The following is a 144,179-nucleotide window of genomic DNA, read 5'->3' as shown; positions in this document are numbered from 1 at the left end:
CCTAATGGGAGGAGCTGAAAGAAGAAGAAGAAGAAGAAGAAGAAGGAGAAGTGAGAGTAACAACGCTAAAGCAGTTATGGTATTTGGAATACTATGGCTGTTCCTTGGTCCATTATATTGTTACAAGTTAATTACAATCAGATTCATTACACTAATAAACAATATGTGGTTAGTTTCAGTGTATTTATAAAGCAGGAAAATAAGGTGTAACCACACAGGGACAGTAGCACTGCTTTGACGCTGGGTGCCGCCAGTCTGTAAAACCAAGCGGAGAACTTGCGTACGACAAGGTATGAGGTACCGTGGAAAAGTGCGTGACTTTATGCCAAGTGTAGGTTTTAAACATCGCGGTTTGAACGTGGAAAAGTTCTTACGTAACATTTCTGTGCGTACGCATCGTTTATACATGAGGCCCCTGGTGCTTACAATCTTTTCCATGTGAAAATTATTGAGGCCATCGTTCTCCTGGGAACACTCAAAGCTTTAGAAAGGTTAATTCCCTTTCTCTGATCTCTGCCTCACACAATTTGATCACAGAGGTCTACAGAGAGCTAATTGGGCTTTATGACTTGGCTTTTGTCCTGACACGCAGTGTGGATTGTGGGACTTTCTGTACAGAGGTGTGTGCTTTCTAAATGATGTCCAATCAATTGAATTTACCAGAGGTGGACTCCAATTAAGTTTTAGATACAACTCAAGGAGAATTAAAGCTAAAATGATGGACCTGAGCACAGTCTGGAGTGCCACACTCCAAATATTTATTTAAATACGTACATGATTTGATTTCTAACAAATCTGCAAGCCTTTCAGAAAACATGTTTTTACTTTGTTATTACAGAGTATTGTGTGTAGATTACTGGGCAAAAATGTCCAATTTACAACACAGTAATGTGTGCAGAAAGTGAAAGGGTCTGAATACTTTCTGAGTCCACAGCAAATCTGTCAGTGCTCTTGTGTTCAGGTCTGTGTTGTTAATCTCTGGTCAGTTACACACATTTTTATATACATACATCATTGCATTTATTACTATTGAGAAAGTCTAAAAGTTAAACCAAGTATGTAGCGATGTCATGTGTGGGTGTGTATCATGAAGAGAACTGTCTCAAAGTGCTTTATAAAAGGGACAGAACAATAAAACACTTAAAAAGTAACTAAATGTCACATATTTATGAGGTGAAAGCAGTACCTAAAAGTAATGCAATGTGTTAAATCTTATTTAAAATATGAATTGAGATTTTATTTTTCCATTTGTAAAACTGGGAAGGTTGACTTTGACTCTATGAATCATTGCTTCATGTTATATTACCCATAAATTAAATGTAATGTTTCAATGCAGAAACTACACTACAGGAATTCTTACATTTGAAGATGCATGTTCTGCCTTAACTGTGAAATAAATGCGGTCTATTAATAATGTTAAATATATTGCTGGCCTGTCATCTATACAATGACACGGATATTTATGGTCTTTCAGAAATCAGCACTAAAGCACCTATAGTATGAATGTTATATGATATTTGGCTCCCAAATTAACTTATCTTGGGATTCCATAATTTAAATAAATATGACCCAGATGACAGCAAAAAAACTGTAAATCCACTTTATATTAAGTTGACAGTATCAGACAGCAGCTATAAATGTGTAAGTAATGAATATTAAATCCCAAGTACCAGACATTATCTGATGGTTATGGGGTAGTCCTGTTTTGCAGCTGTTGCAGAACTCTATTATTCTCAGCTGTGAAAGCCTGCGAGGTCTCACATTTTCAGAAAAGATTTTCCTGAAGCATAAATAAATAACACCACAGAGAAACACTGAAAAAGCCACATATGAAGGAGTGTTCGCCTCTCACTTAAAATATACATTTATTATAAATGTGTAATTTTGTGAAACAAAAGAAGGTATTCATTTAAGCACAAATTAAACCTCAGGAAAATGATTAGCAGGTTCTCATTTTCTCTATCGGCCAAAATATATTCTGCACAACACACTTCTTAGTCCACCACAGTGCTACTGGATCTCGAAGAATCACTCGTTTTCATTCACAGCTGACCCTTCAGGATACAGAGTTACAAGGGTTGAGAATTCTAATAACTTTGACAGGAGCTAAAATAAGTATGGATTCGGCATAACAAATAGAGCATACAGTACATAACCAAAAAATGGCTTTATTGAACTAGCCATGAGATATTGGCATGAAAAGGTCCTGTTTTATTCTTTCATGGATTTAAAGGGTCTTGGTAAGACTATCACAATAACACTGGCTTTCCCCCTTTAATGTTTCACCATCAAAATCGGCACAGGCTTCTGTAATGAGTGGTTATGGGCCAAGAAGGACTCTCCCAGTGGGCACAAAAATACAAATTATTTGCAATGCTCATATGTGTAGCTGGGTAGAATGGGTGCTTACTATAGACAGCAAGACCATGAGGCCATATCTTTTGGCTGAAAAATTGGATCCTAATTTGGAACCCTATGATAAGTTTACAAGAGCTTCCTTAAACCTCTTGCTCTGTGTGTTCAGTGTAGGTGCCTGCCTGTATTAAATAACACCTAGTGAGCAGAGCAAGGCTAAGTGAGAAAGCACCCTTACAGATGCAACACAAGTCAGAGGTCTGGCTGCTCAGCAGGGTCCAATGGAAATGGCCAAGAAAACGAATGGGTGGAGCTTTCCAAGAAGCTTTCTTGGAAAAGAATGAGTAGAACAATGAAATGGGTGCAGGTTAAGTTAAAGGAAGAAGACCGGGAGGACGAAGAACATAAACTTGATGACATCTTCATTTTTCATGACATCCTGGTGAATTCTAACCTGTGAAATATCTGGTAGGAAACAATGCAGTGAGGGGGCGTAAATAAAGCTGGAAGATGTCTACCAGTACTTCATTCATGCTACGTTTAACCACCTGCCACCCATCTTATCATACATTTTTCATAAATCAGACTGGTTTTCTGCAGTGTCATCTATATGGACTAAATCCATTTACCACAGTTTGTTGATGGTTAAACGTTCAGTCATTTTCTATCATTATCACCTTTTCTTGTATTATACATCAGGGGTAACATTCATAAGTTTATCTGGGAGTGTGCCTGGTGGTTCTGTAAACAGGTATTTGGACTTGTATTATTTCTTTCTGTTTTCCAGTATATAGAGATATCTTCATTTATTGTCATTTGGGGTGTTTTTTTGGATTCTGGTTTGAGATCAGTAGGGAGTAGTGTTGGTCACCCGTTATTGTTGCCATTGCTCTAATGGTGGCAGTGTATGATCATGGCACCTGCGGTATGGTTATTTAACGGAGTGTTACACTGCATTTTCTTTTTCATGTCCTGTCTTTTGGGTGATGAATCCTTTAATATTTGAATTTCCTGGATTTGACCCCGGCTTTGCTTAAAAAGTACTGTTTTTGTTTTGAGACCTATAGTTGCTTTTTTGTTCCACCTTGCCTTTCTTGTATTTTTTGAATCCTTTGAATAAATCCTTAAAAAATAAAGGAACTTTTGTTTGTCTGGGGACTAGATGTTTTCAGTTGAGGCATGAGGCTTTGAATTTTAAAGATGTCTTAGCCTCATGTTTGGGTCTAGATGGCCTAAAGCCTGCCTTTTTGAGTTTGGACCTTGGCTGCCTGGGGTTTAAAGCAATCCAGTGTGTTCCCAGAACTGCAATAAGGGATGTTCGCGCTTTTTGTTTTTTTGTGGCCTACGGCCCTTATGTTTTTCTGCCACAAGCAAAGCAAAAAAAAAAAAAAAGCAAACTCAAATGTAACATCTTTGGAATGTGACCAGAAAATCCCGTGAGGCCAAAGGGAGAACATGCAAAGGCTTCATAGACAGAGCCCAAGCCTGGAATAGAACCTAGGACCCTGGAGCTGTGAGATAGCACCACTCAGGCATATCTACCCCATCAAAGAGCTGAAAGGTAACAGAGACCAACTGTAATATGAGGTGAATAATTTTGGAATGTGGTATAAAAGTTGCACAACAATCACTAGGCACCATATTTTGTAGTTGTGCATAATAACTAGAAATATGGACCCTCCAGATATGTGATCTCTTGCTGGTTTTGGCTTCAAAATAGCATTTGGTTAATGGTATATTTTTCCAAGGTTAAATGCAAAGGCAGTAAATATTAAGGCATAAGCACTCCCTTGTGGTGAATTCTTTCCAGTGTGACAATTTAAAAAAGGCCTCTGGTGTAAACTAAAGGCAGAAGCACTGATGTCGGCTTTATAATTCCAGAGCTATATAATGTAACTACAAATAAACTGTACTGAGAAAAAGCAAAATACATCACCCACTATGGAAAGCCTTCTACAGTTCAGGATGCTTGAATCTCATGTCCTTGCTGTTTAATAAAAGTGGAGACCCAATAATTTATTTCAAGATGGGATACAGTGGTGTGAAAAACTATTTGCCCCCTTCCTGATTTCTTATTCTTTTGCATGTTTGTCACACAAAATGTTTCTGATCATCAAACACATTTGACCATTAGTCAAATATAACACAAGTAAACACAAAATGCAGTTTTTAAATGATGGTTTTATTATTTAGGGAGAAAAAAAATCCAAACCTACATGGCCCTGTGTGAAAAGTAATTGCCCCTGAACCTAATAACTGGTTGGGCCACCCTTAGCAGCAATAACTGCAATCAAGCGTTTGCGATAACTTGCAATGAGTCTTTTACAGCGCTCTGGAGGAATTTTGGCCCACTCATCTTTGCAGAATTGTTGTAATTCAGCTTTATTTGAGGGTTTTCTAGCATGAACCGCCTTTTTAAGGTCATGCCATAGCATCTCAATTGGATTCAGGTCAGGACTTTGACTAGGCCACTCCAAAGTCTTCATTTTGTTTTTCTTCAGCCATTCAGAGGTGGATTTGCTGGTGTGTTTTGGGTCATTGTCCTGTTGCAGCACCCAAGATCGCTTCAGCTTGAGTTGACGAACAGATGGACGGACATTCTCCTTCAGGATTTTTGGTAGACAGTAGAATTCATGGTTCCATCTATCACAGCAAGCCTTCCAGGTCCTGAAGCAGCAAAACAACCCCAGACCATCACACTACCACCACCATATTTTACTGTTGGTATGATGTTCTTTTTCTGAAATGCTGTGTTCCTTTTACGCCAGATGTAACGAGACATTTGCCTTCCAAAAGTTCAACTTTTGTCTCATCAGTCCACAAGGTATTTTCCCAAAAGTCTTGGCAATCATTGAAATGTTTCTTAGCAAAATTGAGACGAGCCCTAATGTTCTTTTTGCTTAACAGTGGTTTGCGTCTTGGAAATCTGCCATGCAGGCCGTTTTTGCCCAGTCTCTTTCTTATGGTGGAGTCGTGAACACTGACCTTAATTGAGGCAAGTGAGGCCTGCCGTTCTTTAGACGTTGTCCTGGGGTCTTTTGTGACCTCTCGGATAAGTCGTCTCTGTGCTCTTGGGGTAATTTTGGTCGACTGGCCACTCCTGGGAAGGTTCACCACTGTTCCATGTTTTTGCCATTTGTGGATAATGGCTCTCACTGTGGTTCGCTGGAGTCCCAAAGCTTTAGAAATGGCTTTATAACCTTTACCAGACTGATAGATCTCAATTACTTCTGTTCTCATTTGTTCCTGAATTTCTTTGGATCTTGGCATGATGTCTAGCTTTTGAGGTGCTTTTGGTCTACTTCTCTGTGTCAGGCAGCTCCTATTTAAGTGATTTCTTGATTAAAACAGGTGTGGCAGTAATCAGGCCTGGGGGTGGCTACGGAAATTGAACTCAGGTGTGATACACCACAGTTAGGTTATTTTGTAACAAGGGGGCAATTACTTTTTCACACAGGGCCATGTAGGTTTGGATTTTTTCTCCCTAAATAATAAAAACCATCATTTAAAAACTGCATTTTGTGTTTACTTGTGTTATATTTGACTAATGGTTAAATTTGTTTGATGATCAGAAACATTTTGTGTGACAAACATGCAAAAGAATAAGAAATCAGGAAGGGGGCAAATAGTTTTTCACACCACTGTATGTCTGTGTAACAGTTAATGTTATGATGCCCCAATGCAAAGTGGATATTGTTATTTTTCATTTAATTAATTTCAAATATAGCTGCCAACGATTTAACATTTTAGAATAAAATGCTATAAAAAGTAATCTGGGGTCTCAGTTTATTAAAAAAAACTTGAATTTCAATTGTATTTTTGTTAATGTAAGCAGCAGCAAGTTTTAATCAATATTCAATATTTCTTATGGCAGTGTACATATATGTAGTTCACTGAAACATGTAGCCTATAGGAATCATCTCACATCTCCAAACTTAGACACAATTACTATAAGCAGGGTCCCAGGTTAAAATAAAGTCTTTTATTAAACAAACACCTTCTTTACAAGCTTCTCTTTTACAAAGTTTTCCTTCTTTCTTTCAGAAATACCAACTATTATTTTCCTTTGTCTTTTAATTTCTCCACCACAAAAGAAAAAGCAAATGCTTAATAATGAGGCAGCAAACAGTCTGAAGGCCTGTCAGTCTTGGAAGTCTGTTTGACATCTGACACCACTTTCCAGGGGCTTCATGTATAACGCCGTGCGTAGAATTCGCACTATAACAAAAGCCGAAATGTGCTTACGCACAGAAAAATCCAGATGCAGGAATCTGTGCGTACACCAACTTCCACGTTCTTCCGCTACATAAATTTCGATCAGTGTGAAAACTAACGCTCGTGCATGCGCTTTATGTAACGCCCCAACTCCTCCCAGAGTTACTCCTCTTTGAATATGCAAATCAATATAAATCACCCTTAAGCTCAGCCTTCTGTGAAAGGCAATGGGAAAAGCACGGGGGAAAATATAAGAATTTCAGCGAATACCAAGTGGAGGCAAAGGAAAACATACTATTTGTTTAATTAAACCGTGGTATAATCAACAAAAGGAAGTTGATCGAGTGACATAGCGTGTTGGAGAAACTTGAAAGCTCATGTTCACAAAGTCGCCAATGCCGGAAATAAAAAAGAAGTCACATATCAAAGTCGCAGTGAAAAGAAGAGTTGTAAGCCTACTGTCTGAGTGTCATATGAAAGCTTATTAGGGTACAGAGAAAACAAAAGGCAAACAGTGGGGAAAAAGCACGACATGTCAACTTCAATCTTGACATTTCCACTTTAATCAAGTAGTTTATTTTGTCATTAAAGTAGAACATCATAAACTTCATCTTAAAATTGTTTAATTAACCAGTTTCTCAAATCACATTGTAATTAAAAAGTATAGCACGTTAAATGCTTTGTTTTGTATTTGATCTTCTATGTGCTCTATGTGTGTGAATCACTACGTGCTTCTTAAACTGGCTCTCTTCCTCCAACTGGACACAGAATCCATTACATTCGTGATATTACAGCTCTCAGAATAACTAAAATACTGAGATGTATACGTGATATCACTTTCTTAATGATAGTTAAAACACGTTATTAAACATGGGTTTCACGGCGCAGTGATTATGTGCTACCTTCGATGAAATTATTTATTGCAGCAGTGCTCATGGGCGGCTCTATGTCCAACAGAAAAAGTCCAATGTCAATATGTTATCTTATGCATGGTGGATCGCCACACAATCAGCTCTGTAATAGACGTTAAGCCATCTGTAAGCTTAGAGTGCCGATTCTTTCAAATGTTAAAGGAACATTGAAATATCTTTGTAGTACATGTTTAATTATTTTATCCTTCACGCCAGTACCAGTGAAGAATTTAGATTATTTAAATGAAGTTAAAGTTTTATCTGTAAAATACTGTATAAGGGTGTTGTGCCGTGTTAGCCATTATGAATGTAGAAAAAAAGCCAATCAAACTGACACCTTTTATTGGCTAACTAAAAAGATTACAATATGCAAGCTTTCGAAAAAGAAGGGGCCTGAGTTGCCTCGAAAGCTTGCATATTTTAATCTTTTAGTTAGCCAATAAAAGGTTTCATTTTGCTTGGCTTTTCTGTAAAATATAATAAACATATTTTGCTATACTTCATCTTAAAAATGATATCGTCATCATATGTAAATACGTGCTTTATAAAGTGGCGCAGGTTGTGTAATATTATAACTATAGTGCAACTTACAGTGAGGTAATTGTACTTATAAGTACAAACAGTTCTACAAGGAGCACTTGATTGAGTGCGTTTATAGTTCTTGGGATGAAACTGTTTCTGAACTGCGAGATCCGTACAGGAAAGGCTTTGAAACATTTTGCCGTGGCCGAGACAGCGTGGGTTTAATGCCGTATACCGATAATTCTCTTTCCGATCAGCTGCTGCTGTGATTCACACTCAGATACAATGATATAAATACTCCGAGTGGTGCAGTGAGAGTAATATGGAAAAAGATGATCTGCTGTGGCAACTCCTAACGGGAGCAGCTGAAAGAAGAAGAATGTGCAATTAGAGTAACAACGCTAAAGCAGTTATGGTATTTGGAATACTATGGCTGTTCCTTGGTCCATTATATTGTTACAAGTTAATTACAATCAGATTCATTACACTAATAAACAATATGCGGTTATCTAGATGTTTCACTGTATTTATAAAGCCGCATCAGGAAAATAAGGAGTAACCACACAGGAACAGTAGCACTGCTTTGACGCTGGGTGCCGCCAGTTTGCAAAACTGAGCGGAGAACTTGCGTACGACAAGGTATGAGGTACCGTGGAAAAGTGTGTGGCTTTACGCCAAGTGTAGGTTTTATACATCGCAATTTGAACGTGGAAAAGTTCTTACGCAACATTTCTGTGCATACGCACCGTTTATACATGAGGCCCCAGGAGTGGAGCGGCTTTATAGTGATGGAATTGGAAGGGGTGGAACCTTCTGTGGGCATCAGGGCGGAGTTAGGCATTATCTTTTGTTGTCTTTTCCTGGCTGCTGTCATGGATGGCCGGCTTCATATTCCAGCCCTCACCCCCAGGAGGAGCTCTCCTGAGAGCATGGATGGGTCTCGAATTCCAGCAGGGCCTCATGGACTATGTAGTTTTTATGCGCAGCCCTGCTGGAGACCAATGGGAGTCGCTGTCGGAAGGCCAGTAGACTCATTTGTGCACTACCCGGAAGTTTGTCGCATGAAGAGCGACGGGCTTCCGGGGTGAAGAATAAAGTACTATTTACCCTGACCCGAAAAGAATAAGGACTTGTGGACTGTTGACCAGGAGCACTTCCGGGTCAGGGAGTATAAAAGGACTGTGGGAGCTCCCAGACGGTGAGCTGAGCTGGGTGGTAGGTGGGCAACGCGTCTGGGAGTGGATTGGTTTATTGATTATTTAGTATTGTATTTGGTTAATGAATAGTGTGGAGTAGAGGGTGCTTAGTGCACATAATTTTTATAATAAAACAAAGAATTATTGCACTTTTAACTGGTGTCTGGCGTGGTACCTGAGGGTTCAAGGGAGTGATACTGCCCCCTACTGTCACACTGCAGAGGAGGAAGGAGAAGATATTGTTAGTGCCAGCGCCCCCTCTTGTTTGGGGTGGAACTGCTTACCTCATCAGAGCCAGTAAGGTGATCCCCAAATGTGCATGCATGACATGATATCCTGTGATAAAGGAAACTCCACTGTAATTATGTTGTTAGACTTAAGTGCAGCATTAGACATTACTGACCATTCTATTTTACCGCACATGCTAGAAAATGACGTTGGGCTTACAGGCACTGTGCTCACCTGGTTTAGTTCTTATTTATCAAATCAATTCCAATGTGTACAGAAATGTGCTGACAGTACTCCATCATTATACACAGAACTGAAATAAGGTGTCCTGCAAGGCTCAGTACAGTAACTTTACTGTTTTCACTTTACATGCTTCCACTGGGATCTATCATTAGGAAATATAAAGTTAATTTTCACTCGTATGCAGATGACACCCAGTTATACTTTTCTTTTAGATCAAATTCAGTTTCTCCGATGTTGTCTTTAATTAGTTGTGTTAGTGAATTAAAGGAGTGGATGGAAGAGAACTACCTATCTTTAAACACAGATAAAACAGATGTTAATTGTTGGAGGGAATGACGCTTACCACAACAATATTTTGTCATCATTTAACTCAGTTGGAATCACCATTAATTTTACTGAATCAGCTAACAATCTAGGAGTTATCTTTGATTCTAGCATGTCATTTAAAGTGCACATTCCAAAGTTGTCCAAATCATGTTTCTCTTAAAAATATTGGGAAATTGAGGCACTATAAATAAATAAACAGGATTCCATAGCAGCAGCTGATCAGAAAGAGAATTATCGGTATACAGTATCAAGCACACGCTGCCTCAGCCATGGCAAAACGTTTCAAAGCCTTTCCTGTACGGACCTCGCGGATCAGAAACAGTTTCATCCCAAGAAATAACGGACTCAATCAAGTGCACCTTGTAGAACTGTTTGTACTTATAAGTACAATCATCTCACTGTAAACTTGCACTACAGTTATTGTATAATATTGCACAACCTGCACCACTTTATAAAGCGCGTATTTACATATGATGATGATATCATTTTTAAGATGAAATGCAGCAAAATGTGTTGATTATATTATACAGATAAAACTTTAACTTCATTTAAATAATCTGAATTGTTAATAATTAAACATGTGAGGACACAGTGCCACAGCGCTAGCAAGTTCACGTATTGTCCCTGCTTTGCGCACTGTATATTTACTGAGGCTGGCGTTACACTGCAAGGATAGATGGATAGAATAATTAAACACGTACTACGAAGATATTTCAATGTTCCTTAAAAGTTTTGAAGAATTGTCATTGTAAGCTTACAGATGGCTTAATGTCTATTACAGAGCTGATTGTGTGGTGATTGGGTATTTGGGGAAAGAAAAGTAAGGACAGGAATTGAAGGTTAGTATGTTTGAAAGAGACAGTACTGCTACAATAAATTATTTTATCGAAGGTCACGCATGGTGCAGCAGCATCTTGTGTAAGACATGAACAATCACTGCGCCATCGTGTTCTCATGTTTAATAACATGCTTTCATTCCAATCATCATGAAAATTATATCATGTATACATCTCAGTATTTTAATTATTCAGAGAGCTGTAATGTCACGAATGTAATGGATTCTATGTCCTGTCAGAGCAAGAGAAAGGACGGAAGCACGTAGTGATTCACACACATAGAGCACATTGAAGATCAAATACAAAACAAAGCATTTAACTTGCTACTTTAGTTACGATGGGATTTGAGAAACTAGTAAACTAAATGATTTTAAGATGAAGTTTATGATGTTCTACTTTAATGACAAAATAAACTATGTGATTAAAGTGGAAATTTCAAGATTAAAGTTGACATTTAGTGCTTTTTTCCCACTGTGTGCCTATTTTTTTGTATGTACCCTAATAAGCTCAGACGGTGGGCTACGACTCCCTTTTCATGGCAACTTTGATATCTGACAACTTCTTTTTTATTTTGGCACTGTGCGACTTTGTGAACTTGAGCTTTTGAGTTTCTCCGACATGCTATGACTTCCTTTTGTTGATTATACCACGGTTTATTTGAGCAAATAGTATGTTTTTCCTTGCCACAACTTGGTATTCGCTGAAATTCTTATATTTTCTCCCGTGCTTTTCCCATTGTCTTTTCACAGAAGGCTGAGCTTAAGGGCTATTTATATTGGTTTGCATATTCAAAGAGGCGTAATTCTGGGAGGAGTTGGGGCGGGACAGCACGCGCATTACTTTTCACACTGACCGGGATTTATGTAGCAGAAGAACATGGAAGTTAGCGAACACACAGATTCCTGCATCTGAATTTTTTTGTGCGTAAGCACATTTCGACTTTTGTGCTTGCGTCATGTTATAGTGCGAATTCCATGCACGGTGTTATGCATGAGGCCTCTAAAGAAAGCCAAATCATATTATGTGATATCATCTACTGTTAAATTCTGCTCCACACGTTTTATTTTTATAGTGTATTAAGGATTTGTTCTGTTCTGTGTATTGTACTGTATTGTATTGACCCCCTTCTCTTTGACACCCACTGCACGCCCAACCTACCTGGAAAGGGGTCTGTCTTTGAACTGTCTTTCCCAAGGTTTCTTCCATTTTTTCCCTACAAGGGTTTTTCCTTGTCTGCTTAGAGAGTCAAGGCTGGGGGGCTGTCCAGAGGCAGGGCCTGTTAAAGCCCATTGTGGCACTTCTTGTGTGATTTTGGGCTATACAAAAATAAATTGTATTGTATTATATATACAGTATATATAGAGAGAGAGATGTATAGACATACACACATACTGTATATAAAATATAAAAAGTAGAAAAAAAAGTGTCACTGAGAAGACCTACCTGAGAGGGAGTAACCCTACAGACAAACATTTCCATAAATAAGCAGTATTCTCTCTGTACCTACTCTTTACATATTGAGATTTGCTGCCACTTCTAACATTTTGCCCACACCACGCGTTAATGGTGCCACCTTTCATATTAGGAACTCACCACCTTTTTTCCATGTTCTGCTGCTTGTATTTAGAGTCTGTGCATAGTTGGTTTAAGCAGAATATTTAACAAAACAGGACACTTTTGCCAGGTTCCAGCTTAAGAATTAGTCACAACTTCTTGAAAGCTTACAGATTATTGCTGAAGATTATCACTTAGGAAAAAAATGAGGTCTCTAGCCTTATGATCTTTAGAAGATCAATCCTAAGGAAGTGATCAAAAGATGATAAAGCCTGACCAAAGTTTTTGCAGTGCTCGGGTGTGGGAAACATACAAGTGTCAATAAACTAGAAGAGGGGATGGAACTGAGTAAACAAAGTCTGAGACACAAAACAAACTGGACATCACAGAAGTAGGGAAGGGGGGAACACAAATCAGGAAAGCAGGAAGTCCAAAGTGTCAAAGCAAGAGGTTCTAAAACTCAAATCTTCTCAGGAAAGCCTTTTAGATTCCACTAGCACTAACCTGAAAGAAATGGAGAGTTTTTATCAAGGGGTGCAATGAATAGAAAATGAACAGGGGTCAAAACCAGAAATACAAACAATGATGTGACAAAATAATAATATAATTATAAATTCTGACGAGCCTACCCAGAAAGACTTTTAAACTCAAATGTTCTTTTAAGGAACATTCACAAGACATTTAGTTATATTATGCACAAACTTGGAAAATTATCTACTAAGTGTCACCATCTTATCACCACTAATGTGATGAATTCTGGGAGTCATGTAACAGCAACCGACTTTGTTACCACAAACAAAAAGTACAAAATGTCAGCAGCATTTACCCAAACAATATATACAAAATGGCATTGTAGCCAATAAAAGTGAAAAATAAAATCCAAATTGAAACAAACACCAAAATAATGGAAACATGTTCATCACATTCTAAAATCATAATAACCACCATCTTTTATAGGCAGTGTTATACAGTGCTTCAAGCTGTCCAGGACTGACAACCACAGTGTCTCTACTAGGCAGTTGGGGCTTCATTCGCTACGGTACACCCTTACTCATACAGTGCTGTTTCACCCAAGAGTACACTATATACAGACTGTTTATTGAGAAAATCTCTACTCAACTCTGCTGTTCTTATAATTGCCAAACACTGTATCTCCTAGCACATACCACTTTAGTATTTTAATTTGATAATAGAAAAACACTCAATAACTTTAACTTCTAAAATGAAACTTACAACTTGTTGCTTAGACTAGTCAAAAGCACAATGGCTGTTTCGGCAGCACCCATTTGTATCATCATCAATAGTTCATTAGACAGATAGATAGATAGATAGATAGATAGATAGATAGATAGATAGATAGATAGATAGATAGATAGATAGATAGATAGATAGATACTTTATAAATCCCAAGGGGAAATTCACATCTAAAATGAAGCGATTCCTCTTCCTTTCCGCTTCCCACAGGTATTTGTGTCTTTGTCTGCTCTAACTATGCTAAACCCGGGTAGCTCCACGTTAGCATCTGGGATGGTAGTTGTTAGCCATGTTTCACTAAAACACAGCTAACTGCATTATCTGTAGGTTCTGACATTTCTCACCAGCACAGCCAGTTCGTCGATCTTATTTGGTAGTGAGTTCACATTTCCAAGGATCACAGAAGGCACCGACAGTTTATAACGCCATTTTCTCGCAAGCTGCTTGGCTTTTATTTTATCTTTTATCTTGGCACCAGCTCGGCTGCCCCAATATCGTCTTCTTATCTCGTCAGGTAAATAGGGAACCACTCCGGCGTGGGCATTTCTTCTCAGTGCCGTAAGTTAACTACTTGAATAGGTGAGTCTCGGAGTGTAAAAATTCATGTCAAGTAGTAAAAAGTCTCCAGGGAGCGATTCCACATAAAAGAAAGTGGTAGAAGTGATCAGTGAAATAGAGAAAAATAGAGAAAAAAAGGTAAAAAGAAAAAGTCATACACGGAGCTGCTGGAATGGCTGCCACTCACTGCGATGCCGGAAATAGACCCATTACTGAATGGTGCAGATTCTGATACAGTAATAGTGTCAGTTAACAGATTGTTACTGAAAAAAATCATAACTAGACATAAATACACTTAATAATTATAGACCGATTTCCAATCGAACCTTTCTTCATAAAACACTTGAAAAAGTACTTGAAACAAAGCCTTAGTCTCACCTTACACATCAAAATTTATTTGAGAAATTTTATTCTGGCTTCTGCAGTAATCATACTACAGAAATAGCTCTAATCTGTGTTGTAAATGACATTCTGATATCCTTTGATGAAGGAAATTCAACAGCAATTATACTGTTAAGTTTAAGCACAGAATTTGACACCTTTGTTCCATTCTGTTCCATTACACAGGTTGGAAAATTACATCAGTCTCCCAGGTACTGTGCTCACATAGTTTAGTTCATATTTATCAAAATAATTTCAATTTGTACAGAAATGTTCTGACAGAACTCCATCATTATGCATTGAAGTTAAATATGGTGTCCCGCAGGGTTTAGTATTCAGACCTTTACTGCCTTCACTTTGTAGCAACCTGCTCAAAATACCTTCGCTGGCTGTTCCATTCCCAGTCCAAAGGCCTAGAAAAAGCTCAGAATAGGCCATGTCCACTCCATGCTTTGCTCACAACAAGTTTCACACCAATCAATGGTGCAATCCAACTCAATTTTAAAGGCTTCTACATATAGAAATAACCAGGTAATATTTTTTATCAGAAACCTTTAAAGAGTCAGCAGCTGTCAATTATCTATCTTACCCTTTCTATTTCAGTGGGTGGTTGCTTATGAATAGAACAATGAACATTTCACAATTCAGTGAAAGGACAACAAACTGTCAGAAACAACTAAACAGACCAAAACAAATGTCAAAAATCATGGAGCACTGTTGATTTCCTCACCCCCAATCTTTGGTTTACATTGGCCAAATGTACGTGTATAATGTCTGATTCACTTCCTGAGTAGTCTGAAGAAAACATAACTCCCTCAAAACTGGCTGGTCAGCTTCTACAGGTGGATGATAGAGACCATCATTGCACACTGCATTACATTATGGTACTCTGGCTGCACCTCTGAGGACAGGAAGTCCTTCCATTCTGTTATTAAAATAGCCCAGAAGATCACTGGCTCACAGCTTCCATCACTGTAAGAAAGCTATAGAAACCACTGCTGTGTCTAGGCCATGAACATCTGCAGAGACCTTACCCATCCCACCCATAGCATCTTTACTTCACTGGCAACCTGACAAGCACTACACATCCCTGTATGCCCGCACAACCAGTTTGAAGAACAACTTCTACCCAGAGCAGTGTAATTTTGGAGCTCACTCTTCCCCTCATAACAGAACCACTACTGTAACTCAACTGGAGCTCAGTTACACCACACACGTTCACCCAATTATACATGCCAGCCTAAGAGCAATCTATCTGTAGTGGCACTGAATACCTAACCACTGTGATTGTTTCCACCACTATGACTGCTCCTTTATCGCCTTCACCCCCCCATTCCTCTAGTGCAATAATGTATTTATTCTACCCCATCAAGTGAAATATTCTGTTGTGTAATATTGCTCAAACAATTCTGTGCTAATGGCTCCTTTTGTTTCCAGTATCGATATTTTATTTTTATTTTGAGTGTATATATTTTGTATTTTATTTATATCTTACCTGATCGTCTGTCAGTGTTACTCTTTTTACAGTTTTATCATTAACTTGGCATCTACAGCCTGCTCCAAGCAGCATTTCACTGTAGTTGTAAAGTGACAATAAAGGGTATATATACTGTATATCAATGTAATTTCTTGGTTTTCAAACTTTTGGGAGTTTTGGAATATGTAAAATTCATTCCTTAAATTACTTTTTTGATTTAAGCTTGTTTGTGGTTACTTACTTCTTGGTGCGCTGCCAGTTTTGTTAATCTTTGTGTATAGTTTCCATTCTTGTTGCTACCACATGAAAGCCTGAAGTGACAACACTTGTAATGGTGTAAAGGTCAGTGTCACACACTTTCTGGATGTCTGAGTTTCTGGATACAAACAACAAAAGATATTTGTGGTGGTAGTTAGTGTGTGTAAAGTTAAGAATCTTTTGCATGTTCTTTCATCTTTGCTCTTTGATTTATTTTTTGAACTTATTTATGTATGACATATTTTAACTATGGTTATGACTCTTGGTAGAATTTAATTTTCTTCACATCCATCTTCATGTTCTGTATTACTATTTCTCCAACCACTTCTCCAGCAACACAGAAAACCAAAATCCTAAACCATCAGAAAAAAGCCTTAATTGTCTGTCAAAACTCCAGAAGAGAAAGGGGAACTGCCAAAACTATGACAAAAATAAACAAAATTGTATTGTTTAATTTGTTAAATAAAATAAAGAAGAAAACTTACAACATGTTAATAAAATCCAAATTCCAAAGAAAGCAAAGATTACAAAAATAATAAACATAAATACTAAATAAAACAAAAAAGAAAACCAAAACATGCCCACAATAACAAGAGAGAAAATCAAAAACTAAGGCAAAGAGTCAACAGACAAAGGAGCCAAACAATATGGTCAGAAAACCAAAGGAAATTACAATAAGAATAAGAAAGCACCTGTGAAGGCTCTAATTGAACGCTAGAGGGAAAAAGGACTGGAGGAAAATCGAAAACACTGCAATGAATGAAATCATTTAAAAAAATACAAAATACACACAACAAAAAAATAGGAAAGACGAAAGAAACAATCGTAACACTGGGCACTAGTCAGGAAATAACCTTGGATAGAATGCTAGTCTACTACAGGGGCATGTGTACTAATGTAGTTTTACTTAATAATATATTTTATCTATATACTGTGATCGGTAAGTGTAAGTATTATTTATTTACTTATATAAAACATTCAAAATTCACTATGGTAATTCAAAGGGTAAAACAATGTGCAACAACTGCCTGGAGCATGACATGAACAAATGCATGGCTGGCGCAACATCTGTAGAATTCTAGAAGACTGGAGATGAGAAACTAGACACTCTGACCACTTCCAAAGGGTTTCCCTTTACCTGATTGGCTGATTATGGGACAAAGTACTATTAAAACTATAAAACGGAGAATTCTGAGGAAAGTTGGAAACTTGTACACAGATAATTACAAAACATCATTTTTTCTGCTAGCAAGAACATTGTTTATCCATGGGTTTATTTCAACCATAATTTCTGACAATCAGGAATAATGCCAGCTGCATATTTTGAATGCAGTTTATTTTCCTCTATCCTTCAATGAACATAAGAAGTAATATATTCTATCACTATTAGTCAAAGAATGTAATCAACACTGCGGTGGGCTGGCACCCTGCCCGGGGTTTGTTTCCTGCCTTGCGCCCTGTGTTGGCTGGGATTGGCTCCAGCAGACCCCCGTGACCCTGTAGTTAGGATATAGCAGGTTGACTAATGGATGGATGGATGTAATCATCAAGAACATGCAGCCTCTGCTGGGTGCAATAGTGTAAAAGTGACCCTTCAAGACGTTTTCCATCAACGATCTTATTAGTGATAAGAAAATCTATTTTATTGCACTAAGTGAAATGTGGCTTATCTCTGATAGTGCGGCTGTTTTAATCGTATCTGCGCCTCTGAATTACAGATTTGCTCATGTGGATTGCCAAGGTAAGAAAGGCGGCGGTTTAACAAACATTTACTTGAGCCGGTTAAAGTGTAAAAATGTCGGCTTTGGTAAATTCAAGTCCTTTGAATATCTTGCCGTTGTTATTCATAGAGTTTCTAGTATTGTCCATGTTTAGATCTCCTAAATACAATGCATCTTTCTTTGTGGAATTCTCCGACTTGGTGTCAATTGTTATTATGAACTATGACACGTTCCTAATAGTTTGTGACTTTAACTTTCATATCGATAATCAGTGTGACCCGAAAGTAAAAGAATTCACAAACTCCCGGACTCTTTTGATTTGAGCCAGCACATTAGTCAGCCTACACACAAAGCAGGTCATACGTTAGACTTAGTAATTAATAAAGGACTAAACGTTGATGTGAAGCAGATCATTGATATTGGTCTATTATTACTATTTAATATAGAAATAATGATAGAAAAAATTCACGAGAAACATATTGTTAAAAAACGCTTCCTTGATTCATCAGCAGCCTTAAAACGTACAAACATTCTAAGCAACCAGTCCATTTGTAGTGCTTACTACAATAGAGAGAATAATGTAAATAGTAAGGTGGAAAATTTTAATACTAAAGTGAGAGCTGCTGCTGACATAGTCGCACCTGAAAAGACAGTTAAAAAATCTTCTGGCATTGTTATTCCATGGAAGACCCAAAGAGTGTCTTATCTAAAAAGAAAATGCCGGAGAGCAGAGTGTAAATGTAGAAAATATAAACTGATTATCCACTATGAGATATTGAAGGTTAAAATAAAAGAATACAACAACAACAACATTTATTTATATTGCACAAAATTTCATACAAAAAAGTAACTCAAAGTGCTTTACATAATGAAGAAAAATAAAAGACAAAATAAGAAATTAAAATAAGACAGCATTAGTTAACATAGAAAAAGAGTAAGGTCTGATGGCTAGGGAGGACAGAAAAAACAAAAAAAAAACTCCAAACGGCTGGAGAAAAAAATAAAATCTGCAGGGGTTTCAGGCCACGGGACCGCCCAGTCCGCTCTGGGCATTCTACCTAACATAAATGAAACTGTCCTCTTTGTATTTAGGGTTCTCACGGACGGACTTGATGATGATGGTCATGCAGACTCCTGGCTTTTAATCCATCCATCATTGTTGGAACATCACGGTGCTTTGAGTAGATGGTGATGGCGCAAGCCACCACCAAAAGGACACTGGAAAAAGAAACAGAAGAGAGAGAAGGGGTTAGTACAGATTTTAGAGCCACCATGAATAGTTATTGTAATGAATTGGATATACAGAGTATCAGGATTAAATTACAGCGAAGTTATGAGAAGGCCATGTTAAAATAATGTGTTTTCAGCAGTGTTTTAAAGTGCTCTACTGTATCAGCCTGGCGAATTCCTATTGGCAGGCTATTCCAGATTTTAGGTGCATAGCAGCAGAAGGCCGCCTCACCACTTCTTTTAAGTTTTGTTCTTGGAATTAATTCTAAGAAGATACTCATTTGAGGATCTGAGGTTATGATTTGGAATATAAGGTGTCAGACATTCCGATATATAAGATGGAGCGAGATTATTTATGGCTTTATAAACCATAAGCAGAATTTTAAAGTCAATCCTGAATGACACAGGCAACCAGTGTAGTGACATCAAAACTGGAGAAATGTGCTCGGATTTTCTTTTCCTAGTTAGGATTCTAGCAGCTGCATTCTGCACTCGTTGCAAATGATTTATGTCTTTTTTGGGTATTCCTGAGAGGAGTGCGTTACATTAATCTAGTCGACTGGAAACAAACACGTGAACTAATTTCTCAGCATCTTTCAGTCACATAAAAGGTCTAATTTTTGCTATGTTTCTTAAATGAAAAAATGCTGTCCTAGTGATCTAATTAATATGCGATTTAAAATTCAGATTAAGTCAACAATTACCCCTAAGCTTTTTACCTCCGTCTTGACTTTTAATCCTAATGTATCCAGTTTATTTCTAATAGCCTCATTGTATCCGTTATTGCCAATCACTAAGATTTCAGTTTAATCTTTATTTAGCTTGAGAAAGTTACTATTCATCCATTCAGAAATACAAGTAAGACAACAACATAGTCCGTCTTGAGAGGCGGTGTTATTTCTCTAGAATTACAAATAACAATGCTAGTAATCCCAGAGTCTTGTTCTCTACAATTGATCGTCTGCTAAATCCAGGTCGCTCAATGGAATGCCTCTAGTTCCACTAAAAATTGTTAGGCTTTTGCTCTATTTTGTAATCAAAAAATGAATGATATTAGAAATAATATACTACATCTTCCCAATACTGATCCTCTTAAACCCATTACTCTATTATAAACAAACTAAATTCTTTCACCAGGATATATTTACCTGATTTATATAAGATAATTTTTCAACTGACACCTACGTCCTTGACCCAATATCAACAAGTTTTTTCAAAGCAGTATCTGGCGTGCTAATTGATAGTATTCTTGACATAGTAAACTCGTCATTAGATACAGGGGTCCTCCCAGAATGTCTTAAGACTGCTTGTCGTTAAACCTCTGCTCAAGAAAAATAATCTCAACTCCTCTGCTTTTGAAAATTTTAGACCTATTTCTAACCTGCCTTTCTTAAGTAAAGTCCTAGAGAAGGCAGTCATTACGCAGTGTTGTAGCCAACCCGGACACAAACAGTTGGACACATCAATGTCACCCAACACACGTTTATTGAACATTATTTACAATTATAAGTGCCACACAACCCCAAAAGTCCCCAAAGTCCAGGTCAATAACACATTATGCCTTCTTCCTCTTCCGGCCGCCTCCTTGCCTCTTCCAGAGACCTCGTCCTCTTCCACCCGACTCTAGCCCATGAATGAAGGGAGGTGGCCCCTTTTATAACCACCCGGATGTGCTCCAGGTGCTTCCCGGCATTCTTCCACCGGCACTCCCCAGTGTGGCGGAAGTGCCGGCTGCATCCCCAGAAGCAGCATTTATCTGTTCTCATCCTCTTATATCTGAGTGCCGCATTTGACACCATTGATCACAACATTCTTAGAAATCACCTTAGTCAATGGCTAGGCCTCTCTGATCAGGGTCTTAAATTGGTTTGAATCCTACCTGGCAGGTAGAAAATTCTTTGTTAGTTGTGGTAATTATACTTCAAAGACACATGATATTCTATATGGTGTTCCACAAGGCTCTATCCTAGGTCCGCTGCTCTTTTCGATCTCCAATCTCTGTTAGGTCAGATTATCTCGGGGAATAACGTGAGCTACCACAGCTATGCTGATGACACACAACTGTATTTATCAATAGCACCTGGCAGCCCCGACACTCTTGATTCACTGGGGATTCAAGGGACATCAAAACTGGAACCCCTGGAAAGTGGCATCATTTTGAGAGGACTCTGGAGGAGAGGGGAGCTCGGACAAGTGATTACCTTCTACATTAGTAGGTTAATTTTCAGATTATTTCAGTTCTTTAATGCTTGTGTTCATTTTGGGGACTTTCTGTTACTGCTTTTTATTTTTGAGTTAAAAAGTAAACAGGGTTACCAGGGTGATACCCCAAATTTTTGAATTGTCTCACTTGCTTTCTGGTGGCTGGTCACAGTGTGCGTTAAATGGAGAATTTAAATGGACCTGTTCAGCCCAGATCTATAAATGAAGTTTACATATCCAGCCATTTTATGGATCTGCTTATTCTAATACAAGATTAAGGGGTTACCAGAGCCTCTTCTTGTATCATTAGAAACAAGGCAGGAATGTACTGGCTGCCAGCTGATTGCAGGGCACACTCTCGTACATAGCCACCCTTTATCAATCAAGTGTTGCCAATCACCTTAACACACACATTCTTTGGATGTGAGAGGAAAACTGGATAACCTAGAAAAAGGCAAATATGCAAAAGAAGAATGTTCATACTCCATAGAGTCAGTGGTCAGCGCAGAATTTGAACCTGAAGCTGTGAGAGAGCAGCACTCACCATTGTGTCCCTAAGACTCACCTCCTCTAAACTGAATGGCCTGTGACTAACTGCTTCATTTTTACAACAATCAAATGGTGTTAGCTTTTTATATATTTAATTGTAAAAAATATGATGTGATGCTTTTTGTTATCACAAATAAGGTTGTAGTAAAAAATATTTTTTAAGGACTCTTGCCCAGGATAAATCAAGATTTTAAAATAACAACATTCGCTGTTGGATGAAGCCAGACTAAAGTCACGGGAAAAAAAAGTGAGGTTAAACAAGCGGCCCTTGTTTTATATTCTAACTTCATCACTTGGTGACCTTCAGCAACTTAATTACTTCTTCTTGCTCCATTCTGTGAATAAGCCATGAAATTTGACAGCCTGCTTACACTGGCTCTGCAGTAGTTCTTTAAGCAAATTTCATATTCAGATCTCACTGATGTACTATGCAGTTTCTTTTTTTCCAAGATGATTTTTAAGATGAGGAACATTGCTGAACAAATGTTTCAGACTTAAACCTATGCATGTGAAATATACAAGTGCTAAATGTAAGTAAAATTCATAACTTGGCAACAATGGGCACTAGCCATAAAGGACTGACACACATCATAACTTGTAAAAAGAAAAATATGAAACTGTCATGCACGTGCGTAGGTGGGGCAGCTTAAAGGCTTAGGTTATGGTGATTCTCTGCCGAGAATGAGATGGTGCTGTTTAATAACAAAATCTCATTTCCTCCCTCTGCAGAAATGTATCTTGACAATCTTCCACCTCTGTTATCACTTCCAGCGTCCATCCACCTGGACCCGCCTCTTCTTCCCAAAATGCCTGATAACGAGAATGGCTGCCACATTGGACATTCATCCTGAACAGACAAAAGTTTTTTCTTTAATCAAACCTTTTCATCTATATGGAGTTGGTCACAAGGTGCCCCAAAACTCGTATGTTGTTTGTTCTCTTATTAAAGCAACTTTATGCTAAAAGCATTGAAATTAATTTGCTTTATTTGCCATCCTCATCAAGCAACACTCAATACCCCAGAATGACAAAGTGAAAACAAGATTATAGAATTTTTAGTAAATGTATTAAAAATTAAAAACTGAGATATCACACTGACACAAGTATTCAGACCCTTTACTTAGTGTTTTGTTGAAGTCCCTTTGGCAGTGATTCCACCTGGGAGTCTTCTTAAGTTTGAAGCTTCTCACATTTGGATTTTGAGATTTTCTGTCATTTGTCTCTGCAGAGCCTCTCAAGCTCTGTCAGGTTGGATGGAGATCATCGGTGGACAGCTATGTTCAGGTTTCTACAGAGATGCTGAATTGGGTTCTGGCTGGGACAGCCAAGGACATTCTCAGCATTGTCCCCAAAGAACTCCTTTGTTGTTTTATCGTTATACTTGGAGTCATCCTGTTGGAAGGTGAACCTTAAGCCCAGTCTGAGGTCCAGTGCGCTGTGAAACAGATTTTCATTAAGAATATCTCTGTACTTTGCTCTGACCTCAGCCCTGACTAGTCTCTATGTTTCTGCCACTGTAAAACAACCCCACAGCACGGTGCTGCCACCATCATGCTTTCCCGTTGGAATGGTATTGAGCAGGCAATGAGCAGTGCCTGAATGTGATGCTTAGAGTCAAGGCCAAATTTTTCAGACTGGGAAATCTGGTTCCTTATAGTCTGAGCGTCTTTTAGGGGCCTTTTTGTAAAACTCAAAGCAGGCTTTCATGTGTCATATGGGCACTCTGCCATCAAGGCCAGATTAGTGGGGTGTTGCAGTGGTGGTTGTCCTCCTGGAGTTTTTTCCCATCTCCACACAGGTTCTTCCAGAGAAATCCTTGGGTTCTTTGTTCTTGCTCTTAACAAGGCCCTTCTCCCAGTTTGTTCAATTTGGCCAGGCACCCAGCTCTAGGAAGGGTCCTGGTTGTTCCAAACTTCTTCCATTAATGAATTATGAAGGTGACTGTCCTCTTAGGAAGCTTCAGTGCTGCAGGATTTTTTTATAGATGATCTCAGATCTGTGTCTCGACACAGTTTTGTCTCTGCAGGCAGCTCCTTTGAGTTCATGGCTGGGTTTTTGCCCTGATACACATTGTCAGATGGTTGACCTTCTATAGACAGATGTTTGTCTTTCCTAAGCACGTCAATTGGACTGACTAGAAGTGGACTCCAAACAAGACGTAAAAATATCAGAATGACAATCAAAACAATAGGAAGCTCCTGAGCCAAATTTCAAGTGTTATAGCAAAGGGTCTGAATGCTTGTGTCAATGGGATAGTTCAGTTTTTTATTTTAAATTTGTAAAAAACCTGTTTTTGCTTTGTCATTCTGGGGGGTATTGTGTATTATTATTTCATGAGAGGCAAAAAAGTAATTTAAAAGATGTTAACACAATGGTACAACATAAGAAAATGTGTAAAAAGTAAAGGTGTTTGAAGGCACTGTACTAATAGCTAGATACTGTATCAAGAAACACTGACTAACAGTACATTGATCCCTGGACTATTATTACTATTATTATTATTATTATTATTATTATTAACTAGGCCTTCATTTATAAATTTTTATATCATTGCCATGAAATACATTGAAGTCCACATCCATGGGTTTCCCCCTGGATTGCAGCAACTCTCTCAGTTAGCAGTTTTTCAAAACTTAAGCTCATCAAGACATACTTGAGATCATCCGTGGCACAACAACATATGGGCAGCTTTGGCTATCATCTGCATCAACACTGACCGGGCACAGAAGCTGTCTTGTGATGACCTCATAGATGACTTCACCTTCAGTAAATGTCAATATGTGCTGTTGTGATATGCAACAAAGAGACTTAAGAAACCCCCTAAACATTCATTTTTAAGTTTTGATTAATTTAAAAAAAGGATTTGTATTTGACATTAAAAGTTAGAGTTAAGTTAGTGATTTGTGCTTCTATGTTTGTCTGTTATTCATTTGTATATTTGTTGTTCAAAGTAAAGCTGTCATATAAAATGCTAATGTAGTGAATTCAGGGAGGGGTGGGTTTGGAGGGGGGTCCCAAGAAGACTAAGCTTAAGGCCCCAGTGTGGCTAGGGGCATCACTGGATGTTGGGCTTGTTTGAATGACTGCTCAACAATGGTTTTTCATCCCTGGTTATTTGTTTTTGACTGTGATTTATCGCCATTTCCTCCAATATCTCTTCCATACTGTCTGCCTTTTTTCCATCCTGTGGCAGAGCAATCATAATCTTATTTTTAAACAAACATCTATTGAAAAAGTAGAATATGAACAGGGTGCCTGTGCCACTCTTAGTATTATGCTGTGTTCACTTAGCACTGTAGACGTTAATATGTGTTACAGAACATCGATTTTTTCTTGGTTGCCCAGACAGTTTTATATAATAGACACTGTATATTCTATTGTAAACCAAACAGTAAAGTGTTAAAAAAAGGAAAAGTGAAAGCAGCAAATGCAAGTTTAATTTGAGCTTCAGATTCAAAGAAAAGAAGTACTAACTTGAAGGTATGGACAAGGGAGGCACAACAAATGGACAATGGTGGTGAGATTGAAAGATGGCAGAAATTAGCGTTTGCTGAGGTTACCTGTAAAGATTGAGGAGGTCAGTTTCAAGTGGTCAGTTGTTGGCCTCAGTCGCACTAAACAGGATAAACAGCAGAGATGTTAAATGAGCAGCAGGCAGCTCTGACGTCAATGTGTTGGTGCCTGATAAATGGCTGCGTCATCTTCTGGATGAGCAGATGAGACCTACTACTACTTCATAAAGTTTTCAGAACAATTAATGCAGTGTCTGTTTAAAAATAAGAGCTATGCGTCAGTTCTGAAAGTTTGCTAGATGCCAAAAATTAATATTTAAAAACAATATACTGTATTTTTCATTTTTGAATTAGTAATACAGCCAAAATGCTCCAAGCAAGCTTCATTACATTTCCAATAAATTTTAATGTATTCTTAAGGTTACTTATATTCCTTAGGCATATTAGCATTTTTTTCAAACTTTTTTTCACAAAGCAAATACAAATTATATAATAAAAAAACAGTGAAAGAAATACAATTATTGTTCAGTAATGCAATTTGAGTTTGGGTTTCCATATCTTTATTAAATATGGAATCACTTCTGAAAAATCATTTAAAATGATTTTTAAAATCTCTTTTTTGCTTTGTTCACTTTGATATTGATCTGAAGGACATAATGTTCAAGTTGCATAAACCTTTCAATATGGGCCAAAATGGATGAAAATCTCCGTCCATCCACTTTCTGAACCAATTTAGTATAAACGCGCACACGTACCGGTCCCGGGACATAACAGCGTTTTAAAAACGTTACAGTAATGTGTGCATGCCCATCTGCCATGCATCTCGACATACTACCCATCAAATGAAACTTCAAAGTCTCGTCTTACCGATGATATAAACCATTTTGACACACAACAACCACAGCACTGACACTAAAGCCTTTTTTTACAGAGAAGTAAATACTTTTAAGAGTTGACTTTCCCTACCCTTGAAGACCCCCTGCAAGTCAAACATCAATATTTCCGAGCAGTATTGATCCCATTGTGTCCGTAAGGCTCCAGCGAATATAATCCAGTAAAACGATTAGGTCCAAAACACACGATATATCCTCAAAGGGACAAAAACTCCAGAAAACGTTTCATAACTTGAGACCACCTACGTAATTTTTTTTCATTTATATTGATCATATCAGACGTAATTTGTTTCTGTCGGCGATAACCATGCTACCGCATGTAACACGGAAGTGTTAGCTTCTGATCGACACCTAAGTTGGCCAATTACGACGGGTCTGGGGTTGACTGGCACCTCGATAGCCAACGAGTGTCACAGACAGCTGAAGGATGACGTACAACTCCAAACCCTGGTAGAATCTACCAGTTTGATTGGACATTGTGACTGACACTCAAAACTTACAGCCAATGAGCAGCCGAGCATTTTGATATGTAACTTGCCATACTAACTTGTAAACAAACGATCGGAGCTGCGAAGGTGGCATTTGTGCCAGTCTGCAGAGTTGGTGCGTGGTTGTTTATTGTGATTTGCCAAGTTTTTCGCATTTTAAATATGAATAAAGTAGATAAACGTAAATAAACGCTCGATTAAATAATAGATGCATGTACGCGCGAAAGTATTCAATCGCCCAGGGACGCCTAATGGCAGAGAGCGACATGTGCCACACCCTTGTGCTTTCTGCTTGCTAGTGATTGCTGCCATCAAGTGGCACATGGAAAACGCTGAGCTGTGTTGTAACAGTTTGTAAAAGAAATGTATATAGTTTGTGTGCATTTTATAAAAAAAGTAAAAATAAAAATATAAATATATTTTTGGCCCATAAGACTTGTATTGACTATTTTTACATAGAAATGTGTATTTTTTATTGTTTTTATTATTTTTATAACTAATAGAGTGACACTGTGTGTAGATATAGATTCCTTTAGGTGTAAGCTTTCAGTAGAGCCCTCATTGATATCTGTGGGTTGAAGCATTCAAAAGTTATTACACTTTTTCCATATGTTCCAAAATGTGGATAATGGTCCCTCTAAAAGCCCTGGGCATGCCCACATAAAAACTGGTGTAAAAAATGTCATTTTTACAGGTATTCTTTTCAAATTTGAAATGTGAGTAGTCAACAAGTTATTCTGTTGGTACATAGTGTGTTTCTGTCCCCACCTACCTACTGCAGCTTTATTTTTCTTTATTTTCATAAAAAAACTTGGGCGAGAACAAAACAATTCGTTTTTTTGTGAGTTCTAATGTGCATAACCTTTGATCAGTCACACCTACAGTGATTCTGACTACTAAGGGTGAAACTAGAGAATGTTACCTTTACAAAGAGACCGAACATGTGTTTATACTCCAGATACTTCAATAACAGCAATGATTCTAATTTGGAGAGGTCGAATTACAAGCGATTTAGCAAAAATGACCCCGCTTGATAAGGGGTTAAAGGCCACCAGGTCTATCTTGGGAACATCCTTGGATGGGACGCCCGACCATTACAGGGCACACTTGTGCACACACACTCACGCTCTCACTTAGTGAATTTAGAGTTCCAGGTGAAACTAACAGACACAAAGGAAAAGTGGCAAGCCCAGAGAATACCCGACATTGACATGAGGAGAAAATGAAAGTTCCACAGAGAGTGTGACCAGTCTACCAAAGCGATGAGTTTGCTGCAGCAGCCACTGTCAAAATGAATGTTGTTCCCAGACTGAACTTCATACAAATTTCGTACTGGTCAGAGGTGTTTGGTGTTTGGTCTTCAGATTCATTTGGGATCTCAAGAGACCTAGGCTGAAACACTGATGATGAAGGGGTCTCAGTTCCATTATATCACTGGTGCTATATGCTGTGCCCAGTTGTGATGATGTGGGTTCTACTCCATGCTCCCATCGCTGTTCGGGAGCCCTTGAACCCTACACCGTCGGTAATGCTACCAATGAGCTAGACAGTGAGGCAACAACAAAGCAAGGGGATGATGTACAAAGTGCAAAGTGCTTTTATTCAAAATAGTCAACAAACAAAAACAAAGTGTTCAATTAAATAGTGCAGTGATTCAAAAGTGTTCAATAAATAAATAATCCAATAAAAGCAGAAGTGAATTGTGGAGGTTAAAATCAATAAATAGAAAAGCAAAATCCTTTAAAACGAGGTTAAAACGTTTATCAGGAAGCAGTCTTTAAAACAAAGCCAAGCCCGGTGTCTCTTTCAAACTAGCGTCTCACCTGCTTCTCCCGGTTGAGCTTTACAGCAGGCGAGATGCTCACTCTGAAGCTGACCTTCTCAGTGCCTGCTTCTGCTGTCAGTTGCCTTACCGATCCTTGGCTCCAGTCGGCTCCTCCGGACAGCTACTTGGGATTCCCCTAACGGCCAAGGCTCTCACGTTGGGGACACCACGTCCCAAGTCCCAGCTTCTGCTACCTTCTGCAGAGAGTAATGCGCCTTCCGGTCACTCCCGCCCTCCAAAGCAAACTCTGCGGGAGCGACCACAACCACTACTTCTTCCAGGTGTTGGCTAAACACCCAGGCTGCCTACTCAGTTGCTGTGAGCTTGCTCTCGCTCGCTTCCTGCTGCACCGACTTGTTCTCTCTCCTCACTTCTTCCTGCAACCTCCGTTTCCTTCTCTTTTTCCATTTTGATCCTCTTTTTAACCGACTCGTGCTTCTATATATTGAGGGGCCATAGCAGCTGCAGCACATTAGCAGCCTCAGGAACAATCACGAATGTGGGCAGTCCCACCTGTGCACTAGGCAAGAAATGCCCACACCACAGATCGCCCCGAGATCCGCTACAACCACCATGCCCCCTCACTAAGCCGCAAGTGATTTATTTAAAAAACTGGCCCTTGCTAAAAGAGCTGTGGACCCACTATACCACACCAGTCTGAACCTGAATAAACCCTTTTACCCCTCCAGCCTACTTCCCCATTGAGTCTGCGATTTTTCGTTCACTATAAATTAATGCAAGTTCTCTACTCTTTGTTTCATAAGTCCTCCTATAAACTGTCTCTGCTCTTCTCTCAGTGGTCCTGGTATCTTTACCTTATTTTCATCTCTGTGTTGAAATATCATCTTGACATGTTCCTCAAGGAACCCTTAGTTGAGTGTGATGGTATTGGAGTTACCACTATTGCTGGAGGTTTGGAGCAGGACATCGGATGGGATATATTCAGGGAGGCATTTGGGTTTACATAGGGACATTTCTTACTGTTACATTATTTTTAACTGGATTCGTATAAATTTAATCACATAAAAACAATCCCAGTGATGTCAAGTAAGTACTTCTCTCAGCTCAAAGATGAATCATGCTGGTAAGATTATTGGAAACAATAATAAGGGAATAAAAATAAGGGAAAAGTGAACAGCATTCAACAACATGACTAGGCAGATTCACATTAAAATGGCTGGATTGAAAAATAATTACTTATTTTTTTTTTTTAATTATTTTTCCATGTTTTGTTTTCTTGAAAGTACTCTTTTAAAGTGTTTACTTTGATGGCATCACTTTATGTTCATGCCATATTCGCAATGGAAGCATACATTTATAATAAATGTCAAATTCTCTATTCTCTATGCACTTTCAATGCATTAATGATTTAGAACCATGTTAGACCTGTAGGGGGCGTAACGGCTCCCCAAACCCCAGACAAAACTGCAGAGACAAGTCCCGAGTTGAAAAATGAACATTTCTGTTTTAAAGTTATACCTTTATACACCATAGTCGCAACCACAATACAACTTCTTTTCTTTTTCTTTCTTTCTTTCTTTCTTTCTTTCCTTCTTTCTTTCTTTCTTTTCTCTTTCTTTCTTTCTTTCTTTCTTTCTTTCTTTCCTTCTCCTCCCAGGCGAGCTTTGTCCATCCTCCACACCCAACTCCAATTCACCTGGGAGAAGTGGAGTTGCTTCCTTTATACCAGACCCAGAAGAACTTTCCAGTGCCTCCATATTTCACCTGGGAAACACTTCCGGGTCAGATGGAACCTTCTTAAAATAGGGAATCCTTCTCCCCATAGCCCCCCCGGAGGCCCCCATTAAGGCCAGCATGGCCGCATATTGGGACTACACCTTCCGTGCAGCCCTGCAGTTGTGTACATGGAGGGATGCTGCTATCTGTCTTGATGGGGGGAAGTTGTGGCCCCGTGTGGCAGCTTTCCTCCAGCCTTCCATTTTAAAGGCCTCCCTACTGGGTAAAGTCCCATCTTTCTCAGCTGGGGTGTCAGCAAACCCATGTATTCTATAACGCATCTATAAAAGTAAAAACTATGAGAAATTAATTTAATGGTGTGGAAGGTTTAAAAAGGGAAAAAGAGATCAATGATGACTTCAGGCCACAGATCACTTTTCCTGGTGAAGTCAACAGTGACTAGTAAGCCTGGACAGCCTTACAAAGACATGTTAATGTATAGTAACATCTCACCTACAGTGCATTTTGGTATCTCCCACTGTGAACTACCATGTTGTACATAACGTACAAATAATGAAATATTTCATATTGGCGAAAAGCAGCAACTGGTGCAGATGACATTTACACTGGCATCTTCCTGCCATATTTAGTAATGACAATTCAATTTCAAAGCCTCGAACAGTAATCTGTACCTTTAATAAAACCTTTTGAACAAAGAACAAGACTTACTTGCTTACAAAGGAAAATTACAGATGACTTGGACATTAGAGAGGAAAGATCTGATGATAGCAGATAGCAGTGATATGGGCTGGCCATGGTCTCCACTAGGAATGTGAATCAAATATGTTTAGTTGGTTTGAGGTTGAAAACTGTATATGAAAATAAAAAAAATGTTTAGTACCTAAGCCTTTGTACTCTTAGTCCCAATCATAATGTGCTTTTAGAGAAATAATTAAATTACAACATAACCTCCATGTCAAATTACAGGTCAATTCTAAAAGTGAAATTTGCACAGGTGAAATGAATCCGGTGTTATATAATAAAATGACCTCTGACAGAGGGTGGCGCAGTGGGCAGCGCTGCTGCCTCACAGTTAGGAGACCTGGGTTCACTTCCCTCCCTGCGTGGAGTTTGCATGTTCTCCCTGTGTCTGCGTGGGTTTCCTCCCGCAGTCCAAACACATGCAGGTTAGGTGCATTGGCGATCCTAAATTGTCCCTGGTGTGTGTGTTTGTGTGCCCTGCAGTGGGCTGGCGCCCTATGCTGGCTCAGATTGGCTCCAGCAAACCCCCGTGACCCTGTAGCTAAAATATAGCAAGTTGGATAATGGATGGATGGATGGACATTTGACAGACCCAGGTAAAATGGGTTTTGGAACTTTTCCTCAGTGGTCTTCCTCATTTTGCGTGCTTCGGTATGCACGATCAGAACATATTAATACAATAAGTGCCCCAATACGGACAATTGCAACATTTATACTACAGGAAAGGAGGCCACAAAGAGGTTACAATGAAGCAGTGAGCAAGTGAGAAAGTGAGGCGGGGATACTGGAGTGTGTAGAGTGGGTGTTCACATTAAGGAAAGAAGCATCAGAACTTTCTTGGATTCAAGACACAATATGATGCATACAATAAGCAATATTTTTCATCATTTATAGTAGCTGTCAATGTCAACATGCTCTTTCTGGTTAACAATTATAAGTACTGATGGTGATACTTGCAGCAGGTGTGCTTGTTCTGCTTCTGGACACATTGGTGGGCTGCTGGTGCACAGAGTGATGTGTTGTTCAATAGTTCAGCTTTCTTAAAATTGTACAATTAAGTGAGGTGTTAAAACATTGCATTTAAAGCCAAAGAGTTTATGCTCTATATCCACTAGAATGCCGATATAGTCATTGCTTTCCAACTGTAAGTGTGACTGTGTTTTGTGTTGTTTCTTTAGTAGAGTAATTTGAATCTATGTTTTTATATCCTAACAGCTTAATGTGACTGGAGCACTCCTGTTTTAAAAGCATTGTTGTGACACACAGGAGTGTACCTTTGTTTCAGAGTATGTAGAATCCCTCAGCAAAGGAATGATCGCTATTTGTAAGCACAGTTGTTTCTTACACAGGTTACTTACTTCTTGTCATTTCCAATACAGGAAATGAGTGTTGTGCAAGCAAACTAAGGACCATCATAGTGTTGTTCTTCCTCTTCATCTTTTTCATTGTGTAAATAGGTCTTATCTAGCTGAATAAAGTTGACCCCATCCACCATTCAAATCTCTTTTTACTTTATTCCCATTTTCACACGTTGTTTTGAAATGCCTAAAAAAATAAATAGGCAGAATCAACTGTTTGTGACAAGCCACTTTATAACCCACTTTGTGTCTGCTCTAGCACAGGGGGAACAAGGGAGTAAGAAGGGAGAGTTCAGAGAGAGAGCGAGAGCAGGAAAAGAGAGAATGTCATCCTAAAAGCAAACAGGAGAACACATGCAGCACATCTGAAACCCCGACACACAACGTTTAAGAACCAGCCACCAACTCTAGCATAAAACACTGAATAAATTGTGAAGCCATTGTGTCATGTGAACAGACATTCCAGAGGCCAAATACACATGACCTTCCAGTGCTTAGAAGAATTTGTCAAAATAAGACAAACATTTAATCTGCCTATTTTGAGTTGCTGTAATTTTATATGCATAACTTGAGATGTCAGTGCAAACGTTTACATGTTTCTGACTCTTTGTATAAAATGTTAACCAAATTTCTTGGAATTTAACATTCCTAGTCAGGACTAACAGTGGTCAGTAATCCAGACTTTGAAATAGTACCTGAACGTATCCACGATCCTGCGTGGGAAAATCAACTTAATAACTTAGCAACAGAAATTATTCACTCTGCTAAAAATACTGTCATGATAAATCATTCTGAGTCTAGATTGCATCAATCAGAGGAATATCAGAAGGAAAAAACTTCTATCAGTATGTTCCATTTGTGGACACAACAAGCAAACCTGCTCTATTCAAATCTTAGTACCTTTAAATGTAAACCTGTGGCACAACCGGGATGATCTGACTACATCTCACTCCCACCTACAAGCCTGTTATCAGATGGCAGCAGCACTCTTATTATCCAAGCCAGTCCTTGTGTGTGTTTGTTGTGGCTGTGGTTTGTTATAGTTTTTATATTTTTTGAGCTTATGTAAAGTTTTAATTTCTCTTTGGGGACAAATAAAGTATTATCTATCTATCTATCTATCTATCTATCTATCTATCTATCTATCTATCTATCTATCTATCTATCTATCTATCTATCTATCTATCTATCTATCTATCTATCTATCTATCCAGTTAAGCATTGTCACAGGGGGCAAAGAATTGCTGTAAAATGGCTAAAGGTTCAAGAGTACAGACAAAAGAAGAATGTTCCATATGGAGCAAGATCATCAGTGGAGTCCCTCATGGGTCTGTTCTTGGACCATTACTTTTTCTGATTTATATTAATGTCATTGATTCTGGTAAAGTTAGTAAATTTGTGAAATTTGCAAATGACACTAAAATTGAATGGATTGCAGACACCAAGGAGGCAGCAAAAATAATTCAAAAAGACCTGGACACCCTTCAGAACTGAGTGAACATCTGGAAGATGCAGTACAATGTAGAAAAGTGCAAAATGCTACACATGGGCAAAGCAAACATCAATTATAAATACAAGATGGGAGACACAGTCATAGAGGAAGCCACCTCTGAAAAAGATTTAGGAGTACAGTAGAACCTCGGTTCATGACTATAATTCGTTCCAAAACTGTGGTTGTAAACCGATTTGGTCATGAACCGAAGCAATTTCCCCCATAGGATTACATGTAAATACAATTAATCCGTTCCAGACTATACTATATATATATTTTTTACGTTTTTAAGCACAAATATAGTTAATTAAACCATAGAATGCACAGCGTAATAGTAAACTAAATGTAAAAACATTGAATAACACTGAGAAAACCTTGAACAACAGAGAAAACTAACACTGCAATAGCTCGCGCTATAGCGCTACCAACCGCTGGCTAAAAGCACTTTTTTAATGAGTTTTAAGCTCAGGGAGAAAAGTTAACATTTAAAAAAATCCATAATTTAATAAACCACCAAGAAAAATAACATTGCAACAATGCACGCTACGAACTGATCGCTGGAAACAGAAGTGAAAACAAAATCAAGCCCAGTGCATTCTTTAACTGCCTTCCTACCTTAATGCGTCCAGCTCTCTCTCGCGCTGCCTGTGTGTCTGCGTCTCTCTCTCGCGCTGCCTCTGTGTGTGTGTGTGTGTCGCACTCTCTCTCGCGCTGCCTGTGTGTGTGCGTCTGTCTCTCTCTCAAGCTGCCTGTGTGTTTGTGTGTGTCTCTCTCGCGCTGCCTGTGTGTGTGAGCGTCTCTCTCGCGCTGCCTGTGTGTGTGTGTGTGTCGCGCTCTCTCGCTTCTCTCTCTTGCTCGCTGCACAGGAAATGCACAGAGAGAGACTGAACATGTACAAACCGAAAGGGAAACTGGCTTGTTCGTATACCAAGTGTGTGGTCGTGAACTGAGGCAAAAGTTTGGCGAACTTTTTGGTTGTAAACCGAGTTGTACGTGTACCGAGACGTTCATGAACCAAGGTTCCACTGTATATGTTGATGCAACATTTTCATCAACTAAGTAATGTACAGAAGCAATTGAAAATGGAAATAAAACATTAAGTTATATAATAAAAACTGTTGAATTTCAGTCAAGGGAAATTATACTTGGACTATATAATGCACTATTAAGACTGCATTTGGAGTGTTGTGTGCAGTTCTGGTCACCACACCACAAAAAGTCATGGCAGCAATTGAAGCTGTGCATGAGGAGAGCCACCAAGTGCATCTCAGGACTTAAGGACATTTCCTACTCTAACAGACATTAAAAAATGAAACCTGTTTAGTCTCAAGCAGAGGAGACTGAGTGGGGACCTAATCCAAATATTTAAAATCTTCAAAGGCATTGAAAAAGTAGATTCAGCAGAATTCATTCAGCTTAAGGGTGAATTGCATATTCAAAGAAATCAGTAGAAAATCTTGGTGCATTTAGGACTGGAGCCAGGAAGAACATCTTTGTGCAAAAAGTTGTGGGACTCTGAGACAAACTGCTGAGACATGTGGTTGGAGCAGAAGCCTTAGCCACCTTTAAGAAGAATCTGGGTGAGATATTGGGATAGCTTAGCTAGTAGCTTAACAATGGGCTTGATGGACTGAATGGTCAAATTTCTTATGTAATACAGCAGTCATAAATAAAAGTGTGGAATACAGAGCACCTGAATATATTGACCATCTAGACTGTGCCTAGGCTCAATCTAATCTCTGGTTGTCACTCAACCAAAACAAGTTGCATGATAGAACAAACCATAGAACAGCAAAGAATGTCAAAACAGTCTGAGAACCGAATCTTCTAACATTCATTGTGTGTTTTTCTTTGCTCTCATCTTTTCTGTTTTTATATACACAGATTATCTAAGGAGTTAAGGAGGAGGTCGTTTCCAAAAATAACCTGAAATATAACAATTCTCAGTAAACAAGGACATCTAAATTAAAGTGAATCTGCTTATAAAAAGATGGATGGATTAATATTTCAAGGGTTCAAAGCTGGATTTAGTTTTTATTTGTGCCTGGAAGTGGGACAGTGTGGATCATTTGCATTCATATGCTTTGCATATTTTATAGCATTTGCAATATTAATCACGTAAACAGGCAGTCTCCTGATAAGAGAATGAAAATGGTGTTGTTAATATTGTCAAGAAGTGGGTCAGCCTCTGATGATTTATTGCCATCTTTCCTTTGGCGTTGTGCTGTAGATGGCTATCCTGTTTCTACCTGCTTTTCTGCCACTTTCCCCTTATATTTCACTTGTAGACTTCTGAAATTCATTTTAAAGGCTACATTAAACTTTCAAAACAATTTCAATCATTGTTCCTCATTTATCTTACATGGCCTCCTTTATTTTCTTCTTCATTTAAAAAAACTATACGTTTTTAATTTATATTATACCTTAATAAATAATAAAATCTGAGGTCAGTGCCACCCTTCAGTGTGATTCATTCATTTTGCTACACTCAGAATTCCGCAGTGAATTGTTCTAGCTAAGTCACAAGGTTCATATAATTAAAAGCTGAAAAACCCAAACCAACAAGTCCTCCTCCAGTCCAAACACCCAGTTGCCAGACTGACTTTAAAGAACACAAAGAAGAAGAAAATGCACAGGCATGTTTCTGAATTAGTCAATCAATATAATGCACAGCGCCTACCGTAGAGAACAACAGTGCAAATTGCTTTGAAGGGCCCATTTAGAAAGCAGAGGAGGAATGCTTTACGCTCCCTCGCTGTCAATATTTTGCAACCGTTTACATAATCATTACCCTAAGATTGACTAGGGCCTCATCCAGGGCAATGCTTATTGCTACAAATACAGTCAGCGTTCCCAAATGGGATAAAACAAAATGAGAACTAATGGTGGGTAGGTGGAAATAGCAAGTTTGATTCCATAACCATTTGTCCCCAGTGCTTTGATTTGCAACAATCTGCCCACATGATGTATGGAGCCAAGAAGAACTCTAACACATTCAGGCCTCCTCCTACTTTGCTGTTCAGCGTCGGATAATTGTGCCTGCCTCTGCTTTATGTGATTAGGAAGAAGCTGTCAAGGTACTGGAGGGAACAACACCATTTATTTTCAACATGATGTGCCATCAATGCCTACTTGGTCAAAAGAGACCCTAATGTTAGTATATGTTTTGTAACACCTACAAGGCTATTGAGATGAACAACCCAACGGTGGCATGAGGAGTATTCAGAAACATCTGGGACTGATTTGGAGGGGCGGGAGGGTTTGGGGGGCTTAGCACAGGGCTGCTCAGGAGGGATTTTAAATGGACATCAACTAAGTAAGAGCAAATTATTGACTCTTTTCAGATTATTTTATAGGAAGCTTTTAGTTGGAAGGTGGCAGTTGGACGAAGGTCAGAGGTAAGAAGGAGAGCGAATTGGGGAAGATGGTGAGCAGGAGACAAAGGACTTACATTATCCAGATCTGCCCTGAAGGCTTAGGCACAGGTTCATTTTAACTCAATATCTGATCTATGGCTACTGTAATTTCTAAAAGGAAAGGGGCCCACAAGGCTCTGGGCATTCATTATTTTTCTTTAAGGCCTTAATTTACTACACTTTTATTCATTCTTTGTGTTATACTGCCTTCAAAATAAGAAACCTTTGTTAAAGAAATAAACAAACTGAAAAGCAGCAAGCTACAATGCTGCATAAAAAAGGTATTCATTTTTGTCATCTGGAGATTGAAGGTGCAATCCCTGGCTTGTGTAAAATATAAATACATTAAAATATATTTTCCAGTCAAGAACTGTTAATGAAAACTGTAATGCTTTTGTTGTTCATTAAACTATTTAAAGTGTGCTCGATACAAAAAAAATCAATCTGTTTGAATGTCTGTTTGATCACCAATCAATAAAAAATGGTTTCACCAATTTTCAGGACTTTTGTATGTATGATGCCATTGGTCCACCTTAAAATATAAGTTATATGTTGTATTCAGGATAAGGATTATAATAGGAGGGGGACAACCTAAAAACCAGCACCAGCACAAGGATTGCAGTTCCCATCAGGCAGCAGGAGTATGCTGAGGCTGATGGGAGGAATCCTTCAGTGTGCAGTAAGTTTTTCATGAATACAATCTCATCAAAGACCACAGGTACATATAACATTTTCTGCTGAACTAATTTGGATAACAATTTCATTTTCTCACTCTATTACAGCTTTTGGTCTCATTCACATTATTTATTTGACTTTTTCAAGTTTTTTTAAAGCTGCTTAGCAAGTGTTTCTCTAGGAGATTTTCAAGCAATTTTCAGGCATCTTCCAGCATTTTTAACACGTTACCAAAGAAGTACTTGGCAAAGAAAACATGATGAGCACTGTAGTAGAGTTATATGTGATAGTGTCTTTATAATATTTACAGAAATTTATCCCACACACAAAAAAATTACATATCATTGCACCTCTGATTTTGAGCCTTCTGCACTCCAGGACCTCCAAATATGTTCCAAGACTCCATAGATCTACATAAAATAAAAAAATAAAATAAAATAAACAAAGTTTATTACACATACTTCACTTAATCTGAAAAGTAGCATAGTTAATGTTATTTGCTTTTGATTGGCTGATGTGAAAAAGAAAAAGGTCGCCAAAAACACAGGAAGCTGCAGAAATCGAAATAAATTGTCAGTTCAGTGTAATAAAAAATAAAATAAAAGTTGGTTCTGAAACATGGAGGCTTAGAGATTAAAGGAATGGTTGTGAGGCAATTGGGATAAAGATGCATCACGAGGTTGGGGAGAGCAACATTCATCTCTGGAGGTGCCAGTCTTTTGCATGTCTCTGTGTCACTAGGTTGTGGTCACAGATGTGAACACATTTGTTGGTACCCTTCCACTTAAAAAAAAAAATCACATTTTTTTCTGAAATATCTATCTATCTATCTATCTATCTATCTATCTATCTATCTATCTATCTATCTATCTATCTATCTATCTATCTATCATATAGTGCTTCTATCTATCTATCTATCTATCTATCTATCTATCTATCTATCTATCTATCTATCTATCTAGCCTGAACTGATCAAAGTAATTGTCACCCACAATGGTTTATTCCATATTTAACAAAATCAGACTTTGCTTTAGAGTTTTGATTTAACAGAATATTTCAAATAATAACACAAATGAAAATGGCATGTACAAAAATGATGGGACCCTTAACCTAATATTTTGTTGCACAACCTTTACAGGCGATCACTGCAAACACGTGATTCCCAGAACTTTCAATGTGACTTCTGCACCTGTCCACAGGTAGGTTGGCCCACTCTTTCTCGGCAAACTGCTCCAGCTGTGTCAGTTTTGAGGGGGCTTTCTCCAGATTGCATGTTTCAGTTCTTTCCACAGGATTCAAATCAGTGCTCATAGTAATCCACTTGAGAACAGTCTAATGTTGTGTTCTTAGCCATTCTTGGATGATTCTAGCTGTGTTTTTTGGGTCATTATCCTGTTGGAAAATGTATAACCTGTGACTGAGACAGAGCATTCTGACACTGGACAGTACGTTTCGCTCGAGAATGTCTTGATAGTCTTGAAATTTCATTGTTCCCTGCACAGACTCAAGGTACCCCATACCAGACGCAGCAGAGCAGTCCCAAAACATAACTAAGCCTCCTCCAAGTTTCACAGTAGGTATGGTGTTCTTTTTTATAGAAGCTTTATTTTTTCATCTGTTGACACAGAGATGATGTGACTCGCCAAAAGGCTCCAGTTTTGTCTCATCTGTCCAAAAGGACATTCTCCGAGGAGCATTATGGCTGTGCATTTTAGCAAACACCAGTCTGGCTGTTTTATGTTTTCCTTACAACAGTGGAGTCCTCCTTGGTCTTCTTCCATTGAGTCCACTGTCAGTCAAAAAGCATCAGATGGTGCAATCAAACAGTGATAGACCTTGGCCTTGGAGATCAGCTTGTATCACTTTGGAAGTCGTCCTTGGCTTTTTGTCTACCATTCCCACTGTACTTCTTCTCATTCTGGCCTCCATTTTGCTCTGGCGGCTTCACCCAGGGAGGTTGGTTACAATCCCATAGGCATTAAACTTCATAATAATATTTGCAACTACTAACAGAGTAACATCAAGCTGCTTGGAGGTGGTCTTCTAGCATTGGCCTTTAACATACTTGTCTCTAATTTTCTTTCTGATCTCCTCGGACAACTATCCTTTGCTTTCTCTGGTCCATGTTCAGTGCTAGACACATAATGATACCAAACAGCAGAATGACTACTTTTCTCCATTTTAATACTAATTGTAGAAAACAGCTGGTTTAAAAAATGAATCTAATCCATTTATGTAAGATATTTTCTAGGGGTACCAACAAATGCATCCGGGCTCCTTTGGAATATCTTGCTGGAATAAGCAATAGTTGATCTGTTTTCACACTTGCTTTGCTTTACTCAATGACATATCATAGGTATGCAGGTATACAGGGGACAATTGCTTTTCAATGAAGCACATTTCAGGAGGGATACAGCACTTTTTCAATGAGCTGAAAGGATACCAGAAAATATGTCCATGTTTGTAAAACAACATGCAAAAAACCACAGAGAGATGGGAGGTATGAGGGGGTACCCAAAAATAACCGGAATCTGTACCTGGCATGCAATCTAGACTTACTTGTGAATTTTGCTGCTAGGTGTAGCATACTTACAGTGTTCTGTGGCAGTCTGCCAAGTGGTGTTTCTCTGTATTGTTCGTACACCATTCCGTGTCAGTTTTTCTTTGTGCTCGTGTTCTTTGATTATTGTGATGGGTGATCATAAAGAACAGCGAGTCTGCATTAAATTTTGTTTTCTCTTAGGGAAAACAGCTGCTGAAACTGTAGTGATGCTAGAAACTGCTTTTAAAGAGGAAGTTTTAGTAAAACACAGGTCTATGAGTGGTTTTCGTGTTTCAAACAAAGGGAAATTTCACTTTTTCTTGTTCCTGCATATGAAAAAAGAAATCAAAGGAAAGCGTTTTTGTACCGTGGAGGAAGTCAAAGAAAAATCGCTGCAGGCATTGGACAACATTCCTCTTTAGCAATTTCAAAAATGTTTCCACCAGTGGGAAAAACTGTTGGGACAGGTGCATTCGTTCACATGGAGAGTACTTTGAAGGAGACTAAAGTTTCAGTAAGTAAAAATTATTAAAACATTTTTTTTTTAATTCCGGTTATTTTTGGGTACCCCCTTGTATTTGCAAAATCCACAGATACAATAACAGGACTGACATTTGAACCTGGACTCTTGGAGCTTTCACTGCAACATCATGCCACCCTTTAGGTTGGTTGAGGATTTTTATTTTGCCTGGCATTAAAGAATGTGAGTGCATGAATGAGTTTACCCTGCAATGGAATGTGTCTTACCTTCTTTGGCTCTCAACTGTGCCTCCTCCAAATCTGGAGCCTGTTGCCTTTTTTGAGTCACAGTTCTAGCTAACAGCATTGTGTGCGCTGCCTCTTGAGTCCCAAGGACACTAATTGAGGTAGCTGCTGAACCTGCTCAACGTTTAGTTTTCACAGAAACTTGAGAGACACTGTCGGCAGGAGTGACATTGTCAATAGATAGATAGATAGATAGATAGATAGATAGATAGATAGATAGATAGATAGATAGATAGATAGATAGATAGATAGATAGATAGATAGATACTTTATTAATCCCAAGGGGAAATTCACATAATCCAGCAGCAGTATATTGATACTATATATATATATATATATATATATATATATATATATATATATATATATATATATATATATATATACTGCTCACAAAAATTAAAGGAACACTTTTTATTGGGCCTGGCATGAAATCAATTAAACCTGTCTGATAATTTTCTGGTTGGTTAAGCAGCTGAGGTCATTGTTAATCACTTTCAGCTGTATTGGTGTTCATGGACTTAACGACAGGTGCACTAAAGTGGCAACAATTAGAAAACCCTCAAAACAGGACTGGTTTTACATGTGGAGGTCATTTCAAGTTTCTCCCTCTTGATCTTTTTTGGCTGGTTTTCCACTCGTGCTAGTTTTGGCTTGAGTAATTATCTCTACTGGCAGTATGAGGCGATTCCTTAACCCTACAGAAGTTGCACAGGTTGTCCAACTTCTCCAGGATGGCACATCCACACGTGCTGCAGCAAGAAGGTTTAATGTGTCTCCCAGCACAATCTCCAGAACATGGAGGAGATTTCAGGAGACTGGCTGTTATTCTCGGAGAGCTGGACAGGGCCGTAGAAGGTCCTCAACCCATCAGCAGGACCGATACCTGCTCCTTTGTGCAAGGCGGAACAGGCTGAGCACTGCTCGTGCCCTACAGAATGACCTTCAGAGGGCCACTGGTGTGAATGTCTCTACCCAAACAATCAGGAACAGACTTCATGAAGATGGCCTGAGGTCCCGACGTCCTGTAGTGGGTCCTGTGCTCACTGCCCAGCACCGTGGAGCTCGACTGGCATTTGCTCAAGAACACCAGAATTCGCAAGTCTGCCACTGGTGCCCTGTACTTTTTACAGACGAGAGCAGGTTCACCCTGAGCAGCTGTGATAGACGCGAAAGAGTCTGGAGAAGACAAGGAGAATGATATGCTGCCTGCAACGTCGTTCAACATGACAGGTTTGGTGGTGGGTCAGTGATGGTCTGGGGAGGCATATCCATGGAGGGACGCACAGACATCTACTGCGTAGGAAATGGTGCTCTGACTGCCATAAGGTATCGAGATGAAATCCTTGAACCCATTGTCAGACCCTACGCTGGTGCAGTAGGTCCTGGTTTCCTCCTAATGCACGACAATGCCCGGCCTCATGTGGCAAGAGTATGCAGGCAGTACCTGGAGGATGAAGGAATTGAAACAATTGAATGGCCTTCACGATCCCCTGACTTAAACCCAACAGAACATCTGTGGGACATTATGTTTCGGTCCATTAGGCGCCGCCAGGTTGCTCCTCAGACTGTACAACAGCTCAGGGATGCCCTCATACAGATCTGGGAGGAAATGCCACAAGACACCATCCGTCGTCTCATTAGGAGCATGCCCGACATTGTCAAGCATGCATACAAGCTCGTGGGGGCCACACAAGATACTGAAAAGCATTTTGAGTAGCAGAAATTAAGTTTTTGAAAAAATGGACTAGCCTGCCACATCTTCATTTCACTCTGATTTTAGGGTGTCTACACAATTGAGCCCTCTGTAGGCAGAAAACTTTTATTTCCATTAAAAGACTTGGCATCCTTTTGTTCCTAAGACATTGCCCTGTCGTTATTTGTATAGATATCCAACTTCATATTGAGATCTGATGTATCTAATGCGTTTCTTTAAAGTGTTCCTTTAATTTTTGTGAGCAGTGTATATTAAATACAAATAAAAATGCATGCAAAAGCAGACAATAACTTTGAGTAATGTTAGCATTTACTCCCCCGGGTGGAATTGAAGAGTCGCATAGTGTGGGGGAGGAACGATGTCCTCAGTCTGTCAGTGGAGCAAGGCAGTGACAAAAGTCTGTCACTGAAGCTACTCCTCTGCCTGGAGATGACACTGTTCAGTGGATGCAGTGGATTCTTCATGATTGACAGCCGTCACCCTGCCACAGATGTTAAACTGTCCAACTTAGCGACTTTAATTTTGATGTGTTTCACTGATCCAGCACATTGTCCCTCCAAGAAATGCTTTTATAGTCCTCAGTTTAGCATCAAAGCTTTTGCATAGCTTCTTTTATTCATCTTCCTCGCTTTGCAAAGATAATAGCTCATCATTTTAACTTTGTATATTCTATCATCAAAGCATAAAAGTTGTTTTCAATAACTGTGCTTACTTTCTCACAGTTAGATTCATTCTTCTTTAAACCTTTTATGTATTTCATCAAGCTGGATAACTGTCTATATGTTTCATCTATTTCCGACTGAAGTTCAACACCTGGTTCTGAAGGGTTGGCCAGCAATAAGCGTCTGGAGATTAACCTGGGCTGCAGTGGTACGATGAGCTGCTTGCTGCCATCATGGAGATGATCCTCCTCTGTTGTGTCACAGTCATCAGGATAACCACTCAGGCTTCCGTGTGGAGATGTCATGTCGATCATGCACAAGGACAGGCTGTCCTTAAGGTATTTAAGATCCTTTATCTTAGTTTATACAGCTGATACTCCAGCTCCCTGTAACCCTTTACTGAACTAAGGGGGTTCAGAAAATGAATGAATAAATACTACTTATCCAGCTCCTAAATACAGGGTGGTCCAGATCTAATTACGCAGATCCAGATCGTCTGGATGATTTTGATTTATGCGGGGATAATTCCAGTTTGGCGCGAAGACGATTCTATCTGTCATCAGTTCGCACACTTCTCGATGGTCTAGGATTTTTTGGGTGATTTTCTATGTAATAAATTATAGCGTAATGAAAATTGTATAATTAGATCTGGACCACCCTATAGGTACTTTGATTTTAATTTATCTGGTATTTCAGGAATGGGTAAATTGTAGCAAAGCTAACCACTAGTAATGTTTTTCTGTAACGGACTGGTGGCCCATCTAAGGTAGGTTCCTGCAATGCATCAAATGCTGCTACAACAAGCTCTATAATTATATAATCCTGTAATAGAAAATGTGTGTTCAGATTATCTGGAGGATGGATTGGTGGACTGATGAAGATAATAATAAAAAGAAGCTAACAGCTTCACAGCACAAGTACTAAACGCCAGTGCTTTGCTGACCTCAGACCCATGTTAGAAAAGTCTCAAAAATGCCTACTGAGCTCCAGATACTTTTTACTATGGTCTCATTGATGATCAAGACCAATTTTTCAGTTCATTTAAGCCCAAATAGGCTGGATAAAGGAGATGCATGGTGATCCACTCCTGGCTGTATGCACCTAGGGAGTAATGTACTGAACAAATATGAAATCTTTCACTAGACTAAGGTGGGTAAACATAAAATTTCTCATCTGTGTCTGCCCGACGTTATAAAGACATGAAACATCATAACATAAGGCATGACGTGGTTGGACCTGAATCCAATCGAGACCCTCTGGGACGTTATGTACCGGTGCATCCAAAGCCACCCAGTAATGCTGTCCAGGAGATAATTGATGCCCTGATCCAGGTCTGGGAGGAGATCCCCCAGGACACCATCTGCTGTTTCATCAGGACCATGCACAGACATTTTAGGGGGTACAATCATGGCCCGTGGGGGTCATATACACTACTGAGTCACATTATGAGTTGCTGTGATGAAATTCACGCAAGTCTGGATCAGCTTGTGATTTCAGTTTTCGACTTTGATTTTCGGTGTGATGTTGAATCCAGCCCTCAATGGGTTGGTGATTTTGGCTACATCATTTTGTTCTCAACCAATTGCACAGCATTACACAGTAAAGATTTTTCACTTGAATATTTCATTCATTGAGATCCAATTTGTGATTTAAAAGGGCCCTCAATTTTTTTGAACAGTGTAGAATCCCCTTCTTTAAATGCATGTGTGTGCACCCTAAGAGAAACAGTGCTGCTTCCTCTTATGGGCCACAGCAAACATAAAATAAAGTAAATACACATAATACAATAATTATAGAATAAAGAAATAAAGTACTTGCTCAAAATTAGAGTGTGTTATTTTATTGTGAACATGTATAGAGAACAATAGAAAGGCTTGAAAGCTGAATTTTGCTTTATTAAAATGGATTAAAATTATTGAATTTTATTTAGAAGCCAGTTGCAGCTTAATCCTGACTTACTTGATGCAAAAGCCTTAAAATATTGTATCAGTATACTGCTGCTGGAGTATGTGAATTTCCCCTTGGGATTAATAAAGTATCTATCTATCTATCTATCTATCTATCTATCTATCTATCTATCTATCTATCTATCTATCTATCTATCTATCTATCTATCTATCTATCTAAATGTTTTTAGTCCACATAAAACAAAACCTTCTGGGATCAGCATCCACTTGCTGTCATCTGCTGGACAATCCTGGGAAGTGAAATTTGACAGTATTGTGTTTTAGATCTATGTATATACTGTATGCACATACAGAAGAAGAAGAAGATTCTTCTTTCGACTGCTCCAGTTAGGGATTGCCACAGCGGATCATCCAAAATTATTGTCCGCATATTGATTTGGCAAAATCTTACACCAGATGCCCTTCCTGACGTAACCCTCCCCATTTAACCGGGCTTGGGACCGGCACAAAGAAACACACTGGTTTGTGCATCCCCTGTGGGTGGGTTATGCACGTACAGAATAGAATTGCTAAATTATGTGAAATGCTTTCTCTTTTTGTCATTAAGTTTTTTAACTGCATTTTGCCAAAATTCTGTAAAATAAATATTTCCCTTGCTCTTGCTATCCTATTTATCACTTCATATTTTTGTCTTTGCTCCTTTTCTTTTACTATATACTGGGGCTTTGCAAATGCAGAGTAGAATGTGCCAGAGTTCTTAGAAATACTTGGCATATAAGTAGATATATCTGGCATATGGTTAGACATATTTGGCATATAATTGCCATTTATTACCGATATGTCATGCATTCTGGCATTTATCCATTCGTTGTCTGAACTCACATGTCACAATTCAGGTTTGCAAAGATCTGCGGCCTGTTCTGGTGGCAATGTACATGAGACATGAGCCAACCTAGAATCGGGAAGCCAGTTCAGTGCAAGGTGCACTCATGTTGAGACACCTTTGTAACCAACATGTATGGAAAGGCTGGCAAAAGAGAATAACTAGTGATTAGTCTGTGAAGACACTTGGAGAACATGCAAACGCAACACAAACTAACCTTCAGCCAGGACTGAAGACCATTCACCTGAAACTATAAGACATGAGCATTGAGCCACCCTGTAATAACGTCTTACATAAAAATGCAGTCTTTAGCATATATCACTTTAGAAGAGACAACACTGGAACGTCTCCTAGGCACCTATCAATTTTCATAAGGTGCTTCGAATAATAATGGGTCATAGGTCACCAGGGCTTATCCTGATAGTATAATGAATATAATGGAGGAACCGTTTCTATTATTTATTGACTTTGTATATTTGCAAATTCTTGTACTTGTAAATGCAATTAAAGCCATGCCGATTCATTTTTTACCTCATCAAGCAACACTCAGTACCCCTGAATGACAAAGTGACAATGGGATTTTAGGAATTTCTGCAAAGTTTATTAAAAACAAAAACTGAAATATTTCATTGACTCAGGTATTCAGACCCTTTACTTAGTACTTAATTGAAGCCCCTTTTTCAGCGATTATAGCCTGGCATCTTCTTGGGTCTGACGCAACAAGCTACACACCTGGATTTATGGATTTTCAACCATTCTTCTCTGCAGATCCCCTCAAGCTCTTCCATGTTCGACGGAGACCATTGGTGATCAGCTATTTTCTGGTTTCCCCAGAGATGGTCAATTAGGTTCAAGTTTGGCCTCTGACTGGCAACACGAGGACATTCCCAGAGTTGTCCCTAAACTCCTCCTTGTGCTGTCTTTACTTTGTGCTTAGGGTCATTGTCTTGTTGGCAGGTGAACCATCAGCCCAGTCTGAGGCCCAGAATGCTCTGGAGAAGATTCTGACATGTCTGATGGAGAGTATGAAGCACAATTCCTGCTCCAGGTTTTGGTTTGGTCGTGTCTGGACTACTGAAGTTTCTACTGATTGGAGAACCAGCATGTGTCACCAAGTCACTGCAGATGATTTAAAATGCACTGGCATGTCTAGTGTTCAACCAGCTGAGGTGGATACATGTCACTCCTCTTTTCAGATTACTACAATGGCTTCCTGTAGTGGCAATATTAAGTTCAAATCTTTCATGCTTGCCTACAGAGTAGTCAATGAGTCAGTACCTACAGTTAATATCTCATGAGGTGTTAGGCCTGTTTCATTGTACCCTTATTAGTATTATCTCAAGAGATACAACAGATGGCCATTTTAATCTAGTTTGAGCTTGTATTCCTTTAATTTTGTCTTTATTTTTTATAATCTTCAATACAGATCCTTCAATAAAAACTTGTTGTACTGTACTGTTGTTGTGACCACCACTCAATTGAAAGGCATATCCATCACAGCATGTAAATAATCAAAATATAAAATAAAGTCAATCTAAATAAATTCTAAGGGAAGAGACACTTAGATGGTCTCAAAATCTTCAAACTATTACAACATAACATTTACTGCTATGAAAGTAACCTGGTAACCCAGAGCTCAGTTACGATAGCCCAATGTCACCATTTCCCCCCCTTTATGACACCCGTACCAATTTTACAGGAGGGAATGGGGAGCCACAGGATATCATTCAGGGAAAAATCCTGAAATCAGTCCCTCTAATATAACAAACTGATAAGAGCCGAATGTTAAAACTCTCCTACAGATAATGAATATCATTAGTCAGTTTTATAAAAAAAAAAAGAAATATAAATCTGGTCAACCAGAATTGCCATTTTTGGTCAAACTACATTTGGAGTGAAGTGATACACATTTACTGCGATGGGTTGGCACCCTGCCCAGTATTGGATTCCTGCCTTGTGCCCTGTGTTGGCTGGGATTGGCTCCAGCAGACCCCCGTGACCCTGTGCGGATTCAGCGGGTTGGAAAATGGATGGATGGATGATACACATTTAATACATTTAGTTCATTCTTTATTTTCACAAAAATATACAGTTAATCAAATATAGAGATGATTTTTTTTTTGACAGACCAAGTAACAAATCAACAATAACCACTCTGACTGTAAATTCACACTGAGGTGGGAACGGTAAATGTCACAAGTTGCAGTAACAGGCAAGGGCATCATTTGTGCTGGTTGCTGAATTCACAATGTGGTGAGCTGGTATTCACCTGAGAATAACAGCAAAGCCTGCGTTATTTCAATGACACAGAAGACCATCCGTCTATGCATTAACCAACCCGCTATATCCTAACACAGGGTCATGGAGGTCTGCTGGAGCAAAGCCCAGCCAACACAAGCAGGAATAAATCCCGGGCAAGGCGCCAGCCCACCGCAGGGCGCACACAAACACTAGGGACAATTTAGGATTGCCAATGCACCTAACCTGCATGTCTTTGGACTGTGGGAGGAAACCCACGCATGGGAGGGAGGACTCGGGAAGTGAACCCGGGTCTTCTTATGCTACCACTGCGCCACCGTGCCGCCCTGACACAGAAGTGTAAAGTGTAAATTGTAACTCTCAGCATCATTATCTGGAACAATTAAAACACAAAATAAAACCCAAACAATTAAATGTTAGACTCCTATGCACTATATAGCATGGGAAAGGTACTACTGTATATAATTAAAATGTATTATTATTATTTATTATTACAATGTATGAAACAAGTGTTCAAATTTTTCAACGTCTTAGAAAGGTAAAGCATACCCTGCTCTGTTCAGTATCACTGACTCTTAAGACTGAGATCAAGAATGAGATTTGATTCAATCTAACTGTAGTAAGTAAAAAATCAGTGAATAGCTCCGTTAAATGAATGAACTCAGTTCTTGACAGTGTTGTGAAAGTCTGTAATGTTAAAAGCATTTCATAGAGCAAAGATTGGAGTAACTGACTAGCACTGACTGATTGATAACTGCTTGTGTTTCTAAGAAGCGGTACAAATATAATACAATATCACTAAATAAGATTTGAAGTAGAATTTGTACAAAGCAGTTTTTGAATAAATGACATGTCATTTTCCAAGAGCTCACTAGAGGGCAGTGTCTCCTTTCTTCCACTAACACAAATTCTTAGTCATTTTTTTTTTTAAGTTATCTTCAAAAACTGACATTTTCAAAAGTTTCCTGTGAGATTTTATTAGTTAATAACGCTTACTATGCCCATTACCATGTTAAACACCTGGCTAATTCCTACTGCTGTTATTTGAGAGTTTATTAACACAAGGCACCATGGGGCTACAATGACAACTTAGCATAAGTGTGATGTGCAGTTTCAAAAGTGAAAAAAATATGAGTATTGAAAGTAAAAAAAAAAAATAAAAACTTTCAAGATTTTAAAACTCTCACTATGACTTTATTTTATACTGACTTCCAAAGGTGAGAGTCAATCCAAATAACACCAAAGCATCACAAAGGTAACATGCAGTAATGTAACAGAACATTTTCAAAGTGGCTTAATGCAGTTCAGGGTTACAGGGGTGGGAGTCAAACCCAGCAAGATCAGGTGCAAGACGGGACCCTCATCGAGATGGGACACCAGTACATCACAGGGTACCGATGAGTGGTCAGCTTTATTAAAAAGAGACTGGCGCCCCATCTAGGGACAGTTCCTGTGTCACAACCAGTTCCTGCAATACAGGCCAAAGATGTCCAAACAGCACAGAAAAGTGTGGGTTAGTTACGAAGATAAAGGACACAAGGAGTGAGCACTGCAAAAAATATCAAGAAGAAAACAGTAAAACTTCTGCCTGTCTTGGTGTGACTAACAGGCCCTGAGCCCCGGGCTGTGAAGTGGGCTGCCTTGAGCGCTTACTGTTCTGAATATTCAGCTTCTTCACAGGTCTTCTGCTGAGATTGGAAGAACCTGTCGGAAGGCCAACCATCTCAGCAGCACTCCATCAATCAGGCGTTCATGGTATAGTGGCTAAGCCCCGCTTGGAGTTTGCCAAACTGAATTTAAAAGGCTCTGAGAGCATGAAGAAAAAGGTTCTCAAGTCTGATGAGACAAAAAATGAATTCTCTGGGCAAAACTCCAAGTATACCAGAAACAGTTCATCACCTGCCTAATACCATCCCTGTGGGAAAGCACGGTGGAGACAGCATCATACTATAAGGGGATGCTTCACAGCAACAGGGACCAGGAGACTGGTCAGAACTGAGGGAAGTATGAATGCAGCCAAATACAGAGAGGTCTTTGAATAAAACCTGCTTCGGAGTGCACACAACCTCAGACTGGGGTGATGGTTCGCCATTCAGTGCATCAATAACCTGAAGTATACAGCCAAGACAACACTGGAGTGACTTTGGGACAAGTCTCAAATGGTTCTTCCATGGCTCAGTCAAACCTCAGGCTGAAACCCCACAGAACATCTGTGGAGGGACCTGAAGATGGCAGTTTACAGATGCACCCCATCTATTCTAATGGAGCTGGAGAGGATCTGTCAGGACGAATGGGATAAACTGTCCAAATCCAGGCGTGCAAAGCTTGTAGAGACTTAAGAATCATTAAAGCTGGCCAAAAGGGTTTCTACAAAGGACTGAAGAAAAGATCTGAATATTTATATGAATGAGGGCATTTGATTCTTGATAAATGTGCATGACTTTCTGAAAACATTTTTACTTTGTCATTTGGGAAGTGTAGATTGATGGGCAAAAAAATCATACTTATCCATTTCTAATTAAATCTACAACACAATAAAGTGTAAATAAAATGAAGAGGTGTAAATACTTTCTGAATCCACTGTATTTCTCATATATTGGAGCTTTCCTATTAAGGGGTGGGCAGTCCTGGTGGTATAGGCAGGGCAGGTGCCACCATTAAGGTGAATTATTCATTTATCTAGAGCATATGTCATATCAGCAAAAACCCAGCCACACGGGTTAACTACCAAACAAAATAAACTAGCACCAGCACTGGGTACACGATGTCCATCCATCACCCAAACCGCTATATCCAAACTACAGCGTCACGGGGGGTCTGCTGGAGACAATCCCAGCCAACACAGGGCGCAAGGCAGGAAACAAACCCCAGGCAGGGTGCCAGCCCACCGCAGGGCACACACACACACACACCAGGTACAATTTAGAATCGCCAGAGCACCTTACCTGCATGTCTTTGGACTGTGGGAGGAAACCCACGCTGACACGGGGAGAACATGCAAACTCCACGCAGGGAGGACTCGGGAAGTGAACCTGGGTCTCCTAACTGCGAGGCAGCAGCGCTACCCACTGTGCCACCATGCCGCCCCACAATGTGGATAATTAAAGAGTTTGTTATCTCTTCTGTCTCAGATGCTTGTCTCAAACAAAGTGGACTCCACTACTCTTTGAAATTCAGAAAGATCCTTGTTCTGGCTGTGTTTTATTATTCATGTGGGTGTCAAAATTTTCTTTGCTTTTACAACTTTGTAAGAATTTGAGGTTCTTTATATTGTTTTTTTTCTTTAAAGAAAATTAATCTCAGGATAGACATTTTAAGGAAGGAATGCCACCAGAATGTGTGTTTATTGTAAAAAAGACAATACTTTAGAACAGCAGCTGTCTGAATGCATTATTAGTCGGTTATGCCGCGTTTTGGTCTTATTAAGACATAATTATGACACCAATGACAACTTTAAAATGGAGCTATCTATAAAGCATCCATTAGTTGGTTACTTAAAAAATTCTCTTAAATAGCAATAAGTGAGTAATAAAGGTACTAGATCAAGTCCTTTAACGCCAATAACCTAAAGTGTATAAAATAATAATAATACTAACAATGAGGGCTGTGAGCTTTCTCATTCCATTTTGTTTGTTATGCTCAAGTGAAAAAGTACAACATACCTGGGGAGAAATGTTGATACTACAGAATGACAAAGAGGAATTGAATTTCTAAACACTGTACACGTGATGTTCCATAAACCAGAAAGTCTCTTTTCTGATTGAGAATCTGGTGTTGAAAAATGCGTGCAGCACAAGCTGGCCCTCTAGAACAAGCACTTAGTAATCTCACTCCATAAGTGAACGGTAAAGTAAGACGTAATTAATTTGAGCGGGCAGTGAAGCGAGTCCGAGTGCCTACAAAGTTGTACAAATCACCAACTTAGCGCATACAATGGCTTTCTTCGGAAACGTGTTAACTGATCGCGCTGCTCCATTGCAGTTCCTCCACTCGTCGCTGTTGCAGTCTCAGCCTTGCGCGTCAGAAGGCGTTTCGGTTGCCAAGACAACCTTTCAGTTCCGGTTTGGGAAACGCCGCTGGACGGTCATAATCTCCGTGGAACTGATTAGAAGTTTTAAATTGTGTTGTTTACTGTTATGATTCCTTAAATAACAGTTTATATACATTTCCTAAGGTATGACTTCTTGCATCGTTCCCGATTTTCCAGCCGTTTTAGTGGCATTGGAACATCTACACGAGATTGGTAAGTCGATAAAGTGAATTCTTCTGACGTTTTCCCTACTTCATTTCATAAAAAGACAAAGTTGTAGGTTGCACTCGTGTCCCAAAAGCTATCTTGTCAAGAAGTTTTTGCGATCCCGACGATTCAATCCTCTAAGCGATGGTAGAATTTACATGTCTACTAAAATGACAATAACGCCGCAATGCTTCTGTATTTATTTTCATATTTGCAGAGAATCAACTTCAACTGGAAAGAGTCGGCTTGAGCGACGATGCGTCCCAGAGCTTCGCGCAAATCGCGGCGGCGATCGAAGAGCTGGTGAGTGGAGGTGTTGTGTCGGCACTCTGCAAATGCTCATTTCACAGTATCCTCCTCATCATCATCATTCTCATCATACTCTGTTCATTTTGTGCAGGAGCGATCCAGGAGAAGTGTGCGCGAAGAACTGGAAGTGGAGACCATTGAGACAAGCAAGTTAAGACATGGCCTGCAGAGCCAACCCAGTATAATAAAGGCAGAGTTGGCAGGTATCTTTAGTAATGAAGGGCTCATGTCCACCCTCACACTGAGTGACCCCTCTGCCCATGAATGTCTTATGGTTGCTATTTTGTTTGGTGAACTCCTAAAGACTGAGTGTGTTTGTCTTTCTGACCGAAGGACTCCTGGTCCACGCACAATTTGAATGCCTGATTAAGGATATCCTTCAAGAATAGGACCTGCTAAATCCATTTCAGGTCCGCAGAACCTTGAGCTATTGGGAAAAGACAGGAAAGGGATGGCACTACACTTGCACCAAGTCAAGGCAGACCACAATTAACCATCCCATCTATTAAATTTCCAAATCTGCTTATCCTGAGCCGGGTCCCGGGAGAACTAGAGTCTATCCCAGAAAGCATTGGGTGCAAGATAGGGATAATCTACGGACAGGGTGAACACACACACACACACACAATAGGGTCAAATGAGCATCGTCAATTTACCTAACCTGCATGTCTTTGGACTATGGGAGGAAATGAGAGCACCTGTACGAAACCCAGAAAATCATAATGAGAACATGTAAACCCCACACAGGGAGCCCTCGTGATGTGAACCCCAGCAGTGCTACCTCTGTGGCACTGCTCCCCTAATTAATCCAATACACAAGTTCTGCAGTACCAGGAGAAATCTTGATAGGCACATAGGGAGAACATGCAAACTCCACACAGGAAATGCCCGGGTCATGCTCTGAGCCTACAAGTCTGGAACTGTTAACCACTGTGCCACTCCTTTGTTATTTATTGAGTAATATTTCCACCATTTTATTAATGCCTAGTAAGTTAGTTTAATAGGTTAGCCCAGGGGTCTCCAACCTTTTTTCCCCTGAGAGCTACTTTTACAAAATGAAAATGGCCGAGAGCTACTCATGTTTTCTAACGTTTATTCTCATAGCTTATTTCATCCCAAACAAACTGAATAAGCTTGTTTTGCCTGAACATTTACAAAATGTTGGTGTCCACAACTCACGTTTTGCATTAAAACATCACAAAAATATTTAGTTCACCTGCAAGTGCATTTTGTATGTCTGTATGCATTTTCTAGTGTATCTCACACTACTGAATTAAAACATGAATGCTGTCAAGACAAAACAATGCAATTCCAAATACACAGATCTGACTTATTCATTTGTCATTTTGTTCCATGTCACTGTTTCACTTTATTCACATGTCCAGTTGCATGTGTGATGTGTTTTTCAGTTAGTCAGATCAGTGACACTGCATGGTGTCAACAAGAGGGGTGTATGGTGGAGTGGAGCCACTCAGGTTCATTCTGATGGAGTCATTTCAATGTTCGTCTGTCAGTCTTGTTCTGAACTTTGATTTCATGACATTCATGTCAGACTCACAGAGGTATGGAGACCAAACAAAGCAGACATTTTCAGAGCTGCTTGGTGAAGATTCTTATAGTTATCTGGCTCTACTACGCTCCAGAAATGCTGAGAATGCTGTTGAGACTTTAACTGCACATTATTTTGAAGGTTTACTAATATATAATATGTAAAATTCAATGTCTGTCTGTCTGTCCACTTTTCACGAGATTTAGATCGGGTTTTTTTTCTATAATTTGCTTGAGCATTCCGGTTGATTTTGCGACTTCTCTAATTTCGCTATGTGTCATAGTTCGCTTGCGGTACCGATTTATTTTTGAATCCGAAATCCATGTAACGGGCCGAGGGGAGGGGAATGGCTCCTCACTCACTCGTCAGATTCAAGGCGTGGTCCTTAACTCCACTTAGCTAGCGAACGAGAGAACAATGGAATTCAACTTTGTTTGATATTTAAAATAAAGTGTTACTTAGGTCTTGATGAGTGTATGCCATATTGAAAAGACAGAATGCAATTCAAGTTGTGGATCATGATATGATTTTTTGGAAAGATCGCCCACCCCTAATTTGACTAATCAAGTTTTCAAATTTATGTAGGATTCATTAACCCTTTGGTGAGCTACTTGGAAAAGGGTTGCGAGCTACCGGTACCCCTTGGTTAGCCTAATCAGCGAATTCAAGTTGGCCCCTGCCGATGTGTACCTAAGTGGACCCTGCTGGGTCTGGCATCCAGCCCTGGTATGTTTTTCACCTCAAATCCAGTTCTACTGACCATCCTGAATTGGTGGAAGATGATGAAGATGAAGTTGGTTTTATTTCATTCTGTCCAGTTTGTTGCCACCCTGACACTCAACAATGCAAGTGCTAAAGGCAATGGATGGTGTAAGTGAGTGGGAACAGCCGTGTGACCATGAAGGGTCATGAACTGTCTCTTCTGTTACAGATGCTCTGGCTGCTGTGCGGGATTCAAACGCAGCTCAGTTGAATCAGTTAAAGCTGGACTTGCAGCGGGTCACAGAGGAGGTGGACATCGCTGAGAAAAGCCTACGTTTTCTAGCAAAACATAACTCTTCTCTTTTGTAAGTAGCTCTTGATTCTGTGCCCAGTTCCCCCCTAATTATTAAAATTCCCTATTAACCCATCATCCAGTGCCAGGGGTACAATGCAAGTTGAAAAAGGTCCATTTTCCAAAGGTGTATGAGCCATCCTGTGAGCCCAAACTCCTTCTCACCATCCCATCATGGGATGCTGGCATTTTCTTTTTCTATTTTTTGCCCTTTATTTAAACTGCTTCATCATTACGGTACGCCTCTGCAAACCGATCATTTCAACAGTTAATGACGTTAGAAGCCAGTTAGTTCATACTGCTGCATTTATTTTATATACTGTAACTCTTTTCATGGTGTTTTACTTTTTCTGATTATCTTTATGTAATATTGGACAGAACCTGAAGTATGGAATAATTTGTTTAAAAATGTTATAGGTTTGGGTTTTTTGTATCTTTTGGCAATATATGATATAACTTATTTACAAATGCTATCGTTTTTTTTAAATCCTGTGCAGCATTTGACAGAACTTTGGATTTTTACACTATTGTACAGTATGTTGGGTTTTTGTTCTTACTTCACAATTAACCTTCCAGCAGAGCACTTTATGTTTATCCAGACTGTGATGTTCAGGCCCTGTAGTTCAATTTTGATTAGTATTTTATTCCCTTTGGATTCATAGCTTGCATACATTAAGGATTAAGTGCCTGTTTGAAATGCTATCATTATAATAATTTTGTTGGTGTTTTTTAAGTAAATCCTGTAGGCCACTTTGAAATACTTTCCTCATACTTACACTGTTTGATCTCAGTAATACTCTGACTGGTGAATTTAACGTTTTTGTGTTGTTTTACTTCAGTTTTAAGTAAATAAATTAGACCTGTTTTCTTTAACTGCTGTTTTCATTAATTTCATTAATAAGCTACAACTAATATCCTATTAACAACACCAAGCTTGATCAATAAGACTTTTGCAAACATGTTTTTAAAGGATGCAAAATATCATCTAATTATCGTTATTATCAAAGTCCTAGAAAATTCTGAGGTATAATTTTTGGCTGAAATTGCATGCCACACACACACAGTTACATACAAGTTTGGTGCCAGATGTTGATGTTGTTGTACAGTCACATCCACATTGGAGACATTGGAATCTCATTGTGCTGTCCGTGACTGTAAACTTGAACTCCGTATAACATAACGCTGTGAAGCCCACTTAGTCCATTTCATGTCAAAGGCTATTGTGGAAGTACTTAATGCAAGGACAGGAGCCCATTCTGGGTAGGCTCCAGTCCATTGCAGGACTTACTCACAGTTAAGAATGGCCAGTTAGCCCAAAATTCAAGTCTTTGGGGGACGTGGGAAGAAAATTATAGTATCTGGAGAAAAAGTCAAGGGGAATGGGGCACTTACAACAACCAAATGAAGGATTTGAATATGAAATTGAACTGCAGATTCAATATGGAGATACATATCATGATATAATGATGTCAGTCAGTCATTATCCAACCTGCTATATCCTAACACAGGGGTGTGGTGGAACCAATCCCAGCCAGCACAGGGCACAAGGCAGGAACAAACCCTGAGCAGGGAGCCAGCCTACTGCAGAGCACACACACACACACACACACAACAAGCACAACTTAGGATCGCCAATGTGCCAATGCAATGGACTGTGGGAGGAAACCCACACAGACACGGGCAGAACATGCAAACTTCACACAGGGAGGACCTGGGAAGCAAGCCCAGGTCTCCTAACTGCGAGGCAGCAGCGCTATCACTGCACCACCATGCCGCCCCATATAATGATATGACTGGTTTAAAACTATGCAATCCAATTCGGTATCAATGTGTCCTGGCAGCATAGGGCACATGGTAGGAGCCAGCTTTGGATAGGGCACCAGTGTATCACAGGGACCGTTCATCTGCACATTGACATGTTAACCTCACATGCAGCATCTGTGCGTAGCAGTTAAGAAAAATGCACTTCTAACCTCAAGACTTGTTCACAAGTGATTATGGAGAAATACGGTGCCCTGTCGTGTCAGAGGTAGTACTAGTTCTTAAGACTTGAACAGGAAATCATAAAGTTTGACGGCTGAGGTTGATTCATTTTGTGGCCAATAGCATGTGCTTAGCATGCCTTTGTATTTGCAGTATAGAGAGGAGAGAGGTTAGGAGCTGGCACCGATACAGTGTGTTGCTGCACCCACCACACGACAAACCACCTCAGGATCCCAAATTAGGACCTTAGTGCAGCCATGCAATGGGTGACACCTCAGCACCACACTAGTTTGAATGGAATGGAAGAGTGTGAGGTTTTGTTACAGTGGCTGGAGTGCCAATTCTACCCCAACCCCCTAGTTTTCCCTTGCAAGTTGGAGGACCTGTTTACAGGGCTGTATGAAGGTTAACATCATACCCAAGAAGAAATAATTGCAGATTAATGGCCTTGCTTATTTATGGGATTTGAACCAGGAATTCTCTGATTGCCGATACAGATCTCAACCTCAGAGCAGCCACTCCACCTAATACTGTATATATCCATCCATTTTCTAACCCACTGAATCCGAACACAGGGTCACGGGGGTCTGCTGGAGCCAATCCCAGCCAACACAGGGCACAAGGCAGGAACCAATCCCGGGCAGGGTGCCAACCCACCGCAGGACACATACAAACACACACTAGGGCCAATTTAGAATCACCAATCCACCTAACCTGCATGTCTTTGGACTGTGGGAGGAAACCGGAGCGCCACACAGACACGGGGAGAACATGCAAACTCCATGCAGGGAGGACCCGGGAAACGAACCCGGGTCTCCTAACTGCGAGGCAGCAGCGCTACCACTGCGCCACCGTGCTGCCCATGCTGTATATACCTCTGCTAAAAATTATACAATTTGTGCTGGGTGGCATGGTGGCACAATGGTAGCGCTGCTGCCTCGCACTAAGAACACCAGAGTCAGTGTACCGGGTCCTTACTGTGTGGGTTTACTCCAGGTGCTCTAGTTTCCTCCCACAGTCCAAACACATGAAGGTTAGGTGGATTGGTGATATTTAATTGGCACTAGTGTGTGGTTGGTGAGTGTGTGTGTTCATACTGCAATGGGCTTGCAGCCTGTCCAGGCTTTGATCCTACCTTGTGCCCTATGCCAGCTGGGATAGGCTCCAGCATCCCCCATGACCCTGATCAGGGCTAAACAGGTTAGAAAATGACTAACAGTGTGTGCTTTTGAGATTGTGATGACAGATTGGCATGCATGCTCCAAGAAAAAAAAAAAAGAGTTCTGATTTACGATTAATATGCTCTTTATATTAAGGTTGGTGAGTGTTTCTGTGCATCCATTATTAAAGCAAGGCAGTAATGGCCATTAACACCAAAGATGCAATGACTCTCTGTGTGGCTTACAGCAATCATTTAAACCTTAAGTGAGTTTTATTTCAAACTTCTAAGTCGCTTTGAATAAAGGTGCCAGCCACTTGTATGCCTTTTTCTGAAAGCATCAGGCACAAGGCTAAAACCAATCCTGGACAAGACTCCAGTCCACAAGCATTCCCAGTCATATGCATACCCTCCCTGACACCTGCTGGGTCAGTTTAAAGTCACCCGTTAGCCTAAAGTCAATGTCACATTACACAACATCTAGTCACTTGGCAACAGCAGTTGCTGATCTTGTCACTGCAGTATGTCACATTACCTGACTGGTTGTAGGCCAATTCAAATCATGTAACTTTGTGACAACTTTCCAGTGAAGTTTCACATTCCCAAAGTATTTCAAGCTCCCAACTTTTTCTGACAGCCAATAACGTGCTGCATGATGGAGCTGGTGCCCATGCACAGTCTTACAAGTATGGCGAGTTTGGCTACATTCTCAGCCTTTTCTTTTTTCTTCTCCCATTCTTTCGTGTTACGTAAAGCATTCAGCATCAGACAGACAAGCCTTTCTTCTGCTTGCAGGGTCCAAAACACCCATTTTTCTTATTCCTTGTAACTACATTATATGCATTGTACTTCTGGGTGAGTGCTCACTGGTTGTGGTCTGTTACACAGCGCAGAGTCCACAACTTTTTAATTTGGTTGGGACGAGACGTAGATAAGTTGGATTGAGTCACTGGTCATTATGTAGATGAAGTCTATGACGGAAAATAGCTGGAAATGGCGTGTAATGTGACATGGCCTTAAGCTGCATGGAAAGTCCAAGAAAAATCTGTATTGGTGATGAGAATGTTGTGCAAAGCTGGAACAGAGCACCACATGAGGCCAATTTAGGGTCACTAATTAACCTTAGCATGTAAATTTGTGGGGAAAACCTGAGAAAACCCACCATGGCATGGAAAAATGTGCAGACAATACAGAGCCCAGGCCTTGAACTGAGTCCAAGTTTCTGGAACCAGAGAGAGTAGGGCTGCTGCCCAGTGGAGTAATAATAAAACTGACACAATGACAGACTTTGAGACAGAGAGAGGTAGATGTGCAGTCTTTGAGAACCTTGCATGTATGGTAAATGTGGAAAGATCTTACATGTTATTACTTTCTCTCCATTTCAGCCCGGAAAGAGAGCAAGTCCGAGCTGAACATGAAGGTGTTATTGAACAACTGAATAATCACCTGACAGAAAAGGCCAATAAAAGGATTGTGGTCAATGAGATATACATCAAAATACGGGACACTGAAAAACACACAGCTCGATTGAGAAAAGCTCTGGAAAATTTGGAAAAAGCGATGATGGAGGAAAGAAAACGCTTTGGGGAGAGCAAGGACGCACTTGGAATCAAAGTCAGTATTCACTGCAGTGTTACTTTCTGATAAAGAGTAGAGTTAAGCTCACGTTTAAAATGAAGGGATTTATATCTAGATGGCATATTAACGTATAATATATTGCTCATTTGAATGATTGCTTGCAATTTAATTCAAACTGTGGTTAAATTGTACAAATATTTAGGCTGTCAGATAAGATTACGTTGAAGTGTACTCAAAAATAACGAGAATTAAAAAAAAAAAAATCTTATATTTCTCAGAACATTTCCAAAATGTAATCACCTTCAAAATACTCTCCGAGATGCAATACACTTATCCCACTGCTTTTTCCATTGTTCAAAATAGTTCTAAATCTCTCGCAAAGTGATAGCCTTCAATACCTCCGTCATTTGCTTCTTGATCTCCTCTACATCCTGAAAACGCTTTCCTTTAAGGTTCCTCTTCATTCTTGATAATAAGAAAAAATTGCAGGGTGCAAGGTCCGGGGAGTAGGGGGGATTGGAAACCGGTGTCATCCCGTTTTGTGAGAGACACCCGCACACTTAATGCTGTGTGGGCAGGAATGTTGTCGTGATGCAGAAGCCACTCGCATGATCGCCATAATTCAGGTCATTTTCTCTGCAACGCATCACGCAATCGCTTGAGCACTTCAAGGGTGCCACTTGACCAAACGATTCAGAGGGCACTCTAGTACACGCACCTAGCGGCAAACTCAGAACTAATGCCCCTCCAGTCTCCAGAAAAAAATTCTTGTTAATTTTGGGCCTCCCCTCGTATGCATTTTTCCCTTTTTCTCTCACTGATATTTAATTACTAAAAGAATTCCAAGAATGGATAAGGCACACCAGAGTCTATAGATACTAACCAGGACCATAGCATATTGTAGAATATTCAGGGAGAGGTTAATGGCAAGACAGCCGGGGTCATGTAGAATATGACTTGCCAAAGGCCCTTGAGGTTTACTTTCCCTGGAATTTGTGAAAGCTTAAAATACATTATAATAAACAAAGCAGACAAGCATAAAGGTTTGGGGTTTTTAGGCCCCGTATACTGTATAGCAAACAAATAATGTTCGTCAGTGTTTTCTCTCAAGTACAACAGACAAGGAAACAAAGGCAGGTCGGACAATTTATAGTGGAGGACAGGAATTGATGAAATGATGGGGAAAGCCGTGACGATGGATGGGTAATTGACGTCATCATGGGGGGACCAGAGGTAAGAAAGGAACCCGGAAGTGGGTTGTATCAAGAGTCTTCCGGGAATGGTTATTGCGGCGGTGTTTTATTTTTTCTGAAGAAAGACGAAAAGAGAAGTTGGTACCCTGCCATTGTCCCCTGGCACGACTTGTCGCGGCACATATCGGGTCCTTAAGCCACTCCCCATGTGCTCGTGCATGACAACATCTTCAGCAGCACCAAGCTTAATGTACGTGTACATTACTGATTAAATATATTCTCAGTATTAGAAACTTTAAAACACTAAAAGTCCATGGATATAAAAGGGGCTCCATTTATAAATCTTTACGTGGATTTGAGTGTGAAAATATGCATTCACCTAAAAGAAACAGATTCATAAAACCTGGCATACGCACATGTCTCTGCAATTTTCCCTTTACAAATCACAATAACCTTGTAATAGTGTAGGCATATGCGAATGTGCCTCAACCGCCACCCTGAAACTTCCATATATGGATCATGCTAATCAATGTTATGCATATGCAATCACATTTATTGGCTGGCAGAGCAGCTTCCCACCTGACTCCCTGAGAACCTGCCACCTGAATTCAAGAGAATCTGGCTGCGCCACATCGGAGAGTAAGATCATATGTGGCATTATAGTGCTTCTCTTCTGTATTTTGATGGTTAGGGTAAGGCATAAGGTGCCGGCATCTGGATTATTACCAGGCCCATGTGATGATGTGACTGCTGTTACAATGAATACCACAAGCCATATAAAAAAACTGAGGGTTCAGGACGTTACCTTACCATTAAGCCAGCGACCACATACAGCACCATCATATATGTCAAAGCTACTTTGTCTTGAAATAAATGAATCACATGGCTGACCCAGGCCACTGAGTAATAATGTTTTGTCAGTCTCACCTTGGCATCACAGATAACTTGTGCTTTAATGGAATGTCACTGCTTACTAACTAACTAAAGCAGCTTCATTCTCACTAGGTACTTGTATTGCAAATTGACTTTTTATGATGGGAAACCATGTTATGTTTTATGTATGTACACCCACACAATACGAAAACTGGATGTAACGCCTTGCCAGTCAGTTAATGGCCTCCAGCACACCAGGCATGATGGAGTGAAGCTTGGCTGAGATATTCCTGACCTGTCAGCCAGTTCCCTCAGAAATGAAAACAGGTAGTCAATATAAACTGACAAATAACCAAAAAAGTTCTTTAGTGCAAATACGCAGTAACAGCCTCTTAAAACGGCAACTAAAATACAGTCTGGTCATCATAGTGAACACTTTTGAGGTGTGATATGTTTGTCAAGTCAACACACATTATAATAATGGCTTAGTGATATGAATTATTATACATGTGAGTCACCATTTAGTTAGTTTGGCTACATTTTTCTAGTTTGATCAAGGGTGTCGTCATTTCCCAGTTTCTCTGAAATGCTGCATATGCCTAGTTCAGAGTTGCCGTGAATATATACCTGTTCCCCCATCAAGTTTTCTTTTATAAATTCCAAGGTTTGGGTGGGAAGTTGTGTGTGTACATTTCAAACCTCTTTTTGTGCTTTACAAATGTGCATACATCTTAACATGGTGTAGAGCAGGATATGTCAGGTTTTTCTAAATTATGACTTCACTGTGGATCTAAGTCGATAATCTTTCTACACTAGTGCTTCTAAAAATGAAAGTATGGAGGATATCACAAATGTAGAGTTCCACATGTTTGTGTCTGCATATTGCAGTTTATCTTACTTTAGTTGCACATTCTTTGTTATGGACGACAAACATGGTCTGGCATCCCAAACAGGATTGAACAACGATCCTTACCCGACTGGGAGGCCAGTACAATGGAGGACTTGGGGAGATCAGCACTGCTAAATATTTTCTCCCCCAATGCGCTAGGTGGCAGCCACCTTAGGATTCCCCCATGGGTGCCCGCAGAGCATGCTGGTACTTGTAGTCCCGTGAGACAGCTCTGTTGGGTTCTGTGGTGATGCCCAGGGGAGTTGATGGGATTCCTAATCCCTACTTTGTAGAACCTCTGATTGACCCAGAAGTACTTCCATTGGGCTATGCTCTCCCAGATCCAAGATAAAGAGACCACTTAACCTCACCTAGGGGAATAAAATTCGGGTGAAAGAGTACAAAACTCGCCTGGAAGGAGTGGAGGTGAAGAAAGAAAGAAAGAAAGAAAGAAAGAAAGAAAGAAAGAAATAATTGTGATTGGTTTATGACACTTTTGAAGCCTTTCTGCACATTATTCTGTGTTAATTAACCTTTTATTTTTACCAGAATTTGTGTATGTGAGGTTGTGTTTGGGATTTTGGGTGCGCAACACCCCCTGGTGGGCACAATTGGTAAATGTGGACAGTCATTAGAATCTGTCAATTGGAAATTTTCTGTTAAGGAAGATCTTAAATAACAGAATAAGCACTGTTATGATTAACACTCATATTTTAAATTCAGGATGCTGTCACTTTTTTTTCTGTTTGAATAATGCAAAGAGAGCATAGTCATCTTTTTACTTGTGTATTTAAAACAGATAGGTGAATTTCAAATTAAACTGCAGCATCAGAATGAAGAAAAAGCAAAGCTCAAAAAAAGAATGGATGACATGACTTCAGAACTATGTGATATCGAGGACCAAATAAGTGATCAGCAAAAGGTGAGGCTAAAACACTTACAGATTCATTGAAATGTGTGTTTGCCATTGACATCTGCTTGTTTCAGAGGAACTAGAGTACTCCAGAACATAGTCCGCTTACTGTATTTACTAATGTGTCCTCCATTTTGGATATCATTTCTATATCTCACATTTTAATCAGTGTGAGTGTAGGTACTGTATGTGTGTGATTGGCCTCCTGATCTGCCAAGTGGCCAGTGCTACTAGGATAGGCTTCATCTCTTTCATGACCCTGAGATAGATGAAGCAGTTTTAAAAGTGTGCTGTTATGTTATACCAATTCTGCATATGGATTGTATTTTTGATTCTAGTGAAATGTATATCTAGAATACAGGTAATTGTCAACTTACAACCTATGTGTCTTATGACCATTTGACTTACGACTGCTACCAAGTCTCACAAGCGAACAACAGTTTTTGCCACGCTAGTTCCGTTATCCGTGACTCATTCATCTCAATCTCAGTTTATTACCTGCTGCAGTTTTGACTACGTTCAGTTACATTTCTCCTACAATTACAGGAAAAAAAGCAATTGATCTCAACACAAGAATGAAGGTGATCAAGCAGTGTAACGGTAGAAAGAAAGTGAATGTGATCGTATGTGAGTTTAAGTCATCCCACTGTAATTGGTGTTCGCCGAACGCACCGTACTGCTGTGCTCTGGCTTTGAATCCAGGTAACCTCCGAAGCTTCGGTGTTGTGACTCACAATGTGCCGCTTTGTGCAAACTACCATGAAAGGGTATGATGCAACCACGCTGAACTCCTTTCTCTGTTAATGTTTACTGTTAATAGGTGAAATGCTAAAAAAAAAAATATATGAGTGCTCAAACTCTGCCGGTACAATTCCTAATCACCCAGTTAAGACAATGAACACTGGGTGAGGCTCACATTGATGATGTAACATAACTTGAAGTTTCGGCACTCATGCGAGCCTACAGTAATAACGAAACAAAATATTAAAATAAAAAATCGGGAGTGGTCTCCCCTCGACTTTCTCGTATACTCAGATTGGGGAATGGATATTTGAGGAGTAAACCGCAAGTCAATCATTATATTTTTATATTATGTACATTAAAAAACCATCAACAACAAATCAAATCAAATTAATAATACCGTATATTGAACAATTATTATAAAAGTAAATTTGAATAAATCGGGCTCTGCAGCTGCATGAATAAAAGGTAGAGTACCGCTTCCAGTTAGCGGAAAAATCTCAAAAGTTGATAGAAATCTACATTTTATACCTAATACTTGTATGCAAAATTTGGTTGACCAAAGTTAAAGCGTACTCAAGTAATCGTGTTTACATACACAAACACAGACAAACCCACAGGCATAATTCCAAAAATGGTATTTTCAGACTCAGGGAGGTCTAAAACGTCAAGATTCATCAAAATATTCACATCAAATTTCTGGATAATTACAATAGTTTCCCTATACGAGAGAGTAAAAACAATTTACACAAAAAGAAAATATAGAAAATCTACACAATGTGCTAAGAATGATGATAAAAAAAGACAGAAACAATAGGACTTAAGGGACTTACTAAGCAGTAATATACATACCGTCAGGTCTGTATACATATACCGGTCTGTCTTACGTCCAGATCGATTTACGACTGGTCTGTTGGAACCCAAACATGGTCGCAAGTCAATGACTACCTGTATTTCTTTCTGTAAGTAAATATTTAAAGATGCCTGTGCAATGCATTTATGAAATAGTTCTAAGATCTGACTTAGTTTTCAGCTTACGTCTAACTACGGTAATCCAAAAATATAGTTTTGCTGACAAATTTAATGTCCTCTGTCAGATCAATATGACTGAAGTGAAAGAAATATTATTGCAGTACCAGTAATGGGAATGTGGGTCAAATCATCCAGAATATGCTTGCATGTTTTATCAGATCCAGCTGAATTTTTACAAATTAACAGTGAATCGTGTAGTTGAGTACACCAAAGGAAATAAATGAGAAGTGCATGTAGACCAGAAGTCAGGAAGCATTGCTTTATGCAAAGAGTTGTGAGAATCTGGAACAAACTACTGAGACATGGAGTTGAAGCAGAAACCTTCATAACCTTTAACAAGAATCTGGATGAGATATTGTGACAACTTAGCTATTGGTAAAACAAATAAGCATGATGGGCTCAATGGTCTCTCGTTGGTCAAATTTCTTATGTACTATATTTTTATCATTATTTTTTTCCCCTTTCTTTCAGTGTGTTAAAATTTTAGAAAAATCAATTTCCTTATTAAAATCTTCTCGCAGCAACCAAAATGAAGAACTAAGCAATGCTCAGAGGAAGATGCAAGATCTGTTAAAACAAAAGTAGGTTTGATTTTCTAAAAATATCAAATATATATTAAATATGCATTTACTATGTATATATAATTTAGTACATTGCAAGAGAATAATAAAAATCTTAAAAATGCTGTGTCTGAACAGAGTACACCTTACAAATGAAATCGCTTCAATGACTGAAAAGTTTAAAAAAGAAGCACAGAACCTCAGAGACAAAAACTTAAAGGTAACACACAAAACTTTTTTTTCCCCTCTTTTCTTTTTTTTATGTTTTTTTTTATTATGGCTGAAGGCTGGATTATCTATGAGTTGCTGGGGATTATTTCAAATAGCTTTAAAAGGAACTTGCACAATTTAGTTACCGATATTCTCTACATCTGCTGTAATGTGGTGATGATATTTGAACTGCTGCAGAGGGGATCCTGGACTGGCCGCCACTACATCCACCAGTCTTTCAGTTAACGAGTCAGTGATTTATATAGCAACATGAAAATTCACATTACAAAGCAAACAAGAGCATATTACAAAGTAACATGATACGATACGATACAATATCATTGAATTCATGATCAGTTACGAGGGAGTGAACTTTGAAGAGCCTACACAGGTAAAACTGAGCTGACAGAAGCAGACTTACTTTATGAGGTGACCGTACGGTAGAATCGGGCAGGCTCAGTGCAATTGGTAAAAAAGAATGAAATCAACAGAATGTAGCAGTGCCCTCCGTAATGTTTGGGACAAAGACGCACTTTTTCTTGATTTTCTCCTCTTCCCCACAGTTTAAAATTACAAATCAAATAATTCAGGCATGGTTAAAGTGCACATTGCAGACTTTCATGTAAGGGGATTTGTATACATTTCCGTCTCACCATGTAGAAACAACAACACTTTTACTATATGGTCTCCCCCCATTTCAGGGCACCATAATGTTTGGGACAATTGGCATCACATGGGTTTGTGATTCCTCAGTTGTGCTTCATAAGATACCTCAGCTTGCTTCTATTCTTTGGAGTCTGTAGTTGCCATGGTTCAGCATGAGGACAAAAGCTGTGCCAATGGAAAGTCAAAGAAGCCATTATGTGCCTCAGAAACAAGTAGGAAACCAATCAAGACTTTTGTAAAACCTTATGGTTAGCGAAATCAACTGTCTGAATAACATTAAGGACAGAATGCACTATTGAGCTCAGTAATCGTAAATGGAGTGGTAGGCCAAGGAAGACCTCCACTGCTGATGACAGAAGAATCCTCACTATGTTCAAGAAAAAGCCCCAAACCTCTGTCTGATCAGATCAGAAACAGTCCTCAGAGACAACTATCCACAGAAGACTTCATGAACAAAATACAGAGGTCACACTGCAAGATGTAAACCACTAGCCACAAAAACAGGATGGCCAGATTACAGTCTGTGAGAAAGTCCTTAAAAGAGCCTACAGAATTCGGGAAAAAGGGTCTTGTGGTCAGACAAGACAAAGATGAACCTGCATCAGAGTGACGGCAAGAACAAAGTGTAGAGACAAAAAGGAATTACCCAAGATCCAAAGCACACCACCTCATCGGTTAAACATGGCGGTGGGTGTGTTACAGGTTGGACATGTAAGGATGCTACATGCCTTGTCACACTTCTCTTCATTGATGATGGAACTGCTGACAGGTGTATGGAAACAACTTATCTGCTCAGGTTCAAGTAAATGCCTCCTACAACAAGGTCATTTGTTCAAACATACTGCTAAACCAACATAGGAGTCTGTCAAAAATAAAAAAATGGAAACATCTCGAATGGCCAAGCCAGGCACTCCATTTAAATCCAATTGAGCAAGCTTTCCATATACTGAAGGGAAAACATAAGGGGACATGCCCCTGAAACAAGCCAGAGCTGAAGATGGCTTCATTAGAGGTTTGGTAGAGCACCACCAGAGTGGATCCTCAGCATCTGGTGATGTCTATGAATCACAAACTACAAGCAGTCATTTAATGCAAGGGATGTACGACAGAGTACTGAATACAGTATGACTGCTTTAATAGATCTGCCATTGCCAAAAATTATGGTGCCTTGAAATGGTGGGAGTGTGTAGAAAAAGTGTCATCTCTACATGGTCTGACCATAATTTATGCAAATCCCCCTGAATGAAAGTCTGCAATGTGCATTTTTATCCCATCTAATTGTTTAGTTTATAATTTTAAACTGTGGAACAGAGGGGGAAATCAACCAAAAATGTCTCTTTGTCCCAAACATTATGGAGTGCACTGTAGCTAAAGGAAAAACCAAGTCATCTGTACGTTTTCCTTCTCTATAACAAAAGACATAAGAAAAAAAAACATTTCTCTCTTTTTATAAACTGAAGATTAATTGTTCAGCTTTCTCTAATCAGTGTTTCCAAGATGATTTTTAAATATTAAAATCAACTTTTCAGAGTATATTTGCAGAAAACTGCAAAATGACATTTCAGTCCAACATCAAATAAAAATTAAATATCTTAATTATCACAGCTCTGAAATCTTCCATTATAATAATGTTCTTACCATCTTGTGAAGAAATAAAGAAATCTGTTAGTTCCTGACACATGACTCCAATGTGTAGTTTGAGTGCTGGGAATTGTAGTTCCCCTAGGATGTACAGTATTTAATGTTGTGTTCACATGCTAATCACACAGATAGTAAATGTGACTTTCAGAGTCAGAAATTTCACATGAATGCCCTACAAACTCAAGGCTACAAGTCAGAGACAATTCGGCGAAAACAAAGGTATCCTAATTCTCCAAGTTGTAATGCTGACCTTTCACCTTTAGTCCATTGTATAAAATAAAAAATATAACCTGGTCAGCCAGAAATACCATTTTTGTGTTCTAATTGCATTTGGAGCAAAGTGGTAAATATTTAATACATTAGTATGGCCTCTTAGTCATGCACTTCATTTCTATAAAAGTATAAGGTTTATCTTTAATTGCCTTTTTTAACAGACCAAGTAACAAATCAACAGCCACCATGCATTTCTCCAAACCAAAAATTTAAATAACCACAGTGATGTGGAAAAGTGAAACATCGCAACTTTGACTTCACATATAACATAACATATGGATGCAGCATAAGACTGTGCAGCGAAAGTGTATATAATATGGTATTTTTTTGACTAGTCTATTCAGTGTAGTAGATACACTATTTTTGGCTTTGCCACAGATAATCTCCAGTACCAATATGTACGTTTAAATGACAGTTTGGTACAATTGTGTCGTGAGGAAATTCAGGAATTTCAGGAATGGGCAAAAGCAGAGTATCTGCTCTACACTAGTGAATTCTAAATCTGTCATTGAGTTTTCACTTTGCCATAGAGCAGAGCAAAACACAAGCAGTGTTCTTCAAAGGTTTCAAGTTCAAGCTGATTGTCATGCGTAGAGGATTATGCATAATGTATAGAACGGAAGTAAAAACAAATGAAGGTAACCAGGAGAAGGAACAACTTAAACCAAATTTCAGCAATCAAGGTCCATCCTGTCTTTCATCAAACCTGAAGGAAGAAAACAAAATTGTAGTCGTCAACCATAAATCTTAAGTCTAATAATCAAAAAGATGATTTGAAACATACAACAACATTTATTTTATATAGCACATTTTCATACAAACAGTAGCTCAAAGTGCTTTACATATTAAAGAATAGAAAAATGAAAGACATAATTATAAAACAAAATAAATCAACATTAACATCGAATAAGAGTAAGGTTCAATGGCCAGGGGGGACAGAAAAACAAAAAAACTCCAGACGGCTGGAGAAAAATAAAATCTGTAGGGATTCCAGGCCATGAGACCGCCCAGTCCCCTCTGGGCATTCTACCTAACATAAATGAAACAGTCCTCTTTGAATTTAGGATTCTCACGGAAGGGCTTGATGATGATGATGGTCACGTAGACTTTTTCCTTTTAATCCGTCCATCATTGTTGGAGCATCATGAAGCTTTGAGTAGGTGGAGGTGGCGCAGGCCACCACCACAAAGAAACCGGAAAAAGAAACAGAAAAGAGAGTAGGGGTCAGTACCGATTTTAGAGCCACCATGAATAGTTATTATGATGAATTGAACATACAGAGTATCAGGATTAAGTTAAATTACGATTAAAATGAAGTTATAAAAAGGCCATGTTAAATTAATGTGTTTTCAGCAGTGTTTTAAAGTGCTCTACTGTATCAGCCTGGCGAATTCCTATTGGCAGGCTATTCCAGATTTTAGGTGCATAACAGCAGAAGGCCGCCTCACCACTTCTTTTAAGTTTTGTTCTTGGAATTCTAAGGAGACACTCATTTGAGGATCTGAGGTTACAATTTGGAATATAAGGTGTCAGACATTCCGATATATAAGATGGGGCGAGATTATTTAAGGCTTTATAAACCATAAGCAGAATTTTAAAGTCAATTCTGAATGACACAGGTAACCAGTGTAGTGACGCTAAGACTGGTGTGATGTGTTCTGATTTTCTTTTCCTAGTTAGGATTCTAGCAGCTGCATTCTGCACTAGTTGCAAACGATTTATATCTTTTGGGTAGTCCAGAGAGGAGTGCATTACAGTAATCTAGTCGACTGAAAACAAACGCGTGAACTAATTTCTCAGCATCTTTCAGTGATATAAGAGGTCTAACTTTACTTACTGTATGTTTCTTAAGTGAAAAAATGCTGTCCTAATGATCTGATTAATATGTGATTTAAAATTCAGATTACAGTCAACAATCACCCCTAAGCTTTTTACCTCCGTCTTGACTTTTAATCCTAATGTATCCAGTTTATTTCTAATAGCCTCATTGTATCCATTATTGCTGATCACTAAAATTTCAGCTTTCTCTTTATTTAACTTGAGAAAATTACTATTCATCCATTCTGAGATACTAGTCAGACATTCTGTTAGTGAATCAATAGAATCGGGGTCATCAGGTGCTATTGATAAGTACAGCTGTGTGTCATCAGCATAGCTGTGGTAGCTCACGTTGTGCCCTGAGATAATCTGACCTAACGGAAGCATGTAGATTGAGAATAACAGCGGACCCAGGATTGAGCCTTGTGGAACACCATATTGGATATCATGTGTCTTCGAGTTGTAATTCCCACAACTAACAAAATATTTTCTCCCTGTCAGGTAGGATTCAAACCAATTTAAGACACTGCCAGAGAGGCCCACCCATTGACTAAGGCGATTTCTAAGAATGTTGTGATCAATGGTGTCAAATGCAGCACTCAGATCTAAGAGGATGAGAACAGATAAATGGCCTCTGTCTGCATTTACCCGCAAGTCATTTACTACTTTAACGAGTGCAGTTTCTGTGCTGTGATTTGTTCTAAAACCCGACTGAAATTTATCAAGAATAGCATGTTTATTTAGGTGGTCATTTAACTGCATAATGACTGCCTTCTCCAGAACTTTACTTAAGAAAGGCAGGTTAGAGATGGGTCTAAAATTTTCAAGAGCTGAGGGGTCGAGATTATGTTTCTTAAGTAGGGGTTTAATTACAGCAGTCTTAAGACAGTCTGGGAAGACCCCAGTATCTAGTGACATAAACCATTCATTTGCAAGAAGTCTTTCCTTCTTTTTATGAAGATGAATCTGAGGCGCTTGCTTTTAAAGTGTTATGCTAACGACATCATACTGCACTGCTTCTGGGTCCGCGTTCCCCAGCAAACAGTTGCTGCATCCTGGCAATGGAGCTTCAAGATGGTGACATCCAGGAACAAAAAAAAAAATAGGCCCAGAAAAGATCTCGCTTAATTTGAGTTCCAAGCAAAATTTAAATGACAGAACTGGATTTAGTGACCCACAAACTTATAATGGGAAGTAAGCATTGACAGAAAGGGCTCAGAAACACATGAACAAAATGATTACACCAACACTGATTGTCTAAAATTTCTACAATGCAGAACTGCACCAGAATTAACCATTTCAGTTTTCACTTTTACTTTCTTTTCTTCTTCCTGATTTGACACTTCATAATCAGATATTACCTTTTTAATTCAGAGATGGAATTACCTTGTAAAAAAATCTTCTTTTGGTGGTGTAAATTTTGATGTCCTTGACTGGAGTCTTTACTGCTCTTTATTTTGCCTCTGAAGCTCACATTACATATTAATGAAGACTAGACCATCTCATCTTCATTTGCATAAGCACAGTCCTTTACCCGTGAATATTTACCTTATATGGGCAGGCACTCAATTACGTGGGAGGCGTGATGATGCGTGACGCAACTCCAACTCACACGGCTACCGAGCTGCAGGCTATGGCCGTATATATGGTCGAAAGTAGGTTCCAGTTATGGCCGTTACGTGTAGAATTTCGAAATGAAACCTGCCTAACTTTTGTAAGTAAGCTGTAAGGAATGAGCCTGCCAAATTTCAGCTTTCCAACTTCAGTCAATGAGTGAGTGAGTGAGTGAATCAGTCAGTCAGTTAGTGAGGGCTTTGCCTTTTATTAGTATAGATTCTTCCAATTTTTTTCAGTACACATTTAACTATTGCTGTACTAAAGAATTGCTGAAATTAATATGCTCACGTACATTAACTGTTGACATCTTCTTTATCCAAATCAGGATTTATTGTGACTGTAGCCTATCCCAACATTGGGTGTAGAGCAGTAGCCAGCTCTGAGCAAGATGTCAGTCAATGACACTCTCTCACACTCCACCTACGCTGGTTTTAAGTCACATCATCACAGTTTTAAGATGAAACAGGGTTCTCCCCTTGATACAGAATTTTGTTAAATATGGGGAACAGGACCAGGATTCAGACCAAGACTGCTGAAGCTGGTGCTATAACCTTTTTTTTTTTAATTTTATATGATGTGTTTTTCCATTTCAAACATAAAGGCTATTTTGTACGTATTCTCTGAGGATGGTTTTGCAGCTTAAGCCTGCAGACATGAAATTCACAGCCTATCAATTTCTTCCGCCTTCAAAAGACTGTTTCTGAGCGCACATTCATTTTTTGACAATCTCATGTGAACGTTCTGCACAAACAGCCCATTTGTTCATTTTACCAGTGATGGTATCATTTTGCTTATCCAGGTCCAGCTGAGCTAGGCCACAGTCTTAAAATCCATGGCATCACTCCATGGTGATTTCTGAAGTCATGTTCCTCTCTCATTATTGTGATGTTTCATTTAATATGTCAATGGAGGTTTGATTTTTATTCTGACTTTTTGCCCCTCAATTTGCATCTGGAAACCTTTAGTCAATTTCTTTTACCTCTACATTGCTGTATAAATAATAAAACCTCCATGTCAAAGCAAATTTCCTTGTTGCGGCATTTGCAGCTCTTATAAATGTTCATCGTCTGTCCAGAATTAGACTGAATTTTATTTTTGTTACTTGAAGCCCACTTTATGCACAAATCTATGTGACACAAATGGATTCCAGCACAGTTAATCTGAAAATGAATGGTTAGAGGGCAAGCGATCAGATGTGAGTTGTGGAAAATAGAGTGGTGTCTTTTGGGTGCAAATAAATAATCCAGGAATAATCTAAAAAAACAAAAACACCAACAGTGTACAGGTAAAACCTTTACATCCTTTCATTTCCTCTCTTTGTCCTAGTCAGGACAGCAGGAGACTTCACTGTTTGAACTCATGACATCCCTGACCCATCACACAGATCCAAACTGCACTGCTAATAGCTTCCTTGGTTCCCGGGGTGCTTTACCCTCTGGGTATTCTGAAGACCAAACCCTAGCTCTCTCACACCCTCTTGTCAGCTGTGCAGCTCAACCAATGAGAGTTCAGCCAACGCACAGAGCATTCACGCACTCGGTCTGGCACTTTAATAGGTGGTCAGCCAAACCAATGCTTCCCTTTCCTTTATCCTGCTATCTCTCCCACCAGTGTTCACTTTCACTCAGTTTCCTTCTTTCCAGAATGGAACACAACACTTTTTCAGCGCTAACTTGCTACTTTTCATACCTGATTCAACTCCAGCTGGTGCCAGCTGCTTACCACATCTGCCGCTTCTCCAGCAATCTAATTAAGCTGGTTTATGCCTCCACGTGTGGACCTTGCACGGGTATGGGCTAAAAGATAAGTTGTAATAACAATCAAGTTAAATCATTAAATAAATAAAGCAATCGATACACCCCCCTAAGTCATTTTCCCACCACCCACAACCTGACATTGCCTGTGAGGTCATTTCCTTTAGCATGCGAAAGATTTGTGTGTCATGGTAACTGGTGATTCTAAATTAGCCCATTGTGAGTGTGAGCATGGTATGTGAGTGGACCGTGCGTGGAATGGCAAGTCATCCATTGTTAGTCCCCACCTTGTGGCCAGTGTTGCATTGATAGCTGGCAGCTTCCTGCAACTCTGAATTGGATGAGGAGCTTTCAAAAAGGAGAATTAGCGAGTATACGGAATGTTTTTCTTATGTTTGCGGTTAGATAAAGTCTGCACATTTTGTCAGATACCTAATAGCAATTCAGTTGTTCACTCATGCATAGAAATGTAAGTAGTCAGACACATAAACTAATTCATTCTGTCTGTCAGTATGCCTTGTGAATGCATGTAGAGTGGCTGTACAATCCAGTAATCATGTAATATGGATTCATTTGCACATAACTGCAGCGTTCATTAGGATATTTGCTGCATAGACTAGAGCTAATGACACCATCATGTATGATGTTTTCCAAAGTGGCTGTTTTAAAAGGTAATGGCTATCAATATCCCTTCACTACTTCCTTTTTTTACAATTTCAGATTGTTTTGTACCAAGAGCTTTTATTGACCCAATATGAACTTTCAAAATGCTCATCAAAGACAAGCTGACCTTTTGCCTAACTGGGGGGATTTGAAACTCCTTAGAAGTGCTGTACTTCACATATGAGGGAAATGGTCACTGGGAGTGGGAGTGGTTCATGAGTAGCTTTTTAGACCACATAAAAGCATGAAGAAAAAAAAAAATAGAAAACTTCAATTTGAGTGTTTTTATATACCACACGTACACAGTCGATCCTCACTTAGCACATTTGGCAACAGTGTAAGTGAAATTAAAATCCTATAGGCATTATGCCAGAGGCGGAAAAAATAAAATGATCTGGAGAAAAAATGTAGTCAATAAACAAAGCAAGAGATGAAACTGTGAAAATCAATGGGATCGATACAGACAAACCAACAGCACTATGCAAAATCTGTAGTCGAAAATACAGATGAAGCATTCAAAACCAGAGAGATATTTTTAGAAAGCAAAATCGTTCTTGAAGGTTTGTGTTATCAGCAAACTCAGTTGAGGTGACAATGTTAATTGTTGACCTTTTAACCCATTGTGTTTTAACATTAAGGGCAGACCCCCCCCTACAAACTGGGAGAAACATTCTAACAACGAGAACACAAAATGGCATTAGAAATGATAAAAGCTAAATTAACAAACTCTATATACTTGAATTGGGCACATTAACACCATCGATTGAATCGTTAACCTTCAAAACCCCAATTGGGTACAACAAATATATAAAAATAAACAAACAAGCCCACAATAATGGAGCTCTGATTATGATGATAAGAGCAGGCCATTCAAAAAGGTAGTTCTTGTCATTTTTAAAACCATCAAAACCTTTCATTGGGTTGGCTGTGTGACGTTTGTGCTTACCGGAAGGGGCAGGGATCGCTCTTTAAAGTATTTCTTAAATGTACGAGAGTCTTTGTATTAATATCTTATTATTTTATGCGGAAAGGAACTACTGTACAGTATATAGACTACTGGTCAAAGGTTTTAGAGCACCTCTTTTTTTCCCAGTTTGTATTGAAATTTAAGCAGTTCAAGTCCAATAATTATTTTGAAATGGCAAAATGTTAAGCAGTAAACAACCACAGGTTAAAAAAGTGTTTAGGCTACCAAAAACTTACAAGTAATTTAATTACAAATTATAATTCAGGCAAACAAGTAGTGAGTTTAACAACTTGCAGCATTTCTACAGCAATGGAAGTTAATTTAGCCTTGAAAGCTGAGACAAGCAATTGCTAAAGATGTCCCAACCTTTTCCGATTACTTCCAAACCCTTTGTCTGTATAAAAACACTGAGTTGCTACACCTTCTGAAGCATTATTTAGACAACATTTCACCCTGTATTGCTATCAAAATGGCAAAAAATGACAATTAATGAAAGGAAGACTGACAGAGCATTATAACCCTTAAAAATGAAGGTCTTTCCTTTAAAAGAATTGCAAAGAAAGCCTCAAGGTGTCAGTGAGTACAGTTTCCTACACCATCAACAACAACTTGGAAACTAATGGAAACTCCCACAGCAACAGATCTGGCAGACCCAAAGCCACAGCAGAATCAGAAGACAAGCCTCTGAGAGACAGCAGCTAGGTGTCTCACAGATTTCATATTGGGTATAGGTCTGAATCTGCATAGGCCAGTCCAGAAGTTTAATTTTGCTAATTTCTGCCACTGTGATGTGATCTTGCTTTTGTAATTTTATCAGTGCCTTGCTGCATGACTCAACTATAAAACTATAGTTTCAGATCACAGATGGGTTACTGGGCTTTTGCTTATGATTTATGATACAAAATTGAATGGCTCCTTTAATTACAGTAAATTATCCAGGTCCTGAGGAAGCAAAGCATCTCCACAATATTACACCACCACAACCATGCTGTGTTTGCTTTCCGCCAGACATAATGGGACACATGTTATCCAAAAATTTCCAATGAAGCCCATTTTATCCAGTGATTGTGAGGTCATGGACACTGACCATTGTTAAGGCAAGATAGACATGCAGTGTGATTAATGTTTTTAGGCTGTTATGTTCTTGGAGTAATTTTGGCAGGCCAACCTCTCCTGGGAAAAATCCCTTCCTTTCCCACTGTAATTTGGTGGAGTTCCAAAGCCTTAGAGATGGCTTTCCAGAATCATTTATATCAACAGCGTCTGTTTGTGTTCTTCTTGGTAAGGGTTGGGTTAATATTGAGGATGGAGCAGAGGGGTTTTGGTGTGGTGATTTAAGCTGTTTCTGTATTGGCTGGGTTCTTCTTGCCTGGGGACTGAAGTAAAAAAAGTTATAATGGGGAGTGGCACACATATTCTTCCCATAGTTTTGTTAACTCCAGACCCCAAAAAAGACAAAAAAAGACAAGCCCTACACATTCGTGGGACAGCACATAATACCTTATTATGGTTGTAATGCAAGATGATCAACATCTCTAATCAAAACAGAGGCATTTGAATGCATACAGAAGGGAAAACATCTGGGTGACTGTCACAATAAATACTCTAAATCAGGGGTGCCCAACTCCACTCCAGCGTCAAAGCAGTACTGCTGTTCCTGTGTGGCTTCCCTTTACATTTACATACACGTCCCTGACACATCTTTATCAAATACACTGAAATTAACCACATACCGTTTTTTAGTTGAAGGCATCTGATTGTAATCAACTTGTAAAAATATAATGATGCACAGAATGGCCAAACTGTTCCAAATACCATAGCTCCTTTAGCATTGTTACTCTCAGTGCACCACTCAGAGTATTTTAACCCACTATATCTGAGTATGGAATTACAACTATGCATCAGCTGATCGGAAAGCTCTACGAAAGATTGTGTCAAGAGTGGAGATAATTATCGGAATACAGCTTCTAGCACACGCTGCCTCAGCCATGCGTACAGTCTATTTGAACAACTCCCATACAGCAAACGCTTCAGAACCTTTCCTGTATGGACCTCGCAGTTCAGAAACAGTTTCATCCCAAGAGATATAAACGCACTCAATCTGTCCATCAAGTGCTCCCAGTAGGACTGTTTGTATTTATAAGTAAGACAATAAGTACTTCACTGTAAACTTGCACTACAGTTGTAATATTGCACAACTTGAGCCATGCTTTCATATTGTATATTTTTCATTGTTTTTATCGTATTATTATTATTACTGATATTTTCATAATTTTATAGGAAAATAATTTTATGGAGGATTTGAATATTGAATCCCATTGTAGCATACAATAAAGCAATGCAATAAAGGAATTCAATTCAATTCAATAGAAGAGAGTGCATATTTACAGATGATGATGACTGGCTTCAAAGTTGATTTAGATTTCCAGCCACTATCTTCTTGGAGCTCTTGATACCATTTTTAAGATGAAATTCAGTAAAGTATGTATATTACATTATACAGATACAATTTAACTTCATTTAAATAATGTATACTGTTAATAATTAAACATGTGGATATGGTAGACAGTGGTAGTGATGAGCTGGCACCCCATCCAGGGATTGTTCCTGCCTTGCTCTGTACGCTTGCTGGAACTGGTATGACCCTGGATGGATAGATGGATGGAATAATTAAACATTTACTACAAAGATATTTCAATGTTCCTTAAAAGCTTTGAAGAATCGGCATTCTAAGCTTAGAGATGGTTTTACATTTATTAAAGAACTTATTGTGTGGCAATTGGTCACTTGGAGAAAGAAAATGAAGTACAGGAATTGAGTGTTAGTACGTTTGAAAGAGACAGTACTGCTGCAATAAATTATTTTGAGGGTCACACATGGAGCAGTAAGCATCTTGCAGGAGGCAGGAACAATCTTTGAATTGGTCACCAGCTTGTCGCTACCACTGGGCCACTGTGGCCCCATGTTTAATACATGCTTTAATTCCTGTCATCATGAAAATGATATCAAGTATACATCTTAGTATTTAATTTGTTCAGAAAGCTGTAATATCACGAATGTAATGGATTCTGTCTCCTGTCAGTGTAAGAGAAAGCCTGTTTAAGAACCACGAAGTAATTCACATACTTAGAGTACACAGAAGAACACATACAAAACAAAGCATTTAACGTGCTACTTTATTTATGATGAGATTTGAGAAACTAGTAAATGAAACAATTTTAAGATGAAGTTTATGACATTGTACTTTAATGACAAAATAAACTACGTGATTAAAGTGGAAATTTCAACATTAAAGTTGACATTTTGAGCTTTCTTTCCACCGTGTCCCTATTTGTTTTTCTTTTTTTGTACCCTAATAAGCTTCCAAATGACACTCAGACGGTAGGCAACACTTGCCTTTTGACGGCAACTTTGATATCTGACCACTTCTTTTTTATTTTGAGCACCGTGTGACTTTCTGAGCTTGAACTTTTGGTCAACTTCTTTTGTTGTTTAAACCAACTAATAGTACGTTTTTTCTTGACTCCACTTGGCATTCGCTGAAATTCTTCTTTTTTCCCCGTGCTGTTGCCATTGTCTTTACACAGAACGCTGAGCTTAAGGGAATATTTATATTGATTTGCATATTCAAAGAGGCAAAATTGTGTGAGGAGTCTGAGAGGGGCAGCAGGCGCATGCACAGGCATAACATTTCACACAGACCGGGATTTATGTAGTGGAAGTACGTGGAAGTTTGCTTATGCAGTTTTCTGCATCTGATTTTTTTTTGTGCGTACGCACAGTTTGACTTTTGTCCGTATGCTATGTTTTACTGTGAATTCTATGCACGCCGTTAGCATGAGGCCCCAGGTCTCACCCTAGCAGCTTTAGCTGTGAACATATCAAAATAATATCTAAATAAATCTATAGATCTGCAGGATAATGATAAGAAAACCGTTGGCAGTTATTAGAAGCAAGAAATTACTTGCTGTGAGAAAAACATTTCTGTATTTTTGGCTAAAGGTTTAAGATGGCAATTATTACTGACACTAAATAGCATATATAGTTCTCTATATGACATTTAAATTACTAATAATGATGTGCTTGTTTAATGTAATAAAATAAAGACAGTTTTTTAAAGCTTTACACTGTTATTCTCTACAACCCTAAATTGGATTTAGTGGTATGAGAATGTTATGTTATGTACTGTATGTCGTATTATGTGCAGGCTGAAAGAGACATTAAAGAAGCTGAGGAAAAGAATCTTGAATATCAACAATCCATGGCAAAACTAAGTGACATCTATGAAGACAGAAGAGAAAAAGAAAACAATTTGTCAAAGATACACTTGGATATAAGTAACCAGTAATACATTTCTTTCTTTTCATTTCCCGCTAAATAAAAAAAATCCTGAAGTGTTGACTTAAGAAGGCTGAACTTTTAATGCATGTACTGTAAAAGCAATGGCTAACTGTAACATTTTTAAGTAAATGGATTTTCTTTATTTTTTTCACTCTTGCGGCCTTCCTACAGTTTCTGTAGAAGTTTATTCCAAGGCAGAGTGGTGGCTCTGAGGCTAGGGGATTTGCACTGGTAATCGGAAGGTTGCCGGTTCGAATCCCATAAGCGTTATGTAGGCCCTCCAACCTTCAGGGAAAAACCTGGGCGTTAGTGGCAGAATTGGCACTCCAGCCACCATAAAAACCCTCACACTGGTTCCATTCCATCTGAACCTGTGTGGTGCTGAGGTGCTGGGATCCTGAGTTGGTTTGTCATGTGGTTGGTGTGGCAATGCACTGTATCAGTAAGTGCTCCTAACCTCTTATTCCTACCAATCAAAAAAAAAAAGAAATTTGTACCAATGACATGGCGGTGTGTGTGTAAGCTCTACCTCAATAGCTGTCACCAGGTGATTGATACTGGCAGCAGCAGGCAATATCTCTGCAATGCAGCACTATAATTATTAAGAAATAATGAAATAATTATTTTGAAATAACATGGACATTTTGTGAAATAATGCAATAAATATTGTGAAATAACATAACACTTTTGTAAAATAACTCGATAAAGTTTTTGAGCAGTAGAAATAAGCTTCCATAAGTTTCTCTTCTAAAGATTCTGATTTATTTAATTAAACACAACATTTTTATGCCCCATTACTTTTACAAAGAGTAAAACTTTCAATCTAAAAGTCTTTACAATCTTTTCATGATTTCATTTTGTCTTATCTTAGGCTTGAAATGTCTAGACGCTGCAGAGAAGAAAATATGGAAAACATTGCCAAGCTTAAGATGGACACCAAAGCATTACAGAATGAAATTGCAGAACTAACTGAAAACAGACTGTAAGTTATTTTCTTGTTGTAATCAATTTCCTTATTGATCTAAATCTAACATGATGCCTGAAGTGCTTTTGTTTGTTCAGGGAACAATATCCATCGGTCATTTCTTTAACCTGACACTGACCTCAGGATCTTGAGGTAGGGTCTCCCTTGGAAACACTGGGCACAAGCTGGAAACCTGTAAAGGGTTCAGTCATTAATACAAGGTCAATTAGAAATCAACAATAATGTGACGTGAAAGTCTTTAGGAGGTGCCAAGAAAACTTAGTAGCGTTCAAACTCTGGAACATTTGAAATTAGAATCGTTCGAAGTACGACACACTACTGTATACATAATAAACCTACATTCTGATGTGCTACATAACACAACAATACCATTCTTAGACCCTCTTTATCCAGGTCTGGGTCACAGGGAGCTCAAGCCTACCCTGAACATACTGGGCACAAAGCAGGAAGCAACACTGGACAGGGCATCAGACACACATGCACAACATACACATACATAGCTAATTTGGAGTCACCAGTTAACTTAACCAGCATGTTTTTGAGGATGAAGGTGTAAATCTGAGGTATGGGGAGTAGAAGCCACACATTCATGGCATGAACTTCTGAACATTATAATGTAATACCAACTATATACAGTACAGTATATTTATTTGCTTTGTAACAGTAGGAGGTGCTATTGCTCCCTTGAACCCTCAGGTACCATGCCAAACACCAGGTAAAAGTCCAATTATTATTGTTTTTATTATAATAACATTAGAACAATCTAGACGAGAACAGGCCGTTCAGCCCAACAAAGCTCGCCAGTCCTATCCACTTGTATCCTCCAAGAAAACATCAAGTCGAGTTTTGAAAGTCCCTAACGTCTTACTGTCTACCACACTACTTGGTAGCTTATTCCAAGTGTCTATCGTTCTTTGTGTAAAGAAAAACTTCCTAATGTTTGTGCGAAATTTACCCTTAACAAGTTTCCAACTGTGTCCCCGTGTTCTTGATGAACTCATTTTAAAATACAAGTCTCGATCCACTGTACTAATTCCTTTCATACTTTTAAACACTTCAATCAAGTCACCTCTTAATCTTCTTTTGCTTAAACTGTAAAGGCTCGGCTCTTTTAATCTTTCCTCATAATTCAACCCCTGTAGACCTGGAATCAGCCTAGTCGCTCTTCTCTGGACCTTTTCTAGTGCTGTTATGTCCTTTTTGTAGCCTGGAGACCAAAACTGCACACAGTACTCAAGATGAGGCCTCACCAGTGCATTATAAAGGTTGAGCATAACCTCCTTGGACTTGTACTCCACAGATCGTGCTATATAACCTAACATTCTGTTAGCCTTCTTAATGGCTTCTGAACACTGTTGGGAAGTTGATAGCTTGGAGTCCACTATGACTCCTAAATCCTTCTCATAAGGTGTACTCTCGATTTTCCGACCGCCCATTGTGTATTCAAACCTAATATTTTTACTTCCTATGTGTAATACTTTACATTTACTGACATTAAATTTCATTTGCCACAAATCTGCCCAAGCCTATATGCTATCCAAGTCCTTCTGTAATGATATAACGGATTCCAAATTATCTGCTAATCCACCTATCTTGGTATCATCTGCAAACTTAACCAGCTTGTTACTTATATTCCTATCCAAATCATTTATATATATTAAAAATAGCAGCGGCCCTAGCACTGACCCCTGTGGAACACCACTCTTAACATCGGCCAGTTCTGATGAGGTTCCTCGCACCATCACCCTCTGCTTCCTGTGTTTCAGCCAATTCTGCACCCATCTAAAAACATCACCCTGAACTCCCACTTCTTTTAACTTGATGCCCAACCTCTCATGTGGCACCTTATCAAATGCTTTCTGAAAGTCCAGATAAATAATATCATAAGCTCCACTTTGATCGTATCCTTTTGTTGCCTCCTCACTCCTTGGAGTGTACCAAGCACTCTCCACTCCACTATATTCATAAAAACAATCAAATCAATAATCAATACACAATCCTCCTCTCCCAGACGCATTGCCACCCTTCCACCCAGCTCAGCTCACTCGTCTGGGGTTTCTCATAGTGTTTTATAGTCCATGACCCTAAAGTACTCCTGAACCCCTGTCCATGTGACTTTTTAGCACTTCTGGGTCGGATAAAACTCTCCTTCTTCCTCCCGGAAGCACGTCATTTTCTCTATCGCTGTGACTAAGACGTACTTCCAGGTTATAGTGCACATGCAAGTCCTTGAGCCTCCCTGCAGCGTCCTCTGGTGGTCCCCACGGTATCCAGCAGGGTTGGGAATAGAAACTCCATAGAGTACGAGAGCCCTTTTGCTGTCTGCATGGCCTTTGATCTTAAGCTAATCGGAGGCGGCGTCTTCAACACCTCATCACTCTGGGAGACAGCACTTTTCAGTTGTTCCGGTTCGATCGGCGCTTCCCCTCCCCTTCTGTCATCACACCACATTCCTTTGTAGGGCTCGCAGTGATTTGGCACCCGCTACTTATTAATCGCGGGCCCGGATTACACTGCGTCCCTATTTGCTGTACGATACCGGTCACACTCACCTATACCACCGCATCAATCATGACGGGAGACTCCCGACCAAATCGCTATAGGTAGTCCTGTACCCTTTTCAGCAGCGCTTCGGCCGTCACTCCCAGCTCCTCCACCTGTTTCTTCATGTCCGCCAAAACCTGGAAGAAACTGTGTACGGGCTCGAGCAACTTCTTGAGATCCCGCAGTCCCACAATGTCATTTAATTTGGCCGGAGGCAGGCTGGAACCGTTACTTGCCTTACCTTCCGGCCGGGAGCCAATGAGCACGTCCGCTCCTGGCACGTGCTCGGCTGGGTTGCGTGCAGGCTCTTGGGATTTGGAGTTTTTAGAGGGTCAAGTGGCCGCTACCGGCCAACTGTGATCCGTCTTTTCTACTTTGACGGCGGACCGTTCAGTCACATCCTGCTCCTCTTGACCTTTATTTACAATTGCCACTGCCTATCTCGCCTCCCCCTTCCCCTTCAGAGAGCTTGGTTCCGTCGGGGAAACATTAATCTCACCAATGGACCGATGTTGACCTTCTCCTTCCCGGAATCCCTCAGGCGCGATCACGTGTCCCGTTTCGGGGAATAGGCAGGTCTCTTCATGGTCAGGTGACACCGTGTTTTGCTTTCGGTTTACCCAGCCTGCCCCAGGATAGTCCATGTGATTGTTTTCGTCGAATTTGCATCTCCCCTGAAGACTCCTAGAATGGCTCAACTCCTCGCTATCGCGGCCATCTTGCCCGGATATGAGGTAGGTGTCCGACTCACCGTCTGAATTCTGCAGACACAGGCCTCTGAAAAATAAGTAAAGAAAGTTCCCGGCGCCTCGGGCGTCTTTCCGGCACATACCTCCGAACTTAGACGCCGTATTCCCAGTTCATACAGGTCTGACATTCAACAGCCCACCCGCTGCCGTACCGCTCGGCTTTCTCGCCATCAATCAGCGTTCTGTCTTCCTCACTTTCCGTCAGGTATGTCCACATGCTCGCGGCATCATTTAGGGTCTGTTTCTTTTGAGTATTCTTTGTGCCAGGTTTTTTCCCCATCGCGGACCGAAGTATAGCAAGGCTCACTATCGCAGCGCTGTCTGTAGAGTGTGTCGTTTCTATCTCCGGGTGCTTTGACGCTACCTTCTTAGGGTTCTCTGTACACAAAATTGTTTTAAATTTAGGTTCTCTGCCAACCGACAGCCAGGGAATCCTGCCGACTACGCCAGTGTAACAGTAGGAGGCATTATCGCTCCCTTTAACCCTCAGGTACTACGCCACACACCAGGTAAAAGTCCAATTATTATTGTTTTTATTATAATAACGTGCACCAAGCACTCTCCACTCCACTATATTCATAAACACAATCAAATCAATAATCAATACACAATCCTTCTCTCCCAGACGCGTTGCCACCCTTCCACCCAGCTCAGCTCACTTGTCTGGGGTTTCTCATTGTCTTTTATAGTCCATGACCCGGAAGTACTCCTGAACCCCTGTCCACGTGACTTCTTAACACTTCTGGGTCGGATAAAACTCTCCTTCTTCATCCCAGAAGCATGTCATTTCCTCTGTCGCTGTGACTAAGACGTACTTCCGGGTTATAGTGCACATGCAAGTCCTTGAGCCTCCCTGCAGCGTCCTCTGGTTGGCCCCACTATATCCAGCAGGGTTATTCTATGGGAATAGAAACTCCATTGTCCAGGATTCCCTGCTAGTCTTTGGGGCACTTCCATGCTACAGGGAGGGCTCCATTTGGCGGCCTGGGGGTATTGGCCGGGATGAACAGCCGGCCATCTCTCACAGCTTATTTATTTCATTAGTTTTAAAGGTTTTACCTTTACATTAAAAAGTGTGGATTCAACTTGTCTGATGTAGCACTAAACGTTTACAGTATTTTTAAGTCTGTTGTAATATTTCTTCTTTTTAGGGTGAACATTGAAAAGCATAAACGTAATCTTGAAGAACTTAATGAGCAACTAAGGACTGAAAGACAAGCAAGGTAAGCAGTGATATTCTGAAAAGGCACAGTTATTCCAATTTCAGCCATTTTGTTTTCTTACATAGTTTTTTTTTTCTAGTTTGTTCCAAAAATGTTTCTGTTTGATTGTACCTACTTGTTGTATATATGAATGAACATCCATCCCTCCATTTATTGAAACTTCACCTCCTTCTCTCTCATGCAAGTCTGTGACCCACACTTCACAATATATGTATATGTACCTCTCTATTATAAAAAAAAATTTTGTGGGATGGGAGACCATGGGGACGAGACGTGATCTTCTCGGAAGACACTTAAAAGACCCGCGAAATGAAAGAGATTGGCCATGGAGCATCTCAGGGGGACCTTAAACATGAGACTCAGTGCCAAGAGATTGCAATTTGACATGCTGCGAGAGCCACTTTAACATCATGCGAGACAAGGCAGTGAGACATTTAAAACTAGTTCACGGACATCTAAGCTAGCAGTTGTTGGAATGCTTTTGGCAGGCATACATCATGTGCTCCCAGCTCTTAAAACAGCGACAAGCAGAATATACCAGCAGCAGCAGGAAACCAGCAGATGATCTGACTGCTTCTCCTTAGTGTGCATTCATACCCCAAAACCCCCCTCCCCCAAACCCCAATTTACAAGGCGAAAGGCAGAGATGCGAAGTGACAAAAGGACAGCTGCTGTACAGGCCACGAATGGTATGTGCATTCTTGCTCCGATGTAGAAGGGAGCTGAGTTTACCTCTGTTATAGCGCGTCAATGTGAAAACAGCAGTATCAGATGCGGGGGTGGGGTGTGTTTGGGCTCATGAACACGGGCGAGATAATAAAACTGACTAATAAAAAATAAAAATAAAAAAACTAACCTTTACAAGTATCATAAATTACACCGGCAATTACAGACTCAAATCAAATGTATGTTTTTATTCTAAAATTGTAAGACTAAGAGCAGTTTACTTCTCAAAACGGAGTGGTGCAGGATCAAAATTGCGACCTTTTGATTCCCAGTCGGCAGCTGATTCTATTGCTCCACAGAGGCAGTCATAATAAATACATGTCAATGTCGCATGTTAAGGCGGCTTTTTGTTTCTGCAGTTATATTTTTGAATAAAAGCGCAATTGTTATGTTAGATTTGTACCTGCTGTGAAAATATTTCTTTGATATTTGGACTTCAGGCTTCATACATTATATAGTTTATGCCTACATTTTGTCATCTACTACTAGAATATAAAAAACGTTTCTGTTTTAACAATGTGTTTACACAGATTACTGTAGAAATGGAACAGAAATGAAATACGTGTGTTCTAAACAACGATCTATTATTTCCACTCTAAAACTCCACTTCACTCCCAGAAAATCAATCAAGACATGAGCCGAGAGAAGTTTGGCACTTTCTAAGTCGGTGGGGGGATGGAATAGCTACTTGCAGCTTTTCTTTTATTAGCACATTTAGATTAACAAAAGACGCTGGCAGAGAGGTGAGAACGATTTTAAGAAGCGATTTAAGGTGGGACGGATTTACGAGTTTTTTCGTAGGCTCTGGTAATTCTAGTTTTAAATAATCAACGCATATCGTGACAAGCTGAAGATGCAGCTTGCCAGCAGCAACCAGCCAGCAGATGATACAACCGTTTCTCCTTAGTGTGCGTTCAGCCACCCCCCCTTTACAAGGTGAGCAGAGAGCGAGAAAGAGATTTAAGCACACGTGGGGCCAGAAATAAAGGACAAGTATTGTTTTTACAAAAGTTTTAAAGTAAAAGTAAAAATAATGCAAATGTATGTAACAATTCCCATGAAAATAATCTCTTTAAATTGTATATCCGATAAACCAAACAACCAAACCCGAGGGTGGGCGAGTGAAGCGAGCAGGAGGCAGAGCCCCCTACTGTATATATATATATATATATATATATATATATATATATATATATATATATATATATACAATATATATATATATAATTCAATACAGGGTGTCCATAAAATCTGTGTACAATTTAAAATAGTAACTTTGTAAGTATATGTGATAGAAAGAATTCGTAAACAAGATTAGAAAGCTTGATGTATATAGTTGTTTATCTTTAGAAGTTTTATTTTTGCCGTATTTGGGGAACTGAAAATCCACATGAGTTTGTTGAACATGAAAGACATTCTTCCAAAGTTAATGTGTGGTGTGCTTTGGGTAAAAATCGAGTCGTAGGGCCTTTCTTTTTTGAAGGGTGATAGCTATTTAGAAATGCTGCAAAATTACTTTAGTCCTCAACTTGAACAATTAGGACTGATAGAGAATACAGTGTTTCAACAAGATGGTGCTCTTTGTCACTTTGATTTGCATGTTAGGCAGTTTCTACATGAGGAATTCCCTAACAGATGGGTTGGAAGAGGTGGACAATTTTCTTGGCCTCCACAATCACCAGATTTGGCTCCATTGGATTTCTTTTTATGGGGACATGTGAAAATTCAACATGTTTATTCAACCAAACCTTGATCTTTAGAAGACTTGGAGCTGATGTGATTGCTGGTATTACTGAAAATCAGCTTGAAAATGTTTTCTGAGAACTACAGAATCGTATTACCCTTTGTGTTAGTAATGATGGTGGACATGTTGAAAATTAACAAGAACGATAAAAAATGTAGGTGTTTCTTCTTTCTAATCCTTTTTACAAATTCTATCACATATACTTACAAAGTTACAACTATTTTAAATTGCACACTGACTTTATGGACACCCTGTATTTAATCCTTCCCTAGTAACATTAAAGAAAGGATACACTTATCTTCTTTTAATATCGGCTGGACACTCACAATAATAATAATTTTGAAGGAAAGCTGATGGCCAAGCGTGCAGTGGTGGGTTCCTGAAGTTCCTGGCCACATCGAGAGAGTGAGGGAGGCATGGTTCTTAGGTACAGGCAAGAGTGATGTCTTCCATCCTAATGTTCTGTGCAGTCGCCAAAGCTTTATACTTTTCTCACATCATTGTTTCCAAAATAAGAACATGTACTTGCCAAACACTGGCTGCAATCAGAATGATGTCATGAAGGTAGATGGAAATAACACACAATAACTGTTGACCATAAACTGACCATCAGGCCATGGGATACTCCTCCTCCTCTGCCTGATTTGTCTCCACTTGTCTCTTTCCATCTCCTTGTCAGGTTGCTTATGCATACATGGCAGTGATACTTTCTCCCTGGCAGCTGGCCTCAGCTCTGTTTATTCATGGCTCCAGTCACCCATCTTCAGTAAAACAATATAAGGTGGAGTAAAACTCACAGATCACAGTGACACACTTAAAATCTTGGGCTGCAACATCTCCATTGGTTAACAGAAATCCCAGCAAGCTGACCCAAGTCTGGATCTGACAGTTGGATGTTATTTGGTTTAACTTTAAAAGTGAGTATGAAAAGATGTTGGCTGAACTTGAATTATGAACGGTTTTAAACAAAAATTTTGATTGGTTTGACAGGTTATCACTGCAGGCTAAACACGATGAAATTAACACTGAACTGGACAGACTGAAGGAAGGGCACCTGGCGTACATGAAAGAAAAAGAAAGAGAAATTTTGCTGAACAGGAACCAGCATGCTGAACTTTCCAAAGAAGTAAATATCTCCTTTTTTCTCATTATTTTTCTCATTACTATCATATAGTTTATGCTGTTGTACAATGCAACAAGTCTCATATACAGGCATGCAAATACTGTTTTGGGGTATTTGTTGTTTTATATGTAAAGAAATCTAAAGGGTCAATGTTAAAGGAAAATGCTTGAGTCTGAACATTGCTTTGTAAAATACATACACAACACAATCTTTCTTACGTAGGCCTTTTATGGTGAATAATTTTATGAAGAGGGTGGCATGCTTTTCCCATTTGTACACTGAACAGGCTGGAAAGGTGCAGATTCAAGATTTGGGGTAATGGTTTGGGGTAATGCCTGGTAACCCTTTTTAAATGTCATGAAAAAGGCAACAAAATATACAAAAGCAGAGAATCGGCTCCTGCCAGCAACAACAGCCACTAATGCTCGGAATTGCTGGCCAAAGATCGAGTCTCATCGATTCCGTTGAGGCAGGGGTATACACATCTCTGAGCCCAGAATGGACGTGGCATGGTCAGGCATCACCTGGCATCGCCTGGCTGTGGTCATTTGGATTGCAGATGGAAAGACTATGTTGTAAGCAACGGCGCCCCCTTTTGTTACAGGATGGTAGTGCTTACCTTATCAGGTTCCCTTATGCACACCATGAAAAACAGAGCAACAGAGCTGAACTCAACTTAAAGACTTTATTTAACAAAATAAATGTTTATTCGCTGTACAAAAAGGAGTGAGACAAATTTAAAATGATGCAACATGCAGCTATATAACATTTTTATATTTCCCCATAACTATTATAACTTTAAACAGTACTAGGGTGTTATACCATGTTAGACATTATGGATATAATGAGAAGTCAAGCAAAATGACATTTTTATTGGCTAACTAAAAAGATTATAATATGGAAGCTTTCGAGGCAACTCTTGCCTGATGAAGGGGCCTGAGGTGCCTCGAAAGCTTGCATATTGTAATAAATGAAAATTATTACAATAAAAGGTGTCATTTTGCTTGGCTCCTCATAACATTAAACATATTCAGTTGACTTTCTTTCTTAGTAATAATAATAATAATAATCTTATATAATACCCTACCACGGCTGTTTGTTTGTCTGTCCAGGATTTTAAATCACCTGTAGCTTGCAAACCATTTCACCTATTGATGTGAAATTTCGTACACATACACTATGTGGTGTCTACTATCCACTTTCAGGGTGATTATTGATCTCCAAGGTTTTTCTTCTTTCTATTTTTATTTTATTTTATTGTAGAATCAACTCTCGGCAGCAGCCAGCAGGTCGGCCGTGTGGGGCATGTGTATTGGCACAGTTCTTATTCCTTACCACCTTCGCCGTCACTTCCCCTACCTTTTCATAACTTAAATCATTCTTGAGGCAGATTGAAGATTTAAGTGCCAGCATAAGTGAAAAATTAAGGAAAACGTACTAAGTAATTGCAACACAAACACTGACTTAATCAGTTTTAACGCGAAAAAATGTTGACAGAAGAAGAGAAGAAGCAGGCCGCTAGGGTGGAGAAAACAAGATCTGCTCAGGAAGCAGCAAGCGCATCAACCTCTGAATAAACAAATTATAAACGTACAGAGAAAGAGTATGAAAACTGTGAAGTCAAATGTATTTACTGCACGTTATCGTGCAGTGCGCCATTACTAATAATAAAAATAATTCTTTACAGTTCTGTATTGCTTTTCTCACTACTCAAAATGAGTGGGGAGCCACTGCCACCACCACTAATGTGTAGCATCCACCATAATGATGCAACAGCAGCCATTTTTGTGCCACTACACTCACCAAACATTAACTGTTAAGTGGCAAAGTTTTGAGAGACCCAATTAGAGATATTGGATGATTAGTGATATAAAGAATAAAAACATTCTCACATTCACTTAATCCAGCTCATGGGCACAGCGGCCAAAGCCAGTCCCAAAAGCATTGGGTGCAAGGCAAGATACAGTCCTGCTTAGGGTGCAATTCACTCACACAGAGCCTAAGCCAGAATTGCCAGATGCAGAACGGAAAGAATGTGAAAATTCCGTAGGGTGTGGGATTTGATCCCAAGACACTGAATCCACGAGGCAGCATCACTTACTACAGGGCCACCAAGTTAAGGCTGCAGTATGAATAAAGGGAACTTGGACTTGTTATTTGATATGAACAGTGTGAGAATTCTATTGAAATTTCAGTATACAGCATATAAAATGTTTTGACATAAATAAAAATGAACACATTTGAAACACAAATAACCTTTCTTTGTACTCCTTACTCTCCAGCATGATGCTCTTCAGATTGCCAATATGAATTTGTATGAAGAAATTGAAGCTCTCAGCCAGCAGCACAGCAAGGCAGAGGAGGCATACAGATTAATGGAGCAGTCATTAACCGCTGATGTTCAAGAGCTGGAGGTTAGTCTTTTGGTTTTAACCCAACATGTCCCTTTCTTCAAAAAACCTTCACTCACAATCCGGTTACAGTATGCCTTTAAAGTGCATACAATATAATGATTTTCTTACATTTTACTTCTTGTAGGTGTCACCCAGCTTGAAATTAATATCAATGTTCTTTATTCTTGCATATAGTATTTTGTTCTTGTCCACCAACAACTGCATTCTGCCTAACTGTGAAGAATGTCCTGTTATTGTTTTTGAGGAGCATTTGCTATCTCGCCGGTATTTGTTATCCCTCGAAAGATTTCAACCAACACTGGACTTTTAGACCAACCAATACTCACTCATACCAGTCCAAGTCAAGTAGCTTTGCATTTGATAGATAGATAGATAGATAGATAGATAGATAGATAGATAGATAGATAGACATGAAAGGCACTATATGATAGATAGATAGATAGATAGATAGATAGATAGATAGATAGATAGATAGATAGATAGATAGACATGAAAGGCACTATATGATAGATAGATAGATAGATAGATAGATAGATAGATAGATAGATAGATAGATAGATAGATACTTTATTAATCCCAAGGGGAAATTCACATAATCCAGCAGCAGTATACTGATATTGAGTAAACAATATTAAATTAAAGAGTAATAAAAATGCATGTAAAAGCAGACAATAACTTTAAATAATGTTAGAATTTACTCCCCCGGGTGGAACTGAAGAGTCGCATAGTGTGGGGGAGGAACAATCTCCTCAGTCTGTCAGTGGAGCAAGACAGTGACAGCAGTCTGTCGCTGAAGCTGCTCCTCTGCCTGGAGATGACACTGTTTAGTGGATGCAGTGGATTCTTCATGAATGACAGGAGTTTGCTCAGCGCCCGTCGCTCTGCTACAGATGTTAAACTGTCCAGCTTTATTCCTACAATACAGCCTGCCTTCCTAACAAGTTTGTCCAGGTGTGAGATGTCCTTCTTCTTTATGCTGCCTCCCCAGCACACTACCGCGTAGAAGAGGGCACTCGCCACAACCGTCTGGTAGAACATCTGCAGCATCTTATTGCAGATGTCGAAGGACGCCAACCTTCTAAGGAAGTATAGTCGGCTCTGACCTTCTTACACAGAGCATCAGTATTGGCAGACCAGTCCAATTTGTCATCCAGCTGCACTCCCAGGTATTTATATGTCTGTACCCTCTGCACACATTCTCCTCTGATGATCACAGGGTCCATGAAGGGCCTGGGCCTCCTAAAATGTGGGAGAATAAAATGTAGGAGGAGTGGGAGGAGAGAGTTCTGCATGTCCAACCAACATAAAACACATTGGGTTATCGCATTAGTCCCCTCAAAGTTCCCTTACTTGCTTTCTTGTAGGGACTAGATGTGTTTTACAGGAATACGTGAACTTACCACATTCATACTGGATTGGTCTACCCTCAAAATATAAAATTAACACACACATACGTAGATATAGACTTACTTATTATTCGCACTTACAATGAATGATGTCTTTGCTATATCTCAAATCTAAATATTACTTTTGCGAATACATTTAAACATACAAAGGCTCACTATTCCTGGATATAGGCTATTTATCAACCAATGATGTCATACTTTACATACTGTTCTTGCTCCCCACCTCATCCTGATAAAGCCCGCTGATTGGAGCATATGGCAACCTCCTACTGGTCCAGGTGCTCCTAATATTTACTTTATTACTTCAATCACTCTAGATATAAAGAAAAATTATAGAAATTTAAAAGCAACATTGTATTTATTAAAGAATAATAATACCAGTAGAAGACAGTATAAAAGAAAATAGATGGCATAGTCTGGATATACTGCATATAGTCAAGGATTGGATGTTGTCCTGGGATGGCTTCTGACTTATCGATCAGTGTTATTCATAAGATGCTTTCGTTGATGTTCAGATGAAACAGCCACACATCTCTCGGTCTCTTCTTCTGACGTTTCCTTCACCCTCTCCTGTTGTCTTTTTGGTCATTGATGTTTCTTTTTCTCCTCTTTTTTTGGTCCGTTGGACAAGCCATATTTATATTAAAATTCCATGTGGGGCATCATGACATGGGATTTTACACACCATTGATTAGCTGACTGTCGAAGTTCTGTTTCCAAATGATAAGATAACCAACATGTGCTGAGGCAAACTATCAAAACAGATGTTTTAAGGTAATAGATTACTGGAATTCAAGAAGAGAAGATGCTTTGATGTTAATTGCCCCTGTAACTGTGTTGTTAAGTTAGTTCATCTTATTGTCTGAGCAAAATAGAATAAAAAATATCAGCAAAAAATTGAAGATCTGGCATTCCAAGACACACATCAACACTTTTGTTCACCATGATAAACAAGAATGCATTAAAAAGCAAAACTTCAGTGTAGTACATGTAGTTCATAGAGAATGTGTAAGTCCTACACCAAGACTGACATCATTTTTCTACCCCTTCATTTTCATGCATCAGCTTGCAATCCAGTTTTCAATGTTTGAGACCTATGTTTAGTGTGCCTCACAAAGTAATTTTTATTTTTTAAATGATATTAATTGGACAGTTTTCCCTGTCTTTGTGTGTGTTTTATTAGCTTTTCTTCTTGTGTACTCAGATTTTCCTCCCACATCCTCTCCTGAAGATGATGACTTTAAACTGGTCTGTTGTACCCCATCCACTTTGGTTTGCTGCCAGTTGCTGCAGCCCTGAAGGTGGATTAAGTGAGCTTAGTGAAAGAATCAATGTCTCCCGGCCACTTTGTGACATTACAACTTTCTTCTCATTTTTAACACATTTATGATTTCAAACCAGTTCAACGAGATAGTAAAGTGTACACAACAGAAAAAGGCATGGAGCTGCTGCATGGCTGATGTATTTGTAATCAATATTGTACATCACCACATCATAATAAAATTATAAGGAAAATTTTTTTATTTTTACAAAAAAAGTATTTTCAGTTGTCTTCAATCTCCTTTTAATGCAGTTGCTTTTTACACAAATTTAAATCAATTAACCAGTAAACAAACACAGAAAAGGTCCCCATTCCCGGTGGCTGCAGCACGTTATCATACAGAATATTTACTATTGTATAATTGACATGTATTCTTCTGCTGCCCAATAGAAGAGAAGTGTGTAGAAGAGATTCACACGGTGTGAGGAAACTTGAAAAATTAAGGGAGACCATAGAAAGAAGGTTGCAAAAATACACACTGGAGCTTATTTTAGGCAAATGCTAAGTGTTTATCGACAAAAGGGTCATTGATACAGAACATACTTAGTAAATATAGAATAGTCTTGAGCCATCATTATTAAATGAACTCCAAACATGGATCTCCTTTATTTACACCTACAGGAGTCCCACATGCTTTTGTTAATGCAGCTTGATAGACTGAAGAAATCATACAGAGCTTTTTCTTTTATCAGCTAGGTTAATTTACATAACAGATTTTCACCAATCAGTTTGAGATAAATGGTATACTCCAGAAACACACTTCTGAATTAAGTACAAGTAAAGTCTCAGACATAGTTAAACATATTAACGTTTTAAGTATAAGAAATATGATTTCTTGTATTTAAACTGTTAACAAAAAACAAAACACAAAGTTAAATTTTATATACCATCTCATTTTATCAAAAAAAAAAATGTGCTGGAACAAATGAAATCAGGATGTCCTAGTTTAAAAGGCAGGCAATTTCAAGCAGTGAATTTAAATCCATTACATGTTACCAGTCCTGGAAATAAGCAAGCTCTGAAAAAGGTAACATGTTCATTTTGATGCAGAATTCTTATCCTTAATAAAGTATTATTTCAGAAAACATTGTATGAAAAATAACATTCCTTTGTTACCAGTGAGTGCTATTTTTAAAGAAAACTATTAGAATTCTAACCACATTTTGACATTTTAGTGCAGCTTTTGGAAAAAAAGGGCACAGAAATTAAACATGTTTGAATGTAAGAAATCTGAAGCAATTTAAGGTTATAGCCACACTACTACACTTTCATTTAAAAAAAATGTTTTTAAACAATAATGATCTCTAGTCACACTAGCATTTTTACTTTGTTTACGAAAGTATACACACTAAAATGACCGAAAATGCATATGACATAGCCTGGCATGCACACATAGATGGAAACAGGAAGAGAAAGTGTCCTCCACTTAGACATGCATTTACAGCTTGTGTTCACATACTGAGAACAGCAACAGCAAATATGGAAAAAAAAAAAAAACTAGATTGCTTTGTTTGGACTAATGAGGAGGTAAAATTCCTTTCGAAAGTTATGCACAAGTATAAGGTGAGCAAAGCAGCCAGGAAAATATAATGAGCAAGATCCATTTGTGGACGGGCCACCTAATAAGGATGAACCAATTAGAATGCAGTTAGTTTCTGGGTTTTTAAAACTCTCTGTTTTCTCCCATCCACAATGCAACTGATGTTTTCAAAAATACACAGCTCTGGAGAGCGTATTCAAAAGTCTCTGTTTTCAGGTGTTAAAAATTCTGAAGTAATAATGTACTGCCTTAAATTATATAAAATTTACTATAAAATGTCAGCAAAAGTTCAGAAGCAATGTCTTTATGACCCAACAGTGAACTTTGTAAGGACGAATGGCAAAGGTCTCAATCATGAATTAAACAGAAAGAATGTAATCTTTCACTTAACAGGTCTAAATGCCAAGATAGTATTTTCACAGGAGACTCACTTAATAAGCAAGGAACAGTTTTGGTTGCAAAGAGATTAGATTGGCAAAATATTCCACTCCAGATTTACAAAGAAAACTAGAGGTGTGGGAATCATAATACATAGTAGAATTTCATTTGTAGTGTCAGATGTAGTACCTGATCCTGAAGGGTGATATGTGATGGTGATGGGTAATTTTTTTTTTAGTAGTAAAGTTATTTTACTATAAATGTCTACCCACCCAATGTGGATGAAAGAAATTTCATCCAAAATGTATTTGCATCCATTCCTAATGTGAACACTCATAAAATTATGAGTGACTTTCATTGTGTTTTAAATCCAGACCTGGATAGGTCCTCAGCTATAGTGGTAATAGCATCTAACACTCCAAAAACAATTACGCAGTTTGTAATTGGTCATAACTTATGAGAGCCATGGAGTTTTCTACGTCCAACCTTAAGAGCATACAGTAATCCCTCCTCGATCGCGGGGGTTGCGAAGTAGAAACCATATGTTTCTATGGTTATTTTTATATATTTTAAGCCCTTATAAACTCTCCCACACTATTTATAAATATTCCCCGCAGAGTTATACAGCATAATCCCTTTGTATTCTCTTAGATATTAGGTAAGATTCATTGAAATTATGTATATAAACACACTGTTTATATACAGTAAAACCTAAATATTATTTTAAAGATATTGAGTGTCTCCGATATCACATGTTACAGCCATTACGATAGACATGCCACCAGCAATAAATACGTACAATGCAACAAAAATAGTATACAGTAAATGTGTGTACAGTGACACTAAACGTACGTACATGTACTAAGTACTGTAAGTCGAAAATTAATTATGGTTACTCACCAACAATGACACGATGACTTGTCCGATAACAATGAGTTTTATTTTACTGCACAACAAAGGAGAGCATTACAGCCCTTAAAGGAGCCACTTCAGGCGATTGTGTAGCACTGCCGTTGTTCTTCTTCTGGCAGTCTTCAATCCAAACCCCTAAAGCAGATTCCATCCAGACTACTGCCTTATTACAGCGAGGTCAGAAATAAAAGGCAAAGAGCAGAAAACAAAGTCTTTTCGCATTTGCATCACTCAATGCACAAAATGTAGATTTACACAATAATGGAGCATACGCTATGAGATTCTGTGGTCCCGCAACAGTTAAAGTAACAAGTTTAATTTCAAAGAAAACACAATTTGGTCAGGTGTATATTTATGATCAAGGAGAAGTGATCACAACGCGAGCAGCAGAGACACGAAGTGACAAAAAGGACAGCGACTGTACAGGCTTTAAAATGATCGAAGGGCAGCACAACAGCAGCTGCCTAACCCCTTCACAATGCAAGCAGCGTTATACGTCCTGCAAGAAAGAGATGTAACCACTCCCGGGGCCGGAAATAATGGACAGGTATTGTTTTTCCAAAAATTTTTAAAGTAAAAGTGAAAATAATGCATATGTAACAATTCCCATGAAAATAACAATCTCTTTAAATTGTAAATTCGGTTAACCAAACCCCAGGGTGGGCGAGCGAAGTGAGCAGGCGGTGAAGCCCCCTAGTATATTTAAAATTGGAAAAAATCAAATTCTTACTTACAGGATGTGTTCAAAACTCTTTTAGAACCTGGCAGGATGTAATCAATAACATTATAGAGTAAGCATTTATATTGGAGAAAAGGATTCTCTCCCCTCTTTTCTACTTTTAAGGTTTTACTGCGGCTGCTGGCCTTCCTCTCTTTCTTCGAGTGGAGGTTGAACTTAGCTCTGTTAAGCTTAACTTGATTGTATGGAATGTTTCTTGCTTTTAATGAAATTAATAATAAAAAAAAAATCTGAGGTGGTGTTGATGAAACACAAAACTAGAGACTAACATATGTGTAGTCTAATTTAAGCCAACAGGTTCTTTATCTATGATGTTTAATGAAAGTGATAAGCATTCTATTTTAGAAAATAAAATACAATTATTCACAAATTGTATACTTTATGAAAAGAGCAAAAGATTGCAGTAGCAGTAACACTGAAAGTAAATGTGCTACCATTTACTCACGAGTTTTTTTAATATTCATCTCTCATCTTTATAGATATGTGTGAACTATTATTGGCATTGTTTATCTTGAATCTCCAGAACCGCACAGAAGCCTTATCACAAAATCAACTGAAAAAAGAAGAGCAACTAAAGACAAGCCGTCCTATTCTACAGGAGGCCATTGCAGATTTGGAAGCAGCCCAGCTAAACTATGAAGATAAAAAGAAACAATCTGTTGGTAATAGAAAACTGAGACCTTCAATAAAAATATAGTATTTATATAATTGAGAATGGATTGACCAAAAGATCACTTTTTTAAAATTACTGTTTCGGAATATGTGAATCCAAAAAAGGTTGACGTTAGCCAATACTTACTTTTTGAATTTTTGGCACAGATACCAAAAGATGAAGTGGAATAAACAAAAATATAAATGGTAGATACAATATATACAGTATAAAGATAATCTAGCTCATCACAGAGGTGAAGATCATTTATCACAGACGTATTTCAAACTTCAGTATGAACATCTAATTCATAAATTATGTCAGGGTTTACACAATACTTAATTGTCTTCTTTTTGCATACTAATATGATTAGTTAGGTTGAACTTTAACTTGAATTTCTTATTTTTCAGCTTTAAAAATCCAGGTGAAAAATTTGGAACAATTAATTTGTAAATTTAACAATGATACAACGGCAACTTTAAAAGGAAAGGTAATGTAAACATATTTTAATTAAGCTAATAAATTTCCTCAGATTATATGCTGATGTAGGAAGCAAAATGTCTTGAATTATTTTATTCTAGATTTTAATCTGTGCTTTAAATATCTTGCAGAAAGCCCTAAAAATGGAACTCGATACGCTGAGTGCATTAAGGATGGAACAACTAAAGAATCAGGCTGCTGTAATAAACAGTACCGAACGAAGCATTTATGAGCACGGTTCAAGACTGGAGCTGGTGAACTTGGAGAACTCCCGATTACATCTGGTAAATTAAAATTGCACAATGCTTAACCGTGAGAGCTTTTCATTTCAGAGAATAATTTCTTTTATTTGGCAATACCAGGAAAGTCTTAACAGATATTTGCTCCTTTACCTTTACCTCCTCTATAGAACTTGAAGCCAAACGTTGCTTGTGCATCTGCTGTACTTTTTAAGTGGGTGCTACAAACGCCACAGATTTGTCTGATTCATAAATACAGTACACAGCTGGAATTTATTTAATTCTTACCCATTTTAGTGTTTGTCTATACAGTAATCCCTCGCTATATCGCACTTCGACTTTCGCGGCTTCACTCTATCGCGGATTTTAAATGTAAGCACATCTAAATATATATCACGGATTTTTCTGGTTCGCGCTTTCTGGACAATGGGTCTTTTAATTTAAAGTACATGCTTCCTCAGTTTGATTGCCAAGTTGATTTCATACAAGGGACGCTATTGGCGGATTGCTTAGAAGCTACCCAATCAGAGCATGTATTACATATTAACTAAACCTCCTCAATGATATAAGATATGCTTCCCGCGTGGCGCTTGTTTTGTTTGCTTCTCTCTATCTTTCTCACTCTCTCTGCCTGATGGAGGGGGTGTGAGCAGAGGGGCTGTTTACACAGTGGCTGTTTGCCTAGAAGATAGGACGCTCCTCTACAAAATGCCGCTTTATCGCCGGTGCTTCTGTATACTTAAAAGCACGTATTGATTTTTTGATTGTTTGCTTTTCTTATCAAGCGCTCTCTCTGACATTATCTGCTCTTCACGGTGCTCCTTTGAAGATAAGATATGTTTGCATTCTTTTACTTGTGAGAAAGAACTGTCATCTCTGTCTTGTCATGGAGCACAGTTTAAATGTTTGACTAAAGGGTGTTATTTCATGTCTAGAGGGCTCTAATAATGTTAACAGTGTGGGAGAGTTTATAAGGGCTTAAAATATATAAAAATAACCACACAAACATATGGTTTCTACTTCGCGGATTTTCACCTATCGCGGGGGGGTCTGGAACGCAACCCCCGCGATCGAGGAGGGATTACTGTATTTAGAAGGTCGTAAACAGGTTTTCTATGCTCTAACTGCGAAAATATTCGATTTATAAATAAAGAATCCTACTTCGCGGAAATTCATGTATCGCGGCAGAGTCTGGAACGGATTAACCGCGATAAACGAGGGTTGACTGTACACACAATCCTGTTTTTTCAAACATACAGCACATGATTCTCCATGTATTTTGCCTCATATTTTCAACTTAGAAATATTATTTAGTATTTGTCTTAGTTATAATGTTATCACAAAATCATTTTGTTTTTAGATTTGAGCATGGGTGCCACCATTTTGTGTGTGTTTAGAGAACTGTGTCCACATTGTTGTTAATGACAGGTCCACCAGAAATCACGATGTGTGACTTCCTGGAGTCACTGCCATTTAAGATGTTCATGCACTGTTTTGCGCATCATCAGACATTTGAGCATGTTTAAAAACCTAAACAATTTGCCATATGTAGTGTGAAAGAAGTCACCATTGGACACACAAAAAGATCTGGGGCAGCCACCCATATATTGTGCATGGCTGCAAAGGTTAAATTGCATAGATGTGCTCAGGACGAGTTCTCAACATGAACTGATGAGTAGTGGCAAAGCTGGCAGACTTAAAAGCCATCAAAGGAAGTGATGTTATCTATGTCGGAAGTGGAAGTGACATCACTCTTTGGGCCCAGAACTGGAAGTGACTTCTTTCTTGGGGCTGGAACCGGAAGTGACGTCTTACTGGGAGTCAGAACCAGAAGTGGCATCACTCTTTGGGCCAAGAACTGGAACTAACGTCGTTAAAGGGCAATAACAGGAAGTGATGTCTTGTTATGAGAAATTAGGCAGGTTTTGACCGTGTTTGGTCTGCAGAGAAAATAGAGAAAGGTTTAGTGTGCCCCGCTGCCCCTGGCCTGGCGTGGAATTACCTTCTTTCGGTCCACTCAGCTTCCTCCTATACACACATGTATGACAGTAGTTAGGAATGGCCTATATTTCTTTTTTTTTTTTTATCTTTTATTGAATTTATTAAAAGCATATAGCATTCCATAAAATCAAGTCAAACTTAACAAAATGAAATTTAAATCCCACACCCATGAGAAAGAGAGGAAGGTCAACAGCCAGAGTAACAAAATTGAGAGTAGTAAAGAGAGAAAGGAGCCTTTTTCCCCCCAGTATAAATTCTTATTCTAAAATATTATTGATTAGGTCCTGCCAGGTTTTTAAATGGCCTATTTATCTTTTATTTTGCACATTTTATTGGCTGTTTGGTTTACTTTGTTCTCCCAGGTTAAATGTCATCATTTTAAACACTATTGCTGATTTTTGATTTCATTCATTGGTTCTGGTGAAATTTTTGCCTTTTGAATTGGCACTGTCCATCATGGCCATACATAAACTCAAACCTGAAGAAATATTTGACCCCAGGATTCAAGACTCAAGATTCATTTTTATTCATATATTATACTAGCTGTGTAAGCCTGTGCTGTAAAAAGCCCGGGGTCCTAGAAACTATTGAAATCATCAGAAAAAAAATTGAAATCTGGAGATGTCAGGTAATTGAAAGGAACTACACTGGGTGTCTCTGTCCTGGGAGGTTTAGTTTTGCCACCGTGCTCACATTGTTTATGTAGTAGTTAAAGGGATACCGTTTTGCCGATGTGCTCACCTCGCTTGTGTTATTACTGGCTAAGTGACTTTGCCTTGCTTCAGGTTTCGTTTTGCCGAATTGCTCACCTCACTTGTGTTATTAGCGGTTAAGTGACTTTGTCTTTCTTCAGAGGTTTCGTTTTGCCAATGTGCTCGCCTCACTTGTGTTATTACTGGCTAAGTGACTAATATATATATTAGTAAAAGCTAGCCCGGCCACAGACAGACACGACACCGCAATGACCAAACACACACGTTTATTACACTATTTACAGTTTTCACTCTCAGTCCTTGGTCCTTCGGCCGCCTCCACTCCTCTCTCGCAAGCTCTGTCCACTTCCACCCGACTCCGCCACCCTGACTGGAGTGAGGCGGCCCCCCATTTATCCTGTCCCGGAAGTGCTCCAGGTGCCTGATGACGGACTTCCAGTAGCACTCCCAAGTGTGACAGAAGTGCTGCCCTTGCACTCGGAAGCACTCCAGACATAAACCATCCCTGGTCTGTCAGCACCTCCTGGTGTCCCGGAAGTGCTGTCCCCCCAGGGATCAAGGACCAGCTGGGTACCCAGGGGAAAAGAAGTGCCGCTCTCATCGGTTCCTCCTTCCTCCAAGTATCCTGGCGGGGCAGGGTTCCTGGCCATCTATCACAATATATATGCTTGTATGTATGCTTACACAACTCTTTTGTGAATTACGGAACATGTTTAAGCATTACCATGTCCATATGTCCAATAATTTAAGTAAACACCCGGTCTTCATTCGGAGTTAAGTTTCTCTTGCATTTCTTTATCAAGAGCTTTAACTTTTGCTCACAAGATTGCTTTCGACCAAGTAAAATATGCTTGGCCATGTGTAAAAACTGGCAATGATAAATGGTGCCAAGGGTGATGAAGGAAATGGCACACATGCTTGCACGCAGTACTATGAGTATAAGCACACACATCTGCATCTGCCCTTGAAGTCTGTATTCTGTACGTGGGTTATTTAAATTGGAGTTTCTGGTGTGTGTTTATTCATGTCTACATATTCATGCATGTTGCACACTCATTCCCTTCCAGATGCTGCATGGCTTTATACTCAGGAATCTATGTGCCAAGATTTAAAGTCATGAAATGTAAAGTGGCATCCGTGAGCCGTACATAACAACTAATAAGGCCAATTACTATATCCTCAATGAAAACTGGCAACAGCAATATCAGATATTTTACAACAGCTTTTGCTATGCTGTATCTTGTCTGCAGCTGTGAAAAGAATATGTAAAAAAAATCTGGCACAGAAAGCTTATTTTCCAGTTATGTGTACTGAAAATCCAGTGAGGACACGTATAAGCACAAGTTTGGCCAAAGTAAAATTAAATATTAAAAATTCAAATAAAAATCAAAATGCATATAATGCTACACAAAGTAAAGTGTTTTTTAAAATATGTATGTTATCAGCTTATATGAGACGCTAATATATGCCATAACCGAAGCAGTTAAAGAAGAAGAGTGAGACGTCAATACAAAACACTTAAAATGAGCAGTGCAGCAGGCCAGCCAGTGCTCAGCTGATCACATCCTCCATAAAAGTGAAAGGCAGTGTCAGTCTGCAGCCACGTTCTATAAAGTGTGCCTCTGCATGGCCTTGTCTCATTGGAGGAACTGGAGTTGACGCTTTAGCCTCTGTGTGATTGTGGTGTGCGAGCAGAAAGGCAGCAGGAGCTCGAGTGAAAGATAAAGCCCTGGGAGAAACACCGTAAATGTTTCAGAAGTTCTGAGTAACAAATAGTTGTAACATTCAGTTAGCCCTGAAACATTAACAAAGAGTTTCTGAAAAATACATACTAAATATATGCTTGTCCTTTTTTTATATAATTTACAGTGTAACTGTCAACTAAACAATGATATTGAAAACTTGAGAGTGGAGGCAGAAGATCATACCAAAAACATTAAAAGGATTCAAGATGAGATAACTAAGGTGTTTGGTAAGAAGTGCTAATTATTGTTTTACCTTTCTTGCTTATTGATTCACACTTCACATGTTTAAAATGTGAAATATACACTTCTGTTTAATACTAGTTAAATGGTTAGAAACTGCTGACTTGTCAAGGAATTTTACAGTTTAATAAAAAAAAAAAACATATACCAGTGACTTAAGTGGGACCACATTACCTACAGTAATTAAAACCAGGTAATTGTGTAATGATGAAAGGACATATAATATACAGTTCATCGTACACAGTTTCACTTATTTTTATATCCCCTACAGAGCTTCTAATAAATGCATGGCTTGGAGATGTCTCAGTTCAAGAGGTAAGCATTAAGCAAATTCATTGATCCATTTTCAGTATTTATGACATACTCACATCTGCATTGCTTATTAATTTATTCTTGGCAGGAGTATTCTGAGAGTGACCAGGCTATCCTAGATGAAATATACAAACTTCTAAAACAAATTGAACAAAGACAAAAGAAAATTGGAGGAATCAACGTCAAATTTCAAGATGAGCTTAGTGGGATTGCTTCCGTTTTTGGACATCAAACAGCACTCCCGAGAAACACCACAATGTAATGGTTTATAATGCATATGGATTGTAAATAAATTCAGTAAATTAACAGTAAATGTGCCTGTTGCTTATTTAAACAGTGTACTTGAGAAGATTTTTTTTGCGTAAATAATCATAGACCGTTAGATAATACATTAACACTTTGCAAAAATGCAAACTTTAAAGCAGTCTTGGAACTTGTACTCAACAGTTTTATTGTAATTGTCAAGTAAAAACAAAACAGTACCATACAAAGTAAAAGATTTTTAATGTATGTTATGGTAGATTTCCTTCAGAAACACACATTGTCTGATGTGCTTAAAGTTAATTTTGGTTAAAGGCAATCGGCTGGTTAGAAACCAAACCTGCAACTGTGCCACTTTGTCATCTAAGCGATAGTAAACTGTGGCTTGTCCCCACTAATACGGTGCAAATACAGCATAGACAGAACCCCAATCCATAGTGGGACAGAGAACCGTACAAGTCCAAAATGACTTGGCAAGATGGCCAGCCTGCTAAAATGACTTAATGTTGATATGATTAAATATCACAGTGTTAAGTATTTGTCGTAAACTCTCTATAAACATTTAAATGTATATCAGAGAAATGACATTTTTACATCTGCTAGAGTCACAACATTTATATTTGGAAACATCTGTACATATATACACATATTTACAAAAGAATACACTTATAACACTTTAACTTTCAAAAAAGCTGAATTGTGTGGAAAAACAAATTCAGGGTCAGGAAATAAATTATCTTTGTACATTTTTGTACTACAAACATAAATACGGACTCTGTTTTCCTGTAAATTTCATTTAATGACCATTTCCTCCTTCTGATAATATTCTGTTTGGTTCAGTAAATTTAGCAGTGATCAGGTAAAATATCGCAGGTGCAGGTACCAGGGCTAAAAGGGGAAGAGACTGTTCTAGTTTGTCTAATCTAGAGATAGAAATAATTCCATATCCATGAAGCAACCAATGACTGAAGAGTACAACCAGACGCTTCTTCTTAGCCACAAGGTTCTTTAAAGACTGGTGAAAGAAAGAAAACAATAGAAATTAATGTTACATTGTAAGCTAAAATTTGGTACTTTTTCAGTATGCAAAAGGAACACATTAGCATTTCATTTTTAACTCCTTCTCAGAATGTCACAAAAAATAAAATAGAGGGGCACAATAAGTCAGTACCATCAGTGTCAGCAGATAATGCAACATTCTTAGACCCAACTTATGATAATGACTAAAAAAATGCAACATCAAGACATTTTGTCTAATTGACATTTTAATAATGTATTGTCATGATATTGGTAATATAAAGGTTCCCTTAGAGAATATCAGCAGGTCTGTATGAAAACAAACACCGACTCTTTCGTTTCTGCACTTTCGCTTGGAGAATAGGTGTGAACAAATCCAGACAACGGGAAGGTGACAATCTGCTGGTGAAACAAATGCATAGCACAGGTGAAGGGATGTACCTGCCCTGTGGGATTTTCTCAAATACGCAAAGACTAATTGTATTCTATCAACAGAGATGGCCAATCCCACCAACTTCTGACCAAACACAATCAACAGGTCATGGCACCCTTCTATCATAAGCATTATGAATAACACCGCATGCTTTCACACGTTTTATACCAATCATGAACTAAATTACTTGAAGAAGTCGGTCTGTGGTAAAATGGCACAGAGAGTTACTGGCTTTTCAATTCAGCCTCATGGATAACAAAACTAGCTGACTTATTGGCAATAAACTTGACATGCAGCTTTTGAAAATAACCCCCTCTGAATCCTGTGTGATTTTAATTAAGTTCATAGTTACATAAGCACTACTAAAGTTTTTAATGATTTTAAGATCTGGTTTGCTGCCGAGACTGGGTTTCTAACATACATTATAATATAAGAAGATTCTTAAAAATCAGCATAGTTAGCCATTACAGTAACATACTAGCTACCTCGTTAACAGAAGTCTTTAAGCTCATTTAAAATATGGTGATATTTATACTCTGGATAATGATGTTTTCCGGTTCAAAGATTAAAAACTAAATTAATAATTTTCTGTTTCATTTGCAGTAAAATTAATGTTTAAAGACGAATGCATAAATAAAATCCATCCATCCATCCTCTTCCGCTTATCCAAGGTCGGGTCACGGGGGCAGCACCTTAAGCAGAGAGGCCCAGACTTCTCTCTCCCCGGCCACTTCTTCCAGCTCTTCCAGGAGAATCCCAAGGCGTTCCCAGGCCAGCCGGGAGACATAGTCCCTCCAGCGTGTCCTGGGTCTTCCCCGGGGCCTCCTCCCGGTTGGACGTGCCCAGAACACCTCACCAGGGAGGTGTCCAGGAGGCATCCTGATCAGATGCCCAAGCCACCTCATCTGACTTCTCTTGATGCGGAATAAATAAAATGTTTTAACTTATTTAGAATTCAAATTAGGTTTCTTATTTTTAGTTTTGGTTTTATATATTTGTATAACAACCTGCTATCGCTGCTTTTAGTGCATGCCATGAAATCTTCTTTTAAATCAAAATTATGCAGCACAATGTGATGGGAAAGCAACTTCAAAAGGTCTTATTGCTTGTGGAACTGATGGATCACCAGTGTTATGAAAAAAATAAAAAAACAACGCATACCTTAGGAAATAATGATAGGCCCAGAATATGAACATGAACTGTGCATTTGCTTCAGTATGAAAACTAATAACCTGAAATCTTGTAAATGTGACTTGAAAGAAATCTTACATCTCAATTGTGGCATTTCAGCAGCACAGTAATTGACTGTAAGCAGACAGTGGCACCAACTTGTAGTAGGGCAAGCTACCCCAAATTGGGTGTAATGTCCTCATCATATTGTGAAGGAAACTACATCACTGTCTGTAAATCATGCAGTTATGAAAATTTATGTGAACATTATACTGTACAGGCCAAGGTTAAAGCTAAATCTGAAATGTCAATCTCTCCCACAAATACACTGTTGAAAAATGGCAAAAACAAGTTTTTCACTGAGGAAACTCACCTTACTAGCTTCTTCTACAAACAGTAAAGAATCTTTATTTTTGCTGTCCAGTAATTCCAGGATATTTATATGCATCACTTTGACAAATGCTTCTTAAAAAAACAGCCATCCACCAATCTGTTTTCTAAATTCTCTTTAAACAATTCTAGGTATACAGACATCCAGAACGTATCATAGCAGCAATGGGAAAACATGGGATCCAAGTCTGTGGCGCACACACACACACTCATGCAATTATAGTTTATATTGACCATGTAATCTAAACTTCTTCTCTGGGATGTATGAGGAAAACCTGAGTACCCCAAGCAGAACCCATCCAGACATGGGGGAAGTACAAGACTGAGTGTCAAACCTTGTCATCTAAAGGTTCTGATGGAACTGCACTGATTAGTATGCTACCAACAAAGAGGACTACTAAGTAAATACATCAATTTTCATTCTGCAAATGCAAGATTGCTCAAAGAAACTGAAACAACCCTCTATGTCAGCATTTAGCAGAATCTTCTCAAAGCTTCTCTATGGCAAACTTCTCAGTATGATCTTGGAGTATGCTATATGTCTCTGGACCTCTGGCTTTCTAAGGAAGAGATAGCAGACAATGAACCTGATAAATTTCAGTTAAGGCCCCTGATTGGGAACATGGTGTCCCTGTCAATGGTGTGTTATGACTAGTCGCCTTTGCTCTCTCCATACCAATGACTACACCTTCAGTCACCAATCTAGAAAACTAATTAAGTTTCCTAGGAACACTATGATGACTGGCCTGGTCACAGATGGGGGTGATGTGCCATATTAGAAATTGTAGATGCCACACGGGCTGGCCGGACATCCCAGACAGAAAAGGAAGCAGACCAGGAAGGAAGAAATGGACGGACAGCTCCTATAGAAGCAGAGAGATCTCTAGGGAACTGTTATTCCCCCAGCACGCTAGATGTCAGCAGTCCTGGATATCCCAACCCAGTAGGAAGCCAGCAGGGCATGCCAGGAAATTTAGTCTAGCAGGGTAGCCCTGCTGGGGTCACGGGGTGCAGCAAGAGGGCGTTCCAGGGAAACAAGCTCCCTACTCAAATAATGGAATTCTGTGTGACCCGGAAGTACTTCTATTAGGCAATCACCCTAGCACCGGAAGTACTCCCGGGTCTGTAATGAAAGGGACCGCACTTCCTTACTCAGGCGAGTCGGAGCTGGGTGGTAGAGAGGCAACACTTGACTGAAGGAGGGCAGTGCGGTGGTGTGAGTACATATTGTGGAGAGAAAAAGACCAGTGTTTTGTGCGTATTGATAATACTTTTGGAGGTATTTAAATAAAACCTTTATTTAGTTTTGATAAAGGACATGTTATTTGTGATTGTGTTGGGGTTTTGGGCTCACTGATGCCCGGAGTTTATCAAAAGATGTATCAGCTGGTGTGAAAATCAACAATCTCAACCACACTATTCTGAAAGCAGTGGTAATGGTTACATATCTTAAGAGACATGCTCCATCTTCTACACCACTGGTTATAAACAGTCAACACAACAGGGTAGAATCATTGCAACTTTCTTGGCACTGCTAACTCTAGCATTCTGAATCGGGATGATAACATTACTTCCTTTCTCAAAAAAGTCATTAAGTTCTTTTTTCTCTCCGCCAGCTTTGAAAGTTTAACTTGTCCTAATTAGTGCTGATTTGGCATTATAGAACAGTAATCTTGAAATTCTTCATAACTGTCCGGGGTAGCGGTTCCTCTTAAAAACAATCTACAGCAGGTCATTTGGAGAGCAAAAAGGATTATAGGCCTGAAACTGCACTATACTGAAAACCAGTATACATGACGAGATCAGGAAAATGGAGAAAATATAAACAAGGCCTATACTCACAACAGGTAACCATCTCTTTTAGTTATTACTGTCACCGAAATGTTACCACTCACTAAAACCAAGAACCACTTGGTACATACTGGTTAAACACAGCCTCTGATTCATCTGTCTCTTCCTGACCTCCAAACTCATCCATTCAACCTAAATTACTTACTTCATAAAGACTTATACCATACATTATATGGCTGCAATTCTGCAGTATAAAATTGTTTTACATATGTGTGTTTCTTTGCAATATATTACCATTCACTACTGCTGTATATAATGTGACGGTGTCATATATTGTATACAGGGTGGGCCATTTATATGGATACACCTTAATAAAATGGGAACGGTTGGTGATATTAACTTCCTGTTTGTGGCACATTAGTATATGTGAGGGGGGAAACTTTTCAAGATGGGTGGTGACCATGGTGGCCATTTGGAAGTCGGCCATTTTGGATCCAACTTTAGTTTTTTCAATAGGAAGAGGGTCATGTGACACATCAAACTTATTGGGAATTTCACAAGAAAAACAATGGTGTGCTTGGTTTTAACGTAACTTTATTCTTTCATGAGTTATTTACAAGTTTCTCTTTGTTTACAGCCATTGACATGTCGCAGAGGTTAACACGTGAGGAGCGGATAGAAATTGTGTTGATGTCTGGTGAACGCAGTAACCGGGTCATTGCAGCAGATTTCAATGCAAGACACCCTACGAGACCACCCATCTCCCATGCTACAGTTAGCAAACTGCTTGCTAAGTTTCGTGAAACTGGTTCAGTGTTGGATTTGCCAAAATGTGGACGCATGAAAACTGTCACTAATGAAGAAACATCAGTGGCTGTCCTAGCTTCATTCAGCAAGAGCCCACAGCGTAGCACTCGCCGCATGTCACTGGAGAGTGGCATTAGTCGAACATCCCTTCGGCGGATATTAGCTACTCACAAATGGCACCCTTACAAACTCCAGCTACTGCAGCATCTCAACGAGGATGACCCAGATCGGCGCACTGAATTTGCAGAATGGGCAAAACAAAAATTGGAACAGGACCCTCAGTTTACGAGAAGATTTTGTTCAGTGATGAGGCAAACTTTTATGTGAATGGTGAAGTTAACAAACAAAACCACCGCTATTGGTCTGACACTAACCCACATTGGATAGATCCCTCCAAGACTGTTGGAACAAAAAAATTGATGGTATGGTGTGGTGTATGGGGTACAAAGATAGTGGGGCCATTCTTCATCAATGGAAACCTCAAAGCCACTGGATATGCAAAATTGCTACATGATGATGTGTTTCCCTCTTTATGCACTGAAGCTGGCACGTTCCCTGAGTTTTTCCAGCAAGATGGTGCACCACCACATTATGGGTGTCAGGTCCGAGCATTCCTAGATGAACAGTTTCCTGGAAAGTGGATTGGTCGTCGCGGGCCAGTTGAATGGCCCCCAAGGTCTCCCGATCTGACCCCCTTAGACTTTTATCTTTGGGGTCATCTGAAGGCAATTGTCTATGCTGTGAAGATACGAGATGTGCAGCACCTGAAACTACGGATACTGGAAGCCTGTGCTAGCATTTCTCTGTTCACTGTTGCTATCAGTGTGTGAAGAGTGGGAGAAGAGGGTTGCACTGACAATCCAACACAATGGGCAGCACATTGAACACATTTTATAAGTGGTCAGAAACTTGTAAATAACTCATGAAAGAATAAAGTTACGTTAAAACCAAGTACACCATTGTTTTTCTTGTGAAATTCCCAATAAGTTTGATGTGTCACATGACCCTCTTCCTATTGAAAAAACAAAAGTTGGATCCAAAATGGCCGACTTCCAAATGGCCACCATGGTCACCACCCATCTTGAAAAGTTTCCCCCCTCACATATACTAATGTGCCACAAACAGGAAGTTAATATCACCAACCATTCCCATTTTATTAAGGTGTATCCATATAAATGGCCCACCCTGTATTATGTTGTTAGTTATATTTACAGTTTGTTAAATCTATGTATGTAACAACATGAAAAATTTCTAGAAGCTAAATTGCCTGGCAACAAAGTTCAAGCTCAGGAAATGCCATGCAGCAGAGGCCTAAAGTCACCTGAAAGATTAATCTACAAATGAGAAGAATAAAAAAATAATATTTGAATAACCATCCATTTACTAGACAATACCAAGAGGCTTAAGGTACAGAATACTAGTTTTCCTCCGATATCAAAAAGACACATCTGTTAGAATTACTAACAGCTATAAACTGGCCTGATACACCATTTAGGGATGGTTTCGGCTTCGCATGAAATTCTATTGGGATAAGCTCTGGCTCACCAGAATTATTAAACTGGTTAATGGATCACATTACTTAATGGTGCTGCCTTATGATTCCAAATCTTGTCTGTGTGTTTAATTTGCATGCCCTAATATCCGAGTTGGCTTCCTTCCACAACCCATACGCATACAGATCAGGTTGACTCTGTGTTGGTCCTGTGTGAATGGGTATCGGTTTGTTCAGCAAGTGTACCCTGTAATTAATAGGAACCTTTCCAGAGTCAGTTGATGCCTTTTTTCTTATTTAACCAGGATATACTTTGTCCCTGTACTAACAAAAGCAGATTAGAAAATGAACAGGAGCTTAAAATACACAGACGTTTAAAGGACTTACTTGGATTTCTGAAGCTGACATGTATACAGCCAGTGTAATCAATGAGAGCACAAGGATTATATATGGGAATGCATAATCTAAAACAACAAAAATATAAATGTGTTTGGCAACCTATCCATTAAATTGTAAACATATTCAGTAATACATTTAATAGCATCATTTTCACTTTTTACACTTTCAATTTTACTTTGCATGCAGAATTTATTTTTCAAGCAAAAAAAATGTGTATTTCTAAACTTTACTTACCCATTTTCAGGATGCTAATTCCCAGAGGTATATGGTGTTATAATCTATCTAACAGACATACATTTGCTTTATATGATTTAGATTCTAAAGTTAGCTGACATCCTATTACACGACATTGCTAATATACAAATACTCTTTTAAAATGATTACTACTGGCATCACATTTTACTGATACATTCACAGTAGAATAACCGATTTTAGACAATTTTTTAAAAATTAAGAAATTTACTGCTACCTTATACTTCTAAAAAATCACTTTTTAAACCTAAGAAATTATACTTAATTGTGTGTCCATATCTACTGTATATGTTTTTAACTGTTTGTCCGTGATGTATAAAATACACAACAGCCATACTTAAGTAAAAGTGGAGTTACTTTTCTGGAAAGTGACTCAAATAAAAGTTCCCAGTGAGAAAATTATTAAAGCAGAAGTATTCTCAAAACATACCCAAGTACAGTAATAAAGTATTTCTGCTTTGTTACTATAAAATACTGCTATCTACCAATACGCAAACATAATTTTTTTTTTTTTAAACCATGCAAACGTTCCAATAGTCTAATACCCAACAAAAAATGTAAGTGTTGTGTTTCTGTATTTGAGAAAGGCACACCTAATACCAAGAACACATAAAAGCTTTCCAGGGTTCAACAATATATTTTTTATAACAAATGCATTTAGATCTATCAAGCTCAAATAGAGAATGCATTTAATATAATAACTAACCAACCAGAGGCAGTTTAAAAGTCTGCTGTAACATCACCTATGCAAAGACAAGCTACTGTTACAGTATGGGTATTTTAAAGAAACTGTAAGTAGCAGACATGTTTATATACCAATTAAATGTCACTCTGTACTGAAAGTATACTGTCTGACCCATGCGACTACCATGAAAGTAGAAATTAATTATTGTTAAACATGTGAAAGTGTTGGCTTGTTCTCTCTCTCAGGGGTGGGGATTGATCTGTTCTTAACTCAATTCTTCTTTTTGTAAAAACATGATTGCTTTGTATGGATTGTAATAAAATTAATAATAAAAAAAAAATAAAAAATCATGTGAAAGTGTTCTTCAGAAATAAATTCAAACTAGTAAACAATCAGTTAACTTGAGAGAGCAGAATGTCATTAACTAAAAACTGTAAAATCCACACTAAATAATAATAATAATAATAATAATAATAAGGAGGCACTATATTATTCAAGTAGAATACAATGCATCCTTCTAAATCAATCTTCTTTTCAGTCAAATTTTGAACTTGAACATTTAAGATTAAGAACAGACCACAGTAACAAATATTTTTAAAAAATCATCTGACAAAGCAAGAACAAGTCAGCAGTAATTAATACAGCACAGCAATACGTACACAGCAAACCTCCTCCAACAGCCTGAAGAACAGTCAGAATAGGAAAGAAGTACAGAGCTGCATAAATGCTTTTAAATCTATCGGATTTTCCCAAGCCACAAGCAATCTTCTTCACAAGTAAAGGCCGCAGTAGCATCATAAATGCCAGACAGAAGGCATAGTAAATTAACACGATGGTGTACCTAGAATAAACATGAATTTAGTTAAAACACATATCACACAAACAGCTTTTATTTATTTACTTCAAATGTTTGCATTATCTTGAATGTACTTTCCTCCACTGATTAATCTATCATTAAATAATGTAAAAACACAACTGTCAGCTTCACACGAGGGAAAAAGAGGTTAGCATTTACTAGGCCAAAAACACTTGATTACTTACAGGGGATAAACTGCTTCCTGAGTACAATGTAGTGTGTTAACATAATCCGGACTTGGGTTATACAGCATTGTGTACCAGTCTGACAGCATTTTCACTTTGCAGGATCGGACCGCCAATGAACCAAGAGGGTCATTTACAAGCAGAGTGACGACAGCTGCAGCACTGCACTCAAACAATGCAGTAATGTGTTGGAAAAGGGCACTAGAACTAAGCACATATAATTATAAAGATAAATGAGGCATGCACAATAAAATGTTTTAACAATAATCGTAAACAAATTTCAGCAACTTCTAACATAGTCAGCATGGTGTACAAGAATGCAAAAAGAATATTAGTTATGCACACTGTCCTGAGTTAGAAGCCTCCAATTCTGAACTCTTCAAAATTACACTTCATTAGCAATATACACTGCACTACTTTAACAGTTAACATTGCTAAAGTTCTAATAACCAATTTTCAAAATTCTAACTAAATAAATGAACTAATTAAAGATTTTTTTTTTTTTACTGTTGGGAAATCTGTTAGTAGACAAAAGCACCACACATTATACATGCTGCTTACTATTCTCAAAGAATCATCCAAATAAAAAAAAAAACACAAGAGATCACAGCAACACTACAATCCCATAAAAGCAGAGCTGAAGAATTACAACTTAAATTAAAACAAATATAAAATGAAAGATGAGGAAAACAAAATGGCAGCCATATTTTTCAGTCAATAAAGTTAACGTTGGCTCCAATAGAATTACTTCATTTAAGAGAAAGCTACATATCACACATTAAACAAACCTTTTCTTTCCTGTATACCATTCAATAAAAAACCAGTGAAGAACCAAAGGAAGCATTGCCATGAAGCCCAGAAAAAGCCAATCATAGAGTTCGGGGGAATCCTCACACTTTTGACAGATCTTTTCGGCATCTGTTTTTTCTCCTCGAGGACACACCTTGAAAAGTGGTGAAAAAAGTATATAAGTATGTACATCTTTAAATATGACAACAGACTAAAACTTTATTTGCTAGGAAAAACCATCTGGTGAAATTGGCTAAATTTTGATGAAAATACTTCTGCTTACTGATTTCTGAGAGAAAGAGGTCTGTGTACATACCACACTCTCACAAACAAGACACACAATATGCACACTTTTGAGTTTGTGATTATTAGAAGTCACTGACAAACTCCTAAGGGCAGAGAAATAATTTTGATGATCTTTCAGCTTTGCTTCCCTTTCCCAGCTAAAATTGTCAATTTATTCTACAGACTTGCTATGTATTTTTTTGGCTGTTCCCAAGTAAACTACTTTTCATGCTTATGGGCTTGAGTGATATGCAAGGTTTACTGGGGTCTGTGGTTTTAACAATTTTTTTTTTTCTTTTTTCGGATGAGACATAACAACACAGATCTTTTGTTTAGAGATCCTACAATGAAACAGTGCTCTTGCCATTCAAAAGTTACTGTTTACACTCTTTTTAAATACTTGACTATAAGCATCACTTCGCAGACAGCAGAGATACTATTCTTTGAGGTACTGTACAGTTGTGCTTGAAAGTTTGTGAACCCTTTGGAAATTTCTATATTTCTGCATAATTTTGACCTAAAACAACATCAGATTTTCACTCAAGTCCTAAAAGTAGATAAAGAGAAAACAGTTAAACAAATGAGACAAAAATATTATACTTGGTCATTTATTTAAGGGAAATGATTGAATATTACATATTTGTGAGTAGCAAAAGTATGTGAACGTCTAGGATTAGCAGTTAGTTTGAAGGTGAAATTCGAGTCAGGTGTTTTCAATCAATGGGATGCCAATCAGGTGTGAGTGGGCACCCTGTGTTATTTAAAGAGCAGGATCTATTAAAGTCTGCTCTTCACAACACGTTTGTGGAAGCGTATCATGGCACGAACAAAGGAGGTTTCTGAGGACCTCACAAAAAGAGTTGTTGATGCTCATCAGGCTGGAAAAGGTTAAAAAACCATCTCTAAAGAGTTTGGACTCCACCAATCCACAGTCAGACAGATTGTGTACAAATGGAGGAAATTCAAGACCATTGTTACCCTCCCCAGGAGTGGTCGACCAACAAAGATCACTCCAAGAGCAAGGTGTGTAATAGTCGGGAGGTCACAAAGGACCCCAGGGTAACTTCTAAGCAACTGAAGGCCTCTCTCACATTGGCTAATGTTCATGTTCATGAGTCCACCATCAGGAGAACAGTAAACAACAATGGTGTGCATGGCAGGGTTACAAGGAGAAAGCCACTGCTCTCCAAAAATATCATTGCTACTCGTCTGCAGTTTGCTAAAGATCACGTGGACAAACCAGAAGGCTATTGGAAGAATGTTTTGTGGACGGATGAGACCAAAATAGAACTTTTTGGTTTAAATGAAAAGCGTTATGTTTGGAGAAAGGAAAACACTGCATTCCAGCATAAGAACCTCATTCCATCTGTGAAACATGGTGGTGGTAGTATCACGGTTTGGGCCTGTTTTGCTGCATCTGGGCCAGTACGGCTTGCCTTCACTGATGGAACAATGAATTCTGAATTATATCAGAGAATTCTAAAGGAAAATGTCAGGACATCTGTCCATGAACTGAATCTCAAGAGAAGGTGGGTCATGCAGCAAGACAACGACCCTAAGCACACAAGTCGTTCTACCAAAGAATGGTTAAAGAAGAATAAAGTTAATGTTTTAGAATGGCCAAGTCAAAGTCCTGACCTTAATCCAATCGAAATGTTGTGGAAGGACCTGAAGCGAGCAGTTCATGTGAGGAAACCCACCAACATCCCAGAGTTGAAGCTGTTCTGTAGGGTGGAATGGGCTAAAATTCTTCCAAGCCGGTGTGCAGGAATGATCAAAAGTTACCAAAAACGTTTATTTGCTGTTATTGCTGCAAAGGGGGGTCACACCAGATACTGAAAGCAAAGGTTCACATACTTTTGCCACTCACAAATATGTAATATTCGATCATTTTCTTTAATAAATAAATGACCAAGTATAATATTTTCATCTCATTTGTTTAACTGGTTTCTCTTTATCTACTTTTATTACTTGAGTGAAAATCTGATGATGTTTTAGTTCATATTTAAGCAGAAATATAGAAAATTCTAAAGGGTTCACAAACTTTCAAGCACAACTGTAACTTGTGTAGCTGGCCTTTGATAATTTCAGAGCAGCCCTATGTCAGAAAGAAGGAATGTTGAGTGCTGTGACATAACACAGTCTCAATGGTGTCTGAAAGAAGCATGCCTTTTGAATGGAACAAAGTGTTTTGACATACAAACACATTATAATACAGTAAGAGAGGGCAACCTACAAGGATCTAGGTGATGGATCAGGTTGGGGAATGCCACTGCAGGTCCTAACTGTAAACCTACTTCCAATGCACTAATTGCATAATAAACAATTTTGAACTTAAAACTATACACAATGATATTACCACCAAAATTGCACCCCTTCCCACCAATCAGCTAATATTTTAAATAGCACAATTATACCTAATAAAACATAGACAGGTCGACACGGTTGCACAGTTACAGCGTTACTGCCTCACAGTAAAGAGACCTGGGTTCTCTTCCCGGGTCCTCCCTACATGGAGTTTGCATGTTCTCCCTGTGTCTGCGTGGGTTTCCTCCGACAGTCCAAAGTCATGCAGGTTAGGTGCATTGGTGATCCTAAATTGTCTTGGGGTGTGTGTGTGTGTCCTGTGGTGGGCTGGTGCCCTGCCCGGGTTTATTCCTGCCTTGCACCCTGTGCTGGCTGGGATTGGCTCTAGCAGACCCCCGTGATATAGGATATAGCGGGTTGACTGACTGACTAAATATAGACATTTCGTCCTTCAATCAAATGAATATTATGTCATATAGCTCTTATCACAATGATCAATAACACAAAAATGACAGAATCAAAGGCTAATGAAGTTGCACCCACCTGCCCATGAAGGCTGCCAGGTCACAGGTAACCCTGCCATCTTCTGTAACTAAATGTTGTAGCAGGCAATATGTCTGCCATATCTATTTTATTTTATCTTTTGAAGTTATATTTTCATGCACATAATGTACAAAAATGAAAATTATTTTATATTTTGTATTTGTTTTCATATATCATAACCTAACATCCATAAACACACTTAATCCAATTCCAGTCCTAGAGCCTTTCCCAGCAACATCAGGCACATCACAAGGTGCATACATGGCCCCAATTTGGAATCACCAATTCTCCTAACAAGCATGTCTATGGAATATCGGAGAAATAAAGACTACTCAGACATAGAGAGAAGATACTGTATGAACTCGATATGGATAATGATCCGGAGCACAGTTCAAACCTAGAAAACTAGATATGCTAAGCAGCAGTACTAACCACCCACTGTAACAAATTATATAAACCACTGGCCATGTTACAGGTAATAAAAGTGTACAAATATTTGATATGTGATATCTTACTTACACCACATTCTCCAAGCAGTACGTATGTAGAATTTTCAAAAATCTTTGGTTTTCCACAGTACAGACCAGGACAGGCTGGAAACATCTCCACACCTAACAAGAATAAAAACAAATATATATATATATATATATATATATATATATATATATATAGTCCCTAACACAATTATTAGCACCCCTGGTAAAGAGGAGGTAAAAAAAACCCAAAGTATCTATTTGTATTTTTACTGCAATTTAAAGCCATCAGGAATGCAGACAGCAATCTAAACAACTTTCACTTTATTCAAAAGAAATGAATACAAGCACATTTACATAGTGTACTGTTCTGATTGTGTGAAACGTGCCGTCTTTAAATTTATTCAAGCAATAACCAGAATAACACAAATAAACCCACTCTCGGAGAACACTTATACAAAAGTACTCTTGAAAGGAAAAAAAGTGAATAAATCTAACTGCTATTTAGTAAAGAGCTAATTGTTGACATCAGCTAGTAATACAGATACACTCAAGACCTTTAATGCCAATCCGCTATACCTACTGACTGCCAGTACGCGATATGAAAATGACAGAAACGACAATGGTAACCTTACCCATTACTTCTTAAAGCGATTTTTTATAATGAAAAAATATCACATATGTCGTGAGATCGATCTTCACTGATACGGCATTCTTCCTATGAAAGTATTTTACGTTGACTTCAGTACGTAAGAAAGCGCTATTGTTATTGAAGTCCTTCCTTAAACAGTGTAAAGAATACTAAGTTGCGCACAGTGCTCATGCATATGACGCAACTGACATCCTTAAGACGGGTAGCGTAGAAGGACAATCTTCCTGTAAACGACGTAAGAAAGTAGCTTCGCTTTGTGGTTTTTCGATCCAGTACATTCGTCCATTCACTAAATCTGAATACTAGTTGAAAAGAATTACGGGGAAAACCCGTGTAATTATAAGTGTTGGGGTAATAAATAGTCTTTAAAGGGAACTTGCACAATCAATAAGTGTTGGAAAGGGAGACTTTATTCTTTTTGTTTTGCACTTTGGACCTCCGCACGTCAGCAGAATTATCCATACTGGAAAAGTTCATAAGTGAAGAAGCTACTTGTGCCCTTATCGAATTACTGTTGTGAACGAGTTCAGAGCGCTCAAATGCAAGCGGCCAAGCTTCCACCTCACGACGGTCCGGTTCTTTCGGTAGTCGATATGCACACTGGCGGAGAGCCGCTGAGAATAGTCGTTAGCGGTTACCCAGACATTGCTGGCAAGACTGTCCTGGAGAAGCGACGTTACGTGCAAGAGAAGCTGGATCACCTCCGACGCCTGCTGATGCACGAGCCGCGGGGCCACTATGATATGTACGGGGCGCTGCTGGTCCAAAGCGAGCTGCCCGAGGCGCACCTGGGTGTCCTCTTCATGCACAACGAAGGCTACAGCACTATGTGCGGGCACGCGGTCATCGCGCTCGGCCGCTACGCTGTAGACTACGGGCTGGTGGGAAAGCCGCAAACTCCCGAGGCACAGGTTAACATTCACTGTCCGTGTGGGTTGGTGAAAGCATTTGTCGAAATCAACGACGGACGAACTGGAAAAGTTCGATTTCACAGCGTGCCAGCTTTTGCATTTGCCACGGGTGAGTCTTCTTCTACAAAAAACATGTTCGGAGATTTTGAAGTCATAATGACACTGTAGTGCGAAAAGATGGGTTCTGGTCTACGGATTAAATAGCTCTAATGATATGTTAAAATAATCTTGATGTGTTAATGAAAAAAGTAGCTTTCAGGGCGGACACATGTAGAAAGTACCATTGGTAAAATAAAGTTTCAGCCTAAATTACCATGCATCAGGATTTGCGGATTTTGAAAGATCTCAGCAGTCAGACTAAGAACTTTTTGGCGAGTAGTAAATAGTTGATACTGAAAGGGAGTTTAATCCAGTATACTGTCTTCATTTGAGGAATTTTGTGGGCTTGTAATAATCTTCTTCCTCTTCATCTTTTCCCATTTCTATATGGGGTCAACATGCTTGATCAACCTTCTCCGTAGAGCTTGGTCCTGCACCTCCTCTCCAATCAAGACCATTTTCTTCAGATTTTCTTTTACTTTATCTGTTAACCCCTACTTTGGCTTCCCTCGCATTTTCTTCCCCATGTCCATCACTCTTTTGCCCACATGTTTATTGTCTGTCCTCATCACTTGTCCATACAACTTCAACTTACTTTCCTGTGCTTTCTTAGATATTTCTCCCACTTTTGTTGTACCTCTGATTGTCTCATTTCTTATTCTGTCCCTTTTTGTAACTCCACAGGTGTGTCATTACGTTTAGAATGCATTCTGACATCAGTTTAGATTTTTTTTTAAGTGCTGTGAAGAGTGGATGGCAATAAAGAGGGAAGGTAATGTATCCAAGGAGCCAAGGTGCTGGACGGCTCTCACACTTTACCAAGGTTTCATCATGGAGCTATAAGTAAAATCTTAAAATTGAATGTATTGCTAATGTAAAATAAACATCTTGTAAGTACTGTTTGTTGGACCTATTTTTACCAGTATAGGTTCATAGTGGATGTGTTACATAAGCAGTGATTGACTGTAGGCTGTTTTCATTCAGCACAGTGTCTAGTAGAATGGCAGCTTTTGTACCATTTAAAAATTCGCCTGTTATAGCATACAGGAGAATGGGCAGGAATAGGCATGTGCCACTGTGAACAATGCTGTGCATCGACACAAGGTCATTAACTTAGTGTTATTTAAAAGCTCATTTCATTCATTCATGGATTAGTATCACATATGACATTAAATTCCAGGAACATCATCTAAAGTGGCAAAATATAAATTTTTAGCAGCAAATTTTATCTCAACTGTTTTCTTTCTGCTGTGAAGAAGTCGAATGTGTTGAATCGTTATAGACACAAGCATTTGCACCATCCAAAATTATGCTTATCAGAATAAAATTAATGTCCCCTGTTAATAGTTAAAAATCTAACCTGATCTGATTAATTTGTCATGGAGCTCGAAGGCTACTCCAGCAACAATGGGTATACAGCAGGCACCAATTCTGGTTCCATCACCCAGAGATACTCAAACTCATACGCACAGATAACATTCTCAAACCTGCTTAAACCAATCCCAGCAGCATTAGGCACAGACATATCTGTGACCGGACACCAGTCCATTGAAGGGCCCACTCCTCTACAGTACGCATCCCAACTGCAACACTTAATTTAAGAATTTCAATTATGAAAGCCATTGATCATACTAAGCAGCTTTCTCGATGCTGCTACCCTTCATTTAAAAATACATATATCTGCTCACTCTAAGCTGTAATTTACGCTATAATGATGCCACTTAAGAAACTGACATTAGTAGTCCTTTTCGCACTTTCTTCTGGGATTCGTCATCGATAGGTAAACTCGTTTCCAACTATCCAAAGCAATGGCAAATTCATAAAACAAGAGCGTTTGTAGTGTCTCGGTGTTCAGATTCAAAACAAAAACAACCTTATCTAATTTTTCACTTTTTTGACTTATAAAGCATAGAGGAGAAAGAGGATCCAGACCATGGAAAGACACCAAGGACCACATTTTGTTTTATGCTGCAACACTATGTATATTTGTAGCTGGCCTTTTCAAATCCGATGAGTATATAAAGTGTATGTGATACCTTAAGATTGATGCTTTGCTGGTTTGGCGTTGTACTGACACATGAATTGGGGTTCCAAAGAGCAAATGCTCATCTTGGAATTAATATGTGATAGGCTGCACCGAATGCAGCACCGATCTAAGCCCATTTGGAGCCATAGGTGGGGTGGACAGACTTCCCCCCCATTGTCTAGTTTGGTAGTTGACAAGGGGGTGGTGTTCCCTTTGGTGTTCAGAGTAATCACCCCTTAAATTTCATGAATGGCGCCCTTTCTGATGACAGCTCTCTAGGTGGCTGCCTTTTTTGCCTAATGGATTGACCGGCTCTGACTGAATACAAATAACACTCTGGGTGGAAACACAATTAATTTACAAGGTTACAGTTATATTATCCTAATCTGGGATTCAGAGGTGGTTTGTCGTGTGGTGGGTGCCGTATCAGTGCATGCTCCCAACCTTGTTCTATATAGGCTGAGCGGTGTTTCTGAGGTTGGGTTTCTGCTCTGGCAATTGGAAAATTGCTGGTTCGAATTCTGTAAATGCCAGAAGAAATTCCACACCATTGGGCCCTTGAGCAAGGACCTTAACCTGCAATTGCTTCATCCTTGGTATGACATTTACCTGCATCCAGCCCTGTAAGCAGGTCCTCCACCTTGCAGGGAAAATTCAGGGGTTTGGTGGCAAGATTGGCACTCCAGCCACTGTAAAATTCCTCACCTCATTCAAACTAGTGTGGTGCTGAGGTGTCATCCGTTGTACGGCTGTGCTCAGGCCTTAATTTGGGATCTTGAGGTGATTTGTCAGTGTGGTGGGTGCAGCAACACACTTTATCAATGCATGCTTCCAACCTTTCTCATTCTATATTGAGATATACTGATGTCTGACAAAGTAAAGTGAGCTACCATTAAAAATAAAAAATGGGATAGCTGAAACTGTCACCGTATTGGCACAAAAAAGCCAACAAACTTACATGGTTAATTATAAAGGAATTCCTCCACAACAAAATTGTACCCTTTGTCCACTTCTGATACTTTTGTGTGAAGTGCTGTTCAACAATACTTTGTTCATTTCAAAAATCAGTTTTTGGAAGTGAAAGGAGAGAGGCAGAATAAATGCAAATCATTACCAGCTAAAAAATAGGAAGAAGGCTTTCCCATCTCTGGGTCACTTGTAAAAGTTTGTGGAAAGGGCATATTAGAGTTTTGGATCAGCAAGAAAAAAAAAAAATCCATCCTTCCTGGTACCTGCTTAAGCACAGCACAGGGGATGACACAGTTGACTCAGCATATTACTGGCAAATAAGTGCTGTCTGTTCAGGACACTAGAAAGGCAAATGGGATTATTAAAGACCTCAGCCATCCTGCCTTTGCCTCCGCTCTCCCTCCTAGGCATGGTGGGGCCAAGAAGTCACCCCGGTCAGAAGGTTACTCAACAGCCACTCAAACAGATAAACGTGAGACTGGATCAAATGTGTGTTCTTACATAGTCAATCTGGTTTTGTGTTCCTCTCCTGTTAGATTTATTAACCTGCCTTAAGTAGTCTGAGTGATACGTGCAAATAAGGATCTTGTGCTGTCCATAAATAATACAGCTGAACATTGTAATATCAGTTTGGACAGGATAATCCCAGTAAACACTGCATGACTCTTAGCATACCAAGGTACAGTCTGGAGCCTGTGATTGTGTTTGATTTATTTTTTTTTTTTCCTCTACAGAAATAGAAATAATAGAAGTATATTTTTATTTATTTTTTTGTAATATAATTTGGCTTTTTTTTTTTTTAAATAAAAACACCATCATAAAAATCGTTGCCACGACATTGTTTTAATTATATTTTGCCCAGCAGTGCTAATCCTTTCAAACAATATGTGCTTTCATCCCCGAGGCTGTTGGTTAAGTTTCCACTCACAGACTCCTTTTTAGGGATTCTCCTTTATCTCCTTCATTGTCTTTGAAGAGAACTGTTAGCCCTGACAAAGCAGGTTACTAGAGAGTAATGCCGCAGACACAGTTTTCAGAGAATGACGTTTTGTTAATTAGAGGAAAAAGTTGCTTGGGCAGAGTACACAATGACATGTTTTGTAGATCATATGGTAACTTGTGTCAGTCTTTGTGTTAGTCTGTGGTTTACATTTATAGCCCCAGTCTTTTGGTAAATGAACACTAGCTTCCTGTTGTCATTGCTGGTCGAAACTCATATGGAGCTCTAGAGTTTCCCCATCGGTGTCCATAGTGTTTGCTACTAAATGGAGCCCCTCAGTTTTAGTCGCCCTAATGGATGGCCATCTCTAGTCTTAACACCAGAAGCAGCATTGTCTATTTCAGTGTGTCTGTTTTTCTCAGTGAGTGTTATGTGTCAGCACAGTTGTGTCCTACTGGATTCAGCATTCAATAAGTATTCATAAGTTGTTAATGAATACTTAAATCCCAAAGCTGTGTTTTGTCAACAGAATTAAGTTTTGCTTTTCATAATGTGGTAAGCAATACGTGTAAAACTGAAGAAGCTTAATACATATACACTACATGGAGCCATACAGATCATAACATGTGTTAACTCCATATTGAATACTTAACTGTGGTAAGTACTGTGCAAGTTTAAAATCAAGCACAATCTGAGTATCAGTTTAAATAAAAATACTTTTACTTTCCATATTTGATTTATTTCAACTGCGTTTACTAGGCAAGAACCTAAAGTGGTTTGAGTGTTGTGCATTTGTATTATTTCTGAGCTGTTATGACTCCAGTGAAATATGGAATGCAGCATCATTACTTACTTAGGTATTAAAAGTCTATTTTTCAAGCTGTTAGGAGTTTATGCAGTGTTTTCCTGTAACTAAAATGGCCTCACTAATTATTTCAATGCCATATACTCACAGATATCTCTGTTGATGTACCGGAATATGGCCAAGTGATTTTGGATATTGGATATGGTGGAGCTTTCTATGCCTTTGTGAGTGCAGAGAGATTTGGGCTGAATGTCACTCAGTCGAAAACCAGAGACCTTGTGGATGCAGCTACTGCGGTCACAAATGCCGTTAAAGCACAGGTAGGTATATGCACTCTAACTGACCATTATTTGTGTTAAACTTTTAAAATGTATGAATGATTTTAGAGCAGTCTGGTGGGGTGGAATAAAACCAGAAACACTGAATAAAATTAGTGACATAAGTGGCTGTATCACTACAGATATGATACAGTATCAGTCACCCAGAAGGAATTTTATGGTAACTAAATTAACAGATGAGAAATAAATACACATATAAAAGTAAGTCATATATTATTTTAAATATTGGGAGGGTTACAGTGGTGTGTGACTTGCCCTGCAAGCTCCATGGAGTTGGTAAGAGAATTACTACATTCTGCTTGATGTTTTACTTAAATGTACTTTTTGGTGTTCTGTTTCTGCAAATGGTGGGCAGATGTAGAATTTAACTATTTATATGTACTTAAGCAAATATTTATTGTAATGTGGTTATTTTGAGTACAAATGACTGCATTGACTGTCTAACTTGTTTGCTTATGTATTAGTTATTCCTTCATTTGCCAAGAATTTTGCAACGTGCAGTGAACCAGAACATGATAGACGGACAGTGAATCACTGTATTTGCTTGCAGGACACCCTGTAGTTTGCACGACTCTTTTCCAAACTGTGTAGTCAAAAGCTTATAGCATTATGGAGATATGAGTTAAAATGTCTGAAAATGGCTCATTTTATTTACAGTATGTTTTTAGGGGAAGCAGAATACAAATTGTAGCATTATGTTAAACTGAGAAACTTTATTGCCTCTAATAAAAGTAAATATTACAAATTCAGGAGCATAAAATGTAAAATAGATGTTTTTTTTAGCAGAGACCTTCGGTCAATATGGCCCTCAAATTGGTTCACCACTGGAATCCTGTTTGCAGTCTTCTGTTCACTTTTCCAAATACACTTCACCTTTCATTTACTCATCTTTGTGAGGGTCTCATTTGAAATATGCTGATCTGTTCAAACTATGCCACCTATCCTAGACACAAGTCTTTAGCTCCTGCTGAGGAATTCTCATGCACTCTTTGGACATTTGGGAAGCACAATACCACCTTGACATCCCCAGGTCTTCTCCTAGTTGGCCACACTTGGCATTTTAACCCCCCATCAATTTGCTAAGACATATACAGTACTACCCAGCTTAATTGTCCTTTTGAAAAATAACTATAGTAAAAAAATATATATATTTACAGTCTAATGACATGAAATAAATGTGCTCTCCGTTGAAACAAGCATATTACTGACAGCAGTACAAAATATGTAAGTGTGACCAGTGAATACAGTACATTTGTCCGTAAACATTGAAGATTTTTTATATCTTGAGTAGCAGAGATTTTCTGGGAGCCCTAACCAGAATTATAAATTATAATCTGCAAGGTTAAAATAACAGGTGTTTCTAGACAAATTAAGAGCAAAACCAAAACTGACAGCAGACACAAGCAATCTCACAGAGCCTGAAAATGTGCTTGTCTTGAAAATGAAGTGTTTAACTTTTAATTAAAGCTCTGCCTAACTTATTTTCTTAAAAAAGATGGTAGTGGCTTAATGATGAATTGATGTATGTGTGGCAACCACTTTGTATTCTTAAGCATGCTGCACTATAACCAGGACTTTAATGACCTCTTGGGCATAGCCATCAGCAGCGTGTCTGTCTGCAGAGAGAGTGTCGACCTTGTCGGCAGTGATATTCATGTGTATGGTGACTCTTCCTATGAAGTCAGTAGATGGATTAGAAGAGCATGAAGGGTCATGAGGTCACTGGAAAGGGGTGTGTGGCACCCCAGTTATCTTTGCAAAAGGACAAAGATCCAAGTCTTGAGTGTCCTGGTGCTTCCTGTCTTGCTATATGGTTGCAAGACATGGATGCTATCCAGTGACCTGACTGGGCTCATTCGGTACTGTGTCTCCTCGGGGGATCCTTGGGTATCGTTGGTTTGACTTTGTGTCAAATGAGCACTTGTTCATGGAGTCACAAATGAGGCACATTGCCTGCATTGTGAAGGATTGGCAATTACGGCACTACTACCATGTGGCGAGATTCCCCGAGGGTGATCCGGCTCACAGGATCTTCATTGCTGATGACCCAAGCGGCTAGACCAGGCCAAGGGGATGCCTATGTAACACTTGGCTGCGGCAGACAGAGGGTGAGACTGGACCATGTGTCTGCCTGGCATGCCAACCAGGATCCAGAGGTGTTTTGTCATGTAGTGGATGCAGCAATGAGCTGTACCAGTACATGCTCCCCAACCTGACCTGACTATAACCTGGAAGAAAATTATGAAATTTCACATAACAGGTAAACCATAAAATATAAGCAAAGATTAAGCACAATTAATTTGTAAAAAACAGTGCTGCTAATGAAACATTTAGGAGGATGAGCAACATCTGGTCAGTTATTGAGTAAAAGAGCTATCCTAGAGTTATTCATGTTTTCTTAAAGAAGAAAATGAAGAAACCTTTAGCTGCTGATGTGGCATGGTGGCATACTAATTAGTGCTGCTGCCTCACAGCTTCAGGGTGCTTGGTTCAAAACCTGGCCTAGGCACTACCTGGATGGATTGTGCATTTTTCTTCATGTCTGCATAGGCTTTAATCCCACATCCCAAAGATGTTTGTGTTAATCCACAGCTGTAGATTGGTCTGATGCCAGTGACTGTGGTGTGGGTGTTTGTGCATAAGTGTGCTGTGCAGTAGACTGAGGACTTGTCCCTGACCTGTGAGAAGAGGCTCTAGACTCCAGCAACCCTATAACTGGACTGCGTGGATGAATATACTGTGGCTGTATGTACTGACATTGTAGAAAAAAATATAATCTGCTCATCTGTTCAAAGTAGACAAAATCAAGGTAAGAATTTGCTAGGGATTCTTTATAAAATATAAACAGGATCATGTACGTTTGTTTGCACTTGCATGACTGCAATACTTTCTAGAAGTGTTTGATCCAGATTAAAGTTTTTGTAAACACTTCCTACTAAAATGGCCTTGCTAATGTGTGTTACCTGGTTCTTTACAGTATTATGGTTTGTGGGCTGTGTACACATCTTGTCATTTAGCGAAGCTCCCACCATACATAATAACTGGAGAATTATCACACTCCCAGCAACAATGATGTCTTGATCGAATTATGAAAAGGCAGTGCAGTGTCATGGCTAAGGAACAGGATTGCAAATTCAGAGTTGCCGGTTCAGTTCCCACTTGCAACACCCTGTTTGACTCCAAGCAAGTCACCAAGCCTGCCTGTGCTCCATTTGTATAATCATATCTGTAAAAAGTTGTAGCACATCCTCATTTTGGAAGTGACCTTGCGTAAAAGCATATACCAAACATATAATGAGAAAAATGAAAATCATGAAATACAATAGTTTCTTTTTAGTTTAGTTTTTTTGTTTGTTTGTTATGTTTTGTTTTAGGTTGCACTTCACCATCCCAAAAGCCCAGATCTGGCTTTCCTTTATGGAACAATTCTCACTGATGGAAAAGACAATTACTCTGAAGAGCCTACTGCCAACATCTGTGTTTTTGCAGATGCACAGGTTAGAGGATATTGCATTATACTAACCATGAGATTAAAAAATAGATTTGATTATGTATTAGATAAAGAATTGTAATCACTATATTATCTTATTTCATACTGTCGAAGTACCCTTTGTTGCCTGGATGTATTTGTATAATTGGTTAAGGTAATAAAGCAAATATTTACTTTGTTTAAATGTTAATCCTTTTGTTATTGCTGGCTGAAATTCAAGTGTCCTGTCTCTCATTTACATTACGTATCTATTGGTTTCTCTGCTTTCATGAGTAGAGAATTCTTTTTTTTGTATGATTAGGCTGCATAATTGAAGTACAGTAACTCCTTGCTGGTTTGGAACCCTGAACACTGCTTCTTTGTATGTCCTTATCTATTGTGGTTTCACAAACAGATGTATGATCCCACATTATTAAACTGGGTGGCTTGTTGAATAATTGAATCAATGAACCATGGAAATCGTCTATAGTGTTTGGGGCAGGGGGTTCACAGACATCCTGCGGGTCTCTGTGTTATTACAGAAGTCATCACCAGTGGCAGTATTCAATAATGTTATTAACGTGATTAAAAATTGATTTAAAATTGTTACAGATCAGGACACTGTATTGGCATTAAAGCCTCAAATTAATACTCCACTGCGGTGGGCTGGCGCCCTGCCCCGGGGTTTGTTCCTGCCTTGCTCCCTGTGTTGGCTGGGATTGGCTCCAGCAGACCCCTGTGACCCTGTGTTAGGATATTGGCTGACTGATTAAAGCTCCACTCAAAAATAATATTTATTGTATGTTACTTACATCTTTGTAGTGGTGCTCAAGAAAAAAATGTAATCTCATGTTTTCATGCAGAATGGAGAGGGAAAAGTTTAATTTATAATAGAAGCCAATAGTGCTGTGGAATAGCAAACAATGTAAATGTGCAAAACCCCTGTTTTTGTCTAAAATAATGTTAAATATATACTTTTGAAATAATCATAAACAAAATATCTAAAGCTTCATTTGAATGACGTTTTGAATTTAAGAGCCTCACCCCCCATATTGGTCAAGAGTCTTGTTCATGAGAATTTCATGCCGAAGTTAAGGAGAACTGAGAGTTTGCCTGTTTTGTACTCAAAGAAACTTAAAATGTGGAAATGTTTTTGGTGAGCCTGCATATATTATATAAAGAGAGTCTGACCATTCATTATGTCATATACTGAATACTGTATATTTTAGGATCATAGCTTATATGCTTTAACAAAACACTTTGTACTCAATTCACCAAGACAAAGTTTTTACAGAACCTATGATTTTTTGAAGAAACTGAGTCAGAAGTGGTTTGCATTGCCAGTATGATGTAAGAAAAAGAACTTCTACAGCTGGCCATATGACAATTATAACTTGACTTTTGTCTCCTCTACAAGACTCTGTGCATTTCTTAATGTTAAATTATTGTCCAATAGATTATGCAAAACTTGCCAGATGAATATTGCATGACTTAAGTGACACCTTTGTGTGAAAACCGTTCAGTGACCATAATGCTCTATTTTCTTAAAATATACAGTACATAATCTTGTCTGTTCCTGTTAAATATTTGTAGATTCTTCTGTTTTTAATTAGGTTGACAGAAGTCCAACTGGTTCTGGAGTGACCGCACGTATTGCTTTACAGCATCATAAAAGACTTGTTCAGCTGAACCAAACTCGAGTTTTCCAAAGTGGAGCAGCAGACTCTTTGTTCACTGGAACAGCCATAGAGGTACTACTTTGTATAAAAGTAACACATAAGAGCTAACAATTATTCCTCGACACGTCAGCATTTCTTTGTTCCATTGGTTTGGTTGGGGGGAATTGGTTTTCTTCACTTAGTCACAGTTTCCAAAAAACATGTAACCTCCGCTATCAACTAAAAGACAACTGTATCTTTTCAGCCAGGACTACTGTGTGTGCCGTCCAATATATTAACAGTTGCAGGTAAGGTAATTATCTCAAAGTCTTAAATCCTATGTACCATATTTTGTGGCTCTTTAATAAGCCACAACATATGTTTTTGCAACCTAAAAAAACATGAAAATTACTAAATAAGCAATACTGATTAAAAAGATAAAATCCCAATAAATCTTAAATGGCCTTGAAAATGAAGGTGATATCAATAAATATAACTTAAAAACAATTAAATTATGCAGTCAAAAGCTTTATTAAATTTGCACAATCTAGAAAGTTCTGCACAATGTATGTAACATAGTATGAACAGGCCAATTAATCTTCATGTATTAACGCTGCAGACATATGAGTAATTGAAATAAGAGTACTGAAACAATTTGGGATACACAACAAAAATGTTTATAATGCTGAGCCATATCAGTCCAATTACCGAAAGTCACAAAATGAACCAAAAAACATAGGAAAGTTGGGCCAGCTTGAGTGAGCCATGTCTTAGCCACTGCAGCGTGCTGTGCCTCAAGTCTTTTTTTAATGTGCACTAATTAAAATGTAATTGCACTGTTTTAATCATCAGGTGACAACTGTAAATTCAAACAGAGATACATGCATAGACTTCTATTGAAATACATAAAAGCAAAAATAGCTCACAGATAGTCCACTCGAAGGACTGACATCCTAAAACAAAATCTGTTGTGGAAAGTCTCTTTTTTCCCATTGTAATGCATTTTAACTACTTTCGGGAGCCTGTGAGTTCAGATGACATGGAGGTACCACATCTTTGGAGGAAACGCATATGAATAGGTGGCATATTACATGCAGAGCATCATATTGCTGTAGCACTAGTGAAATGTAGTGCTTAAGTTAAAATATTCTTCTTTAACAACTGCAAAATGTTCTAAAAGAAGAGTACTGCATTACCATAAAGAACAAAATGGAAACAACTGAATAAGGCAGGCTTCCATCAGTGCCAAAAACTGAAGTGCAGTCCAGTGAATAGAAGGTGCAGCTTTCACCTAAAAACCACTATGCAGAAAAGTAAGACTCATTCTGTTCATGCGTCTTGATAAGTCTTCTATTGATTTTGTAACACCAATACAACTTTAATGGAGAGTGAAATAGATCCTTGTTTCAAGAAGAAATCTTAGCGACAAACGTTTAAGTGGAAAACAGCTACATCACAGATTACTACAGGTTACTATAGAACAAATCAGTTTCTCTCACAGAAATATTTGAATACAAGGCAAAGACCTCACCAGCCAATACAAGCTGAGAAAGACAGGCAGAGAGAAAACAAGTCAGCAAAAACCCAAATAAACCTTTCTACAACATGAGAGCTCACTTGAACCCAAAGCAAAGAAGAATATTAATGTATAGAACATCTGATAACTTGAGCATTGTTAGTTGAATTAACCGAGTTTGAGAATGGTATATTTTGATACTTTCATGCCATTTCATTTGCCAGACATTCTGTTCTAGTGAAAGTAGTTCAAAATACCTTCAGATATAAAAAGAAATGGACAGATTGCTTAATTTCATCAAGTAGCACATAACTGTATCCTTGGACCATGCCGATTTCCTAGTAGATGCAACACCACCTGCAAATAGACTTTTACAATTAGATGCCCACTCACCTCCGCTTCACCTTTAAGCCATCTCTTTCAGTTATTGAGAAAACAAGAATAAAAACTCCTCATCTTCCCAAATTTCTAATTTATCATCGTTATAAACCTTCCATTTATCTAGTGTGATGTCTGCGTTGCCTTCAGTTGACATATTCCTAGGACTGGGGCAAATGAGGACCCAAACAACAAGAGTAGGCGTAAAAAGTGCTTAGTGCTTTTATTCACAAACAGTAAACACATAATCTAAAAATAGTTGAAATCAAGGTAAAAACACAGGATTTGTTCATTAAAAAGAAACCAGGAGTATCAGTCCATCATTTCATCTCTGCGTCTTCTACTGCTTACCCTTAAGGTCTGTTCAGCAGTAGGAGACACCCCCTCCATCAAGCACGGCTTCTTTCTCCACCTCCATCTCTCAGGATCCGTGAAACCCCATGAGTCCTGCTTCTCTATCCCATTGCCAACCCTGACAATTGGGATATTTTGGAGCAGTTAGCCACTTCTACTGAACAATGACATAGAGCATCTTTGCTCCGCTTGGGGCTTCTTCACTGACCACCTTGCCCCCACTTAACTTCACCGGCCTTGCATTGATCCAGACTTTCCCTTTATTTTCTCTCCTTTGATTTTACCTCTGGCTTTCATTCTTTCCTGTTTCGCCTTTTTGGATCGCACTCTTTTCGCTCTCCTACTCATCTAACTTACTTTTGCTCCTTTATTCCAGTTGTGTGTGCAGGTGCCTTGATTATAACCTGCGGAGTGTCAATGAATAAACTGGCTGAACTGATTGCGTCTTCACCAGCCAATTTCACAATTAAACACCCCAGGGATGCACAGCTTTGCAGCAGTGCTCATCTGCACCACCCAACCCTGAGTGCAACGTTTTTAGTTTATATTAAATAAAAAAAAATACAAACCACCATGGACTCCTTAATGTGCTTCACCACACATAGTAACATTATTAAAAAAAAAAAAAAACTGGAGTGGTCTTCCCTAGACTTTCTCATATACTCGGATATGGGGATGGAAATTTAAGGAGTGAACTGCAAGACAATGATTATATTTGTATATTATGTACATTAAAGAACCATCAACAACAAATTAAATCAAATTATTAATATGTTGAACAATTATTAGAAAAGTAAAGTTGAATAAATCAGACTCTGCAGCTGCATGAATTAAAAAAAAAATTGAGTATGTGTTCAGGTAAAGTGCCACTTCCGGTTAACGGAAATAGCCCAAAAGTTGATAGAAATCTATGTTTTATACCTAAAACTTGTATGCAAATTGTGGTTAACCTAAGTGAAAGCGTACTCAAGTTATGGTGTTTACATACATACACACACACACAGACATAATTTCAGAAATGGTGTTTTTGGACTCAAGGAGGTCTAAAACGTCAATATTCATCAAAATTTCAAAATAGAATTTTTAGAGGATTCCAAAGCGTTCCCAATACTTCGTATACGAGAAAGTCATGCAGGTCTAAAAGGTCGAGATTCATCAAAATTTCTTCATCGGATTTTTGGATGATTACAATACTTTCCCTGTACTTCATATATGAGAAAGTAAAAAAGCAGCAATTTTATAATCTCTCCTCATATTTCCAGCCTTTCTTAGTCTGTACCATACCTTTGAAAAATTGTAGCATCATTTATTTTGTAACAGATTTTATGCTGTACCATCTAGTTCTTTATAAAAAAATGTTTTTGGTTACTGTGTGTGCTGCAAACTGATGAAATGGGAAAAAAAAATGCCTGACAAATCTTATACTTGTCTGTGGCTGGGGAAGAGCACATTATTCTACGCTAGAAAAAATGCCCTTGTTAGAAGTTTAGTATAGCAAAAAAAAAAAAAAACAGTTGAGAATACGGGAAGAATAAAGGCCCACCAGGTAATGACATGGTAGGATGGCGACTTGTTAAACCTCTGTTCTTTTGAATTTTGAGGGTGACTTCCTCGTAGTTCTTCAGCGATGATTCTAATCTTCTTCTCATTGATGATGTTTGGAATGACTTGTTTATGGGACACTATTCAATTTTTTATTTAGATACAATCCCATTTCTCTTCATTTACAAGCTTTGGATTCAAGAAATCATACAGAAAATATATACTTTGTGTCTAAAATATGGCCACTTTTACCAGCTTTGCACTATTGTCTAATATTGATGTAAATGCCTTGATGTTCTACACAGTTAACATTATTTACTCGGGTCAGAAATATAAAACAAAATACTGCATGTTTTAGCACATTCTATTATAATAAAATGTGAATGCCTTAAATTGTTGACCGTTACACTTGAAAGGAATTGTCAAAGAGTGATTTTAAGTGAGATGCCTAAAACTGCTTTTCCCTGTGCGGTTGATTAAGTCAAATATTGATGTGTTTTCTTTTCATTTTAAACAGAGAACCAAGTGTGGAGAATTTGATGCCGTCATTGTGGAAGTTGCTGGGCATGCATATTATACAGGAACTGCCTGCTTTACACTGGAAGCAGAGGACAGTTTGAAAGATGGGTTTCTTCTGAAGTAGTGTGGAGGAGTACCCAGCTGCTTTTGAAGTTTGCCTGTTGCATGTATACTGAATTTTTAAAATAAATTTCTGTTCAGAAATCAGCTACCTGAAATCTGATTTGCAGCAGATTAGTTGGGAATAACTCCATAAATTAACAACTGCACGTTTTTCACTTTCCTTCATTTGCTGCTCCTGAGGATTGGGGTGGCAACAGGTTGAAGAAGGCACATCAGACAACTTTATTTCCACCTGGCTTCTTCAGACCCTCACAAGCCATTTCAAAAACGTAATGCATCAAGTGTGCCCCGGGACTGCCCTGGGTCATCTCTCAATATGGCATTTGGGAATATTTTTATTTAGGTATGGAGAAGGAGTATCAGCTCTACTCCAATGTCTCCCCAGCTCATTCAGAACATCATTTTATCATAGCCTGCTAGGCCTTTGCAAGAGTATCATTTTAGTTGCTCGTTCATTCCGTAAGTATCCAAAGGTAAAGGGGAGAATGGCCATGTAATATTAATTGGGAACCAGCAAGTGTCGACCCAAGGTTTAGCCTCTGTTTCTGCACCAGGATCTAAGTTCTAGCAACAGAGCAGCAATCATTTGGTCGTTCTTGTTACTGCTTGAACCCTTATTCATATACAAGAATCCTGCATATTTAAACTCCACCATCTTGAGCAGTTGTGGGTTCTTACCTACTGAATGCATGGCAGTTGTCTTCAAGAAGAGAATCAAGACCTCTGATATGGAGGTGCGGATTCTCATCCTGAATATGGGACAGTCTGCTCTATCCCACTCCAGTTTAACAGCTAAGTGTTAGTGTATGTGTGATCATCTTCTGATCCGTGTATCCTTAAAGCATCTTCTACAAGATGCCATGAAGTACTTGGTTGGTTCCATGCCTTCTCCAACACATTTTTGAAAACGATCTGCAAACTTTTTGTGGTGCTTCAAATATTGTTTCATGTGAAGGTAAGAACAGCTCTAGAATTTCACCAGACTCGTGGGGCCTCTGCTTTGCAGGTAGAGTTGAATGCCTAGTTTAATGGTTGGTATACAGCAGAAGTTCTCAAACTCCGCTCCTGGAGGGCGGCAGTGACTGCAGGTTTTCATTCTAACCCTTTTCTTAATTAGTGACCTTTTCTTGCTGCTAATTAGCTTCTTTTAAATTAATTTTAATTGACTTGTTTTTAAGCTTTGTTCTCTTGAATGTCTTCATCATTCCTCTGAATTACTTCATTTCTTTCCTTAAATGGCACCCAGACAGAAATGAAATGAGAAGTGAGTGAGCCAACAGAAGACCAACTAAGCCAGGGCCTCAAACTCCAACCAGTTGCTTAATTAGGCTCTGAGTCTTGTTGTTAGTTGAACCCATTCTTTAATTCCATGGCTTGTTGCTGCTGTCATTGTGCAATAGCAGACATTTCTGAAATTATTGATTTTTCTCTTTCTAAGAGCACTGGTAGAAGAATTTGTGGATCTGAGCAGATCAGCATTTCTGAGACCTTCATTTTTATTTTCAGATATTGTATGATGGCTACAGTTTGCTGGTCGTGCCTTGGCTCATATTGCGTCTTACTATTGTTTGGCTGCTAATTAAGGAAAAAGAAACAATTAAGGGGTCTGAGTCTTCAAGAGAAAGTCAATTACAATTATTTCAAAAGAAGTTAATTAGCAGCAAACAGTAGTCACTAATTAAGAAAAGGGTTAGAATGAAAAACTGATGCCACTACGGGCATCCAGGACTGGAATTTTAGACCGCTGGTATTCTGTATACATTTATCCTATTCAAACAACTTCAGCCTGGTAATCTCCCTAAAGCTAAGCAGGATTAGGCCTAAGGTCTTGGATGGGAGACCATTTAGGAAAAGCTTAGGTTGCTGCTTAAGAGGTGTTGGTGAAGCCATCAGGTGGGCACATACCTTGTGGGTCCCAATGCTCCAGTGTAGTGATGGGGATACTGTGCTGTACAAATGGTGCTATCCATTGGATGAGATGCAAAACTGGGGTCGTGATTCTCTGTGGTCATAAAAGAAAGAGTAGGATGTCCCCCAATGGCCTGGCTAAATTGTCCACCACAGCCTGACCATTCTGGCCCCATAATCATCCCCTTTCTCTAACTGGCCAACTCTCTCTTTCAACCCTTTACCAACTAAAAACTATTGGGTGGTCAGTGTTCTGGCATAAAATGGCTGCCGTCACATCATCCAGATGGACTCTACCCATTGCTAATGCTTAAAGTTGTTCCCTCCGTCTATGTAAAGCACTCTAAGCGGTGAGAAAAGCACTATATAAATGTAATCAATTATCATTTCTAATCGTTTATTACCACTACAGTATGGTGCTGCAGTATTGCAATAAATTAGGTCACTTTCTGGCAGAAATGCGTCAACTGCATGTCTTGTCCAACTTTTTACTTCTGGCCAACTTGAAATTTAACTTGCGCTTTGGTGAAAAGCAACATCCATTTAGCCACACGTGTATATGTTAGACACATCTGGCCGTGGTCTTGTCCATGTCAGTTCAACGGAGAGGCCAGTATCTGCCAAGCTATTCAAGTGTAAGTATGAAAATGGACGGTTTTTGTGGATTTTCCATTCCATCCAGGAATGTTTCAGTTTCAGCTCTCCAGGCACCCTCATGTACCTTTAAAATACATTTATTTATTTAAGATATGCTAACTATGAAATATAACTTATTGTAGGTATGTACGTCTTTTTACAGCGCACACCATGCAAAGGCACTTCATGAGGTGCACAAGAAAACATGTAAAAGTGCCGGTGCACATAAAGCAGTTTTGTGAAGTCACGTATTTATACAGGTCAATTCTGGAAAATGAAAAATAAGACACACCAGAAACTCCCTGCTGTATCTGAACATTCTATAAAAGATCACAGGAATGAAACCCAAAGATTTCTGTTATTCTGCAGACATCCACCAATCCATATTTTAAATCTGCCTTTTTGTCTACAGCAGGTTCAAAGTAACTACGGCAAAATCATCAAGCATCATATTATTATATACTTTAGTTAATAATTTAAAAACGGAATAAGAATCTGAAAATCTAATAACATCACATTAAAGTTTAATAAATTCTGAAAAGAATGATACCAAACGTATACATGTATGTTTTAAAATAAGCCAGATTTAAAGCGTGTCAGAAAAGTCACATAAAATTGTTGCACAAAATCGTTGCACTTTCAGGCTTAGGATTTATATATATATAGAGAGAGAGAGAGAGAGACATATAAAATTCTTTTCGTGTTTGAAACGTAAATTACGTATGACCACGTGAAATGGAAATTATGTATGACCACAGAACATATTATATAATACAGGAACTAATCACTTTATTTGTGGACGCCATTTTTATATTGTCTTTATGAATCGTTATTATTTGTGTGAGAGTTACTTTACTGATATTGAAAAGAAGTAAATACAAACACACCGATCTAGCGTCGCCCTCACCCAGCCCTCCTCTCTGGACTCCAGCACTGAGCCGTCCGCCACCAGGTGCGTTCTCACAGAGAAGTTTTATTTATTCGCCCACGTGGCTGTCGTGGAAACTGCCACATTATAACTTTTTTTTAATTGGCAGTACTTCATAGTAGAAGAGATGAGGAAAACAGCTTTGCGTCTTTCTACTTTTTAACTGCACCGAGCTGTAAACAATGTGAAGACAACACCGCCTTCAGCGGCGAGGGGTCATGAGAACAAAGTAGACGCTCTGAGGCGCAGAATGTCAGGCTGCTCCGCCGGGTCGAGAGCTTCGCAGTTTCGGTTGGCATCCTCTCTTCTCACACTGTTTGTGACACTTCGAGTGCCCCATCGGCTCCTGGGAGAGTGTAAATCATTGCGAATGAGTGTGATCGGCACCATCGAAGCAAAACTTTCTTTGTAAATTGGGCTTCATGAATACTTAATGCCCTTAAGGTGAGTTCAGGTCACTAAAACCCCACAACATTCAAGGCTGCTTTTTGTGCTAAATTCTTTTAAGAAGATGGAGAGTTTACATCTAAGAAGATGTACCGACCTCTTCATGTGAAGTATTGGACTTGGGAATTGTTTGGACCTTCTGCCCGTTAAGCACGGAAGGGCAGTGTCCACATTTCTTAGAATAATTTTTGTCTTAAATCACAGGCACGTAGTGCAAGGTTGTCAGGCAGAAATTTGCAAGATCGGATAGAAAATGTAATTTCTAAACCACAGCGGTCGTGTAACGCCTTTCACAAGGGATCTGCTACTGAGAGATGATTCAAATACATTTAAGCTGCTCTTAGTGCTACTTACCTGTTGTGTTATAGCACCTTTAAAATGTACTTTACCTGAAAGCACTCCAGTACTGCTCAATGTATCTTTACTTCTTACATGTTAATGTTTTACTGTTTAATAATTTATATACTACATTTTATTTTTTTCCCTTGCACTCAGTGAGTGAATCCACTGGATAATCAGCTAGTATTATATACAATATATTATTATTGTTATCATGGTGTTAAATTCCAACTTTGGTGTTTTTGAAGCTGAATTTCTTTTCACACATTCATGATGTGTTTGTTAAGTGAATCTGTATTTAGTAATTTTATAAAAACACAAAACGTGTCCCCCTGAGCAACATCCAGTGCTGGCCTGAAGGGCACACGACCAAACGTGAACCGTATCCAGTTCAAAGTCACAAAATATGTCATCCGCGTTTCAGGCAGTGAGTTGAGGCAACTCAATGAAATGTGCTTATGTGTCAGATTTGATTTTAGAATAATAAAAAAGTCAAAGATTAAAGTTGTAGCAAGAGACCATCACTAATGGACTGCACTTGGTCAGTGTGTAGACCCTGTGTCGTGTATACTGTACAATATTAATGCCTATCACGTTTATAAATGTGAGGATAAAGAAGTATGACTTCATCTAGCAGGGCACCATTCATGATTCAAGTAAGCTGGAGAGAGTAGGAGAAGTGTGCAAGTGATGAGTGGCCAACTGTTAAATGAATCTGTGATTGAGCACACAGAGGAGGAACTGACTGCCGGAAATTTGAATAGACTTGAACATGGGGAGAACTTCAAAAAGACGTTGATATGAAGAGACGATTCAGCCAGACAGAGCTTGGTGGGGGTGAGGAGTGCAGCTTTCTGTGGCCTCCCTTGATTTGTACTCAACACCTTGTGGGGGTTTTGAGGGGGTTACTACAGTATGTAAGCCAGCTGACGAGACGTCAAAGGGAACGCTTAGTATTTCAAGATGTCTGGAAGCTGGGGGGCCACATTTACTGAGGACATGGCCTACATGCTGTCCAGTATGTGTGTGTATGTGATCAACTTCACAGAGTAGTCCCATTGTGTTGGGGGACATTTAATGGCCACAAGCAGCTTTGCAGTTTGTGAAAATAAAGAAAGGACTCGTCAATGCGAGAAAACTTTGTTTCTCAAAGAATACAACTGTGGAAGACCAGCCCGGACACCAATAAGCAGACACCAACAGTTCAAAACCCACAAGCACTTATTTAAAATATTTATAGTACAAAGTCCCGCACACAACACAGTGTCCTTCCACCAAACACCCCATGTCAAGCCTCTCAATACTATAGCCTTTCTTCACCATGTCCACTCCCCTCCTCCGAGCTTCGTCCTCTTCCTCCCGACTCCGGCTGACGACTGGAGGGAGGCGGCCCCTTTAATTTCCACCCAGACGTGCTCTAGGTGGCCCTTGATGAACTTCCTGTGGCACTTCCTGGTGTGGTGGAAGCGCTGCATGAGCACCCGGAAGCACTCCGGGTGTCCGATGGTATTTCTCGGTGCTGGCGGAAATGCTGACGTCCAGGGCTCCTTACTCTTCCGGGCACCCCCTGGCCGTGGCCACGGGCCCCTATAGGGTTGAGCTTCCATGCTCAATTCCCGTGGCCCCTATACAGACAAGGGCAGCTGCCCTCTCGTGGTCCAGGGGAGACATAGTCCCTCTCTCGGTCCTTCTAGGCGTCCCGGCTGGACACAGCCCCCAGCCACCCGCCACACAACTTAAAAAATTGTTTCAGTTTTTCACTTTTGTACAGCTAGTCACTTCAAGTTTAATTGGTCCTTTTCTTTTATTTTTGATTCTTAGTATTTTGCTATCATGATCCCTTCCTTTTTTAAGCCATTCTTGCATTCGTTTCTGCCACCATTTTGATCAGTTCCTGTGGCTGGAATTGGCCCAAATGTGCACACCACCAACTTTGTGTTACCTTCTTATTTGTTTCAGTAGTCTGGCCAGCTGTGGAGAGTGACAATTCTACTATGGCTTTTATCATAAGAAGTACTTTGTCAGCCTCAGTCAGATTGTGTGAATATATAGTATGTAATCATTTTACTGCCTATGCATAGATATTTACACTTCCACATATCTGGCCAAGTCTGTATTCTATCCATGTCTATCTATAATTATTATACTGATTAAAGGGATGGGGCGTCAGACTAGAGGACCACCGGGACTGTAGGCCTTCACTCTAACCACTTTCTTAATTATTAAGCAAATATGTCTGCTAATGGCACAGACTTCCCATGCCTTCAATGTAATGGCCTTGCTTTTTAAGATTCAGAACTTTTGGATCAGTGAACTTGACCCAGTTTATATCTGTCCATTTATTCAATATCTGTTACAAAAAAATATTTCAAAAGAAAAAAGTGAAAGTTTGAGAATACAGATCTGCTCTGGCTGATGCCTGTTCCCAATAAGGAAAATCAAGAATTTTTAGGAAAGTCCAGTGTGGCAGAATGAGAACATTTGGAAACCATGAAGTTTACTAACAGGTTTCTTTAATATTAAAAATAAATGGCTTCTAAGTAGGAAACTGGATGGAGTGAAACTGGTGAGCCTTCTGAAAATGGGGTTTGACGCCCCTGAGTCAGCTGGTCATTGGTTGGCGCTCTTTATATCTCATTATAGTTCGGGTTCTGGCTCTAAATCTTTAAAAGCAAAGCCTTTAAAATGAATATGAAATAATTCTGTTCTTTGAGTGTTGCTTATGGAATAAGAAAATGGATGAAAGGAAGTTTGACACTCCTGGTTATGTTGTCAGTATTGACACATGTACAAAGTACGGTGAAATTCTTACTTTCATGTACTAATCGACATGATACACGTTGCCATTCTCCAGCACCCTGATTAATGAGTAGAACTTCCTTAGCTCAATACGTCAATCTTCATCTTCTCTAAAAATGGGGAGACTCTGTAGCTACTTGCATGATGAAAACCAACCAGTTCAGGGTCTCTACGGTTAGAAAGCAGAGCTTTGATTAAACTTCGTCCTGGCAACTGCATTCTCGATTGGCACAGAAATATTTCACCACCTAAAGGTATTCATAGTTGTGAATGAGCTACTGACCTTGTGGTTTACTTAATTTTGTAAATGTGCCAATTCTTGTTTATCCTCTTTTAGCACACGCTTCAGTCCAGTAACAAGAAGACCATTACATCCACAGTTTATTCTTTTACTTTGACATATTCAGTTCGTTAAGATAAACGTTCATTAAGCTTATTGATATAAACTGAAAGAAGTGCAGGCCAAAGGACTGACCCCTGACTGATTTATAGAAGGTTCATCATAGCGCCCCTGTCTTCTGTATTTAGGCCAGTTTTGCTTCTGTCTGCACCTTGAGCTCCCATGTTCTCCTCTTTTGATCCTTAGACCCTTGTGTGGCACATACTTAAATGTTTTTGCAAAATCAAGATAAATGATTGTGTGCTTTTGTTACTTCTTTATAATACCCGGGCAAATCAGAGAGAGACACACAATCCCTATTTAGACCAGTTTCTTCTTTCTTTGTTTAATATATGTTGCTTGATCTTTGCTTTAGCTAATTTTTCCTGGTAATTTTCCCATACTAATCTGTTACTAGGATTGGCCCGGTCAGGTTTTTTGCATAATGAGAGAACTTTTGCTAGCTTCTGCTGCTCAGCAATGTCCCCAGAAAGCAGTTTGTTGCTGAAAAATATGTATTAACCTTCTTGGAGTTAGTTAACCCATTACCTGAGCTAAGAATTCTATTTAACTACAGTCATGCCCAAGTCAGACTCAGGGTGATGTGTAAGGATTCGCTTTACGTTGTTAAACCCTGAAATAACTCTTGGGACAGTATTCTGCTGACATCTACTGAATGAAATAACAGTCATTCAGTCAGTCATTGTCCAACCTGCTATATACTAACACAGGGTCAAGGGGGTCTGCTGGAGCCAATCCCAGCCAGCACAGGGTGCAAGGCAGGAACAAAACCTGGGCAGGGTGCTAGCCCACTGCAGGGCACACACACCCCCACACACTAGGGACAATTTAGGATCGGCAATGCACCTAACCTGCATGTCTTTGGACTGTGGGAGGAAACCCACGCAAACATGGGGAGAACATGCAAACTCCAGGCAGGGAGGACCTGGGAAGTGAACCCGGGTCTCCTAACTGCGAGGCAGCAGCGCTACCACTGTGCCACCGTGCCGCCTTGAAATAATATCATGCTGCAAATAAGCATGAATACTTCTATGTGTTCTGCCACTTTATGGTAACACTACATGTTGCTGTGTTTGTCCCAAATTACTAAAGCTGTACAGCTTTTAGTTTGCTCTATAGGATGGCTCTGGTAATAGTGTGACATGTGTTCAAATAATTCCACTGACCAGGTATTTTCGTTTTAAAAGTTTTAGTAAAATTCAAAGCAAAACAGGTCACACAAAAAATAAAGAAAA

At 39.0% G+C, this 144,179-nt stretch overlaps 3 protein-coding genes across 3 annotated transcripts; 2 read left to right on the top strand and 1 right to left on the bottom strand.

Annotated features, from left to right (window-relative positions):
• Positions 1-52,926: 52,926 nt before the first annotated feature.
• On the top strand, positions 52,927-105,366 carry ccdc175 (coiled-coil domain containing 175). Its single transcript, XM_039741483.1, has 19 exons — positions 52,927-53,093; positions 53,305-53,390; positions 53,488-53,599; positions 55,877-56,012; positions 60,527-60,755; positions 64,474-64,596; positions 66,832-66,941; positions 67,059-67,140; positions 80,737-80,873; positions 81,742-81,852; positions 86,300-86,371; positions 89,832-89,967; positions 92,247-92,378; positions 99,198-99,336; positions 99,734-99,813; positions 99,935-100,087; positions 104,626-104,728; positions 105,013-105,056; positions 105,142-105,366. The coding sequence occupies exons 1-19, from the start codon at positions 53,027-53,029 to the stop codon at positions 105,313-105,315; spliced, it is 2,226 nt and encodes a 741-aa protein (XP_039597417.1). The 5' UTR covers positions 52,927-53,026; the 3' UTR covers positions 105,316-105,366.
• Positions 105,367-105,480: 114 nt separating this feature from the next.
• Positions 105,481-120,008, bottom strand: LOC120518608 (jnk1/mapk8 associated membrane protein). Its single transcript, XM_039741484.1, has 7 exons — positions 119,824-120,008; positions 119,235-119,326; positions 115,580-115,734; positions 114,792-114,998; positions 114,410-114,591; positions 112,802-112,878; positions 105,481-106,329 (listed from the first exon to the last, which is right to left on the bottom strand). The coding sequence occupies exons 1-7, from the start codon at positions 119,825-119,827 to the stop codon at positions 106,111-106,113; spliced, it is 936 nt and encodes a 311-aa protein (XP_039597418.1). The 5' UTR covers positions 119,828-120,008; the 3' UTR covers positions 105,481-106,110.
• A 52-nt stretch (positions 120,009-120,060) lies between these two features.
• On the top strand, positions 120,061-135,571 carry LOC120518842 (trans-L-3-hydroxyproline dehydratase). The gene is made up of 5 exons (XM_039741832.1): positions 120,061-120,860; positions 125,741-125,910; positions 129,303-129,425; positions 131,011-131,148; positions 135,363-135,571. The coding sequence occupies exons 1-5, from the start codon at positions 120,380-120,382 to the stop codon at positions 135,486-135,488; spliced, it is 1,038 nt and encodes a 345-aa protein (XP_039597766.1). The 5' UTR covers positions 120,061-120,379; the 3' UTR covers positions 135,489-135,571.
• Positions 135,572-144,179: the final 8,608 nt, after the last annotated feature.

Source organism: Polypterus senegalus, chromosome 18 (assembly GCF_016835505.1).
Source record: "Polypterus senegalus isolate Bchr_013 chromosome 18, ASM1683550v1, whole genome shotgun sequence".
Classification (NCBI taxonomy): Eukaryota; Metazoa; Chordata; class Cladistia; order Polypteriformes; family Polypteridae; genus Polypterus; species Polypterus senegalus.
This window is presented reverse-complemented; position numbering and strand designations above follow the sequence as displayed.

Excerpts from the sequence above, each read along its gene's own strand:
- LOC120518608 (XM_039741484.1), bottom strand. Across the intron at positions 114,592-114,791 it reads CAGGAAGCAGTTTATCCCCT|GTACACCATCGTGTTAATTT; the intron begins GTAAGTAATCAA and ends TGTTTATTCTAG. Across the intron at positions 106,330-112,801 it reads TGTCAGCTTCAGAAATCCAA|TCTTTAAAGAACCTTGTGGC; the intron begins GTAAGTCCTTTA and ends TTCTTTCACCAG.
- ccdc175 (XM_039741483.1), top strand. The coding sequence starts at position 53,027 with ATGACTTCTTGCATCGTTCCCGATTTTCCAGCCGTTTTAGTGGCATTG. Across the intron at positions 67,141-80,736 it reads TCAGAGACAAAAACTTAAAG|GCTGAAAGAGACATTAAAGA; the intron begins GTAACACACAAA and ends TATTATGTGCAG. Across the intron at positions 99,337-99,733 it reads TAAAAAGAAACAATCTGTTG|CTTTAAAAATCCAGGTGAAA; the intron begins GTAATAGAAAAC and ends CTTATTTTTCAG.
- LOC120518842 (XM_039741832.1), top strand. The coding sequence starts at position 120,380 with ATGCAAGCGGCCAAGCTTCCACCTCACGACGGTCCGGTTCTTTCGGTA. Across the intron at positions 120,861-125,740 it reads AGCTTTTGCATTTGCCACGG|ATATCTCTGTTGATGTACCG; the intron begins GTGAGTCTTCTT and ends ATATACTCACAG. Across the intron at positions 131,149-135,362 it reads TCACTGGAACAGCCATAGAG|AGAACCAAGTGTGGAGAATT; the intron begins GTACTACTTTGT and ends CATTTTAAACAG.